At 38.6% G+C, this 143592-nt stretch overlaps 12 protein-coding genes across 13 annotated transcripts; 6 read left to right on the plus strand and 6 right to left on the minus strand.

The window, feature by feature from the left end:
* Nucleotides 1–2505: 2505 nt before the first annotated feature.
* On the minus strand, nucleotides 2506–8224 carry LOC307269007 (sialoadhesin-like; the record flags this gene model as incomplete). Its single annotated transcript, XM_080051828.1, has 6 exons — nucleotides 2506–2816; nucleotides 3257–3421; nucleotides 4105–4377; nucleotides 6459–6719; nucleotides 8023–8064; nucleotides 8194–8224. 6 exons carry the CDS (start codon nucleotides 8222–8224, stop codon nucleotides 2761–2763), a joined length of 828 nt encoding a protein of 275 aa, XP_079907954.1. The 3' UTR covers nucleotides 2506–2760.
* Nucleotides 8225–15220: 6996 nt separating this feature from the next.
* On the plus strand, nucleotides 15221–16286 carry LOC307269008 (neutral phospholipase A2 3-like; the record flags this gene model as incomplete). Its single annotated transcript, XM_080051829.1, has 5 exons — nucleotides 15221–15269; nucleotides 15363–15392; nucleotides 15503–15656; nucleotides 15748–15875; nucleotides 16165–16286. 5 exons carry the CDS (start codon nucleotides 15221–15223, stop codon nucleotides 16284–16286), a joined length of 483 nt encoding a protein of 160 aa, XP_079907955.1.
* A 4199-nt stretch (nucleotides 16287–20485) lies between these two features.
* LOC307269300 (myelin-oligodendrocyte glycoprotein-like) lies at nucleotides 20486–24579 on the minus strand. Its single transcript, XM_080052232.1, has 6 exons — nucleotides 24431–24579; nucleotides 22759–23136; nucleotides 22460–22552; nucleotides 22233–22342; nucleotides 21913–22124; nucleotides 20486–21535 (listed from the first exon to the last, which is right to left on the minus strand). Exons 1-5 carry the CDS (start codon nucleotides 24525–24527, stop codon nucleotides 22083–22085), a joined length of 720 nt encoding a protein of 239 aa, XP_079908358.1. The 5' UTR covers nucleotides 24528–24579; the 3' UTR covers nucleotides 20486–21535; nucleotides 21913–22082.
* Nucleotides 24580–26522: 1943 nt separating this feature from the next.
* Nucleotides 26523–31945, plus strand: LOC307268953 (Fc receptor-like protein 5). Its single transcript, XM_080051765.1, has 6 exons — nucleotides 26523–26565; nucleotides 27750–28013; nucleotides 28525–28782; nucleotides 29281–29394; nucleotides 30609–30680; nucleotides 31885–31945. The coding sequence occupies exons 1-6, from the start codon at nucleotides 26535–26537 to the stop codon at nucleotides 31935–31937; spliced, it is 792 nt and encodes a 263-aa protein (XP_079907891.1). The 5' UTR covers nucleotides 26523–26534; the 3' UTR covers nucleotides 31938–31945.
* A 5672-nt stretch (nucleotides 31946–37617) lies between these two features.
* LOC307268952 (high affinity immunoglobulin gamma Fc receptor I-like) lies at nucleotides 37618–42272 on the minus strand. Its single transcript, XM_080051764.1, has 5 exons — nucleotides 42239–42272; nucleotides 41701–41964; nucleotides 39839–40099; nucleotides 39349–39504; nucleotides 37618–38096 (listed from the first exon to the last, which is right to left on the minus strand). Exons 1-5 carry the CDS (start codon nucleotides 42267–42269, stop codon nucleotides 38047–38049), a joined length of 762 nt encoding a protein of 253 aa, XP_079907890.1. The 5' UTR covers nucleotides 42270–42272; the 3' UTR covers nucleotides 37618–38046.
* A 2871-nt stretch (nucleotides 42273–45143) lies between these two features.
* Nucleotides 45144–52783, plus strand: LOC307269060 (uncharacterized protein). Its single transcript, XM_080051883.1, has 10 exons — nucleotides 45144–45296; nucleotides 46505–46855; nucleotides 46952–46984; nucleotides 47917–48024; nucleotides 48712–48753; nucleotides 48940–48969; nucleotides 49758–49796; nucleotides 50644–50790; nucleotides 50870–50903; nucleotides 51755–52783. The coding sequence occupies exons 1-10, from the start codon at nucleotides 45248–45250 to the stop codon at nucleotides 51819–51821; spliced, it is 900 nt and encodes a 299-aa protein (XP_079908009.1). The 5' UTR covers nucleotides 45144–45247; the 3' UTR covers nucleotides 51822–52783.
* A 191-nt stretch (nucleotides 52784–52974) lies between these two features.
* Nucleotides 52975–70132, minus strand: LOC307269544 (uncharacterized protein). The gene is made up of 25 exons (XM_080052522.1): nucleotides 70029–70132; nucleotides 69754–69883; nucleotides 69282–69434; nucleotides 68628–68765; nucleotides 67369–67520; nucleotides 67071–67174; nucleotides 64429–64618; nucleotides 63261–63392; nucleotides 62939–63082; nucleotides 62456–62591; nucleotides 62024–62174; nucleotides 61807–61943; nucleotides 61408–61519; nucleotides 59382–59445; nucleotides 58879–59082; nucleotides 58136–58278; nucleotides 57563–57687; nucleotides 57001–57122; nucleotides 56812–56909; nucleotides 56493–56629; nucleotides 56216–56340; nucleotides 55831–55976; nucleotides 54788–54890; nucleotides 54199–54335; nucleotides 52975–54057 (listed from the first exon to the last, which is right to left on the minus strand). The coding sequence occupies exons 2-25, from the start codon at nucleotides 69881–69883 to the stop codon at nucleotides 53934–53936; spliced, it is 3207 nt and encodes a 1068-aa protein (XP_079908648.1). The 5' UTR covers nucleotides 70029–70132; the 3' UTR covers nucleotides 52975–53933.
* Nucleotides 70133–72562: 2430 nt separating this feature from the next.
* LOC307269140 (uncharacterized protein) lies at nucleotides 72563–75375 on the minus strand. The gene is made up of 3 exons (XM_080051980.1): nucleotides 75278–75375; nucleotides 73300–73452; nucleotides 72563–72734 (listed from the first exon to the last, which is right to left on the minus strand). The coding sequence occupies exons 1-3, from the start codon at nucleotides 75372–75374 to the stop codon at nucleotides 72673–72675; spliced, it is 312 nt and encodes a 103-aa protein (XP_079908106.1). The 5' UTR covers nucleotide 75375; the 3' UTR covers nucleotides 72563–72672.
* A 1988-nt stretch (nucleotides 75376–77363) lies between these two features.
* Nucleotides 77364–84729, minus strand: LOC307269295 (butyrophilin subfamily 2 member A1-like). Its single transcript, XM_080052223.1, has 7 exons — nucleotides 84533–84729; nucleotides 81502–81861; nucleotides 80741–80954; nucleotides 79952–80016; nucleotides 79395–79520; nucleotides 78804–78946; nucleotides 77364–78578 (listed from the first exon to the last, which is right to left on the minus strand). Exons 1-7 carry the CDS (start codon nucleotides 84579–84581, stop codon nucleotides 78069–78071), a joined length of 1467 nt encoding a protein of 488 aa, XP_079908349.1. The 5' UTR covers nucleotides 84582–84729; the 3' UTR covers nucleotides 77364–78068.
* A 571-nt stretch (nucleotides 84730–85300) lies between these two features.
* Nucleotides 85301–86911, plus strand: LOC307269010 (myelin-oligodendrocyte glycoprotein-like; the record flags this gene model as incomplete). Its single annotated transcript, XM_080051833.1, has 3 exons — nucleotides 85301–85332; nucleotides 86360–86459; nucleotides 86562–86911. Exons 2-3 carry the CDS (start codon nucleotides 86369–86371, stop codon nucleotides 86909–86911), a joined length of 441 nt encoding a protein of 146 aa, XP_079907959.1. The 5' UTR covers nucleotides 85301–85332; nucleotides 86360–86368.
* Nucleotides 86912–86930: 19 nt separating this feature from the next.
* Nucleotides 86931–99185, plus strand: LOC307269011 (uncharacterized protein; the record flags this gene model as incomplete). Its single annotated transcript, XM_080051834.1, has 12 exons — nucleotides 86931–86940; nucleotides 87361–87639; nucleotides 88166–88294; nucleotides 88502–88650; nucleotides 89703–89807; nucleotides 90028–90174; nucleotides 90691–90834; nucleotides 91125–91230; nucleotides 91803–91849; nucleotides 96402–96506; nucleotides 98583–98726; nucleotides 99020–99185. 12 exons carry the CDS (start codon nucleotides 86931–86933, stop codon nucleotides 99143–99145), a joined length of 1491 nt encoding a protein of 496 aa, XP_079907960.1. The 3' UTR covers nucleotides 99146–99185.
* A 461-nt stretch (nucleotides 99186–99646) lies between these two features.
* On the plus strand, nucleotides 99647–107926 carry LOC307269564 (uncharacterized protein). Of its 2 annotated transcripts, none has more exons than XM_080052545.1 (10): nucleotides 99647–99742; nucleotides 99981–100073; nucleotides 100325–100408; nucleotides 102544–102660; nucleotides 102833–102937; nucleotides 105079–105141; nucleotides 106020–106082; nucleotides 106505–106617; nucleotides 106821–106874; nucleotides 107008–107926. In XM_080052545.1, exons 1-9 carry the CDS (start codon nucleotides 99698–99700, stop codon nucleotides 106822–106824), a joined length of 687 nt encoding a protein of 228 aa, XP_079908671.1. In that variant the 5' UTR covers nucleotides 99647–99697; the 3' UTR covers nucleotides 106825–106874; nucleotides 107008–107926. The 2 variants fall into 2 exon arrangements, with proteins under 2 accessions (XP_079908671.1, XP_079908672.1); XM_080052546.1 differs by having other exon boundaries at nucleotides 106505–106576; nucleotides 106825–106874.
* The last annotated feature ends 35666 nt before the right edge of the window (nucleotides 107927–143592 follow it).

A 143592-nucleotide genomic window follows, 5' to 3' on the forward strand; every position in this document is an offset into this window, starting at 1 on the left:
CTCTCCGCTCTGTTACAATTAGTTTGCTATCTTGCCTGGCTGTTACAGCTACTTTTGTTAGGCCTACCAGCACACTTACAATGATTTTAAGCTAACATACATGGTATGTCAGTGATTAAAATGTATGCTCAATATGTACGTATGTAGTTATCATTACTAATGTTTAATCACCTCGGAATCGGACATGGTGTTTGTCTCCTGTCAATGTAACTGAATTCACATGAACGTGCATAGCTGTCGTTCGGAGGGAGGAGCTACAGCAGGTAGCGTTGGGAAAACAGCCGTTGGGATCCCAACGGCTGAAACTCTCAACTGCAGCTTTAATTTAGAAGTAATCTGTCGATATTGGATCAAATCATTTTGTTCAAAACTTGGATCTCAAATATCTGGATCCCAGCTGAAGATGGATTTCGGAACAAAATTGAATACACCTTTAGAACTGGTCAAATAATACATTTGGATCAAGTTGTTTGAATACATTTATTCATATTTAGCACTATTATGCAATAAAGTGCATAAACTCAACATTGGGCTGCAAATTGTGGGTCAGCTATTTTAAATGACATTCAAAATGGAAGATGTTTGCATTATTTTTTTCTCTTTAAATAAATGCATTTTCAGCTATTTCTACCTGTTATTTAAAGAGCTAGTAGCCTATATATTGACATGTAGCCCCATTAGTGATCTGGTAATCTGGTTTTAGGAATATTGAAAAGTTTTTCTGGACACCGGGATCCAATCCTATATTGCTTTCCAAATCTGGGTCCTTCTTATCTAGATTAAACTTTTTGAACAACTGTAGCCAGGTTATTTTTTATATTTATATTTTTATATTTGTTATTACAAAGAATGGATTTTTAATTGAAAGAGTCACAGAGTACAAATATCTCGGCATCTGGTTAGATGATAAACTCACTTTTAATTTTCATATAAAAAATCTTGTTTGTCGACTACGACAAAAAATTGGCTATTTTTATAGGAACAAAACCACCTTCCCTTTATTTAGTAGGAAAAGGATTATTGAGGCAGTTTTCATGTCTGTCCTTGATTACGGTGATGTGGCTTACCGGCATGCATCACATTCATGTCTTAAACTCCTGGACTCTGTTTTTCCCTCTGCTTTAAGGTTCATCACAGGAGATGCTTATGACACACACCATTGTCTTTTATATGAAAAGTTTGGGTGGTCCTCCCTTAAAGAGAGACGTGACGCACATTGGCACATTTTTATTTACAAAGCCTTGACCGGGAAGCTTCCTCGTTATTTAACAGAAATGCTGCAAATTTCAGATGGGCTTTATCAGACCCGCTCCACTGACATGCTTATGCTTTATGTCCCACAAGCCCGGTCTGAGCTGGGAAAGACAGCTTTTAGCTTCAGTGCCCCCGACTCCTGGAACAACTTACAGCAACAAATTAAACTAAATACCTTCATATCTTTTAACCAATTTAAACAAACTATCTTAAATCTGCCAAACTCTACCTGTAACTGTTTTAATTAGACTATATTGTACTTTCACCCATTTAATTTTAATTGCTGCCACTCTTCACCACTATGTAAATGTTTAAATTGTTTTTTTCTCTTCACCTGTTGTTGTGTATTTGATGTTTTTGCATTGAATATTGTTTATGTATTGTTGTTTTTCCTTTGAATTTGCTTTAAATTCGACATCATTGTAAATGAGGGTCACCCCTCAATTGGTCTCTCGAGGATAAATAAAAGTTAAATGAAAAAAAAATGAAATTTTCAATACAATGAGAAAGATGCCAACATAATAATGTAGTAGTTCATCATGCTTAAAAAAGGTTTATAAAAACTCTGTTAGCACCACGTAGTGGATTGAAAGTGTAGTACACCTCACAACACCAAAGTGCTAGACAGAACAAACGGTCTTTACAGCAACAAGGGATTAATAACCCTGGCAAATTAGATTTTTTTTGTTTATTAAAAATGTATTAAGATTTAGATGATCAAACGTTTATGTGACGGCAAGAGACGCAAGCATCGAACATGTACAGAGGGGGAGATTGGGGGGGCAGGGGGGGGGGGGGCGGTCAGGGTTTCAGCACCGCGGACAGCTCATTAATGGGGCTAATGGTGCGTTCACGGACGGCTGGGAAACGGAAGCTTTCGTCCACGTGGAAAGATCCAGATGATTACAGTTACAGCTTGTGTGAAAAATGTTGATGTTGCCAGTGTGACAAAAATGACGAAATAGGCTTTATGTTTATGAAAATATAATACTTTATTAAAAATGCAATAAACTGAGTTCTGTATGTATATGGAGAAAATCCGTTATGAGATTTATACTTAAATGTAAACAGATATGTCAGCCTTTCCTGGACTATATAACAGTACTGAAGGGACCTACATGACACCTCGTTGACTTTTTATTTTCTGCTTAACATTTACCTTTAGTTTAATATAACCTGTAAAGTAGAGTACGCCATGTTAGTTGGTTGTTTTGTTTTGTCTTTTGTTTGTGTGTTGCATGTTTGTGTTCTTTAAAAAGAAACCCCCAAAAATAAAGTAATTTAAAAAAAATGCAATAAACTATTTGAAAACCGTCCACCATTAATGCAACATGTAACAGAAAGTGTAGAGCGACAATAGATGGAGCAACTGCTCTGTGAAAATATTGAAATCAATATAGAAAAAACTGAAAAGCAAGGTCAATATGATGCAGATACTGTACACGTTAAACGGACATACAGTTGGCTACATAAACACTACAATATTTAACATATTTAATATCTCGTCTATTCCACGTCCATGATGACACGGTGTCTTCTGTCCTCTGAAACCCGCTGAGATGCTGAACCAGGAGGAAAAGAAACATGAACAAATTTAAGAGATCTACAAATACAGACTGATCATCAGAGGTGGTCTTACTATGATTAGTCAAAGGTAGGTTTAGCTAAATCCCTTTGGCCTCAAGCTACTAAGGGGCCTCATAAAAACTCTTATAAACATATGGTTAAGATTTTTAGGATACAATTTTTTGTTGATTGTTTTTTGTTACTTTTTAGCTCATTCATTTCTGTTTCTAAAAAGCCATGAGCTAAAATGGAATCAAAATGTTTAACTCATGTTTGTCTCAGGGTTAGGGTTGAGGTGGAATTTGAATTAGATGAAAAATAAGGATTTAAAAAGAGAGAAGAACATGGGATGTGGAGGGCCCCATGCCTGTGTTTGCTTTCGGTCCAAAAATCACTAAATCTTCCTGTATAATAAGTGAGCACTAGTTCCCCTCACCTCGCCTCTTGTCTCTGTATATGAGCCCCAGTAAGACGGTGGTCAGGATGTAAGGAATCCCAACGACCATGTGACGAACCGGCCAGAAGTATGACATCACAGGAGGGCTGGGGGCTTCAGGGTCTTCTCCAGGAGTAATGGGATCGATAGTCGCTGGCTCCAACACTGTGGGGAGATTAAACACGTTAAAGGAATACTTCAATCATACGGAACCGGCGTTCTATCATTATAAAATCGCTATTATAATATAACGAATTAGGTTTTTCTTCCCTCAGTCTTCCCTCAGTATTCCCTTGGCCCAGCTGTCCTGTTAATCCTAACCCTACATTTTACCATGTGTGAAGTCAGACATGGGACAATGTAGGGTTAGACAGTGAGACCATAAAGAACTGTAGAACTGTAACCCATTTAAGGTAGAGTCAGTGATTCTGGAGAATGCTTGTTGTCAAAATCGGTGAATATCTCCTCATGATCCGATTGTTATATCACAGTTTACAGAGCCTAGGCTGTGTATTAACACCAGTTTATTTCCAGTGCACACACGGTACTGACAGTAAGCGGAACGTGAGGAAAAGATATTCACTGATTGTGACAAAAAGTGATTTTGACAACAAGCGTTCTCCAGAATCACTGACTCCACCTTTAATGACTCATAACTATATTAGAATTTGGGAGAAATGTTGTCAGTAGTCTACAGAATAAAACAAATATACAGTATATTTTACTCAAACACATAAAATAGTAAAACCAGAGATACTGATGGTGTGGAATAGTTTCTTATTTTTTTTTCCAGGGCTGAAAAAGAAGCAGTTATGTGTGTCAAATATAGAAAAATATATTAATTTGACCTGTGATGTGCTTGCGGTCTTCCTCAGCTGTGACAGTCAGCCTGTTCTCTGGTGATTCTCCAGCCCCAGAGATGCTGCACTTGTAGAATCCTTCGTCAGATTTAGAAACACTGTGGATGGTCATTTCTCCTGTAGAACTGCCCACGATGAGGAAGCCATCTTTGTAGAAATCAGCTGAGATCTTTGGGGACGTTGTCTTGTCTCTGCAGATCATTGTCACATTGTCTCCCTCCATCACAGGAAGCACAGGAGACTCCAGAAGCACCGGACCAACTGAGGGACAGACACACATTTCATTTTGTCTTTAAAGGCCTGCTTCACCGGTGGGAATATGAAGGTGTATTGAACTCTGAGATCCTATGTAGTATAAATGTGCAAATATTTTAGAAATCGGTTCATCCTAGCCTGAGAAAAGGCAGAAAGAGTGTTTTATGGTCTCACTGTCTCACCCTACAGTTTGCCCAGTTGTGACATTCCCACTGGTGAAGTAGGCCTTTAATTTTGAACAAAAAAGATTAAAAAAAATAAAAAAGCAAGTATGACACATCATACAAATAGACGTAAGAAGAAACAACAATAATTATAAAGGTTCATAAACATTATTTTGACAACTCAAGACTATGATGAAAGCAAGCAGTGGTGTCTATTTAAATATATCTTGTGTTGAAGGCAATGTCATGGCGTTTTGCAGGAATGAAGGGTTGACTTAAAGGTGGCGTCAGCAATTCTGGTGAACTCTTGTCAAAAGTAGTCATGTAAAAAGAAATGGTTTAATACATAGCCTAGGCTCTGTAAACTGGTATGTTAACAACGTGGCCTACGTACAGTACGGACAGGTAGTGGATCATAAGGAGAGATTCACTGATTTTGACAAAAAGTGATTTTGACAACAAGCGTTCTCCAGAATCACTGATCCCACCTTTAAGTCAACACGAAAGCCAACACAGCATCCTGCCATGTGTTCCAAGACAGCATGCTAGTTAGTATGGCAGAAAACGATATGGTCTGTTTACATATCACTCTTATATTCATACAGAGCTACAGACAGTTAGCTTAGCTTGTTAGGAAAAACAAGCTAAGCTAACTGTCTTCTAAAAACAGCTAGAATATTAACATGTTGAACTTTGGTGCTCATGTTTATCAATGTGCGCTGTCCCTTCTAAAAAAAAAATTAAAAAAATAAAATAATAATAAATAAATAAATAAATAAGTGAGTCCATAAAACACAATAAACAAAATTCCCCTTCCAGCACTTTTAAAGCTAATAACAACCTGTTTTAACCATCTGAATACTTTCTCATTAACACTTTTACACTTGTGCAGAATTCTGTGGTTGACTGTTGTTGCTTTAAGGCCTCAAACAAAGAGCATCAGAGTGTTTACAGGAAGTCATGTTGTGGGTGTTATCAGCTCAGTTCTACTGACCGGCTTCACACCAGCCCACACCAACTGAAACCAAACCAATGTAACAACGCATTATGTAATAAAACGACACCAGTTAGTAAACGCTGTCATACTGAGACATACAGAGAGAGTTCTGTGGAGCTGATAGGCTTTATCAACTTTGTGTCAACTCGTTTGGCGATGGCTTGCATGTAACCAACATTTATTCATATGAAAACGTAAGGCACTGTAGCATGAAGTCATAATAGCAATCACTAAAACCTGTGATTTGATGAATTGTGACTATGTCGGCCAAAACAGCCCCCCCCCCCCCCCCAATTTTTTTTTTTTTTTTTTTTTTAACCTTTATTTATACAGGTAAATCCCATTGAGACCGGAGACTCTTTTTCAAGGGAGACCTGTTTTCCTTTCCCACGTTACCATTCACACACACATTCATACACCGATAGCAGGCTAACTATTGATTATGACAGTATTATTTATTATATATTATTAAAAAACACAACAGATAAAATTAGCAACATATACAAGACAGAAATCACCCAAAATCTTAACTTGTAAAGTGTCTGAGTGTCTAGAAAAGTGCTATATAAATCCTATAAATTATTATTCCACTATTATTAACTATACCTGTAGCCCAAATTGCTCCCGATGGTTCAGAGGGCCCCTTGCATGGCAGCTACTGTTATCGGTGTATGAGTGTGTGTATGAATGGGTGAATGTGGTAAGAATTGTAAAGCGCTTTGGGGCTGATAAAAATCGGCTAAAAAGCGTGTGTGTGTGTGTGTGTGTGTGTGTGATTGACTGTTGCTGCTGCATGCAACAGGGAATTCCCTCCATCCTCCTTTTAACTCGGTCTCTCTCTGTCCGTCCATCATTCTTTTACCCAGACCTTGGCTGAGAAAATCGGCTAAAAAGCGCTATATAAGTCAAGTCCATTTACCATTTACCTGTAACTTTGATGTCCACCGTCTGGCTGAGTTTCCCTGATGGCGCCTCACACCAGTAGACCCCGGAGTCAGAGGGATACATGGTGGTGATGACACATGTGGACCCGTTCACACTTCCCCAGCCGTAGGAGCAGGACTCGGTTCCTCTGGTCGTGGTGTTTCTCTTCAGCACGCCGCGCCCCACACGCACCACACAGCTCAGGGTCACGTGGGAATACACCAGGAACTGAGACACACTGGGAGACAACTCTAGACTCAAGACTGCAGGAGGAAAAACAAATATATATTTAGAATGAGTTCAACATGATTAAAATGTGTTGCGCATCAACTTGTTTGGTCTCTTTATGAGTAAATTTACATTTATGATATTTTTTATTTTTGGAATTTATGTTAAATGCAGTGGTAGTATTTGATTCCAATTTTACATCTGGAGAAAGACTGTTGTCAAATCAACACTGTACTCCTGTATGCACGCTGAAAAATAATCTGGTGTTAATACAAAGTTTAGGCTCTGTAAACAGCCATGTTGCGAGCTACACACAGCTCAGGGTCACGTGGGAATACACCAGGAACTGAGACACACTGGGAGACAACTCTAGACTCAAGACTGCAGGAGGACAAACAAACAAAGAGAATGAGTTTTTAAGAATGAGAACAACATGAAAAACCTCCACCATATCAAGTTGTTTGGCATTTATTTATTTTGATTTTTATATCTCGGCACTTAATGTCTCCTCAGGCTTGTGTACATACTGTTGTGTTTTGTGTACATTGTCTTGTATTGTCGTGTGTTTTTAGCTGTGAACAAATTTGCCCTCGTGGGACATTTAATTAAAAATTGTTTTGTCTATTTGGGGAATTTGTGTTAAATGCAGTGGTAGTATGTCCAAGATGACATCACCCTATACATTAATTTGTTTTTTTGGATCTGCCGGTAGTCAACTCTAGACTCAAGACCGCAGGAGGAAAAACTTACAAAGAGTTTTTTTTTTAGAATGAGTTCAACATGATTAAAACCTCGAGCACATCAACTTGTTTGGTCTCGTATTAAGTCTTAAAATTTAGATTTCTATAAAACTTAATTTTGGTCATTTGTGTTAAATGCAGTATATAGTTTGCCACAGACATTAATTTGGTTTTCTGAAAGTTAAAGGTGGAGTCAGGGATTCTGGAGAACGCTCGTTGTCAAAATCGAAACAAAGCTCTGCAAACAAAGGAGCCCACTGTAGCTGCAACATGCCCATTTACAGAGCCTAGGCTGTGTATTAACACTAGACAGCACACACAAAGTATGGACAGGTAGCAGATCGTGAGGAGATATTCATTAATTTTGACAACAAGCATTCTGAAGAATCTCTGACTCCACATTTAATAACTACCTTGATAATAATAATATACATGATCTAATACAATTGTGGTACAAGTGCATCAAGATCTTCACAATACACTGGAATCAGGTGGGTAATTTTGCATTTAATCCATTTCTAGGACATAAAAGTCGAATAAAAGTCATAATATGTGACAAGGTTTATACTAAAATTGCCGAAAAGTGAGAGTTACATACCTTCCTTTTCGGTATCCGATGAGGCAAGCGTATGAAACACACCTAAAAAAAAAACACAAACACAAACAGAGATATTGAAAAGACAATATTTAGCACATCAAATTATATCTGTTGAGTTTTTCGCCGATAAGATTATTTTTGTGATATCATTTGCAAATCAAAGTTACTCACAAACACTAAGGAATAACAGAGTAATGTCCATCCTTTCTGGTTTCTACTGAATGTCAAATGGCTGATTTTTGACAGGGTCTGCTCACCACTTCCTCTGTGTGCACAAGCTTCAGTTTAAGGGTGGTAATACATCATACAATATATGAGAGAGAGAGAGAGAGAGAGAGAGAGAGAGAGAGAGAGAGAGAGAGAGAGACACACACACACAGAAACACAGAGATAGAGAGAGAGAGAGTGAGAGATAGATAGAGCGAGACAGAGAGAGAAAGAGAGAGATAGAGAGAGGCAGACAGAGGGACAGATATAGATAGAGAGAGAGAGACACACAGAGAGCGAGAGACACACACAGAGAGAGAGAGAGAGAGAGAGAGAGAGAGAGAGAGAGAGAGAGAGAGAGAGAGAGAGAGAGAGAGAGAGAGATGCATCTGTAAGCTGTAGGCTGGCTTCCTGGAAAAGACCACTCCACTCTACCTGTTTTCAAAGAAGCTGTGGGTGAAATGTTTCCACTTTGGTGAAGCAAAAAACAAATCTGAAACTAAAACTAAACTTCCATTAGAGGACATATTAACATGTCATTACAGCACAGGTCTTTTAAGATGAATGCCATGATTAACTGAGCAATCATAATGGCTCAATAATTATTTGCTTGTAGGATTGTAAACCCTTTTCTGAACAAGTGATATTCATAACTATTTTGTTGTTAAGTAGCAATTAGTAAAGCCATCGCAAATGCTTTAAATTACCTTATGGCTCTTTGAAGCAAGCTACCACTTAAATTCCTCTGTACAGATGTAATGACTTGTTTTGCCACTTGGCGGCAGCAGAAATGACTTGATATTGCAAACCTTAAGGCCTAAAAGGAAATAAAAGAGACAACTACTCAAATACATAAACGTACAATCAGCCCATCAAGTCATAGGTGCAACATTTTGTCAATGTGAGGTTTCATGTCCATCTTATTTAAATATTCTCTGAAGTGTCTTTTATGATGAGGGCCACAAGCGGACTTTTCTGACAATAAAGTCAGTTTGCCGTAGTTACAACCTCAATGAAACAGTCTATTTGTATTTGCATTATTCTGGACTCCCTTCTGTGTAGGTGTGTCTTTGCACGTACCAACGTACCATAAAAGACCTTTAAGGTTAACCTTTGTCATCAGCTATCTACATCTGTTTTTGTACATGCAAAATGACTCCTGTTTGCACACTTGCACATCTCCTCCACAATGACATGACTTTATTGAATCCAAATCCAGTCTTTGATTTCTCAAAGCAGAAAGATAATCTGTAAGGAAAAGACGGAAGATAAATCATACACTGGAAGTACCAAAAGCTGATATGACATGTATAGTTTAAGTCTGGTAACGTACTACCCTACAGTAGCAGTAGACATTTAATCCTCAAAAATATTGCCCAACACACATTTGGGTATAAAGGCTGGGCAGTATAGTTGTAGTTTTCAGAGACACTAGTCAAGCTGTTGATTGAGGATTTCTTTGAATCTACAAGGACTCAGGAGATTACAGAGATAGATATTAACACAATGCTTTACTACTTTGAGTTAGGAATTTAGCATTCACAGAAGAAAATCTGAAACTTCCAAAGGAAAATGTCATGGCAATTTCAGATGTTGTCTTGTGATGTCATGCAAAAGAGTGCTTAATCATTGACTCATTGAGTCAGAGGGGAATTTTCGTTCAAAGGGTCAAATAAAAATATCTTATTTTATGACACCTACTACAGCCGTCTTATCTTTTTGACAAACAGCTGGTCCAACCCTCATCTTGAAACAGAAACCAGATACATTATACGTGGGAATGTGATTGAATAAGTGCGTACTCTTCACGGGAGTGGTATTTCTGAGATTTTGATTTGGTTTTGATTATTAGCCACCAGTCACAAAGAGAGTTACAAGATGACTTTAAAAGCAAAGTTCAGCTGCACTGGATTCATCTTGTTAACACATTTCCTTTCTGCTGTTAAAGGTAAGGACAGAGAGCTCTTGTTTCATGAGCGACTCAGTCTATATTCTTCAAAACTTTTCTTGCCTTAGATTGATATTCAAGCTTCACCTCGTGGTGGATTGATAAGGGCATGTTTGGATGTTGGAGATTTTTCCTCATTCTATTGTTAGTTAAACATAATAATTTAAAAAGGTATATTTAAAGTTCTAAACATTTGTTTCTGTGAGCATTTGCCAGATGGTTCAAGTCAAGCTTCTTCTGTTGTTTCTACAGCCCTGTGTGTCCTATACAGCTAATTAAAAAGACAAAAAGAGTGCTGATACAGTATTGTTTTTTGGAAAACCACAGACACGACATTGTCTCTACGAAAGAAATAACTTGTGAAAAAAACTCAGGAAATAGTAATCAATTTCAGTGTGACAACTAGACAGTTTAGATTGATCTCAAGTGGTGCGGTAACAGATTTAACAGGTCGTAGAGATCATGTGAAATCTTTATTTTTAACACTCAAAAGATTCAGAGAAGTTTCTGCTCACCAGGTTTGGGACACATCTTGTTGAAATGATAAGTTCACCTGGTGACACACTCAGAGGCAGATCGTGATTTGGGTTAAAGGATTAAACCAGCTGTATTCCGTACGTGTAAAATGTAGTTATATCAGATGAAAGGGATTTTGTCCGAAACTTTACAAAGTGAAAGACTTTCCTGGCTCTCAAACCAAGGAGTGTTTTTGGACTTTAACTCACAGGTTGTAAAAGCCAGAGGATCCCTTTTTTTTTTTTTTTTAAACCTTTATTTATACAGGTAAATCCCATTGAGACCGGAGACTCTTTTACAAGGGAGACATGTTTTCCTTTCCCACGTTACCATTCACACACACATTCATACACCGATAGCAGGCTAACTATCGACATTCACTAGAGGCAAGGTGGGTTAAGTGTCTTGCCAAGGACACAACAACTATGACACAAGTGGCAGGGCTCTTTATCACATTAACTTTAAGATGGGGTGTTTTCTTCCTAGTTAATCATTGCATTAGTTGACGATTTGAATGAATCAAGCCACCTGACATGTCTAATGACCGCTGTGTTTGTGTTATTGTCTCTATAGCGTGACATTAACTTTAATGATGATCAAATCTTGAAGTTCTTACTAATGTGAAGGCTATACGAATTTCAACCGAAATCTGCAAACTGAAATTATTCTATTTTCCTCATTTAGAAAAAAAATATTGCCGTTTAGGTTTGCTCCGGCACCAGCACCACTACCTCCCTGTAGGCATATTGATTTAAATATCATTTAACTCAAAGTGTTGGGGGGCCACAACCGCACATTTGGGGGGAACATGGCCAGTGAGTGTCCCTGCATGACACCGTCCCTGTCCCTGCACATGCTGCATCCATGTTAGCAGGGATTGGCTTTAGGGACTGGCAATGTGAAGACCTTCAAGTCCGTCCACTTTGGTCCTGACTGACATGTTTCGACAAATCTTGGGTGTATATTGACAGGTCATTTACCTAAATGTTTTATTTTCTCTTTTCTAGGTGGGCCTCAGCTGATCGGATCATCAGAGCCAGTCGTAGGATTAGTTGGTCACTATGTCATCCTGCCTTGCAAGCTGCAGCCTGCAGAGAGAGTCACAGAAGAGAAGACAGTGGAGTGGACCAGATCCGACCTGAGCCCCAGTTATGTCTATATTTTCTGTCAAGGGCGAATGTTGTACGAGGAGCAAAACAAAGCCTTCAATTATAGGACAATTTTGTTCCAACAAGAACTAAAGAACGGCAACATGTCGTTAAAACTGAGCGAACTTCGACTTTCTGACAAAGGCACATACACGTGCAAATTGATTCCCTCAGAGTTGGAGACCTTTATCCAAGTCCTTGTTGGTAAGCGTATGGAAAACCTCTACAATGTTTTTATTATGTTATAATGACACATTTGAATTGTCAAACCGATTTCTCTTCCTCATCCTTAGGTGCTGTGTCTGAGCCATTGATCTCTCAGGAGAGAACTGAAGGAGCTAGAGCAGTCCTTAGGTGCGATGCTAAGAAGTGGTATCCAAAGCCTGAGATGGAGTGGATGGACAGTGAGGGAAATATCATCTACTCTCAAGACTGTAACACAGAGCATGATGGTGAATTCTACTCCGTCTGTAGCAAAATCACAGCGGAGATTAGAGCCAACATCGTTTACACGTGTACAGTCTGGCAACAGGACATAAGACAATCCAGGGCGATGAATTATACTTTCTCAAGTAAGTCTCTCAGTTTCTTTCATGACCATGCTAACAGGCTTTTATTAATTTGTTGTAAACATTACTAACTGTCAGCGTATTAGTAAACAAACAGCAAATAAATGTTTGCTAAACCGTAGAACTTTCCCTTCTATAAACATTATAAAAGTAGCAAACTAGTCTTTTCAGTCACAGTGGCACTTCACGTGGTAGCTCAGTGCGGAGTGCAAATGGGGGGTGGGGGTGGGGGGGCATTCAGCAAAGGTCCTAGGCCAGAGTTGAACATGGACTGAGACAAGGATATGGATTTAGTGGTACACACTCTACCAGGTGAGCCACCGGGATCTCCACAATTTTTAAAGTATGTTAATCTGTTGTGTAGATGCTGAACTTTATCAAAACAATATGAATTGTTTGCACTGTTGTGCACCTAAAAAAAATATCCCTAGGGTGTTAAAACCATGAATAATCAACTGATAGGGACTAGACAAGTACGGAAAATCTGCTTGATATACAGTCACATTTTTCAAGTTGATCAACAGACTGTAAGTTAACCTCTGTCCTCTAATAATTGTTTTTGTATTTTTCAGATGCAGAAGAGGAAATAGCTTCTCTGAAATATTCAAATTCTGCACTGACTACATCGCTCATAGTGTTTGTGGTTATAAGCATCCTGGCTTTGATGATGCTGATTTACACATATGGTAAGTCCTTTAGCTTCTGCATATAACAAATATCACCACACACAATGGTTGGTTTATGCATCCGTCTATACTGCTCATCTTTCGTTGCTTCACCAGGACCGAGATATTGGTGCATGAGAAAGACTTCCAGCAAGGGTAATTAATTTTTAGATTGTGTCAGTGTCAGTGGTTCCTGCTATATAATTACTCTTGGAGTACTCGAGTAAGATCTGCTAGTAGCCACATTAACCACTTTTCTTTCACAGATGAGACTTATGGGCGGGACGAAGCGCTTCTGGAGAATAAAGCAAACGGTCATCTAGAACAATTGCTTCAAAATGAACCTTTGGAAATGGAAGTCAGTAGTCTGGAACCCGGAAAGTGCCAGAGAGAGAATCTGGACCTCAAAGGACCTGGTCATTCTACAGCTGATACTGAAGCTCAGAGGCCAAACTCACATGACAAACAGGGAGTGCAGCAGTGCCCTGTGACTGCACCATCAGTCTAATGCAGATGCAAACCCAGTCTGCTGCTGATCATGTGTTGAGAGCCTACAAGACGTTTTACAGATCTGGCACTGTACTACTGCAGTTGGAAAACTAAAATTTTAGGAAAAAAACCCTTCAGTTCTGAAAGGGATTACTTTCAAACTCACCTTTCTCCAAGAGAACCAGATTGCTCCAGCCACCTTTTTAAGATGATTTTTAGGGCATTTTTTAATGCTTTACTTGGCAGTGTGTAGAGACAGAGATGAAATGGGGAGATATGCAATAAAGGATCCAGGACCGCTATGACAAGGACTTAAGTCTTAGTGCGATGCGTGCACTCTACTGCCACCAGGGTGCTCTGACATCCAAGACCTTTAATTGAGCTGTGGATAAATGAAAGACACAAAGCGGAGTGTGAGTGGCGAAATTGACGATGAACTACAACACAGCTGCATGTAAACTTTATAAAACATAAAAAAACGGTTTGCCATTTAGGATCAAAGTTCTGCAGGTGAACAAAGATTGAACTGTGTGCTGAGTGCATTTGAATACACCTTCAATACAAATGAGATGCAAATATGGACAATATAATTCTTACTAGAACGACAGCAGATAAAGAGGTGCAAAAGCTTCCACATTTGTTTGACAATGTAACACTTTCATGCTTGAAATTATGGATTGACTAATTTCACATTTGAAACGGTCAGATGTAAGATCATATCATTATTAAAATATCTTGATCAAATTCGATTTACATTCTCAGATGGTGATGTTTTGTCCATCATAAAGGTCTTAGTCCAGCTGGTCCATCGGTGACTGGACCTGCTGTTGGTTCGAATCCCAGAATTATCCAAGAGGGGGAAGTGTCTAACACTAATCTCCTTAAAATTAAAATAAATGCCAACCTGCCCTTTGAGCAAGGCACATAGATTGAAAGCTGTTCGCCTGGGGGGGCCATACTTCTGAAACTGGAGGGACAATTGAACAGCGGTGCAATATTTAGTCAGCGGTCTCTTCAAAGAGTCTGGTTTGATTTGCACTTGAGTTGTGAGTGTGGATGATGTTATCATTCAAGGGGTATCCAAGTAGGAGCCGTGTTGATGTGTGTGTGTGTGTGTGTGTGTTTGTATGTGCGTGTATGTGAGTGTTTTGGGGGGGGGGGGTTAGGGGGATGGTATGATAGGCCCACAACCCTTCCATAGGCTTCCAAGGTGTTCCCCCTCCAAATTAAACCCTTCTGTGCCGTTGGTGTAATTTAGAGACCCAAGAAAAGTCTCCTCTTCATTCAGACCCACATACTTGTCTGTTCAGCTGAGAGGCCTTCGATGGGTTAGCTCTGGGCTTGGCCCAACATTCCCATTTGCTTGTGCAGCCTGACGGTTAACATCCTCCACTTTAGTGCCCTTGCCTTGAGGTGAATATTCAAAATACTCAATGGATACGATTGTACCCAGGTCGACCTTTGTCCAGCTAAACTGTTGTAAAAATGGTTACAATTATTCCTCCTCTCTTGTCCTGTCTGACTGACTGATAGGAGTTCTGGTGGACAAGCCTCGATAAGAGTTGAATTACCATTCATGTCCAGCCAAAGTTGATGTTTAAAGAGGGCCTGATGTTAGAGTGAGAGTATTCCCTGACTGGCCGTCTAACTCACAGGATGAAGACCCTCAAGGCGCTGCTTCTCTTGGCCGTAGTCCTCTCTGTTGGTGAGTACCACTGCAGTTCATCTGAACACACTGTAGATGTGAATAGACATATCTTCTACTGGAATACTGATTGTGCTGCTTGATGTGTTTTAGACCACTCTGTGACTGCAGACCCCATTCCTGGTGAGTACAACTTGATGGAAGCAGCAGTTAATCTGTACACACTGGCTATGAAGTGACATATCTTTTACTGGTAGACAAACAGAATTCTGACTGTGATTGTTTTGTTTCAGACTCCAATTCTCTTGAGCTGTTGAAGCGGTCGGTCTTAGACTTTTCTAATATTATACTGTGTAACATGCCCAACGGCAATCCTTATGACTATACCAACTACGGCTGCTACTGTGGACTTGGAGGCTCCGGCACACCTGTGGATGATCTGGACAGGTGAGGATTTACTCACTCTGCTTCATACTCGGATAACTTGAAAATTATCCAGTCTGTTTTATAAGTATTGTTTGTCTTTCTTTAAACGTAGTTGCTGCCAAGTGCACGATGAGTGTTATGGCGATGTCCAGAAGGACCCTAAGTGCAAGGACTACGATACTTACTGGTCATTCTATGACTTCACCTGTGATGAGGAAAAGAAAAAGGCCACCTGTTCCAGTGAGTACACCAAAATAAATGGATTTTCTTGGTCACTTGATCTTATACACTTTTTAATTTGTTCATGAAAACTGCGCTATTACGCCCTTTAAGCACTTTTCCATCACACTAGTTTGAGCTGTTGACTCATTGTAAATGTAACACGGGTGAGAAACACATTAAAATAGATTTTTAGATATAAATGTTGATAAGAAAAACTGTTACTGTTACAATCAAACAATGCTCTTTTCAGTTTCTTTAATGTTATGAAATTGGTTGTTGACAGTGCTCTCTACTTTATCTTCCTCAGAGGAAACAAACGACGAATGTCAGAACTTCCTCTGTGAGTGTGACAGGGTGGCCGCAGAGTGTTTTGCCAACACACCTTATAACGATGACAACTGGGACATTGACCAGAGCCTCTGTGAATAAGGACAGTTGTATCAAATTGAATTAACACAGATCAGTGTCATAGTTTGTGTATGGGAATACAGTGTAATATTGATGACTAATAACTGTCCATCATTCCTTCCATGTACCAAATTATTCCTGTTGGGTTTGAAATTGTGATCTGATAATAAACAATATTACAACTGCATCTAATTTTTACTTCCTTAAGTTCCTTTGTTGTTTACTGAAAAATCAAGGGTATAAACTCAGTTCACGTTAGAATAGAAGATACTATGGTCTACGTTTTTCTCTGCAGGTCTAATCTAGTGTAAAGTATGTGGACATGCAAACATTCCCCCGTTAAGTTACAGATGAGCATCATACTATAAAGACGTTTTGTGGTTGGCTTGAATATCAGCCAGCCAGAGATGAAATGCCAAATTGTTAATATTTTATTCTTCATAGCTGACAGCCTGTTTGTCATTTGTTGCAAAAGAAGAGACACCCGCTTCGAATTGAACACGCACAGATCTTGTAGAAGAAAACCTAATGAGTTTTAATATCAGTTCATAACAATGTAATATGTTTTTCCTTGCAATACAAATATGAGTTAAGGATTACATTTTATAAATTTTTTTTAAATCAAGAAATGGGATCAGATTGTTTTCAACATGTTTGTACAGTATGTCAGCTGACTTTAAATATTATTATAGGAAAGTGAGCATAAGTCAATTGCTTTTGTCCATAGTAGCCCCCATTAAAAGATGTTCAAAAACAAAGCTATGAGTAAAATATGAAGTTCTAGAAGATTAACTGTAACATCTTAAATCTGAATTATGAGGTAAAAATGTGAGAATTTTTTAATTTAATAATATAATATTTTTTGTTAAATGTCAAAAATATTTTTTGTCAGACGTTAATTCCAGAGTCCTGTTCATTTCTAACTAAGAATAAATGTAAAATCACTATGTCTCATGTCCTCACCCCAAATAAACATAATAAAACAAGACCACCTCAAAGACTACTGTAGAAAATCAGTATTTGGTATCTTTTCTGAGGATTTACACATGTCCAGCAAAGACAGAACAGTTTAATATCTAATAAGAAGAAAGCTAAATAAATCTTCACATAATCAATTCAAATTGTTATGCGCCACTTTTGTAACACTAGAGGGCGCCACACAACAGAGCAAAATGTCAGCATCAGATGATCAGGATGTACAATATACACCCACGTTGTTTCATGGTGGTGATGGTGTGTTCAGGGTGATGTGCAGTGCTAGTTTTCCGCAACACAGCATTTTGCATAAAACTTCAAGTTTGGTCTCATGTGACCAGAGCACCTTCCTCCAACCCTTGCCACAAGCCATGCGGGTGACACAGCTGTCAGATGAGTCCGAACTTGACATATTTGGCCTGAATGCAAAATGCAATGTGTGGCGAAAAACTAACACTACACATTTCCCTGAACACACCGTCCCCAACTTGAACCATGGTGGTGGCAGCATCATGCTGTGGCGGCTGGAAAAGTGTCTGCGTGAGGCCCAAGATCCTGGGGGCCTTCTTCAGAGGCACAACAGAGAGCATATTGACTGGATGCATCACTGCCTGGTACAGGAACTGCACTGCCCAAGAGCTGAGAGGATCAGCGGATATGAACTTCCCTCCATCCAGGAAACCTACAAGGCCCGGTGTGTTAAGAAGGCCCTCCGAATCATTGGGGACCCCAGCCACCCAGACCAGAAACTGTTTGAGCTACTGCCGTCAGGGAGGCGGTACCGAAGCCTAAGGGCCAAAACCCAGAGGATGACAAACAGTTTTTTCCCCCAAGCCGTCAGGCTCCTGGAGAAACACACTACCCCAAACCATCCACACGCACACCACAACAACAGACTGGTATTTAACCACATATAAACACGTACACACACATACAGTACCACTATACTTATACCACTGACATCCTCCCTCAAAAGAGTAGCCTGTCGCTTGTTCTGCCTGGAGAGCAAGGAGAAGATATTCAAATGTAGTGATAATGCCTCCTCTCTTGTTCTGTCTGACTGACTGATAGGACTTGTAGTCTGGAATAAGAGACAACCTTGATAAGAGTTGAATTGCCATTCATGTCCAGCCAAAGTTGATGTATAAAGAGGGCCTGATGTTAGAGTGAGAGCATTCCCTGACTGGCCGTCTAACTCACAGGATGAAGACCCTCAAGGCGCTGCTTCTCTTGGCCGTAGTCCTCTCTGTTGGTGAGTACTACTGCACTTCATCTGAACACACTGTAGATGTGAATAGATATTTCTTCTACTGGAATACTGATTGTGCTGCTTGATGTGTTTTAGACCACTCTGTGACTGCAGACCCCATTCCTGGTGAGTACAACTTGATTAAAGCACATCATTGATACACCCTGTGGCTGTGAACAGACAACTGTTCTACTGAAGTACAAACAGAATTATGCATGTGCTTGCTTGTTGTTTTTCAGACCCTAATTCTCAAGACCTGTTGAAGCGGTCGGTCTTAGACTTTGCTAATATTATACTGTGTAACATGCCCAATAGCAATCCTTATGCCTATACCGACTACGGCTGCTACTGTGGCTATGGAGGCAAGGGCAACCCTGTGGATGATCTGGACAGGTGAGGATTTACTCACTCTGCTTCATACTCAGACGACTTAAACAAATGATCCAGTCTGTTTTAAAGTCTGTCTTGTTTGTTTGTCTTCACCCGTAGGTGCTGCCAAGTGCACGATGAGTGTTATGGCAAGGTTCAGAAAAACCCAAAGTGCGATAGTTACTTTGGGAAGTACGCTGTCCCTTACATTATGTCCTATGTCTACACCTGTGACAAGGAAAAGAAAAAGGCCATCTGCTCCAGTGAGTACACTGAAACAAAGGGATTGTCATCCTCACGTATTCATTTGCTCCTCAAAGCCGCAGAAATATGTCAGTTTATGTTTTTTTTTTTTCCATAATTATGGTTATAGCTTTTGTCTTAAAGTAAAAAATATTTGGTAGGTATAAATGTTACTTATAGCAGTTATATGAATACTGTTACTTTCAGTTTTTTTTAAATTTTTCAAAAATGGTTGTTGACATTTCTCTCTAATTTCTCTTCCTCAGAAACAAACGACAAATGTCAGATGATCCTCTGCAAGTGTGACAGGAAGGCCGCCAAGTGTTTTGCCAAATCAACTTATAACGGTGACTACTGGGACCTGGACCAGGAACGCTGTAAACAAGGATAGTTGTATCAAATTGGATTAACAATTTAATTACTGTATAGTCAATTAAAAATAATTTAGACTATACCTTTGATTTCTAATAACTATCCATCATTCCTTCCGTGTGTGAAATCACTCCGGTTGGGTCTGAAATTGTGAAGTTATTTTGATAATAAACACTACTACAACTGCATCTCTCATTTTCTCCTCACGTTGTTTCCTGAATTTTGAAGTGTATCATTTAAATCAAGTTACCATAGAAGTCTTCGGGATGAAATCAGTGGTACAATATAGAATATAATCAGGCATTGATTTTGTGTCCATGTTGACTGCCCAACTATGCAATACTTGCTCCTTATCAAATAATAAACATACTTTAATTACATACGTAGAAAGGAGCCAGTTGAGGTGATTGGAGCATCTGGTTAGAATGCCCCCTAGGGAGGTTTTCCAGGCAAAATAAACTAAGAGGAGGAAGACCCAGGACTAGGTGAAGAGATTATATCTCTACAGAGGTTATTGTGGGGTGTTTTAAACTTCAGCCAGCCAGTGAATACATGTCAAGCTATTATAGTGTTTAATTCTTCAAAAGGCACTACTTCTGCTAAATTAATTGCACCCTGTTAAATCTGAATTGTGGTTAAAATATGAGAATGAATGGATCAAATAATTCAGTTTTATTTGTGAATGTCTTAATTTATATTTAGAATAAGTCAGAACTCATTTGACTTCAATTTAAGAGTCCTGAGGTTTTTTGTCTCAGAAAAAAAACATTACAACACTAGAGGGCACCACACAACAGAAGTGTCAAAAATAAAGCAATACATAAAAACGTGAGGGGACACAGTGGCTTGAACTTATCATTTATGAATAGATCATGAAAAGTGTGTTAATGAAGATATGAAGCAGAACTTAGATTATCATTAGACATATGTGAGTTTAGTCTAACATTATATTATACTTTAACTTAATGTTAAAAGACCAGTTGACACAATGCAGTAATTTGAAAATGTGCTTTATTTTTTTAAGCTTCACATCAAAGCACGTAATGTTTGGGAATAATAACAAAGTGCAGAAGTTGTTAACATCATAGTATTCCTATAACAGAATGCAAAATAAACATATTTCCATCAATGCCAAATACCTGGACTGGAGATTTTTATTCAGTGCTTAAACAACCCAAGAAGTTCAACCCTTATTGAACAATTAAATAAAAGCAGAGTAAAAAAAATATATAAATATAAGCGCAGTGAGGCCCTGCTCAAAGGCATGTGGAAATAATAATAATAATAATAATAATAGAGTGGAGAGTAATTCAAATTTTAACAGAACAAATTCTTACTTGTAAAAAAATAAATTAAAACTCTGAATTTACATGTGCCATGGTTAAATTCGGAACATTTCACTTGCACACTTCGTCACATCCTGTGGACTTATTTTCAGTCATGGCGTAACCTAAACATTAACATAAAAACTCCACCAATACTCTCAGAGACACTATTCTAATTGTATTATTTTTGCAACATGAATTTTAACATCTCTAAGAGTTACATTTACCTCGTTATTAAGCAGTGTTATCAAGTTTGGATACATCAATCGGATCCCTATTCTTCACATTAGTTGAGTCATATATATTTTAGAAAAGTTAACTATTTCAGTTACAGTTGAAACATAGCACTTACACCCAGTAGTTAGGGGGTGTAACTAAAAAACTAAAAAACTAAAATGCTTTAACTACTGCTGCCGTGAAGTTCAGTGACTTTCTCTCCATAGAAAAAAAAAGCTCCCATGTAGATGCAAATCCAATCTGCGTATGATCTTTTGTTTAGAGCACACAGGACGATTTATAGTTCTGGCACAGTCCCTTCGTCAGGCTGAAAACCAAACGTTAGAAAAAAAAAATCCTTCAGTTCTGATTTGGGTCGTTTTGAAAAGGCACCGTTTTCCCCAAGGTTTCTAGATCCGTACATTGACTGTCCAGAGTGTTATCTGTTTTTTCCACCTCTATATGGACAGACAATCAAGTTTTCTGAATTCTTCCAGCCACTTTCAGGACCTTTAGGGGAGCTGTGGACAAAGGAAACAGAGTGGAGTGTGAGTGGCGATGTTGACAATAGACTACAACCCAGCTACATAAACCTTTATAAAACAAAAAAACACTGTGTGACATTTAGGTTCAAACTTCTGCACAGTTAATTTGAATGCACCTCTGATGCAAAGTGCAGCCACATCAGATGCAAATGTGGAAATAATCTTCCAACTAAAACGATAACAGAAGAAGAGTTGCAGTGTGGCTTGACTATGTTACACTTTCATGCTTCAAAGTATGGATCAACTCATTTCACATTTCTTCAGATATCGCCCGGTTACATCATATTGTTATCTACAGTAGATATTAGGAGAAATTGATCAGCAGTGGTCAAAGTTCATGATCAAATCCTTACATTTTCTTTTAGATGGTGATGTTTTTCCATCATAAAGATCTGACTCCTGCCGGTCCGGTCGGTGGCCGGACGTGCTGTTGGTTCGAATCCCAGAATGATCCAAGAAGGGGAAGTGCCTAACACTAATCTCCATTACAACAAACTCCCAACCCGTCCCTTGAGCAAGGCACCTAGGCAGAAAGTTGTTCTTCTGGGGGTCCATACTTCCGTAACTGTGGGAACAAATTAACACACATTTGAGAATTAGTCAGCTGTCTCCTAAAAAGAGTCTGGTTTGATTTACACAACTAAGAAACAGCATTGTTCGACATCGTACTTACATCATTTTTTCGACACTTGTAGTTCAGTAAATAATATCCAAGAAATGCACCAACAACAGTAAGAAGGACGACCAACATTGGGATCAGAATGTGAAGATATTGCAGACCAACTGGTGGGAGAAAGAAAATGGAGGCAAAAGATTTAGTCACTGGAAAACTTCAAATACATGAATCAGAGCGCAGTGAAATAATTCTGTGAAAATCTTCATTTTAAAACCTATTCTCACCTGTATCGCCCGACTCATCCTTTGGATCTGGAGTTTGCAGATCTCTGGGATGCAGCGGCGTCTCTTTCGTCCACGTTTCAACAGAGCGCTGTTCTGAGAAAACACAAGATATGGAATTATTTAAAAAACACAAATTGACGAATGACAAAAAAATGGAATATTGGGCAACAGTCGTGGTTTTGATTATGACTGTTTTTAACCTCCCAAATTACATATTTAGAATGTGGATTCTGGTTTACAGGGGGTTTAAGTTGCAGTCTAGACCCTTGACATTAAATAATAAAATAAAATTAACTCACCAACGACAAGCTCAAGAATGGCCTCTTTCACTTCGCTTTTTAGCTTTGGGATCAGACACTTGTATCGCCCTTGGTCCGCCACCGTGACGTTCCTGATCTTGAGTGAAATGTTCCCGCGCTTCAGCCCGTCTGCGGACAGCGCCGTCCGGCTGACGTACGACTGGATCTTCATGTCCGGGACCTCGTGCTGGTTCCTGTAAAGGTGAACGTACTCGACGCGGCTCAGTCTGTCTAAAGGGTCGGGCTTGAGATCGGGTTTGGACCACACTACTGTCAGCCTCTGCACGTTGAGCGGAGGGTCCAGGTGGCACGGCAGTATGACATCATCACCAGAGATGGCTATGATTGGCTGAGGGGGTCCAACCACATCAGGCTCAGCTGGAAATAAAAATTGTGGGAAGAATTTAGCCCTGGAATCTTATTTGCTTAAAAAAAAAGAATTACAGTATCAAATCGAAAGTTTTTTTTTGGCGTTTGAGTGGTTTGCGGTTGGTGGAGATTTCTGATTAGAAATCAATTAATCGTTCAGGTTTTTCCACGAATTTCAATTTGTTGTGACAAGTGCTTTTTGTAGTGCCCAAACCACTACACTACAAGAGCCCCCCTTGTTTTCCCTGCCAGATTACAGTTTAACTGCCCTGCCTACTACTGGCAAAGGTCCCAAAAATATTTGAAAGTATACAACCCGCCCTTTTTGAAGCACATCTTTTACAGTTCAAACTGAGAAGTTAAATTCTTACCCTGATGTTTTCTGACACTCTCACTTCAATGTTTGTTTTTGTCATTTATGGAAATGACTAGGCCTACTGCAGCACGAAAATGTACGTATCTATGCAAAATTGAATGGAAGCTGAACTCAGACACTGTATTAGGTAAGATGTTAGCCTGTTTTTCTGGATCTGGCACTCCTTATCTATTGGCTGTTTCCCAAAGATTTGAAGAAATACGAGACAATGCTGCCTTTACCAGTTATTTCAAAAGAAAACTGACTGAGTCAGTGACACATCCTGAAAGACTTTGTTTCCGGTTTATTTTAACATTTTTGAATCAGTGTGGCAAACACTGAGCTGCCTATATAACTGCCAGCTCACTGTGCAGCACGTGAAAGATTTAATCTAATGAGTCACTTTCTAAAATCAGCCTCATCATCATCATCAACAGACATTTTCTTAAGATGACTGGTGATAACATGTGTATGAGTCCAAGTGAGAAAAGTGTAAAAATCACAAATGACTCGGGGGAAATAATATGACAGACAGAAAGTATGTACATGTTTAGTCTGCTGTCGTCTGACACACAGTACAACGAAATTACTTGCCAGTTATTTTAAATGTAGCACACTGCCATTCAAGCCATAAAACAGTTAAGCTACAAGTCAAATTTCTTGACGTTTAAGTCAAATTTCTTGACGTTTTCGGTTAAACAGTTGAGCCGTTGACGTGACGTTTGTCTACGTCAGTTAGACAAATTTGTAACGGTCTGGCGGCAAAGTTTTACGAATGAATTAAAATAATCATATCAATATGCCGAACATAACGACTCGTATTCATACACATTACAGTTTGAGAACACTACACACAATCAGTAGCAGTTTGGACACACGTGTCTACTCAACCGAAGGATAGTTTCTTAAAGTTTTCCCATTAGAAAGTCGAATTGAATGCGAGCTTACCTTGAGCAGTCGTCGTCCACACCGCTAGACAGAGGAGGAAAGCGAAAATCCAGAGGGGAGAACCGAAGCGAAGCACGGAGTCCACGAAGTGTACCATAGAAGTAGCCGTTACAACGACGGAACGGACGAAAATACCGCGTGTGGGTTACTCTACCCGAGAATGAATGAAATGAGACATGCCTGAACCTTTCTTTATAGGTCCATGGTAGTGCGGAACGCGTCATAACCGGAGGCCACGCCCATCGTGGGGGAAAACAATACACAGCGCTCCATTCACTTTATTGAATGACACCAATTTCGGCAACTCCTATGGACAGACAAGAGTCGTGGCTTTAAAGAAAGTAACGTTTTTTCTTAAATGGATGTTCGATTACGTTTTAATTAAGCTTGTTTGCAGAAGACAGGTCTCTTTCAATACAAAGTGAATGGAGCGCTGTTTCCCCCCACGATGGGCGTGGCCTATTTCATGCACTGTCTCTATGAGGGAACCTCCGCTATGCTGGCTGACTGGCCTTCTGGCTCCGCCCCATTGACGTAGCCTTGTGACCACTGACGTACATTACGCCATGACGTAATGGAGGTTTCTCAGGTCCTAAAAAAATAAATACACTTTTTTCCTGTTTTTTTTTCATAATAGGTCCATATGTCCATGGGTGATCCCTATGGTTACACTAGATAGGTAGAAAGTCTCGGTTTTATGGCTTTTTGTATAATTTTTATTTTTCTGAATCAGGTGAGTACATTTATTTATTCACATTCATAGAATATTACTTGGAAACATTTAAATTATGCCTATTCTATGATATCAATTTTACAATGGACATATTCATATCGTGACAACGGGTTGTGAACTCATATCATGTTCAGATAACACTGTATAGCCTATTGATAAAAAAATACAACTGGAGGAAAAGAAAAAAAATAATCACTTAAATGTAATCTTTAATGTTCTTTCAACTGTCGGTAGAAGCCTGAATATTAAAAACAAACACAAAAACATCGTTGTTGTTTTTTCCCCTTAGAAGTAATAAATGCATAGAATAACACATTCTATTGCCCTTTATCTTAGTGAGGTCAGCATTAAAGTTTCAATTATCATAATCATAATTGTGTGGAGGGTTATTCAGCATTTCTTTCAAGACTCAAAGGTGCAGTGTGTAATATGACATCATCAAGAAAGTTCTAGAAAGTTCTAGAATGCAACGCTCCCTAGGTAACCCCACCCCTTTTGAATAATAACAGAAGCTACAGTGGCCTTCAAGGACAAGAACTTAAATTTTAAACAATGCACCTGGTGACATTCCAACTATGACGCTTCCAACATGGCGGCGCCAAGGCCTTGGTCCAAGGTATGGAGAAATATGGACATATATGAGACCCTTTCTAAGGAAAAAAAATAAATCTAAAAAAAATGTTCAGCTATTATGCACTAAATTAAACATACTTATGGATATTATAATTATTTTTTACAAAGTCTGCTAGGAAATAAAACCCAAAATTCTACACACTGCAGGTTCAAGTCGTTTGAATAAAAACTGGGAATATCTTTTTAGGTAAAACACTTTTTCATAAATAAAGTCATGATAAACGTATTTCTAAATGTATATTTTTTACTGATGCAGTCTTACTCTACACTTTTTTGTTGGCTTTATTGTTTCTGTGAAATTGAAAGCACCTTCATATCCAGATACTCTGGGAAGACCCCTGGTAATCCCAACATCCAAATCCAAGTCATCACACTATTACCCCCACCCCCCCCACCCAGAGTTAAAGTGCTGTAGATTGTGTCCTTACAATAATTGATTGCACCTATTAAGAGATGTAAGGACCTGCTGACCTACAAAAATATATTTTTAAGCCAATAAGGAAATACAGTAAAGATTGAATTTACTAAACAAAAACGGACAAAATCTTGTTATGATCTCTCACAAAGAGGTCTTGGACTCAAATGCAGAATACTCACGCACAGAAGGCAGAGAAATAGTTTTGAGGTAAGTAAAGCAAAAAAGAGCTGACAGCACTGCAGGAAGCTGCGGCCTCAATCACAGACTTTAGCTTTGGGTGTGATGCAACTCTTTCAGTCAGTCAGCAGCAGCCGAGCAGCATGGCCATAACAACACTCTGCACTTTCGTTGGTGAGCAATACATCTGTATTTTTTAACACTTAGCGTTTGGCTATAATACCAAAACTTTAACTGCATCCTTTGGTCTTGCTCGTGCATTATTTTTAATGTCCGTATCTCCTTCTGATATTTAAACTTTAAAACTGTTAAGATGTTCTCTGTGATCGCCCTGAGGCCAGATTAAAGATAAGCCATGATCCTGGTTTGAAACATATTTCTAATGAATAATATCTTATGCAATCAAGACAGTTACTGCCAATACTTTTAATTTTTCTCATATAGATCTATGCAACTCGCCAAGATGCAACCTGTGTTATGAGCATGTTGCATTTGCTACTTAGTTAAAATTGTTTATGTTTTTGGAATTTGTTCATATTTTGGATTCTTGCACATTTTATAGTTGCACTCGTTCCTTATTGTAATGCAACTCCTGCACAAAAATGTCTCTCATATGAATACAATTATATCTCATCATATCATATCATATCTTAATATAACATTACCTCATTGTATTAACGCTAAGTGACCTTTGCAGCCCAAATAATAACCTAGTGACTACCATTTTTTATATTTTAGATTACTACAAATTCATTAAATGCAACACAATCTCACCAGGCCCTCTCTATTTACAGCCAGATATGAATCTTTTAGCAATGCAACTTTATCTTTGCAAATGTTATTTCTTCTTGTGGTTTCACACAGACAGCAGCTACTTTCATAGCGTTGGAATCTGCTTGTGGGTGAGATGTGAAGCTTTAATTGCATCCCGTAGCTGCAGATGCTGTCGACTTTTGCTTTGGCCTTTTTTTTTTACAGCGCTGCGTTATAAAGAAGCTGACTGCCCTTAAATGTTGTCACTAATATGAGATTAACTCAGTGAAATAACTAAATGAAGGTTGCACAGGAGCAGCTTGATCCAACTCACTTAAGTGTTCAAAAAAACATCCGTAGTGAAACAGCAAACAATCGTATGTGAAGAAAGTGACGAGTTAGCTGGCTTGTGTCTTCCTGTTTGACCTGGTTTGACTCTTATTGAGACACAGGGTCTCATGCTCAAGAGAGACTTGTTTGGGACAATACAACTACAATCAGTTACATACAGACATATTTACCAATATTGCATACATATAATATTTGAATGAAAGTGCCAAGACGTGTGTAATGAGAATCTGAATTTGCCTGTCTGTTTCTTGCAGCTATTCTGAAAGTCCTTCCCAACAGATCCATGTTCTTTGAGTGGGAGTCCGTCTCTCTGAGCTGTGGGCTGCAGGGAAACTCTTCTGGGTGGAAACTTTTGAGGAACACATCCAAAAACATTAACCAAGAGTGGTTCACATTTTGTCACAATGATACAAATGAATCACACTGTACAATCGACCTTATCCCAAATGACTCTGGAGATTACTGGTGTGAGTCTGAAGCTGGAGAGTGCAGCGAGGCCGTACGCATCACTGTGACCGGTGGGTTCAAATAAAAAACTGTAATTTATAGGGGGAGAAAAAACATGTACCTCCATGCATCTTTTCTGAGAGAAGGATTGTGGTCGCAATAAATGACAAATTGGGGGCTCGTCCGGGATAGGGATTTCTTCTCCAACGTCTCCTACTTCCAAGGTGCATGGAGAAAAGAAAAAGTGTGAGGAGGTCTAAAGTCCAGAAACGTTTTTAGTTTAAAGTACATCTTCATTGTCCAACCAATGTGTTGCAGTTTTTGACCTTCAATTTATTTATTTATTTGATAGGGACAGTGCATATCAATGAGCAGCTGTAACAATTACAGCTTTAAAAATGCCAGCTTATAGGAAAAGTGCTAGATTACATCGGTTGTCCCTAGGCAGGAAGAGAAAGACAAATGACAAATATAATACATATACAAAAACACCACGGTCTTAGCATGTTAAAGTTTTGCTGGAAAAATCCTTAAGTTACCTGAGCTACTAACTTTTTTCTTGTTTATCTGTCTGTCACTCAGCTGGTTCTGTGCTCCTGGAGAGTCCTGTTCTTCCTGTGATGGAGGGAGATCATGTGACAATGCTCTGTAGAACTCAGAAGAAGTCCTCAGGCCTCACTACTGATTTCTATAAAGATGGCGTCCTCATTGGGAGCAGTTCTACAAGAAACCTGACCATCCACAGTGTTTCTAAATCTGATGAAGGATTCTACAAGTGCAACATCTCTGGAGCCGGAGAATCACCAGACGTCTGGCTGACAGTCAGAGCTGAGAAGAGAGGTGAGAGGAAAACAACTTCACAGCGTTTCCTGACATATCTAGAAGTGTCAAGTACATTTCACACAAGACGTTCCTTCCTTTTCACACTGCCATTGTAAATCAAATGAGATTGAACTACACCAAAACAAAGGAAGATTATCTACATTTTTTTTCAATTGATTTTAGCTATACATACATACAAATACTCTAGATGTTTTCTTCAAATTTTAAGTTTTAGCATCTTGACGATGTTCGGGGGCTCGGGGTGACTATTCTAGCTGTGATGTTATCCAGCCTGTAGCTACAATATTTTCAAAATGGAACAATAACGGAAAAAAAAATTGAGGGCAGATTAACGCGGTTTAATTCTTAAATTTGGAACATGTTCTACTTTCAAAGGTAGATTCCCACCCCTGGTGAAAGCCAGCCCGCACGGCAATAAAACCTGCCAACCATGTTGACGGATTTGCTTTTTTGTTTCTTGCATTGAGGTCATTGTGTGGTATTTCTGTTTTGAAGCAGGTCGTCCCGAGCCGCTTCACTCTCCCCTCATATACATTCTTCTTCCTGTGGTGGTCGTGTGCATCTTACTGATCTGTGCGGCGCTGCTCTGCCTCTGGAGGAACTGTAAAGGTCAGTCTGTGTGTCACATCTATCGCTGACATTTTGCAACCTGCTGCTTCAGCGTTACGTCTCTCAAAGTTATACGTTGATTGCATATGTTGTTTGTGACGAAGGCCACAGGATGCATTCAGGAGTTATAGAAAAAGGGGTCAGGGGTTGGCGGCAAATTTAAAAATGTAAGGCCAGGCACACACTGCAGGACTTGCAACAGCGTCGAATCGCTGTGCAGATAACCCTGCCAACTTTCTGCTTTGTAATCAAACATCTTGCGTCACTGTGGTTTGAACACTACATGACTTCTAGGCGACAGGGGGTCACACATGACAAGATCTTTGACCAGGTTTGTTTGCTCTACAAACTACGTTTAGTCGCCAAAACACAAGTGACATGCGACACGTGACGTCACACCAGACCATGCACCGGATAGGAATGCTTTTGTTTGTTTCTACTAAACATGGATGTACGCAAGAAACTTTGTGCAGCTCAAAAACAATAAGAAAAATGTGTTGTGGTCGGATCTCACATAGCAACCGAAACTTTTGGCAATTGGAACAATCTTGTAGTCTGATCTAGACGTAACACAACAAAACAATCGAAATGTAACATGTTTGTTATGTTTAAAAATAGGATTCTAAAATAACGTGAGAACTGTGATTGTCTCCACCTACGCAACTATGACTACAATGCTGAAGCTACATCACACATACTAACATGAAGTCTTTCTATTCATCTTAAATAGAGCGAGCCACAGTTTGACAATAGTGGGACAATGTATGACCTCAGCCCCAGAAGATGTTTTCGACAAGGAAGGCACATTCTGTCTGCAGCAAAATATTTCTACTTAAATTATATTTTTCTTCTGCCTTTCGACACATGGTGTAACAAACAAAATCCTGAAGTGCATTGTTTTTTTGTTCATCAGCTGATGATACCTTAAGAAATTTAAGTTATTTGGCAATGTTTTTAGAAAATCACAAACATCATGCGTTTCCATGGATAGATTTATTTTTTTGTGTGTTTTGACATCTGAACCATATTTCCCCAATTTTCCATGTTGGAATCTTTGGTTTATTTTCTCCAAGTGACACAAACACATGTCATTAGCAGTGTTTTTAGTTGTAAAGTTTCTGTTTCTTTTCTGGGGTTTTCAGTTTTAGTAGAACCCACTTACCTGCCTGCCTACCTGTATCGATTGAAATCCAGATTGTGTGTTGTTGTTGCAGGAAAAGAGGACCCTGATGTCTTCTACACTGATGTAATCATCACACAGGAGGGGAAGTCCAACCGCTTCAGAGGTGAACAAAAACATAAAACTTGTTTTGGACATACTTTCCAAAATAGTTACAAACCGAAGATTAAAGTCAATAAAGACAATATTATTATGAGATTATTGTAATCGGTTGGTTACTGTTGCTGTGTGTAATCATTTGCTGCACTATGTAATGAAGCTGTTAGGTTACACCCACAAGGCCATGTGTGTTCTCTGTGTTCTCTGCCTAGATACAGATGATCAGCCCCTTTACTAAGCTCTTATTGGTTGAACAGACATCACCATGGTTACAGTAAACAAAAACAGTTGCCACGAGGCTCCAGCCCTGGTAGAGACTCTGCGTCACTACATCTATCAGCGTGACCGAGTTTCTGCTGTCAGCCTACTATAAATACACACTAGGTTGTTTTTAGTGTCAACATGAATATAAAAACAAATAACCAGATAAATATGTTGTGTTGCTATGGTTGGAACCATTGCATGCCTTATAAATGTAGGCTTTAAAGGGACACTGTGTAACATTTTAAGTAATTTATTAGCTAAAATCAATATCCACATTCATAAATATGTTCTCATTGGTGTAAAATCACCTCTGCCAATAATCTGAATTATCCTCCTGAGCGGAGAATTACAAATATTAATATTACATTTTGTACATTGAGAGGGTAAGTCTTATGGAGGAATCCATGTTGGTTGGAATGTCATCAGGTGCATTGTTTAGAATTTAGAATTGTTCTTGCCCTTGAAGGCCACTGTAGCTTCTGTTATTATTCAAAAGGGTTGGGGTTACCCAGGGAGCGTTGCATTCTAGAACTTTCTAGAACTTTCCTGATGATGTCATATTACACAGTGCCCATTTAAAAGATAATTTAACCCTTTCCTGAATATCTTATGAAACTGTGTTCAGGATTTCTATATTCTTCCCTTGAATTTGCTTTTATTTAAACACATATTTCTCAGTTTTTTTCATTTGTCCTGTCAAGTTAAAAGCATGCATTTAAGATTTCAGCTGAAGTTACGTATATGTAACGAACAAACCAAATAGATACAACTTTTAATTACTATACAGATAATATAAAACTAATTTAAAATCCACTGCAGCTGTGGAACTGTGGAAAAATACTTGGACAGTGGACAGTGATTGGACAGTGAAATAACAGTATATATCTGATTGTCTCTACTATTTTATCACTTTGCACAAGTTAAACGTTTTTATCCTTTGTCCACAGATATTGCCACTAGATCGACCTTCTACACAAAAGTCAAACCAGGAACCGCCTGACAGATACACTTGTCCTTTTTTCCGTCTTTCTTGTCTGTTGTTGTTTGCTTGTTGTTAAAACATTTCATATACAAATAGTTATACAAAAGAAAAAGAAGTAAAAGGAACCTCCTGAAAGTTCATATTGTCGTGTGAATTTGTTCTTGTTCCCCAGAAGCCAGGGAATCCTAAGGAGGCGTAGAGTTAGTTAGTATGACACACTTTATCTCAGAAAAGTAGTCTAATCAGGGCGTTTGTATGGTATGTTAGTCTTGTATAATATAGGTCAAAGATAATAAGGCTTAACTTTCATGATTACCTCTAAAAAATGCACTGAATCACCATCTGATACCCCACCCACGAACATACCCGATACAATCTTCACTTATGTAAAAGCTGCGTGACAAATTACCTCATCTAGACAAGTGTTGAATCTGGTATGTCTGGGTCGCAATACGCAGTGTTTACTTATATTGAGCTTCATTAAATGCTCCTGTGACATATACTGTATGTCTCCTGAACCATCTTATATCACAACGTTGTATCGTGTGGACCGGATTAATGTACAGTAAGTCCTATATTGTTGCAGACATTTAGAAGATTCTGGTTTAAAATATCTTTAAAGTAAATATATTTTCAGTCACGGTTGAAGCAAGTATGTTACAGTATGTATGAAATAATATCTGGAATTATTACAGGTTATTTTTGGTACATGCTGCACTGATACAAAAAAGTGATTTCTGTTTAAAAAACTGACAAAGTAGGGGATCTGTGATTATCAGGTACAAGTTAAATGAGGAATACCTGCTGAGTGATTTCAAATGTGTATCGCAAAGATATAAAAAATAGAAACTCAGCTGGGTAACTTTCGACCCATAGAGTGAATCAACATCAGGACTTGTTAGTATTTTGAACGACTACAAAACCAAAAAGATGATCTTGAATAGACTGAACTGTCCACACATCTGAAGGTTACTGCAGGTTCAAGTTCTCTGTGGGATCGTCACTATGAGTGAGACGCATTTCGCAGACAACATGACATCATTTAATACATTGTTTATCCCTCTGAGACCCACTGTTGTAAATTTGCAACATCTATTGGAAGCTGTTTTGTAGTCATTTTCCAGGACTAAATGTACACAAATACTACATATTCCAGCACTCCAGACTATACAATGTATCAAATCACCAATTTCGGCGGGAAAATATTAATATTGTAAGAACAGCAACATTTCAAATTCAAACAACATGGATGACTCCCACTGAGCTCCCAGCTCTCTCTGTTGGATCAATTTTAACAATTTTCCAAGTAAGTACTTGACCTTTAATATTTTTTTCCTGTATTGTAAAGTTGTTCTGTAACATATTACTTCAAAAACCAAACTAAAAAAGTTAAATTTACATGATTTTCAGTGATTTCTTTTAATGTTGCAAAAACGCAACACTGGGCTTCAATGGGAGTAATTTTTCCAAACAAAAGGCCCAATCACTTATCATGAGTAAATTGTGTATTATTTGTGTTTTAAGCTAAAGTTCACTAAAGTTTAAGGTTTAAAGTCATTTAGTTTTATATAAAACTAAATAACCTTAAACTTTAGCCTAAAACTATAACACAAATACAAAACTTTTGTTTTGAAAAATTACTCCCATTGAATCCCAGTGTTGCTTTATAGTATAATAATTTACAGTATATACATGTGTGAGATCTGCAAAAGATAAAAAGGGTAACCCTAACCCCTAACCCCTAAACCCTAACCCTCTAACCCTAACCCCAACCCCTAACCCTACCCCTAACCCTAAACCCAACCCTACCCCTAACCCTCTAACCCTAACCCACATTCCAACAAAGGAACCTTTTAACCCAAACCCCACCCTAACCCTAACCCTAACCCTAACCCCAACCCCAACCCCAACCCAACCCCAACCCTAACCCAACCCCAACCCTAACCCTAACCCATAAGGACCCACGGTGACATCCAGGTCACACACACTTTGAATGTCCCAAAATTACGTATACGTCACATCGGGCCGTGAGCCTCAAAATAGTCAAAAAAATTTGGAGTGACGTATTTGTCACAATAACAAAAATGGTAATAAGCTAATCAATTAATTTTAGTGTTTCATTTATTTTGAATTAATATATGTTCTTTTGCTAAATTCAAAGTACATTTGAACAAATCTAAACAAAAATTAATGACAACACATTGTAATATTAGGGTTAAAAAATTTTTTTTGGATAATATTTTGGATAAAAAAAAAATTAAAATTTCCAAAAAAAATAAAAATAAATAAGAAAACATCAGAAATGTGTTCTATGTGGTCTACTTAGTCTGTGTTCCATCCCTCATATTTTTCCTATAAGTAGAACTGGGTGCGGGTTCTTATGGGCTAAATTTGTAACCACTAAGACCCGTTGTTGCAATTTTGCAACGTTTTCACAAAATCCTCAGGAATTATAATTTTTTTTTTTTAAATATATTTTCCTGATCAGAGGCTTGCTAAAACAATTTTAAAAAGGAGAAAAAAATCCTACATCAACAAAATCAAGGCTTGGTTACAACAATCCTTTGAGGGTGCAGCTTTAATTCATATGGCATGTGTTTGAATGCTTTTTGTGAATGGGAGTCATTGTTCGGCTTGATAAAAGACATAAGTTTTTCCTTCCTACTCTTAGCCACAGAAAACTATTGTGAACGTAATGGAAAACTATTAACAGCCCATTAAACAGGTATTTCCTCATTCTTCTGACTTCACCACGTGGTTTCAAAGTGACTCTATCAGTACACACCTAATGTCACAGACCTGGTAAGCTATAATTATATGATTAACTTTATGTTATTTATAGACATCTAAATCAAAAGTTAGCTGAATACATTTATCTGTAGGTTACATGAAACCTTTGAATCAACAACGTTTTATTGACTTTATTGAAAATCAAACTTGTATTTAGGATCTGCTTAATTATGAAATAAAGTCTGATAATTGTTGCTTAACAGAGAGTTATTACACTAATGAATATCAGTTCAAGGACTAAATAAGATACCTTTAAACCAGAGCCTGCATACGGGCTGCCACTCAATCCACTTATTTAATCTTTAACTTTAAATTAATACAATTATTTATTTAACAATAAACTCTTGTTGACGTTCAGGAAAAGATATAGAATGCAAACCATGATGCTATTCATAGGGTGAAAATAATTATATAACGGGGGTATATACGATTTGATGCAGTCAGAAAAACTGTTGCAACGTCACCTTCTAACCTTATATTTAAACCACATTTAAATGCCGTATTTTTGGGGATATAATAATACAAACATAATGAAAACACCTCAATGACTTTACAGGGTTAAATTACCTGTAGGCGTCTAAACAACTTTCACTTTTCAACCAGGTTCAGTCTGTTTTTAGCCCACATGTGTAAACAGCCTGTGACCAAAATCAACAGAATAAATCCCCTAACTAAGATAAACATTAGATCACTGACTATTACAATGCCTTCTGTACACACAACACACAAAACACACAAAAATCCCTAATAGTTGTTTACTAGAAACTATGACTCACCTGTCAGTCAGTCTCTGTTGTTTGGAACACACTTGGAAAATTATGATCAGTAAATAATTAATTAAATTCCCCCTTTCAAGTTTCATGTGACTGTTAGATCACCAAGGAAAGTACTATAGTGTCAGTGTGTGAAAACAACATTGAATTTCAAAGTGCAGTTTCCATTTCCTTGTACAGTATGTCAAGAAGGAAAATATTCCCATTAATGTCCTTCCTTGTAGTGAATTTTTTATAGAAACTTTTACACAAGGAAGAGCAGCCAGATATTTTTCGGGGATTGCCGCAAATGGGTCAACATCTTTGTTTTGCCGATCGGTTTGTTTTTTGGTCCAGACTGGAATATCTCATTAAATTTTGTAGAGACTGCCTGCCATAACATTTGGTACCATCATCCATAGCACATCTCTCTCTTTCTCTGCAAGGTCCTGTTTAATTAAAGGTAGAAAATTATACAATTATAGAAGTTAATCTGGTCAATGATCAAATTCCTTCGTGATTTTTCTCTACTTATGACATCTATTGCAGTATGTCCGTCCTGGGAGAGGGATCCCTTACTTTGTCGACTCTCCCTGAGATTTCTTCAAATTTTTTGATCCTGGTAAAGGGTTTTTTACTGGGAGTTTTTTCTCAGCCGAGCTAAGGGTGTAAGGGCAGGGTGTCATATTGTATCATACTGTATGGAATTTAAAGCCCACTGAGAGAAATGTCTATTTGTGATTTTGGGCTATACAAATAAAACTGATTTGATTTGATTTGATACATTTGAACATTTGTTGAGAGCCAAGTAAATAACTACTGTAGGTTCACTAAAATGAATCGTTCAAAGCAGTCCCAATGGTGACATCTGAAGGTAAGTATTGGCATGGAAAAAAACAACAATTGACATTATTACTTATTATATTTAGAAGGTGGGTGTCTGAGTGGTCAGGCTTGATCTTTGTTTGTGTGTATTTTGTGTTATTTACTTTCTGTATATGTGTGTAAGGACCCCTTAGAATCTAAGAGTAAATTATTTTATTTTATTTTATTTTATTTTATTTTAATTTAATTTAATTTAATTTAATTTAATTTAATTTAATTTAATTTAATTTAATTTAATTTAATTTAATTTAATTTAATTTAATTTAATTTAATTTAATTTAATTTAATTTAATTTAATTTAATTTAATTTAATTTAATTTAATTTAATTTAATTTAATTTAATTTAATTTAATTTAATTTAATTTAATTTAATTTAATTTAATTTAATTTAATTTAATTTAATTTAATTTAATTTAATTTAATTTAATTTAATTTAATTTAATTTAATTTAATTTAATTTAATTTAATTTAATTTAATTTAATTTAATTTAATTTAATTTAATTTAATTTAAAGGTACAAATGGGTCACCGGACTGATAGGGGCTTTGGAATGGCTGTCTGATTATTCATCTCAAGGAGTTTAGCCATCTTATAATAAACTACTCAATGGCGCCCCCTGCTGTTGGTAAAGACACATGTAGCTGTGAGTGACAGCTGATCAGAAACTTACTGTGTGCATGTTAGCAGTGGGACAGTATACAGTATATTTTGGTCCTGAGCAGACAGTAACTGTTCACATCCATAAACAAAAGGTTTTGATGCAAAGATCGGTTCGTATTATTAATTAATTTGTCTTGTCATAACCAAGATAATTTGTCTTGAAGTTTCTCTCAGTCACTTTGATTTTGGCTAAAATGTCTCAACAGCTATTGAATGGATTGCAATATAAAAAAAATGACATACACATTATTCCCACTTCAATATCTATTGTAAATACAATTGTGAACCACCAACTTCTCATATAATACTTTGGTTTATGACTGGTCTGGTTATAAACTAGTTATCAGTGTGAAGTCATAAAGATAAATGCATCAACATTCATACAAGTTTGCATGTATGCTTAAAGAAGTCTCTGAAATAAATAATACATAAATGAAAATTCATCTCCAAAATAATAATCTTTTTTATTAGTTTTATAATTGAACAAAAACTGTTTGGATACACACTGCTACATAGGAATAAGAAATGTAAATAATATAATGTTTATAGCGTAAAGCTTATGACCAGGTTAACCAGCACAACGTGGTTCAGTGAACAGGATTATTAAATGAAGCTCACAGGCATCACGTTAAAGCAGCGAGAATGAAAAATAAAAAAATAAAACATTTAAAATATATTATATATGTAGGATAAATATAGATTTAGGACTATTGCCTTCTTCACAGATATATGGGCAATGTCACAAGATGGTAAATGGTCTCCACTTATAAAGCACTTTCCCCTGGTTTTTCACAGACTCAAAGCACTTAACATTGTTTTGTACACATTCACCCAATCACACACACATTCATACACCGATAGCTGCAGCTTCCCCGCAGGGTGCAAGCTAACTATCGGGAGCAATTTGGGGTTCAGTGTCTTGCCCAGGGACACTTCGACATGTGGCAGGTAGGCGGGGGATCGAACCTCCGACCCTGCACTCCAGAGGCGACCTCTCTGCCCACTTCGCCACTGCCGCCTCTAGATGTATCTTCTCTTCTTCATTCAAGTTCAAGATGATCAGACGCTCTCAGTTTAGCATCGGCTCGAGCTGCAGGACAAAACACAGGAGAGAAAGTCTTACGGTGCTCCGAGGAACTTTCAGTGTGTGTTAATTCTAGCGCCCCCTTTGGACAAAAGCGGTAGAGTTTTTACTACGCCAGTTGTTGTTCCTGGGTGAGCATATACCCTTGACAAAGTCATTTAGAAAAACTATATAAAAATAGCATTCTTTTGAACTGATGGTCTTGTTTGCTGTTACATGTAAATTAGGATTATCAGAGGAAAGATGAGAATGTTTCAGAAATATTTAAAAGTTCCTCGTAGCACGTTTGAGTGGAGTCAAGTTAACCATGTAAAAAGCAACGTTTCTTTCAACTCAGTAGCTCATGTTAGACAACTTGATGTCCGAATTAAAAGGCAACTTTCCAGAGACTTTAAAACAGTGATTAATATCATTGGCAAACCAAGGACAAATTAACTGCAGGCATGAACTAAACATAACAAAGAATAAGTACAAGCACCATTGTTTGATGGATTAAGTTATTATTTTTCTTAGATTTCTTTATGTAGAAGGGACAGCGCACATTGATAAACACGAGCACCAGAGTTCAACTTGTAAATGTGCCAGATTTGGCATTCAATGTTAGTATAATCTAGGTTTTCGATACAATAGTTACTTATTAATAGACAATAATGGTGTAGTTCTGTTTTTATTGCCTATGTTGTTGATTGCGGTGAAGCAGAATAAAAAATTCCATTGTGGACCACACGAGCAGCGTCTACTTTGACTTCCTGTGTTCTACCATTGTTGCTGCTGACACTGGGTTAAACCACAGCCTGTGGCCAGTGGGGGAGGTGGCTATTTGGACTATGATTTTACCGCTATCTGGAGCTTGTTCACTTTTTATTGAGGTCTATCACTTGCACTTGTACCTGCACTATTGTAAAGGTCATTACAGAAGGATTTGTTCATATGTTGTTAAATGTCTGATTTATGAGATAGTTTCTTCTTACAAACGTGCAGAAAATGCATAAGAATATAGTATTTTTAATGTATAAAAAGGAAAAATAAGGCTGTATCCAAAATCTTGTCTGGAAGAACTAAATACAGATTTTAACTATATATATATATCCAACATCGATTTCTTTGGTTTTTAAATAGATTTTCACATTTATTTAAACATTTCTAAAACTAAAATTAATACAAATATGAGTGGTATCAATTGAAGTAATCAACTGGCAACATGTTGATATCTTTAAGTTAAAACTTTCACCCTTAGGATTTTCAGAGGAGTTCTTACCTCGAGCCCAGCGTCGGTAGATGTAAATACACAGAATGAGTATTCCAGTGTAGAGGATGAACAGCAGGGCAGAGCACACCAGTTTGGGCAGAGGAATGAAAGGATGAGGAGGAGGAAGAGAGGTGGTGGTTATAGGGACTTCAACTTGAGGTTTGTCTGTGTGGAAAACAATTACAGTTTCAATCGAGTGCTCAACAGAAGTTTTAGAACATTTTGCATTAGTCGGTGCAAAATAAAAAGGTGCAACAAGAGGACATACAGTCATTATAGGAGCGTAACTGTATTGGCTTAACACATTCTTTATAAATTAAGAATTTCTTGGTATATACAGTATATAGCAACACAAAAAAAACAACAACATACATATTAACACATCAAAGACCTTCTTCCTCCATGTACCTTGTTGAAACCATATTTTAACATTAGTTAACTGTTTCATTGTATTTTCTGTACATTTTAATTCCGAAAAGGAATGTATAAATGGTGTCACCTATCACAGCCAGCCAACTCTGCTCTGACTCTCCTTTCGTGGGATGTTGACACTTGTAGAATCCTTCGTCAGACCGGGACACTGCCGGGAGGATCATCTCTCCTGCCGGCTCATTACCGATGAACACACCGTTTTTGTAGAAGGCAGCAAGGAAGTTTGACGTGGATGGTTGTAGCTTTCTTTCCTTGTAGGAACAGTAAAGTGTCACTTTATCTCCCACCATCACAGGAAGTGCAGGGCTGTCCAGGATGACGCTCTTAGCTGAAGTATTGAAGAACAAACACAGCATACATTTCCATACTTGATGTATTTCATTAATCCAAAGTATTTTTTGTGCAAAAATGACTGTGTGAAGTAGGGTAGACCGGGGTAAGTAGGCACACTTTTTACTCTAGTGAGAATTGCTTATCACCTAAACATCTTTCAATAGTCATTCCTACATTAACTTGAAGTTTAAGGTGTCGGCTTGAAATGTGTACCCCTCACTTTTTCTAACTTATTGTAATAAAGAAGAAATTTATCATCAAAGACACCCATACATATTGTGACAACCAACCCCATCAAGGGGTCGATTGTCACACACACTATGGGGTTGTTTGTCACAATGTTATTTTAATGGGAATAATCTTAAAAAGACGACAAGAAAGCAGAACTAAATTTGAAAGTTTAATTTCATTGACAAGTTGAAAAATAGGCCTACATAACTTAATGCATCTTAACACAAAATGAGCAAGGAATAAATAAACAGGAAATCCATATTAAGACCAGCCTACTGTATGTAACAACATGAAGAACAAAACAAATAGGTCTAACAATAATAGCCTACACACATCTTCTGTTTCTTCTTCTCCAGCTGGGGTGGAGTACACTGGGGTGCAGTAGCCTTGGCAGCTGGTCTAGTTTGGGATGCACTGGGTCGTTTTGATTTTGTTGGCCTTTTTTCTTTTGCATGCTGGCTGCCTTTTCCTGCTCTATTTGTTCCTTCTCTGGGGTGTCAGTGAGGATACAGCTTGACAATTTATTTCGTTATTGGGTTCCTTTTCTGGCTGCAGCCTTTGGATAACATGTGACAACCAACCCCCCAAAAAATGTGACAACCAACCCCAACTTGAATTTCTTGCTAGCATCAAGGCCAATGACCATCTGACAACTAATTAGCTTGCTAACAACAATCATGAAAAACACAAACAGTCCTCTCACCTCAAATTCAGCAGTCTAACTCCAAGGAAGACTATGTAGGTGACCTCTGATCCCAATGCTGGATATTTACATTCCAAAATTTCACAGACGGCGCTTTCTGGTTCCGAGATATAATGATTGTGACAACCAACCCGTGTGACATATAACCCTGTTCTGATTATAGCACCCCCTTTGGACAAAAGCAGTAGTGTTTTTACCACGCCAGCCACTGCTGTCCTAATGATATTTGCTGGCGCGTGTCGGCAGTGCGTGAATTTGTTGATGGAGTGAGTGAAGACGGGAGTGAGACGGCAGGATGTATGGCCATAAGGTAATGTATTTATATGTGACTATGTCAGATTAATAATGGTGATATGACCATGGTGAAGCAAAGTAAACTTTGATTTAGTAGCGTTCATAAACACAGGCTTTTCCCGTCTGCCTGCTGTAAATCGTTTGGTCTGAGATGGCGGGGATTCAGACCAGAGCAAAGGCATTAAGAAAAAAAATAGCATCCTTTGCACTGATGGTTTGGTTTGCTGTTACAGGTCATATATGATCTTTAGAGGAAAAACTAGACTGTTTCATGAACATTACAAACTTCCTCTTAGTCACTCAACCCAGCAGATTATAAAGATGCACTGAAATTGACACAAACAAGCTCAATGCACATTCGCTATTACCTGTCACTGTGATGTTGACGGTGTTGCTGCACGTCCCCTGCCCGGACTCACACCAGTAGACCCCAGTGTCTAATGGAAAGGCACCTTTATTGATGCAGGAGTTCTCACCAGGGACCCCCCAACCTTTCTTGCAAACATCTGACCAGCTCCTGGAGGTGTTTCTTTTCACTATCCAGCCCGTGGAGTTTGCCGGCCCCACACACTTGAAAGAGATGTGCTCATATTGAAAGAACTGGGATCTGTTGGGAGTGACGCTCAGTGTGGCTGCAAGGGGATTTTCAAACAGGACATAATCCCCAACGGATTTCATTGTTTTGCAGTGAAAAAAAAGGCATTGTGGTAGTAAGATTCAAAGTAGCTTTGATCAAGATTTTTTTCATTAAAAAAGGTACAGTGTGTAATATCAGAGTATTGTTTCATCAATTACAAAATCGCACAAACACACAAGTCCTCAAGTACTCCGGATGTTATATTGTTCTCGGTTAACTTAAGAAGTAATGGTTTACAGGAGAGGATAAGGAAAGGTAAAATTACTTACAGAGCACTAGGCAAAGTGATGTGAACTCCATCTTATGTCGATATGTCTAGTCTTCCTCAATGTCAGGTTTTAGCCTGTTGTCTACCACATCCTGGCCAAGTACAGGAAATCATGACGATCAAACCTGATGCATGAACACGTTTTGCACATTTTACAAACTTGCTAGAGTTCGAACTTTTCAAAATATCTCACCCTCTAATCCACTGTACTATCTCCTGCTTCAGAAACGTTTTCTTAAACACACACAACTAAAAAAGTGAACACACAAACAAAAGACAAAATAAAATAAATAACAAACATGGCGTACTCTACTTAACAGGTTTCCAAGGACATTGTTTAAACTAAGGTAAATGTTAAGCAGAAAATAAAAAGTCAACGAGGTGTCATGTAGGTCCCTTCAGTACTGTTATATAGGAAATGCTTCAGAAACTTTAACACAAGAATCAAACTCCACCTTGTCAAGATGAAAGTCATTCTCAGCCCCAGAAAACCACAAAATCAAACCCATCACAAAGAAAACAAGGCTCATTTCAGTGAAACAGGATGTGAAACAGACACATTTAGAAGTTTAACAAATACAGTAGCCTTCATTAAATGTGGCCCATAAACCCACCAACAAAACAATTGTTTTTGGTTGTATTGGAACAAATGTAGGTTTTGATAGCCCACTGCAGAAAAGGACATCAATGTACTGCAACTGGACATATCTTCCTAATTTTTAGGTCTTTGTTTTTGATGTTGTACTTCTAATAAGCAGCTACACATGATTGACAGCCAGTAAACTTTGACGATCTTCGGGAAACCCTCTTCCTTGTATTTTCTGCATAGGGAGAAATCTAGTTGGTTAACTAAGAAACGTTTTTCTAAGTACTTTGGAAAAAGGAATTATCAAATTGACAATGTACATTTGATATAAAATGATAACTAAATAATAAATATAATACATAAGGTCACATGCCAGCAACTGCCACTGAGTTTATTGCAGAAACAAAAAGTGCCAATTTGTTCTTCACAGGTAATAAACAAACTTAAAAATATCATCATCATCTTCAACCGCTTATCCGTAGTCGGGTCGCGGGGGCAGCAGCTTGAGCAGGGAACCCCAAACTTCTCTTTCCCTTTCCCACATCAACCAGCTCTGACTGGGGGATCCCGGGGCGTTCCCAGGCCAGTGTGGAGATATAATCTCTCCACCTAGTCCTGGGTCTTCCTCCTTCCAGCTGGACGCTCCTGAAACACCTCCCTAGGGAGGCGCCCTGGGGACATCCTTCCCAGATGCCCGAACCACCTCAACTGGCTCCTTTCGATGCAAAGGAGTAGCGTCTCTGCCCCAAGTTCCTCACGAATGACTGAGCTTCTCATCCTATCTCTAAGGGAGACGCCAGCCACCCTCCTGAGAAAGCCCATTTTGGCCGCTTGTACCCGCAATGTCGTTCTTTTGGTCATTACCCAACATTCATGACCATAGGTGAGGGTAGGAACGAAGATCAACCGGTAGATCGAAAGGTTGCCATCAGAACCACATCATCCGCAAACAGCAGAGATGAGATCCTCAGCCCACAAACTGCAACCCCTCCCCACCACGACTACGCCTTGATATCCTGTCCATGAATATTACAAACAGGATTGGTGATAAAGCAGTTGGCGGAGGCCAACCCCCACCGAAAAAGAGTCCGACTTACTACCGAGAACCCGGACACAGCTCTCGCTTTGAGCATACAGAGATTGGATGGCCCTGAGAAGGGACCCCCTCACCCCATACTCCCACTGCACACCCCCCACAGTATCTCCCGGGGAACCCGGTCATAAGCCTTCTCCAGATCTACAAAACACATGTAGACTGGATGAGCAAACTCCCAAGCCCCCTCTAGGATCCTTGCGAGAGTGAAGAGCTGGTCCGTTGTTCCACGGCCAGGACGGAATCCGCATTGTTCCTCTTCAATCTGAGGTTCGACTATCGGCCGAACCCTCCTTTCCAGCACCTTGGAGTAGACTTTGCCGGGGAGGTTGAGAAGTGTGATACCTCGGTAGTTGGCACACACTCTCTGGTCCCCCTGTTTGAAAATAGGAACCATCACACCAGTCACTCCTTCCGCATTGTACCCAACTTCAACGCAATGTTGAAGAGGCGTGTCATCCAAGACAGCCCCCCCACACCCATTGCTTTCAGCATTTCTGGACGAATCTCAACAACCCCCGGGGCTTTGCCACTGTGGAGTTGTTTGACTACCTCAGTGACTTCCACCAGGGAAATTGACGATGATCCCCCATCAGCCTCCAGCTCTGCCTCCAACATAGAGGGCGTGTTAGTCGGATTCAGGAGTTCCTCAAAGTGCTCTTTCCACCGACCGACTACCTCCTCAGTTGAGGTCAACAGCGTCCCATCCTTACTGTACACAGCTTGGATGGTTCCCCGCTTCCCCCTCCTGATAAAAATATTATTTAAATGATATTCGGTAAACCAAAAATGTAGGCACTATTGGGGCTGCTTACACAGTGGTCAGGATGAAAGAACAAGGGAACACGCTTGTGTATGGAGGTTTAATCAGAGTCGTCACATTGCAATTAAAATGAATGATTTCGTTTTTATGGACCACTCTTTTTAATAGTATCATTAGTTAACTACACAAAAATATCAATAATAATACTAATAATGATTAAGAAGTCATTTGACTACTACTAATAATATGTAAACAATGTAGTTGAACAACCAGCAAGCTGCTGCAAAAATACTAGTTGTATTGCATGGAGTTCACTACTGCGCAACAACACTGTATGAGGAGTAGTAGAAGGCCCAGTAGTAGCCTAGTTGTAATGGCCACAATCAAATGAAATCAATGGGATGTCCTTAAACTTGATATGCTGCCATATATGGACTTCCTGATTAGTAAAAGAGAAAGTAACTCTGAGGGAGCCGTTCGCCATTCACGTGTGTAACGTAATACTATTAGTATTTATCAAAAGTTTTTGGTAGTTTAGTTTATAGTGGCTGAGTCTAGACTTGCCATAATGTGGTTAAGACTCCTGTTGTTGCTGTCTCTCGCTGTGAAGTTCACAGGTAAGTGAAACACTTTCACTTTTGAAATCAGACTTTGACTATGCTTTCTTTTGGTATTTGTTGAGGTCATATATGAGGCGGACATTTTCGATTATTCCACCGGTAGCCTATTATGTGGCAACATATACAAACATATAAACAACATATAAAAAATTGCATGTGAAATGTGAGAGAGAGAGAGAGAGAGAGAGAGAGAAAGAGAGAGAGAGAGAGAGAGAGAGAGAGAGAGACAGAGAAATGCTCTTACACTACACTGCTTTTTTATTACACTACTCACACTGCCTATAAATAGTAAATGAGGGACACTGAACATTTGGAGTGGTCTCTTAATTTTTTCCAGAGCGCTGTAGTTTCGATTTCTAAGTTATAGTTATAGGCACAAGCCCCACCTGTTTATATTGGCACGAAGCCACTGTTTCTTGCACACCTGGTTAAGTGGGACTGGGAAGTGGGAATGCACCAACCACATTAATGCGACGTGTAGTATGAAGAGGAAGTCAATGATCAGTTTGATAAACACCTGCGACACAACCCTGTACTGTCTTTGTATTTAGCCCATAACTCAGCACTGTTACAACATGAGGAATATATATGTAGCCTACAGTACATAGGTATTAATATACTGGTGTTTAGTATTGTATTATTGGCACTATCTCTGCTTTTGAACACTGAAAGCCTTTTCAAAACATGCCAAACTGGACCTGGGGTGCTACACAGCCACACAAAGGATAACATCTATAATTCTAATAAAACATGATATAGAGTGTAAAGTATGATGTAGTAATAATAACAATAATACTCTTTATAATACAATTTATTTTTAAAGCACCTTCCATACAAGAAATGCACCTCAAAGGGCTTAACAAAGGGGTATAGATTAGACATCACATGCATGGAGTATTTTTTCACACACTTCATAATAAGTGTACAATAATTAACTGTGAAGGATATTCCTATACATCACCATCTTTTTATCTTGAAATCTGCCAGTAACGACACAAAACATTGTTAAGTCTCGGACTGTGTTCAAACCAACCCAAATGAACCGCAACAAGAGTTTAAACGCTCCAGGGTTTGTTTCAACCGCACTAAACTGGGTGTTACAAACCAAGCTGGTGTGAACGCGACCTCAAATAGTACCCATGAATTGTTCAATTATGCTGAAACAGGAAGTCTAATGGCATTGGTTTGTTGGTTTGTTTCACCAGGAGAGTCAGATGTGATTGGCTCACACGAACCAATCGAAGTGGAAGTCGGTCAAGACGCTGTTCTGCCATGCCACCGGGAGCCGCCTTTCAATGTGATGGATCTAGTAGTGGAGTGGACATGCAATGCAACCGAGATCTTGGTACACATGTATCGAAGTGCGGGTGACAATCTCTTGCTTCAGGACGAGAAGTTCAAGGACAGAACATCTCTCTTCCATGAGCACATAGCTGAAGGAAAAATTTCCCTTAAACTGACCAACGTAACTAAAGAGGATGCAGGAAATTACTCCTGTTCTGTTACCAGTCTGAGTGATAGTCTGGACCAGAAATCTTACGTCATCCTCATTGTCAGTGAGTAAAACAAACCAAATACAGAATGAAATGATTTTATAGTTTAAACGCTTTGAAAGTATATCACAATAATCACAATTTGACATTTTTCAACAGAACAAGTGACCGAAAAACGCATTGATAGTCCTGGTAAGTACATGTCTATCTAAGTAAAAAATTTGTCACATCAAAATTATAATCTGTCAATATGCATTCCCCCCCCCCCCCCCCCCCCATTGACTGAGAACTAAAGACTGCCGGTTGTTAAAATAAATCGTTACTGTATCCTATACATGTACATGAGATAAGATATAAGGCATAGTATTGAGGAGAACTAAAAGGCCTCAGTGAGTTTATTGCTCACTTTTTCTGTTGCTCTTTCTGAATACAAATAGAAGATTGTTGGACTGGAAAATTATAACTTATGTCATAGACCTACATTATCAACAACAATAAGAGACAAGACAAAACAAACACACAATAAGTGTGATTGCAGTCAGTTTTCCAAGCTGATATTTGTATGTCCCTTTATCATTTATGTATTCCAACATGTATGTTGAATTTTTTATTTACTTTTGAAGCATTAAATTCATAGTTACTAATTTATTGGGCATTTAATCATGAAAGGAATGGTCTTTCAACAGTTGTCTCAAAATAAAATCGTTTTTCTTCCACCACATATGGGACAAAAGAAACAGAACACAATTGAGGACCATTCCTTTCATAATTAAAAATAAATAAATACATCAATAAAAGACGTATAATATATGTAGGCATTTATAAATGATAAAAAGGGTCATGAATAGATTTTTTTTAAACATTTGATTCTGTATTTACTTGAATTTAATTGAAATTGAAAATGGAATTGTAAACTTACCTGTGCATTAAATGCTTCTCACAGTTGCTCACACACCTAGCACAGTAAAATTGCACATATCACCCCAAAAACCAGGGGGAGGGGGGAAATGCAGCCACTTGAAACACTGAAAAGCGTTTAAAAAACAGATGGATAGACGGATCAATATGTTATTGGAGTTCTGTCATGAAGCACTACCAGTTACATCTTTCCTACATTCTTTCAGCTGCTGACAACAACTCCAGCACTTCGATTGGCACTATCATTGGTGGCATTGTCTCGGCCATCATTGCTGTCCTTGCTGTAATCATCATATGTTGTGCCATATATAAACGTAAGTCATATATTTCTCAGCTTCTTCTTGTTCATGTTAAACTCCCTGTTAAAGAGACACTCTGCACCAAGTCGAAAAGTTGTTTCACTCAAGTCAACCTTTTTTTTGTGTGTGTGTGTTTTTGCATCTCTGACCTAAACCAATATCTCTGGTGGTCGTGGTCAAATGTTCTGTGTTTCTAATCGGGTAATTCTGTTAGTAAACTTACATGTAGTAAACTGTATGTATTTGCATAGTGCACTTATTTATTCAGGATAGTGTTGTCTCAAGTCAAACACTTTTAAGAAATAACAATTTAATTTGACAGAATTCCCTCTTATTCTGTATTTTTTTAAGGAACATTCCAAAAAGTTACCACCAACATTTGACAAATGATTATAACGCCGCAAAATATCTGCTGGTTTGATCACTCAAGTCTTATTGTGGTACTACTGTTAGTACCCAAATTACACTTAAGGGGTGTCAGTGAGTTATGTCAGTGGACTCGTCCGGTCGTGGGGACTGGGAATGTGGTTTCATTCATACTGGAGACAAAGGGATACATAAAGTATTTCCCTTCAGTTTGGTTGTTTGGTTGTTGGACAGGAATATCTGAGCACATAATATTGTAATTTCCCTCCAAACTGATGTAATTGATGCCAATGATATTCTCATGTTTCTAATGTTTTCTGAATACTTTTTTAACAGTTTGTCGGAACAACAAGCGCCGTCCAAATACTCCGAATGGCGGTGAGTTAATATCTTTCTATTGTTCTACAGAAAACTAAGTGACCTTGTAGCATATTGTAGCTCTAGGAGCTTTACCCTCTTAAATGCATTGCCTACCACCTCTGGACTTTCACTGTAAACTGAATAATTGATGTCAATGATGTTTCCATAATGTTTCTAATGTTTTCTGAATATTTTTTTCTCCAGACTCAGACACCGGTAATGGGGAGAATGAGCGTGAGTAAATGTGAATCTATTATTCTACAGAAAACTAAGTTTGTAATTGTTCCATATTGTAGGAGCTTTATCTTCTTTAAATCATTGCCTACCACCACTGGACTTTCACCGTTCTTCAATTGTATGGAGGATTGTAGTTTGGGTTTTCTAAGTGACTTTAAAACGTTACCACCAACATTTGACAAATTATTGTAACGCAGCAAAACATCTCAGGGCGCTAGACTGCCACCAAAATAGTCGTATTTGCGTCCATTTTTTTAAACTATGCGAGTGAATTTCTTACTGGTGCGAGTGCAAGAACATACTATTTTTCCATACCAACGACCGCGCGTCAGCCCCGCAGTGAGTTCTCTCATAAAGGCACCTATTTTACCAATAACTTTTGGCTTTTCCAACCTTAAACTCAAAATGTATTGAAACATAGATGGGAGGTTAAGATAATATTTCAGCAGGTACTTTTACCAAAAAAAACTCACATTTACAGTATATTCTTACACTCAAACCGGACATGATACTCACAATTGCCATCACAAGAGTTTGTCTAGAGCCCTGCATCTGCTGGTTTGATCATTCAAGTTCAGTTGAGCCTATTAGCCGTCAACCAACTTGTACAAATGATGTGTGCACATGAATACAATGCAGTATTTCCCTTCTGTTTATTTGCATGGCTTTTGAACAGGAATGCCTGAGCACATAGACACATTCTTTCCTTCTAAACTGAATAATTGATGTCAATGATGTTTCCATAATGTTTCTAATGTTTTCTGAATACTTTTTTTCATCCTCAGGTCTCAAGCTCCAGCATATCAACATTGAGGAGAATGAGGGTGAGTAAATGTGAATCTATTATTCTACAGAAAACTAAGTTTGGAATTGTTCCATATTGTAGGAGCTTTATCTTCTTTAAATCATTGCCAACCACCACTGGACTTTCACCGTTTGGCTATTGTTTGTCTCGCGGAGGAATATAACCACCAGGCAGTACTTCTAGTGGTATTAGCAAATTTAAAACAGTACTACATTTGACAAATGATTGTAATGCAGCAAAATAGTTCTGGTTCAACTGCCGGTTCAGTTCAGCCTATTAGCCGTTAACATTAACCAGGATGTCACTATACAGATGTACAATGAGATTAAAAGCTGCTCCTACCTATTGCAGACATGTATGTAGAATATAAAAATATGAGATAAAATCAAATACACAGTGCAAAAAATGGGGGAGGGGGAGTAAGGTTCACAATTGTTTAGCGCTATATACATATCATTAAAAAGAATAAATAGGATTTCTATATACAGTATGGGTTATTGCACATATTGAAAATTACACAGTATAAATGGTCAAAAACAGTGAGTAGTGGATATTGGACAATGAGAGTAATGATATTGCACATTATAAAATGGGTGGCTTAAATCCAGCGATCTGATTGGTTCCTAACTGTTGTATGGGCGTATACATACTGCGTTCCAATCAGTTTGCAGAGTAAGAGTGGTTATAGCGCCTCCCCGAGGGTAGCAGGTCAAACAGGGCAGATCTAGGGTGGGATCTCTCCTTAATGATGTTCTTTGCTCTGCTGAGGCAGCGGGAGGTGTAAATGTACATTAGGGAGGGGAGAGCCGATCTTCTTTGCTGCCTTAACTAGCCTCTGAAGCCTCTCCCTGTCTGCCATGGTACAGTACCTCAGCAGGCTCCTGATGACCGAGTGGTAGAAGATCAGCAGCAGGTTGGAGGACAGCTTGTACTTCCTGAGGACCCTCAGGAAGTGCAGGCGCTGCTGAGCCCTCTTGATGATTGCCGTGTTGTTGACCAGTGGAAACCGGAAGGTGCGTTCACATAAATGCAATTTTATAATATCGATGCCAATGATATTCTCATAATGTTTTCTGAATCCTTCATAAACAGATCTCAATCCCGCTGCACAAAATCCAGTCAGGCGGTGAGTAAATATCTTTCTATTATTCTACAGTGTCAGATCATATCGTTATTACATTAAATTTTCAACAACAATAATTGAGAAATATCGAGGGATCTCTGTAAATATTGGTGGATGCGGAATATGTAAACAGGCAGGGCGGTCACTGTCAGATGACCAGTGGGTGAAGAAACGGATAGAGGCTGCAAACAGGGTATGGGGTTTTATAAAAGGTATAGAGTAGTGTGATTGGCTGTTTTTGAGCAGCAGTACATTTTGCGTGCTACAGGTGAGATAAAAAGGGAACATAAACTAGGCAAACATGGGGATAACAAAGTGAGCAGTCAATATGAAAATAAACACACGGGTAATGTGATATAAGGGGAAACAAATGACAACTGATTATTAATGCACACACCCCTGCAGTCCAGACAAACACACAGCACAGTCCCCCGGCTGACAGGGACTCAAATCAGACAGATGGATCAGGATGGAGGTAGCTGTACTCACATTTGTCTTCACGCACTCTTAGTTATGGGAGAGGGTGGCTGGGCACTGGTGAACCAACCTGTGTGTCTGTGTGAACTGCCCCGGCCATGGCCCTGTGCCAGCCAGTGCTGGAACTTTTGTACAATAAGAGACAAGTTATTCAAATTAAAATGATAAAACAAAGCTGTATTTTGACTGATTTCCTAAAACAGGCAAAGATGCAGCAGTGCCCTCTAACTTTTGACCTATTAGCTTGACTGATCTTGACTTTAAAAATGTTACCAAAATCTCAAGCCACACGTTTGTGATGGGTATTATTACCTAGTTGGTTTAATGTTAAATTACTTTACTGATAATGTTTCTTTTGTGTTTTCTGTATATTACAGGAGAAGCAAACGTTGGGGAAGATACGCCGCTGGCAGCAGAAGGACAGGGACAGTAGCCTCAAACTGAGAGCAGCCTGTGAAGCAGGAACATCTGTGGTATTTAACTCCAGTCTCTGGCTCACCTGCCCAAAGTCATTTTAGTAAAACATTCAACTTAAACGCTTGTTGACAAAATCACTTTTTGTCAAAATCAGTGAATATCTCCTCATGATCCACTTCCTGTCTGTACTCCAACACACACAAAGGATTTGATATCCATATATCCATATCCACTCTTAATTCACAGTTCATCTTAAATACTAGAATGAAATGAAATAATTGGAATATTACTACAGATTAATTGAAATGCTGTGAAACCCTGAAAATGTCTGAGCCTTTTCATTCACAACTTTTTAATTTTTTTTATTAAATATTTTGCTATCTGAAATCCTGTAAATATATTTCTCTGATTGAGTGAACTGAATTTTTATGAAATTTTATATCATACATTTTTCAAAATGTACCTTTCTGCTGGTGTTTTACATTTAATTGTGCAATACTCCCACCTACTGTCTGACTGGTGGAAGAGTGGGAGGATGAATTATAGCCATATACACTGCAACACTTTTCAGGAATATGTATCATGACTTTGTGTGTGTTAGCATGACTTTTCCCTTGCCATCATTTTTACAACTGTGACCTATTTGTTTTGTTATCAATATGTGTATTTTTGTATTTAATTATTCCATCTAAATAATATTTCATCAGGTACCAGTGAAGCATCCTGGTGGAACACAAAGACTGGTTAAAGATCTTTTAAATGAGCCTCTGGTCTTTAACAACACGGTACAATAACCACACCATGCGCAATTTATTAATTTAATTCAAATACACTCCCCTTGAAAGTACTGTAGTGTCAAAAATATGTAATTCTTGTCTGTTCAACACTACATTTTGTATGGTCATTTTGAAATTGTTGTGTGTGTGTGTGTGTGTGTGTGTGTGTGTGTGTGTGAGAGTATACATTAAAAGCGTTTTTTCTTCTTTATTGCACTGTAGATAATTCTGATTTTGTAAAAAAGATTACAAAAGTAGAATATATTTGAAAATTGTTATGTCAATTTAATTTTTTTTTTTACGTTTTTTTAATTAAAAAAAGCATTCTAATTAAACATTTGACTTGATTTTTTCTTAGACTCATACATTCACTCACTCATTAAATGACCAGACCTTTGGTTAAACACGTTTTAACATTTTATTCTGGTCCCTAAAAAGACAAATTTGATCATAGATGTTGGTTTTTATCATTTGCTTTTCCTCAGGAATAGTTTTAATAGTTTTTCTCTGCGAAGGTTTACATTTTTCAAAGTGAAAAAAAGTGAGAAAAACACATTTAAGCTGTTGACTTTTCGTGTTATATTTATTTTTTATAATAAGCATTTTTTTTCCGATAAACAGTGAAAAACGTGGCATTATTATTCATGAGCAACAATGAAGCTGGCTGTTTTTATTTAGTGTTTTACCCAACATCATCTGTGTTAAATTCAATACAAGAACTTCATCCAAATTCAAAATCTGCAATCAAGAAAATATTGCGATAGAAAACATACTGTAGAAAAATTCAAAAGCTGCACAACATACTGTAGACGTAGAGAGTTTGAGCTTAAGACATCAAATTATTTTACAGCATTATAAACTTAACAAACATTTTGTGTGTTTCTCAATCATGAACTAACCAAATACAGTAATATTTATTGCTGTTTTTAAACATTTCTCCCAACATCGGAAACACGGAACTGCTGTCTTTGTATAAAAAGTCCTGTGGATCAATCAGATTGTGAAGCAAACAAGATTATAAATTGCTATATTTTGCTGCAGATTTGACCTGTAAAAAATAGAGGTTTATGTATTCGGACCCTGGCAGCATACTTGCAGCACGTACACATTGATGAGTTTGTCCTAACAATATTATACTTGTGTTTAACTCTTAGGATGTAGTAATTTAAGGGTATAGTAAAATATTGAAAGGATAACATGTACAATTCTCATTGTACAAACATGTAATTGTGATTACAAAATGCGATTAAAGCAACATAGCTTACTATTGTCCTTTATATATCTGAAACTGAAACAATATATGGGAGACTGAAACAAATGCCATAGTTGTGTGTAGCCCTAACTTTCTTTTTCTTTTCTTTTTTTACAACTTTTCCATGATTTGCCTTGAACGATGGTCTGTCACCATTTTCTTCATTTCATTGGCCGGCTTAAGATCAGCTTCGGTGAGAGCTTGGGTTGGGTCGCCCTTCGGATCGTGTTTTTTTCTGTAAAAGGAACGTTAAAGTTACTAGGATGAATACAAGGGAGCCAGACAGATTCAAAGTGTTGGACAGTTATTTTCATTTGTGGTTTCAAATAAAATGTAACCCTTAAAATGTATAAAATATAAAAATTAATAGACTTACGTTTTGAGGTATTTCTCAATGGCCTTTCGCTCGTACACCGTTCCGTATTTGGTTCTCACTGGATCAACAAACATCTTGTTGGTGAGTGGACAGATCAGATGCTGGGGAACAAGCTCTTTCCCAGGTTCCACCAATTTCTGAAAAATCAGGAATAAAATACATACAATATTAGCAGATTTAAAAGTGTACCAAAATGATAAAAACGTAATACGCAGGTAGTATTGTAACTGCAGTTTTTGAGAATAGGTGTGTGAATTCACAAAGAACACCCCTCTTTCCTCTAGGACATCCTACCACCCCCCGTTTGAGTTTTAAAAAGAACATTAACACAATGATATGTGAAAATCCACAGGCCCAGACATATAGTCGGCAGCTAAATTTGCTCATAAAGCCTTGACATGTCTTTATGCGCTTTCAAAATAAGCCTGAACTAATGATGCAGGTGTTCAAGTCCGTCAAGGTTGTAGTATTATAACACAAATTCAGATGTTTAATCAAGCCTTTAGAGCATGCATGCAATTCATTATAACAGCCCTCTGTGAATGACCTTTCCTCTATAGAACTTTTCAAAACAGTATGGTTAATTTACCTTCTCCATATCATCCCGTGACTGTGTGGCAGTTTCCTCTGTGTGCTTTTTGGCCTCCTGCTCATAGGTCTCACGGCTGGTCATGAACTCCTCAGCCAGTATGCTTCCATTAACAAAAAGCACAAGTCAGTATATGGTTTATGTGCTTTTTTTCTATTCTTTTTTGAGATGTTGCCGAGAATCAAAATTTCTACCATACATGCAAGTCTTATGCAAAAAGACATGACCTGTGAAGACACAAAAAGTTTCATGATGGCCTTTTGTATAAACATCTTTATTCCCTTGTTAATAAATAACTCTTTAACAAAATAAATCTGGCTTGAGGATTTCCCTTTTCCTCCAGCAAGCTATGCCATAAAAGTTTTGCAGAGAATAAATTAGAACTAACCCTTGACGGTTCTATTCCACTGTGAGCCCTACAATTGCCTTACGTTTTTTTTTTTTTTTTAACCTTTATTTATACAGGTATATCCCATTGAGACCGAAGACTCTTTTGCAAGGGAGACCTGTTCCCATTTACACACACATTCATACACCGATAGCAGGCTAACTATCGACATTCACACGAGGCAAGGTGGGTGAAGTGTCTTGCCCAAGGACACAACAACTATGACACAGGTGGCAGGGCGGGGATCAAACCTCCAACCCTATGATCATCGGCCGACCCGCTCTACCAACTGAGCCACAGTCGCCCCAGAATTCTAGTGGTTCCTAAGAAGCTACAATATGGTACAAGTTCACTAGAATCTCACACTATGTAAGGTTGTATTCAAACTCAACATATGTGCAAAGTTTGAAGACAAACCCTCAAAGCGTTCATGGGTTATTATGTTCATAAGAACAGCACGGACGGACGCATGGATGTACAGACGAACGTAGGGACACCCCAGCTATACCCGCAGCCGTAGGCATACAAATTGAAGGGGTTGAGACTTTGCATCAGCAGCTTCTTACACTGGTTTAAGTGATGCAGCCTATGACTGAGACTATGTGTGTGTGTGTGTGTGTGTGTGTGTGTGCTGTGTAGGGCGTTTGAATCTAACCTGTCCAGTGGATCTTCAGGCTCGGGGATGATGAGCAGCCCGTAGACAGCATTGAGCATATCCCTCATGGTGATTTGGGCGTTGTAGTTCCGGTCAAATATGTTGTGGCAGATGCGCCCCACACTGTTAATATTACAGTGGTACACCTTTGTTCTTGTTAAGAAAATAACACCGCAATTAGGCACTGTCCTACTTTATTTCCCCCCCCCCCCCCAGTGAATAGACCTTTGGAAACAATCTTTATCCTGATCTGTAACTTTACTTGAGTGAGACATGTGTAGGAGTGGTCCTGATTAGGTACAAACATATTTAGGAGCCAAGTAAGATGGTTAGTATGACGAATAATGATGAATGTGTTAAGTTGTTAATTTATTTCAAAGGATACTCTTGTGACAAAGCGAACAACTGGGGGCTTCACTGGGTAGTCAGGCCCAAACTGGCAGTACAACTCAAAGACTCCTTTCTCATACGGTGTGTCAGGAGGTCCTTCCATGACAATCTTCCAGAAGGCTGAAACGTGAGAGTGAAAAGTTGGCAGTAGGACATTGTACCATGTAGTCACCATGAAAATAAAATATGGTTTTAAGCGCTGTTAGGAGCACCAACACTTTTGTGATGAACAGAGAGCTGAGCCTCAGCGAATAATGTTTCAAGTCACTCACTGAAGTCCGACTCTGACGGGAATATGCTGAAGTAGGGATGCGGATCACAATGCAGGCTCCTCAGCTCCGCCAGGATACGTTTGTCCTTCTCCATCAGTTGCACAAGTTTGGCGTCCCCAATCTTCTTTTTCAGAGCGCTAGTTTGAAAGATTAAAGCCTCAGTATTAATACAAAATGTGTGATACTTAAAATTACAGTCTGCTATGTAAGTAATAATCTATAGCAACCAGGTCACTCTCGAGACCTTCAAGGTGAACAGGAGCCCGACGCTTAGCAGAACTATTTTGAACTATTTTCAAAAAACTATTTTGTTGCTTACCTCTCGGTCGCTGTCACTTTACCATTCATCTGGCTTGGCAAGATAGCCTCTGGAAATTCATCAAACTCATTAGAAGCAGCGAGCTCTATTAGAAATTTCTGAAATTAAAAAACGCATAATTTTACTGTGATGCAGTCTAATCGTCAGAGCACTTCTAACAGAACTGAAGACAAGTGTTGCTGAACTGACTGTCGTGATGGATGATGGGTCAGCTTTGTTCTTGGGTTTCCTCATGGCCAAAGACAATACAGTCTCAATCTCAAAGAGCTTCAGACCATCTTTGCTCGTCTTTGGTTTGAAGCAGCAACCGCCTGAAAGGAGCAACATTGAGTTGGTTCAACAAAATAGTTAATTCATCACTAAAGTTTTACTGAAAACTCCGTCTCCATACAGTTGCATTGGAAAAAAAACTATACACCATCACTAACGCCGGGGAAAAAAGCAGATTGGAGCGTGGAACTAATTCTACTTTCTGTATTTTCTTTCTACCTCATTGAGCAGCTTGAAGGTACTGAAGGACCCAGGCAATTCAGACACCAGCAACACAATGAAAATCATGGAAACACAATTGGGCAGGTGAAATTTGGGCAGGTGAGGTTAGTGTTCTAGAGTTATAACTAGTTTGATAACCCAAGATTTAAGGCCTCCCTTGAATGACATTCTAGATAACAATGGGACTTGGACCTGGTTAAATAAAGATTAGATAAAAAGAAAAGAAAAGTAACTGTCCATTCATGTTTTTATACTGTACCTGTTGCATTGCTGATTCCACGTAGAATGCTGTCTTTTTTGCCCGCACTTCCAAGAAGAATTGAGTCAACTATGATGTTATTTTTTATCAAGTTGGCAGTAACAACATCTGGTTGGTTTAAGGACCTATAAACAAACAAAATGTTACAGAGAAACATAACATGATTTTCATAAAATGAAGACTAAATACACAGAAATAATAAATATAGTTTCATATATTTTCAAAGTGACACATTAGGTGCCGGATCGGCCTGATCCAATTAAATATTGCAGTCCCAACGTGAGGGGTGCAGGATATTGTTAAGACGGGAACTGGCACATATTAAGCTCCGTCTCACCCCTAACTTTAATCATCAAAACTACATGCTTAAGCCTAAACTGAACCTAAACTAATTCTTACATTGGTCTTAACCTCCAGTCCTTAGATGTAGTTTGGACCGACCGGAATGTCCTCACAATGCAAAAAAGTCCTCAGTACGATGGTTTACAACTAAATGTAAGGGCTGATTTGGACTGAATATGTACAGAGGATGATGAAATAGAAAAAGTTAAATGGCGTTGAGCAGCAAATTACCCAACATCATGTCCATCTGTGAGAAGAAGAATGCGAAGTTTACAATCCGGGAACTTCTTGACTTCTTCCAACTCCAGCATCCCATGCTGTAGGGCATCATACAGCTTTGTTTTTCCATTTGCCCTAAGGGTGTGCACCTTTTCCTAGGAAAGTGAAGGATAACAACCGTATCCAAGTTAATTTAATTACTTTATTAGGTGACTTATAATGTAACTACATACAAACATACAGTACATTGACCAAGAAATAAGTTAATGTAGCATATGACCTCTCAACTCCACACTCCAGGGGGGGTCAGAGCGCAGGGTCAGCCATGTACAGCGCCCATGGAGCAGTTTGGGGTTAAGTGTCTTGCTCAAGGACACAATGGTAGAGATGGTGGGCAGCGTAGATGTAATAGCAGCCACCACTAGTTTTACTACTAACACCCTCCTGTCTGGTGCTGGTCGGCCCTCTTTCCTCCAGGCCATTTTACCACCCTTTTAAGGTTTATTAGCCTATTGTTTTAGGGCTAAGGCTATGCAGAAAGAAAGAAGATAGCTCACCCTCAGTACTGAATATTTGAGTCCTATAGGGTGCCTTCACACCTGGCTTGTTTTTGTCCCTGATTGCGACCACAGCAAACAAACTACTGGTCTGAAAATGTCCTTAAATATCTGAAGGCTCTGATGTACAATACTGAACTCATTGAAAAAGGATCTGGTGAACTTATATAGATGTGTTATCCATTATATTCAATTTACCTTGAACTTTTCAAGAGTTTCTGTAAATGTGTGGAGAGTTGTTACTTTGGTGGAAAACTTCACAAGCCCAATGACGTGATGAAAATCATAAGCCATGGTCCGTGTTGCAAAGTTGTCGAACAGCTCTTTAACAGCGTGGATTCTCTGTATTTCCATGCTTTCATAGCAATTCTCTGCCATGGATGAGCTTGTGTCTATCAGCACCTGATGAAATCAGAGTCAAGAAATTAGTGATTATTTTATTTTAATACTGACAGTTGTATGAACATATTATTCTAACAATAATTACTTTTATATAATTAATGATGTTAACAGAACAGTCATGAGTGCTTTTTTGTTGGGGGGGGGGGGGGTTGTTTAAAAGTCATACTAAGCAAGTATACTTTCTTTTCCTGAAAACATTTAAGAAAATGTTCCTATTTTAGCCCACTAGATGGTGTACTTAGCTTAATCAACTCATTAAACTATTTGAAGTAGTTAAAAAACCCACGACACCACATTACCATTATTGCTTCTTTTGGGGTCCTGCTTGTGACGAATGAAAAGGCATCCCTGTGGTCACCAGTTCTGCATGAAAAATTCAGAAAATCATCAAAAAAATGTAAATGAAGAAGTGTAAGCATGTGACATAAGCTTAGTTGGGTCATTTATTGGGTTATATCTCTTCACATTTAAAAAAAAACATCTGACTGTTATGACTCATATACAGTCATATGAAAAAGTTTGGGAACCCCTCTCAGCCGGCATTATAATTGACTTTGCTTTCACAACAAAAATATAAAAGTGGTATGTCTTTAATTTACCAGGAACAGCTAAGTACTGGGATGTTTTCCAAACAAAGATTTTTTGAAAAGCAGTATTTGGTTGTATGAAATAAAATAAAATGTGAAAAACTGGCTGTGCAAAAATATGGGTACCCTTGTGGTTTTGTTGATTTTAATGCCTGTAACAGCATGTAAAACTGATGACTTTAAACACAAAGTTGGTTGGATTATGTTGTTAAGCCTTGAACATCATAGAAATGTCTGTTTAATTATGAGAAAATGTATTTTAGGTGCCTAAATGCAAGTTGCACTTCTCTTTGACTCTCTGCTGAAGTGAGACAGAATGGGATCATCAAAACAGCTCCCAAAAGATCTGAAAAACAAAGATTGTTCATTGTGATGGTTCAGGGGAAGGCTACAAGAAACTTTCCCAAAGGTTTCAATTGTCAATTTCGACTGTAGGGAACGTTGTCAGGAAATGGAAGGACACAGGCATAGTGGCAGTTAAACCCAGGCATGGCAGACGAAGAAAAAAACAGGAGCGGCATAGGTGGAGGATTGTGAGAATGGTTGCACACAACCCACAGATCACCTCCAAAGACCTGCAAGAACATCTGGCTGCAGATTGTGTATCTGTACATCGTTCAACAATTCAGCGCAATTTGCACCAAAACATCTGCTTTTTATAAAGACCAAATAACTTAATTTTTGTCTCATCAGTCCAAAGCATTTTCTTCCAATATGAAGCTGGCTTGTCTAAATGAGCTTTTGCATACTCCATGCAACTGTATCTGTGGCGTGGGCGCACAAAGGGCTTCCTTCTCATCACCCGGCCATACGGATGTTTTGGAGCAAATTGCACTGAATTGTAGAACCATGTACAGATACACAATCTGCAGCCAGATGTTCTTGCAGGTCTTTGGAGGTGATCTTTGGGTTGTGTGCAACCATTCTCACAATCCGCCGCATATGCCGCTCTTGTACTTTTCTTGGTCTGCCATGCCTGGGTTTAACTGCCACTATGCCTGTGTCCTTCCATTCCCTGACAACGTTCCTTACAGTAGAAATTGACAATTGAAACCTTTGGGAAAGCTTCTTGTAGCCTTCCCCTAAACCATGACAATGAATACTCTTTGTTTTTAAGATCTTTTGGGAGCTGTTTTGATGATCCCATTCTGTCTCACTTCAGCAGAGAGTCAAAGAGAAGAGCAACTTGCATTTAGGCACCTAAAATACATTTTCTCATGATTAAACAGACATTGCTATGAGGTTCAAGGCTTAACAACATAATCCAACCAACTTTGTGTTTAAAGTCATCAGTTTTACATGCTGTTACAGGCATTAAAATCAACAAAACCACAAGGGTACCCATATTTTTGCACAGCCAGTTTTTCACATTTTATTTTATTTCATACAACCAAATACTGCTTTTCAAAAAATCTTTGTTTGGAAAACATCCCAGTACTTAGCTGTTCCTGGTAAATTAAAGACATACCACTTTTATATTTTTGTTGTGAAAGCAGAGTCAATTATAATGCCGGCTGAGAGGGGTTCCCAAACTTTTTCATATGACTGTATTTACCTTGTTGCCAGTTTGATACATAAATGAGGAGAAATGCAGCAACATTGACAGTATATCCAAAGCCATAATATTATAGTCGTGCGTTTCAACAAACTGTACACATGCAATGATCAGCTTTAAAAAAAGATGTCTTGATTCGATTTATAATAAATGGGTGTGGATTCACACAAATGAAGTACTCACGTAGCTGCAAGTTCGTCCACATCAATAGTTCTGCGTTTGCCAGCCAGACAGTCATACACCTCAATCATTGCAGGGGTCATCTTGTTTTTAGTCAAATAGACGCCAAGGTGTTCTGCCAAAAACAAAAGTACATAAAATAAACAGCAACCAATAACCATACACATCAGGGATCATGGACATAACAGTAGAGTGGGAGACATGGGCAATTCTGGAGTTCTTTAATCAACTGTATCTCCATTTCCCCGGATATTATCTTATTTCTAACTGAGCACCATTCCGCTGTATGTCTTACAACATTCCCCTGCACAGTGCGTAGCATCCTGTTGTCCTTGTGTAACACATGTATTCCTGAAATCCTCAACCTACTTATGAAATTAGCCTTTAGGATTAGTGCAGTACCTTCAGTCAGGAAAACCAGTCGTAGGTCATCAAAACCCAGTTCCTTCAAAAGCAGCGGTGGAGTCACAATGAGTTGAGGGAAAGCTTTCATTTCTTCTTCAATTTCTCCAAACGTCTTTCCAGCATTTATTTTAAAGCTGTAATTTAAATATATGGTTTACTTATTGTTTGTGTTATTTGATCACCTCTTTAGAACATAACATTTTCTAATACATACTTCTGACTGGTCACGCTCTCTTGGAAAATCCAAAGATGGTATATCTTAAGTGATGGATGAACGCTGAGCAAGATTTTCTCAATGTCCTTTGCTCTGTTGAATGATGTTTCACGCAAAACCTCCTCAGTGCAGTTTGGAATCTTCTCGCCACCTTAACAAAACAAAATTAAATAAAAATTGACAATTGATTTGGACCCTCTAATGTGCATGCCAAGTTTCCTTCGTTTTCCAGCAAGCCTAGACCCTCAGGCCTTGTTGCACACTGGTCTTTGGTACAGTTATGACATCCACAGATTCCGGAAATAAACTTGGAGAGTAAAATGGTTTTATATTGGCTAAAACTTAAAGCTGGCTACCACCCAAAATAAATAAGTGGTTCACAAAGGGCAAAAGTTTGCAGTTTTTCCAAGACAAGAATTTTTTTACATTTACCTTTGATTTTCTGCAGAACAAATGCTCTGTCTAAGACTCCTGGTAGCCCAGGTATAGTCACAGGATCACAGAAACGGCTGCCATCATCAGACACCAGAGAAAATGGAGCGAAGTTCTCATGTTCTGTCGTCTCTTTCTGTCAAAATAATAACAAGCAGTTTAACAAGAAGAACTGGGCACAAAAACTTAAAGGTTCAGTAAGCGGAATGGTCAGTTTAGCAGTTCGATTCAAACCGGCAGTTAGATTCAGGGCCAATTAGAGCAGGCTGGGCTTTTTGGAATGGGGGGCTTACATTCTGCCATCAGCCACATCATTGGCCTTCTGCCAATAATTCAGCAATGGCACTGTGAGAAATATCAAGGGTTTTTGGACCCTACACCATGAAATCAGTCTCAGGTATAACACCAAGTCACAATTTTGAATATAAAAATGAGCATAATACGTGACCGTTAAATACTGCCTTAAAACTAACGTGTAAATACCTTCGCCTCTGTCAGGAGATACGCCCAGCAGTATGTTGAGTACTCAAAGACATCAAGGTCCTCAATGATCCTTTCTCCTTGCTTACTTCCAAGCTTTGGCAGAAGCTCTCTAAAGAGCATATAGAGGCCTTCAACCACAGCGATCTACAGGAGGAGAAAATTAAAATATCACCTGAAGAGGATTTTCTCACAAGGAACTTTTGCAAAGAGAGGTTCCAAACTTTAAAATATTCAGAGTAAAATGGAACTATACTAATTATATTATTACTCTAAAACACCTCAAAAATGTTCAATGCAAAAAGTTATATATCACAAAGTTTACCTTCTGATTCCTGGATATGGTCTCATTCCTCCAGAGTAACTGAAACAAACTCTGGGCCAGAGGGTTACATCCAGTCAGTTTTCGTATGTAGCCAATCAAATTCTTGTATCCAACTCCTGGAGCCTTGTTTTTCTAGAGTAGAAAATATCGGTTTAAACCAATTACAAACTACACATGATTATATTTCAATGAAGAAGGGGAGGGCTAGAGAAAGAGTTAAACAATACTGGACTTGGACAACAATCCAAGCTGTGTACAGTAAGGATGGGATACTGTAGATGTCAACTGAGGAAGTAATCGGGCAATCGAAGGAACACTTAAAGGGACCCCTGAATACGATTAACATGCCCTCTATGGTAGAGGCAGGGCTGGAGGCTAATCGTTTATTTCCCTAGCGAACTAGCGGTTTTGTGAGAGATAGGGTGAGAAGCTCAGTCATCCTGAGAGACTCGGAGAAGAGAAGCTACACCTATGTGTAGAAAGGAGCCAGTTGAGGTGGTTCGGGCATCTGGTAAGAATGCCCTCTAGGCGCCTCCCTAGGAAAGTGTTCAGGGCACGACCGGCTGGGAGAGGGAAGACACAGGACTAGGTGGAAAGATTATCCCTGCGTTCCAAATCACATACTTTTTCTATTTATTACACTACATACTAAAGTACAGAAGAGTAATACGGCCACGGGAGGGGAAAATAAATCAGAAAAGGCAGATTTTTTTTCATTATGTTGAGAAATGTCGAGAATAAAGACGAATACTACAAAATGCAATCGGAGTTAGTGGGGCATGTAGGTATTTTTGGCATTCTGCAATTGACATGCATGTATTGGGACATCCTAAATATTTTTATGGCATACTAAATAGTATGAAAGTATGGGAATATGGAATGCAGGGTCTGTCTCCACCCCGACCTGGGAAAACCTCAGAATCCCCCAGTCAGAGCTGGTTATTGTGGCCCAGGAAAGGAAAGTTTGGGGCCCCTGATGGAGCTGCTGCTCCCACGACGCGACCCCGGATAAGCAAATGAGGATGAGTCATGAGCGAGGAGTGAAGTGTTGCAGCTTCAGGGCAAAAGCAACTTCATTATTTAGAAATAAAGAAATCACAATCCTAATAATCTACACTACCGGTTTGAAGTGTTAGAAAAAGGTAGTGTACCATGAAACCATGCTTACTATGACATAAAGTGAAGACAAGAATGTGCTGATTCCTTTAGGGGTTTGCTGCACTGACGGCACAACATCAGCAGTGAAGAATTCTTTGTGGTCTTGGACCTCGTCAGAAAACGTGGACAGTGAGAAGTGCACCGTTGACTCGTCTGAGATGCCACAACTTTCCAATGTGTTGCCTTCGCCATGGCCCCCTCTGGAAATAGGATTAAAAAGAACATCAGTGTCCTTAAATCATTACTTTTTAGCAGAAGAGCTTGAATCTATTTGAGACAAAAATTATTTAAATTGGGACAAATTACTTTTTTGTTTACTTTGCTCAATATCTGAAAATGAATAAACATAATCAATACCTTTTCGTAATTGTTAGTATAGCTGCTAGGAAAGCAATCACAAGGAAATGACTAAAACCAGACATCCCATCATTAGAAGACTTGTATGATATAATTCATGATATATTAGTAATGGAAATAATTACGTTCTCTGTGATGCTCCAGCAGAGTAAATTTTAACAAATATGGGAAAAGTGGAAGAGATATATCTCCCAGAAAAAAACCTTCCTTTGTCTGATCCTGTTGTCTTTGTTGTTGTTGTTGCTGTTTTGTGTATATGCTATCATCCCTGCTGTATCTTTCATTTGAAAGAGAAAACACCCCTTGTACTGTTTGTTCTTTTCATTGTTAAATATATTTAAAAAAAGGATTGGGCACTGTATAGATTGCATCAATGATAATTGTAAACTGTATAAAACTGGGAACAAGCATCACTTCACCAACTACAGACCTGTCTCTCTACTTCCACAATTCTCCAAAATATTAGAAAAAATCTTCAACAATAGACTGGACACATTCTTAGAAAAGCACAAATTAATTAATGACAGTCAATATGGATTCAGAACCAACAGATCAACATCACTTGCATTAATAGAGTCAGTTGAAGAAATTACAAATGCCATTGAACAGAAAAAATATGCAGTAGGAGTATTTATTGATATCAGAAAAGCTTTCGACACAATCAATCATAACATTTTATTCAATAAACTGGAAAGATATGGAATAAGGGGGATAGTATTGGAGTGGATAAAAAGCTATTTGAGCAAAAGGAAGCAGTTCGTGAAGTTGGGCAACTGTTCGTCGTCATGTTTGGACATTTCTTGTGGCGTACCCCAGGGGTCAGTGCTGGGTCCGAAACTGTTTATCCTGTATATTAATGATATCTGTAATGTTTCCAATGTCTTGAGGTTGGTTCTATTTGCTGATGACACTAATATTTTCTGTTCTGGGGAGAATTTAAAACAACTAGAAGAAATCATCAATAAGGAAATGAGCAAAATAAAAACATGGTTTGATAAAAACAAACTATCATTAAACTTAAGCAAAACAAAAATAATGTTATTTGGTAACTATAGAATGAACACGCAAATAAATATCAATATAAATGGAGTTGAAATTGAAAGAGTTTACGAAAATAAATTTCTTGGGGTTATAATAGATGATAGATTCAGTTGGAAATCACACATTACACACGTACAATCAAAACTATCAAGAAGCATTTATGTATTAAACAAAGTAAAACAGGTTCTAGATCATAAATCACTCCGTATTCTTCACTGTTCACTAGTCTTACCATACCTCAGTTACTGTACAGAAGTCTGGGGCAACACGTACAAAACGTCATTACATTCACTTACTATTCTCCAAAAAAAAGCAATCCGCATTATTCACAATGTGAGATATCTGGATCATACTAACCCATTATTCATACGGTCAAAATTATTAAAATTCACAGATCTGGTGGAATTTAAAACTGCACAGATAATGTTTAAGGCTAAAATCAACATATTACCCTTAAACATACAAAAATTATTCAGTGATCGTGAGGGGGGTTATAATTTAAGGGGAAAATTTAATTTCAAAGTGAACAACGTCCGTACGACCAGGAAAACGTTTTGCATTTCAATATGTGGGGTGAGACTATGGAACAGTTTGAGTGGGGAGATCAAGGAATGTCCAAACATTAACCAGTTTAAAATAAAATACAAAGAATTGATTTTCACAAGGTACAGGGATGAAGATTAACATAGTGTATATGTTTACATGTATGTATATTTGTATATATTTGACGGTATTTATATAATATTGAATGTTTAATCAGATATTATTATTATTATAAGATTACTTGACAATATTATTAGATAAATACGACGATATTATTAGATAAATATGCAATTGGTAACAAATTGTATCATATTGAAAACTAATATATATTAATATGTATTATTAATTTTGAAATATTATTATATCACTAATAAGGAAGCCAATAGTCAGTATAGATATATAAATCAGGGAGAAGGGGTGAGATTAAATAAGTTTTCTTCTTCTCACCCCTTTTCGAACAGGTAAAGCAAGTGTAAGACAGTTTATTTTCATTTGTGGTTTTCATTGTGTGTAAATATTACTTTATTGTAACTGTCCACTTGTTTAATTTATTTTATTGTTTATTATTGCTTTTTTGTCTTTTATTATTTACTTGTTCGAAATAAAAACATTTTCAATTCAATTTTCAATTCAATTCAATTCAATTCAATTCAAATAAATGTGTTTCAAAATAAAGATAATAAAATCTTTGTTACAATAAAGCAGACTTACTTGTAGTGAAGAACTTGTCCTGGGATTCCACTTTCATTCGCAAGCTTGTTCTTCAGATTAGTTATCGTGTCAGTTGCCAAATCCACCGTCACCTCAAAGTCTCCCTGTATCAAATATATAATAAAATATTTAAATTTTAGTCCCTGATTAACCACTACAAGACGTAGACACACACAAAACACACATGATGCGGTATCAGATACACTACACGTTTCAATACAATGACAGTGACAGAAAAGATGGGCAGAATGTGTATCATGATGTCCTCACTGTTCACACCTACGAGACGTAAACTCACCTTGAGCATGATGTGGCATCTAACAGTATCAGTTCCGCTGGTTTCACTGACTGGCCGTGTCAACATATGGGGAGATCCCTTTAGGTTCTCTTTTGGCGTAAAAATGGCATAGATGGCGTCTCCATTTCCAATATGTCTGTCTTTTAAAGACCCTTTTAGGGAACAAACACACAAAATAACCACCTTACATACACAAAGGAGATTACAGGGTATTTATTTTAAAGCAACTTTGTATTTCATTTTTTTTGGCATGGGGTGAATTTGTCTCGGGTTTTTTTAAAGATTTTTTTTTGCATTTTTATGCTTTATTGATAGTGTAGAGACAGAGTTGAAATGGGGCAGAGAGGGGAGTGACATGCAGAGAACGACCGCGGGCTGGAATCGAACCCGGGTCCGCTGCTGGCCGAGGCCCAGGGGGGGACGCCCTACCAACTGAGCTAAGGGCGCCCCAGGTTAATATATGTTTGAACTGCATTTGTAAATGTATACATGACGGTCAAATAAAAAATAAAAAAAGTTTAAAGCGGGTGACAAAAACTATACTCCCCGAAGTTCAAAGTATCAAAAGAAACCGGTTATGAATATGAATTGATAAAATAAAGAGTGTGCTTTACTATTTATCTGTGCGCCTCTTCATCTTTGGGCTTGAACTATCTTATTTTACATTTAATAATTATTACTATTATTACAATATTATTACCAGCTGCTGATCTGTGGGGTAGAATGGGCCGAAATGTCATTTCAAATCCTACACAGTGTTTTAACAATTTAACAGTTGAAAAAAAAGGTACCAAAACAACAGAACACTGAACACTCAAACATAAATCCGGTTCAATAGTAAGGGTTCAATAGTACCTGTTAGTAAATAACTACGTAAAGCTGGGACACTGTGTAACATTTTAAGTAATTTATTAGCTAAAATCAATATCCTCATTCATAAATATGTCCTCATTGGTGTAAAATCACCTCTGCCAATAATCTGAATGATCCTCCTGAGCGGAGAATTACAAATATTAATATTACATTTTGTACATTGAGCAGGCAAGTCTTATGGAGGAATCCATGTTGGTTGGAATGTCATCAGGTGCATTGTTTATAATTTAGAATAGTTCTTGTCCTTGAAGGCCACTGTAGCTTCTGTTATTATTCAAAAGGGTTGGGGTTACCCAGGGAGCGTTGCATTCTAGAACTTTCTTGATGATGTCATATTACACAGTGCCCCTTTAAGCATTATTGCAATGGATTTGGAATGAGCTCACATGTGTTGAAGAAGGGATCATCTGTCAGAGGCATCCCGTCCAGTGTGTAGAGACAGACTCCTCTGGTTTGATCCACACTTTCAAGGTTGCAGATCCTCAACATCAGATCTTCCAGAGTGTTCTGTGCAGGATCCATATCTGGAAATATTCAGATACATCATAAAGAGCTGTGTGTGTGTGTGTGTGTGTGTGTGTGTGTGTGTGTGTGTGTGTGTGTGTGTGTGTGTGTGTGTGTGTGTGACAATAACCCAAACAATAATCACTTTTATGCTTTCCACACATTCAGATAATGCTTTATAGCTTTAACATGTTCTAGAAAGTCGAGCTGAGGTTGATATGTGTGAATATGCTGATACGTTATGTTGAATTAACCTTGCAAATACCAACAGCGGGATCCTTTGTCATGGAGCTTATATATAATTTGGTACTGACGAGTCAAGAACCAATTTAGTATCGGTTCTTGATACCCACCCCTAGCAGGGAATTGTTAGACATTCTTTCACAACATCCCAGTTTGAATACTGCTACTGCCTATTTGGCTACTTAATTAATCAAACAAGTTGTCTCTGAACTAGCTGCTGTGGGCTGTAAAACAGGTCCAGCCAAAACAGTACCAACATTTTCCCTCTGTGTGTTATAATGTGATAGTCTTACCTTTGATAGATTTGGGTTCAGGACATTTGGGGTACGTGTAAGTCAGACAGAATGACTGCAGTGACTTGTTCACAGAAGTCTCAGCTGGAGCTCTGAGTCTGCGAATGGTGTTTTTCATGGCAGAGAAACGAGTTTTCTCCACCTGGCTGAGACCTGTGTGGACATATGAATGCACATCATAATTTAACATTTGAATATACCTCTGCTTTCTTTATTCAGCTATTAATTTGAATGTGTAGAAACGTAACTCTTGTTTGTTTTCTTTTTTAACCATTACTTGAAGAAAATAAATTAGAAAAACCTTGTTGTTTTTAACACATCATTTAGAGGGCTGTTCTACCACTTTGGACCAGTACAGTCATTTCAAAATTGTAACTCAGTTATATTGTCTTTTTATTTTTTATTTATTTTTTTAGTAACGAAAATGAAACTTAAGCCCCATTTTTCCACACAATAATTAGCCTAACTTTACCGAAGTTGTTCAAGTCTTCATCTGTCACTCCATCCAGGAAATCTCTCTCATCTTTCACCCCCAGCTGAACAAAGTTGTTGTAGTAGGACTGTAGTCTGTGCTGCTCGAGCAAGTTGAATATAGCACCCATCTAAACACAAAGGCACATACAGCAGAATATTCCAAATGAAATTCAATAACACTCATAAAACATGCTTTGATATCGATATAGAGTTAATATGTCCGTCAGTAAACTGTAACTGTTACTGTGGTGAGGATTAACGGGAAACACGTACCTTGATGTGTCCATGAAGACGAAGCGCAACAGTTATGTGGTTTGGTTTCTGTTTCCCACTTTTATAATACAAGTGAGGGGCGGCTTTTCAGTGGAAACGAAACTTAAACTATGAGGTCTGTGAATGTGGATTTTGGGATAGCGCACATTAATAGGTTTTGAGATGAAAAGGTTATTATATCAACTAATAATATATATAGCAATAGCTCACGACAAGTTGTGGAATGTGCTCATTATATGTTACGTTCAGCCTAGTCTCGCAAAGCCAGACCAAACTACAGCAAGTACGTTCAGCCCGACGCAAAGCGGAGGGACGGCGACCCCCCTTAACTGACGTCGTATGCTTTGCGTCGGGCCGAACTACGCCCCATGCAGGTTGTATTTTTGTATTATTGTGAAGCACTTTGAGCTGCATTTATTGTAAGAAATGTGCCACAGATTTTTTTTTTGTATTACTAGTATTATTATAAATTACAGTGTTGGCCCAAATAAATTAAATACTTGTTTTGATTGGTTTTAAGGAATATTCAAATATTTTGAGATGCTGGATTTTAGATCTTTTTCATAAACTGTAAACCTTAATCCGCAAAATTAAACACAAACAGACCTGTAAATTATCCCTTGCTGTAGGCCTACCTGTACATCGATGATCTGTAGACTACTGAACACATTACACACAAGGTGGCGCTATATCCCTTTGCTTTGCTAGTAACTTTACTATTATAGCAAGTGTGTTGTGACATAATTAAGCATGTAGCAGACTTCTAGTTGGCTTGTGCAAATTCTCTTTAAGGGGAGTGGTTTTCAGGCTGGTAGATTCAAGATCACTTTATTTATCCCCTGGGGGTAATTAAAGGTAAGGCATGTAGAGCAGACATTGCAACAATGACAAAACATGACTAAGAATAAATAGATAGTTAAATAGTAGTAACATTTTGGCACGGCCTTAAAAGCAGGGTTGGCAGCATGAACTTTCTTTCTCCATGGCTTCTTTGACACCTGAAATAGACATTTTAGTGGCACTAGAGAAAATGACATTTATTCTTCAGGTAAAGGGGCCAAACGTCTGAAAGTGTGTGTGGCTATGGGCAGCACTTGCTTTACTGGTTTTCCATCCAAAGATTTGTCATTTTAAATAGGGGGATAAACACACACACTCTTATTGTCACAGATACCTTGAATGCACATTTAAAGCTGAAAATAAATCTGGTGTTAATGCACAGCCTAGCCTCTGTGTTGCTAGCTACGGTGAGCCCCCTTTGTTTACATACTTGTTAACATAGCAGTAGGCTGTGCATTAACACCACATTTATTTTCAGCAAGAATGATCTGGGTTAAAACCAGGTAGTCATCCCAGACATTTTATTCATTTTACCATTGACGGCAATAGTATAACAATACAAAAATCAATTTTAGTTGACATTAATTTTGCATTGAGGCTTTCTAATCTGGTCCTAACAATGTTCCTTCATGTCCTATTTACACAGCACTGCTTTGTAATAACAAAGGTTTTTACCAAGAAAGTTACCGACACAGTTGATTTAACCTTTAAGATACCAAACCATACATTTCCAATCACTGCAAAATGTAGGTCAATTAATCCTTTACTTAATCCTGAACTAAAAACTAATATTTACCGCTAATCGGACAAGCACTTAGAATTATTTTGTTATTGTATCGATGTACACTTGTTTTAAAGAAAATTCTGCCATTTTACGAACTTTTCTGTTTAAATGTGTACTGTTTTTGATGCAGATAAGGGGAGCAATGTTGGCCTGTGGTTTGTAAAGTAGCACAATGTCCTCTTTGTTTCCACTTCTGAGAATGAAGTCACCTGGTTTCACCACGACCGACCCACACAGGCAGAAAAAGCTGATTCTGTCTATCACTGACAAAAACTGAGCTTTTCCTGTTTGTAGTTCAAAGTTACATTAATGTTTTAGAAGAATAGGACTGTGATAAAAAAAAATCAAAGGCAATCAAATTTACAGCGTGCGGTGCTAGTGCAAATCCCTCAATATCCAGTGAAATAACACATTCCTGTTGTTGAGTAGTTTCCAGTTTTTTGAATACATTCTGGACAGAGTTGAAATGTCAAATGGAAAACAGACAAATAATCTGTTTGGACCTTACACGAAAAAAAAAAAAACACGTCAAAACCACAAAACTGTCTCTTAACACACTAATGTCCCCTTTACTTCCATTTCACTCCCAACAGCATCCTTTCACACAAGAACTAAAACAACTATACCGTTTAGTTTGTCTCAGTTACAATCAACGGCTATACTGGCAGTGATTATAGGTCCAACTGCAACGTCACAATAGGGAAATGTGAAAAAAACAGTAAATTGTAAATAAATGTTTCAAATAATAAACTGAATCCTCTTATTTGCTTTATTTTACCTGATGGAGGAATACGAAGCATACGAGCATTTGCCCACGTTAAAAAATGGCTGATTTTAAGTGATGTTGTCATAGGTGCAAAGGTCGAACAAATATATGATATCGTTATGGTTTCATTGGAGACTGCAACTGTATTTTTTAAGGGCATAATTTGGTTTTAACTCAATGCTGGTGGCAAAATTGGAGCTATAATGGAAAATAAATTCAATATTCCAATGTAACTTTTAAACCCATCTGTAAGACTACACAACTATCTCCATGATGACATCGTTGCTGCCTCTTCTCTCAGCAACCGTCCGACCTGCTGTGAGAAGAAAGAGATAAAGATCAGTAGCTGTCTTTTTAAATGATATATAACTTATTACTATCAAATTCACGATTCAATAAACTAAATTAAATGAACAGGTGATTGGGTAAAAAGACAAAGAGAAAGAAGATGAAAAGACGGCATCACATAAAAGCAAATATATGAAAACAAATATTTAAGAAGTGATTTAAAAGAAGTCACGGTTACACTTTACAATAAGGGTACATTAATAAACTATTAGTTAATGCTAAGTTTATGTTATTAATGGTAAGTTAATGTGCAGTTAATGCTAAGCTATTAACAGTTAGTTAATGCTTCGTTAACTAATGCTTTGTTAAGCATAAACTAAGCATAACAGTTAGGTAATGCTTAGTTTGTTTATTAAGCATTTACTAAGCATGTATTTACAGTTGGGTAATGCTTAGTAAATGCTTATTCTGCCTTAATTAAGCATTTACTAACAGTTAATTAATGAACCCTTATTGTAAAGTGTTACCGAAGTCACTGATTCAGCAAGCCTTATCTCGAAGTCTGAATTAATGAGTGGAGTGTATGTACTAACCTCTCTTCCTGTCTCTGTAAATGAGCCCCAGTAAGATGGTGGACAGCAGGTAAGGAGTCCCCACCACCACATGACAAATGATTCTGGAGACATTAGCTGAACTGGAGGGAGCGGCCGGAGTAGACGGAGCTGACGTTGAAGGTTGAAGAGAAGCTGTGAAGATAAATTAACTTTTTTATCCACTGTGACAAAATAAAAATGGACCAATGAAATAAACTAACATGTCATTATTAGTCATTTTAATCCCGATAAAGGTTTTTTTACTGTGAGTTTTTTCTCAGGGTCTAAGGGCAGAAGGTGTCATAGATAGATGGGTGGATGGATGGATGGATAGATGGATAGATGGATAGATAGATAGATAGATAGATAAAGTCAGAGGGTGTCATACTGTATGACATGTGAAGCCCACTGAGGCTAATGTCTATTTGTGATTTGGTTATACAAATAAAACTGATTTGATGACCGTTTCCTTATACATGTACATATTCCAGCTCCTTGGATTGACCAAGCTTTTTTAGTGTGTCTGGCCTCGGAGGTTTGAAATCAGAAACTAGACCTTTAACATGCATCACTGCTGAATTGTCTGGTATGCAGCGTTACAGGCAGACAGGTAAACAACTGGGCAAGTCCAGGTTCAGATAGCATCTACAATGAGTTAGAACAGGAACAAAGGATCAGTTTATATATATATATATATATATAGATGGCATTTGAGTTAAATGGCTGATTAGGGAAGTTAGACGGCAGGCAGGTGAACAAACAGAATGTCATGTGACTGCAGGGCTGAAAGAGGAAAGACGTGAATGAGGAACTCTAGTGGAAAAGGGTCTGAATGCACCTGGTGGACGGTTTGAGAATTGCAGGTCTGGGAATTTAGGCGAAAGTACATGACCTGAGAGATGTAGACAAGGGGCTGGAGACATGGACAGATAAACCCCCTTTTCACCAAAGTGGTCAAGGTTCAAGTGTTGGGCTGGTGCAGAAACTTGCGAATAACCTTTTTAAGAACCTTTTTGCACGCCTTTTTGGGGTGGCAGTGGCGAAGTGGGTAGGGAGTTCGCCTCTGGTGTGCAGGGTCGGAGGTTTGATCCCCCGTCTCCCCGCCACATGTCGAAGTGTCCCTGGGCAAGACACTGAACCCCGAATTGCTCCCGATAGTTAGCTTAGTTAGCTTAGCACCCTTAGTGCTAAGCCTACCCTGCGTGGTAGCTGCTGCTATCGGTGTATGAATGTGTGTGTGATTGGGTGAATGTGTACAAAAACAATATAAAGCGCTTTGAGTCTGTGAAAAACGGAGATAAAGCACTATATAAGTCCATTTACCATTTACCACGCTTTTCCATGGGTTAGGGAGCCACGTCATCTTATCACTGTTTACACCCCCCCCCCCCTTCTCCCAGTTAATGCTAGTGCTAGTGTTAAAGTTGAGACCACATACACCCAGAGAGGCCAAACAAGGTAGGTGTGAATTCGCCCCTTAATCACTGGGGCTGGTGCTGTTGGACGAATAATAACATGCAGCATCCTAAAAAATGGTTAAAAGTAAATTAATGCATCTGGCCTTGAATTTTCAGTTTCCCTGTTTCTGCAAGACTATATGTATATATTTGACATACTTATTCTAAGTGGTTGGAAAAGGTATGGCTCAAAAACAGTTTGCGTTGAACTGATTGAAAGAAGAACAAGTAGCTGCAAAACACGAGAACACAGATACCCCTTTCACACCAAAAAGAACCATGAGCCAGTTCCGGCTGGTGCTGGGGTCAGTTCAAAACTGGTTACAGCCTTATCCCAGTTATGAACCGGTTGGTTTCACACCGACCAGAGCCAGCTACATCGGAGCTAGAGCCAAAACACTGGCTCTAGCTCCGAACTAGCTTGGAACTAGCTCCGATTTTTCGGCGGTGTGAAAGGGCCAAGAGATGACAGAATGAGGCCAGGAAGGCTGCAAAGGAAGGCACTCTAGACATGTTCTCACCCTCCACAGCCAGCCAGCTGCCGACTGACTCTCCTCCTCCAGAGACGCTGCACCTGTAGAATCCCTCGTCCGATTTGGAAACCCTGTGGATGGTCATCTCTCCCGCCGAGCTGCTGCCGATGGAGATGGAGCCGCCATCTTTACTGAAATGAAAGACCTGGTCGGAGGAGTTGGTCTGGGCTTTGCATCGCAGAGTAACAGGGTCTCCCTCTGACACGGGGAGCGCAGGGCTTTCAAGCAACACAGCACGATCTGTAGGATGGAAACAAACTCATCAGAACTACAACAACTCACTCTAAACCTCGTCTGACCTGGATTATATTTTTACATTTTTTTTAAATACTTTATTGAAGGATATTTACAGTTTCTATTCTGTATACATAAATAAGAATATAAAAAAGAAATAAACTTTAAAAAATAAATGGCACTTTTCAAATTAAAGTTACAAAGTGTTTTACAGAGCAGATTAAAGATACTGAATATAAATCAAAGTAAAAACTGCAAGAAATTCATTAAAACAAAGTTCTTCTCACCAAGACGAAGAGTGTTAATACAATTTGCGGAAAATTACATTCATTCAAACAAAGTTAATAAATTCAAACAAGCAAATCATAATTAGATGAGGTAATTAATTAAAGCTGCGGTGTATGATTTCTGATTGGTCAAAGTTAACATGAGCTATACACTTTGACCGATTCTCTATTCTTATTGGCTGTTGGGACTGTCCATTCACTTTGGCACGACTTTGTTGGTGTAGAGAGCGTGTCAGGGAGGGACCATAGGGGAGGGACCAAAGAGAACAAGTGGAGCGGTTGAGGTATTTGGATTCGAATCTCTATCCCAACTGCTATTTTCTCCCCAAATCCTCCACCCCAGCTTTAATTGAATAACTCAAAATCTTCAAGGCTGAATCATATTAGACATGGATTCTGACCTACCAGTGATGGTGATGTTGACAGCATTGCTCCTGTCCCCGGCCTCAGACTCACACCAGTACAGACCGCTGTCCGATGGGTAAGTGTTTGTGATGACGCAGGTAGTGGAGCCCCAGCTGTTGGAGCAAGGTGTGACCCCACCATCCGACGTTTCCCTCTTCACCTTCCACGCGGAAGTAGAGTTGGACTTCTCCTCACAGCTCAGGGAGACAGAGTCATATCTGAAGAACTGAGACCGGTCAGGGATGACTCGAAGGCAGGCTGCACAGCGGGGAGTTAGAGAGAAAGAATTAAGCTGAGACATTTGAAAAGATTTGTATAATCCGGAGTAAAATCGTCTGAAATGACATGTCACAACAAAAAAAAACACTGACGATTCTAAAGGAGGATGCAGGCTAAACATGTTGAGGTACGAAAAGGAATACTGGTCTTTGAATTGAAAATGTGTGTACTTCGAATAAGTTACAAAAAGAAAGGAAACAAATAGGATGTAATAAGTCATTTTTGAATTATAAGAAGTGAACACACCAAAACACTTGTCAGTCGCACGTTATGAGACTAGGAGAGATAATTTTTTCACACAGGAAAGTGAGGTGAGACTTTGTATACTCACTGAGCATCAGGCAGAACGGTGTCAACTCCATCCTGTCCCACAACAGACTGACGGACAAACAGCCACACGGAGAGACACACACACACACACACACACACACACACACACACACACACACACACACACACACACACACACACACACACACACACACACACACACACACACACACACACACACACACACACACACACACACACACACACACACACACACACACACACACACACACACACACACACACACACACACACACACACACACAGAGAGATCTCTGCACTTCCTCTCCAATAAACTCCACCCTCTGTTAGGTGTCATGGTCGCTGCTTCAGACATTTAATCTGTCACACAGTTTAACACATTCAGCTGAATTGAAATTGTTTTTTTGTTGTTGTTGTTTTGGCCACAATCATATTGTATCCAGCCTGAGATGAATGTGAACTTCAAAGATTGTGTGATTAATTGAGCGATCTACTTTAGGATAATTGACATTTTTAAATTGTAAAAAACAAAATTTTCCAGATTTTTCACATTCAACAAAGACGGTGCTTTATTTAATTTTGGAGTGTAGCGCACATTTAAAAGAAAAACGTATACAAAATATATACAATATGTCATCCCTATGTACACAATTTATACAACAATTAAGTATTAGTATGAAATAAATGATCAATACTATACTAAAGGACAAGTCATTTTAAATATAGCAGCCCTTCTATACAACCCCAGACAAAACATCTTAGTGTTAAACATTACGATATCAAAATACTTTTTTTTGCTTCACACTTCACCAGGTTAAACAATGAAAACTGCATAACACTTGAGGATTACCTTAAACCATAACCATAAAAAGTGTTTACTTTGCGTGCAAATTTATTTTAATTGGAACGTACTATTTCATCATATCATTGCTCCTTGAACTATGTTTGAATTGTGGGTTGAACAGCCACAAATCATTCTGGATTGAACACAGCAAAATATGACGGTATGTAGTCGGAAATCAAACTACATCTGAAATAATGTATTGGGACAAACTAAATATCTGTCATATTTAATAGCATGGAAGAAGTGTGGGTATTGGAAAGTCTACTGACTAGCACCTCAAAAGCTTAGAAACTAAAATGAACAACGGTTTACGAAGGTTTTAACACGTCAATTCACTCAAATCTTCTTCAAATTCCTTCTAGCGTTATCTGGCCACACAGATAGTTTTGGTTTTATTCTTGCTGCAGTTTGGTGAAGTTCAAGACCTAATCTTTGACTGCTTTGCGTTAAGCTTTGGGCTGTTAAATGATATTAACTGCTCTGACTCTTCTGACAGACCTTCCAGGGTGGAGAAGGGGTTATTCATTTGGGTAGAAGATGGAAACACTGGGGAACTACGTCGTCTCTGATCCTTGGGAACGCTCGGACCCGACTGAGCACAAGCGTCACTTAATGAACGACCAAACAGCTTTTTCTTTGAAGTCCTGGCTGTAGAAGAACTGGACAATTCTGGAGTGAAGTCCAACACATCTGGGCAGCTGTGGACACGACTTCCACGACTCTGGCTTGGGCGCTTGGCTGATTCCAAACTGTTCTGTCGTGAGATCGCTGGAGGTTTTCGGCGTTGTTCCTTGGGGATGTTGGGAGCTTTTGGAGGGTTGGAGGGCCTGTGGACCATCGTGGGCTGGTCAAGCTGGCTAACAACAGGACTTAGCTTAGACTCTGTGCCGTTCTGTAGCTGGAGAATGGTCTTTTCTCTCTCAAGAACCTTGGAGTTGAATTGAAATTGAAATTGAATTGAAAATGTTTTAATTTCGAGTAAGTAAAAAAAAAGAGAAAAAAAAAGCAATAATAAACTATAAAATAAATGAAAACAATTGGACAGTTACAATCAAGTAATGTTTACATACAATGAAAACCACAAATTAAAAAGAATTAACTGTCAAACACTTGCTTTACCTGTTCGAAAAGGGCTGAGAAGAAGAAAACTTACCTTAGATCCGAGTTCGACCACTTCTTTTCTTAGCTTCTCATTTTGAGCCACGACACCACCCAGAATCGGTTGATTTTCAGAGGTACAACTCACTGTACTTTGATCTGATGGCTGTCTGTCAAGTGGCATTTTTTGTATCCCGGCTGTGTGAACACACAAATACAAAATGTAAGAAGTGTTTGAGGGATTATTATAATTGACCATTCAGATGTGTTCCTGTTTTTTTAGGGGGAAGACCAAAAACTGTAGCCTGGTGAAAACAGCCTGGATAGAGGGTGAGAAGGTCCTGGTTTTCTGTTTATATTTCGAGAATAATTCATTCAGATCACGTCTTTCCTATTCTTCAATCATAGAGACAGAGTTTTTCTCTTGCTATTCTTAGGTGAGACACAATGACATTACACTGATCAGTGGAGCTTGTCTGCCATCTTGTGGGACTTTTACATTACTGCAATTTACTCTCAAAGGTAGCAGAAAGAAAGCACTCAGCTGTGTAATGTCAATTTAACTTTAACTGGGCATGCACTAGATGTACTCTTACTGCTTTTTCTAATGGAGAAGTGAGGTCCAATTCCAAATAGAGTGACTTACCGGATTTGCCACATTTCTTGCATGAGAAGAAAACTACTACTACTACACAAAACAGAAGTACAGCAGCCCCTGGAACAGCCACCCTAGCAGTTGGAAAGCAGGACCTCCTGCCGCTGGACTTTCCTCCTGAAATAACAATGAAAATAAGTGAATTATTTGATATATTGAAACATTATGTTCCCCGCAAGGAGACACCATTTGTTCTAAGGATGGTATCAGAAGATGTTTGCAAACTAAGGTGATTGGAGTCTCCGTCCCTACAGGATATATATGGATAGAGCAGTATGTGGAGTTTTACGGATTTTAAAAGGATGGTTCCTACATATAGCAGGAGAATTCAGCAGTCAAATGTTTGTTTGTAGTTATTTCGGCATGTATTACAACACACTATAATAACCAAAATAAGTCAACATCACTTCATTATCATTACATGACACAAATTACATTCAAAGACATTACAAATATGGACAAATAGGACAAGTATGGTGCTGAAGCTGTACTATAGCAAACTATATTGTGAATGTTTGGAGGATCATTAAGTAGAGGCTGCATTATACCTGGTATGAGGATGTCTGTCTCCTTGGTTTGGTTGATCTCAGACTGGTGAACTCTGCATGTAATCCTGAGAAGAAATGACATTATCACTCATACAATTCACACTATTATTATATATTTAAATATGGGAAACATTCTTGTAATGGGTCACATTGTATGCAATGAAATTAAGCCTTTTTTCATATTGTTTTTCATCTATAAGACTTATTTCTCAACTCACATTGGTGGTACACAATGAAAGAAAAACAATTAAGATTACTGGAGCAAACGTTGAATAGCATCATCAGTGACATCACACTCTTTAAAGCAGTGATGTTTGTAATTTCATGTTTTTTGCTCAGGACTTTAAGGTAATAGTAAAGTGAAAGCCCATGTCAACACATGGATTTTGATGTTTGTCTATTCTTGACGCAACGGTAGACAACTTCAACTCCCACTCCCTTTGGTCCTCATCAACACATCCACCAAGTGGGAAGATGAACGGTTGGAGAGAAACTCAATGAACAGACACACACAGACACAGACACAACTTCCTTTAGACTTAGAAGACGCAAACTAAAAAAAAAAAACTCTTTTGTAGAACAAATGAAAGTGAACACCACTTTGGAATCTTATTTCGAGTTTATTGCTGTAACACTACATACTTTATTTACTCATCTAAGCTCCTTGGTTTATCTGTTGGTTTTTCTTGTGTGTTTTGTGTACAAGACCTCCTGCTGCTTATAACCAATTGCCCCTAGCCGTACTAATAAAGTTGTTTGAATTTGAATTTAATTCATTTGAACCGGAACCTTTTGGTAGCCCCCTGGAGAGTCACTCTTCGTTCCACTGTGTAACATCCCCTTGCATCTCGATCACTTCTTTGCTCTTTGGCAGTGATGTTGTTTCCGTGGTCGTCCAGAAACTGGATCTCAGGCAGCGGCAGCCAGCACTCGGCCACACACTGCACAGTCACGCCTCCACTCTCAGCTGAGATTACGGAGAGTTTCGGCTCAGAAACTGCACCTATCAAAACAAGAATTACACCTTTGAATGTTTCGTCGAACACTCCTGGAAGAGGTTATTAAATATTAATGAGGACAAGACGTAAATTAAAGCTAAAAGAGAGTTACTTCTGTCACACCCATGAGGAATTCTGAGTAATTCCATTTTTCTGCTGTACGTCCAGGTTCTTTCATAGCAATAGAATCAATTGAAACACCAGTTTGTAAACGCTGCCATACTGAGAAATACAGAGAAAGTTTTGTGGATCTGATAGGCCTCATCAACTTTGTATCAACTCGTTTGGCAATGGCTCCAACGTAACCTGCATTCAATAAAATTAAAAAATACGCACTATAGCTTTAACCATTTTATCTTGGCTCTGATTGAAAAGGTTTAACAGAGAGAAGTATTTCATTCATAACATGAAACAGACCGGAAGTTTGCAACAACATGCGTGTGATTGCACTAGGTGTAACCACACTTGACCAAATTGGAAAGGTGCCAGCGGAATGGTTGTCAGTCACTTGCTTCTGTCACACTCCATTCACATCAACTCGCACGTACTCACCCACAACAAGCTCCACTGTTGTGATGTCACGCCTGGCCTTGCTCCAGAGCCTCATGCATTGGTAGAAACCAGCGTCCAAGAGCTGCACACTGGAAATCCTCAACGAGATGTTTCCGTTTTGAAGTTCTCTCTGGATGAGGCTGGTCCGGTACTCGAAGGCCGGGTTCTTCATGGCGTGAATCTCAAAGCCATCTCGCTGCAGGTACACAATGTTTTCTGGCTTCAGACCCCGCTTAGACCACTCCACGGTAGGAAAGTCATCGCCGGCAGTGATGTTGAAACTGCAGGGCAAGATGACGTGATCACCTGCAAAGGCCTGGACCTTCTCGGATGGAGCATGCAGCGAGGATACTCCAAGAACTATCAAGACAACACAAGACATATATATTATTTATTTTATCTATTTAACCTTTATTTATACTCGAGTTATCATTGAGGGGTGTCCCTCATTTACAATGATATCGAGAAACAAAAACAACAATACAAACAATACAAATACACAACAAGCTGGTAAAGAGAAAGATTTTAGACAGAGGTGTAGAGTGGCTAGAAATAGAATGAAATTGGTAAGTACAATATAGCCTAATTAAAACAGTTATAGGTAGAGTTTGGCAGATTCAAGATGTTTAAATTGGTTAAAGGATATGATGTTATTCATTTTAATTTGTTGCTGTAAGTTGTTCCAGGAGTCAGGGGCACTGAGGCTAAAAGCTAAAAGCTGTATTTCCCAACTCAGACAGACCGGGCTTGTGGGACAAAGCATAAGCATGTCGGTGGAGCGGGTCTGATAAAGCCCGTCTTTTCAAAAGATAATTTAATAAAATACTCTATAAGTTGAACTGATCACACCACAAATACGTGCACTCAACTCTATGTTAGCTCATATCAGGCCAGGAATGTAACACATTTAGCTGCCACACCCACACAAATATTCAGAATGAATCATGCTACTGTTGATCTTTAATTTCACAACACACCCCCTCCTTCAACACCTTTAGATTTGATCATGTTATTCAGACATCGCCCAAACCCTTGTTTTTCTTTCTTCTCTGTGAATTCACAAGAGTGAACGTGTCGTTAATCATTTAAAATATGACACACAATCTCTTACGGTCAAAAGTTCAGTCAGAAATGGGAGGGTCCATTCTTTTTTTTTAAGCATCCTTGCTGGGTTTTTAATATTCCAAACAGGCTACTGATGACGGGTAAGCAAGGGAGCATTGACATCTAGAATGTCACCGCTTTTTGATGCCAAAATACACCGATATTAAACACTGGCCCTTTAAGAATTTCCTTGCCAACAACTGCTCCTGTATTTGTTGTGCATACAAAAACGTAAAACCTGTTTGGTTGGAAAGAAAGTGCATACACAGCAGAAAGTATTGCTTAATCATGTTTGGGGTTTTTCCAAACATTGCCTGGAGAAATACAGGCTTAAGTTGAATACATAATGCACAAACTGGGACAGGTGCAGCAGAGATTACAGGTCTGTGTTGGGGTAAGGAAAGGCAGCTTGCAGAGGAGCGGTACGAAAAGTGTCAAGTCATCAACTTACTCACAGAATCAATAAGTGAGAGTAAAACTATTAGTAGTAACTGTAGCAGTGCAAAAAGAAATGGATTTTATGTCTGTTTTAAAGGTGAGTCAGACATTCTGGAGAATCCCATTTTTCTCAAAATCAATTAATATTTAAACATGATCTGCTACCTGCCCATACTTTGTTTGCACTGAGAGAAAATTCAGTGTTAAAACACAGCCTAGGCTCTGTAAACACACATGTAAACAAAGGATATGTAAACAAAAAGGGGCCCTCCGTAACTAGCAACATGCCCCTTTAAAAGAGCCTAGGCTGTGTAGTTACACTAGGAGATACTGACATATTTAGTCAAAATATGTTTTTGACAACAAGTATTCTACATAATCACTAACTCCGCCTTTAATTCATAATATAATAATCTGTGATGTGTCTTTACATTGGAATTCCATTAAACAAGTCAGTTTTCAAAGTAGTTGATTAGATAAAGATAAAAGGTCATTTTTAGGACACAAAATCAATTCAATTCACACACTGCTGACAATAATGGTAACAACAATAATAGTGTTGCAATAACTTTGGCTTTGGCAAGTGAAGCAATATTTTATCTGGTCAAACATGTTTCAAAACTTCTCCAAATTTCCCAAGACGTCAGTAAGTTCCTTATTTTGATCACTGACGTCTGACTCATTTCAAGGTCTCACATTAAATATACATCAGTAGTGGGAAAGAAATACAAATAAACTGAATCTATGCAGGACAGACTAAAACCATCTATCAATGCATGAATTCATGCGAGTCAAGTTCACTAATTAAGAATCTATAATAAAATAGTATATCAAATTAAATATAATTAACAACAACAACAGTTTTATGAAGTTTATTTTTCATTATTTTATATTTGTTTATTTTACTGTAAGATAAGAGTATTTGAGTAAATGTTACTTAAACATACCCTGCGTTCCAATCCCCATGCTTCCCTACTATTTAGAATGACAGAAAAAAGATTTAGGATGTCCCAATACATGCAGGTCAATTGCAGTATGCTGAAAATACATAGAGGCCCCACTAATTCCAATAGCATTTTGGAGTATTCGTCTTTATTCTCGACATTTCTCGACATAATAAAAAAAAATGGCTTATCTGATTTTTTTCTCTCTCCTGTCTGTGGCCCTAAAACTCTTCTGTACTTTAGTATGTAGTGTAGGAAAAATAAAAGGTATGCGATTTGGAACGCGGGGTGAGTTTAACTGGTATTTTACATTCTATCACTAAACATAATCTCCTAATTGCAAATACGTGCAGCCATTGTGCAATAACACGCCCACATCGCAACGAATCACTTCACTGACTTTTTTTTTTAAACAGAGTAATCCGATTCAAATTAAATTCAAACCATTACTAAAATATAGCAATTAAAAAAATGAAAGTCGCTTGTTGTTGACACATTCTGCAAATGCACTATTGAAAAATAGAAAAACATTCTAACCCACATACCTGTGCAGGTAGTCAGCAGTGCGACGATCAGGAAAAGACGATGGAACATCACCAAAACATTGAAGTTGGATTTCTTGTTTCTGACGGGGGAAAAATAAAGTTTCTGATAAAATCCTCGAGGTGCAAATGTTTGAGAAGCGCTCAGCTGAGAGGCCAGCCGGGTACTGGAACTTCATTCACAAAGTTTAGTTTCTTTTTTGGCTCGAGCGTCATGTGTCACGTTGATGCTGCATTCAAGAGCCAACTGGAAAAGTACTGACACTGTACTACTGACACACTAGCCTCGTTTGAGAAGGAGCCGTCTTGCTCAGACCTGCGCAATTATGACGCGCGTCTTGCTAAACGCACAGCATTTTTGCTGTCATAATTGCGCAGGTCTGAGCAAGACGGCTCCTTCTCAAACGAGGCTATTGTGTACTACTGACTAACGTGAAAAAACCTGAGCTCAACTTCGATGGCAGAATGTCACACTAACCAATAAGGAAATGTTAATTTTAACTTTATTCATTAAATCATACACAATATTTCGACAGGAATAACAATTTGTATTCCTATCGAGTTATTCAGAGAATATGAATTTCACTGAAAAAATCTCCACTAAGTACCAAATGAAATGATTGTCATTTAAAGTATTTTCATTATGAATGTACAGATGCGTTTTTTTCAGCGAGGTCTGTAATGTTTTTCCAGAGCTGAGTCCACCTCTGTCACCTGCTGTCGATAAATCAAGTCACGCGCTCCCCCTTTTTTAACCGACTCAGACGTTGACCCTTTATTGCCAACGGCAGTTTGAGAAACAGGTAGGCTTTTGTTTTAGTATAATTGTGCATCTTACTCTGGGTAGGGACTTAACATATAAAAGGTTGTTCTTTTATTTAAATAAAGTGCGTTCTGTGTAGGCCTTCAGTGCAGTATATGTGAGGAGAGAAGTGTAGGTTTTATAAGATCATAGTTAGTAGGAGATAATAACCTTCAGGAAATGTTTTTATTGTTTTTCATCAGTCTGTATTCAAACCCCCACTGCCTGCGGGTTATTCAGTTGAATTGTTTAGGTTCTTTTTAGACTTGTCACGCTATTTCTGTCCCAAATGAAAGTGAAACTAAACTCACCGTCATGTGCACAGTGAAGGAGAGATATATAGTTACAACTATGATTGTATTTGAGAGTATAGACTTGTATAATTGTGTTAGTTTATTAAAAGAAGGTCAAAACGTCCCTCAAAATCAAGTCAGACTTGTATTTACTGACTGTAACCGTGATCACAGTTTAATTATTAGCCTGCAACAACACGTACATGAAGTTCAGCCCAACGACCAGCAGATAGCGCATAGGAGCAGGTTCAAGATTTACAGCAAACTGTCAGGGTTTTTTTTCCTCTTTATGCAAGCAAAGAAAATTAACTTCATCCTTCTTGAAGACACAATTTTCAACTGAAATAATATATGTTTGACAAACCTATGATTAAATTATATATTATGTGAAAACTATAACAAAGACTATATATATAATAATAATAATAATAATAATAATAATAATAATAATAATAACAATAATAATATAAAAATAAATAACAATAATATACAAATTCACTTTGGTGGATGATTTGCAGTTATGCCATCAAGCTCAGGTTGAATTTTCATCATGCAAATAAATACAGGAGCACCTCTTGTACAATTATTGCATCTGCAGTTCTTCCTATCATCAGTATCATCTTAAGAAAACAAAGTAGAATTTCTTAAGACCCCAGACAGAATGTTAGTGTGAAAAACTTATGTTTTTGGCATCATTCTTGTGAACTTTTCCTGTTGTCATATTCCTGCATCTAGAACTCCAGAATGCTTCATGTAAAGGACAGTCTGTTCCAGAACTTCAAGTTTGGTGCCTTCACTTTTCTGGTGTTCTACTCTGTGATACACTCATGCAGAGGTAATTTACACACATCACTAACATTCCTGAATGGCTGTTTTGAAAGAAAAGTAAATTCTGCCTTTTACTGAAGACATTTCTAAACCTGTTTCTTTTTAACAGGTGAGTCTCAGGTGATTGGTTCGTCTAATCCAATCGTGGCACAAGTTGGTGAGGGCATCATTTTGCCTTGTCACTTGGACCCTGCCCTGAATGCTCTTGACATGACTCTGGAGTGGGTGAGACCCGACCTGGACCCCAGATTTGTCTTTGTGTGGCGTGACGGGGTGGAGCTGAAGAGTAAAAAACATCCGTCCTACCAAGGGAGAACGTCAATGTTCCCTGACGAACTTGAGAAGGGAAACATCTCACTGAAACTCTCCAAAGTGAAAATATCCGATGAGGGAAAATACAGATGCTTCATCCCAGGACTGAAGAAAGAATCTTATGTTCAGCTTGTTGTAGGCAAGTAGGAATATGTATATAACCTATATGTGTGTAGGTAATAGTGAACACAACTTTCAGATTCAGACATACACAGTTACTTGAAAATTGTCTAGTAAAATTAATCACATTTGTCTTTGTTGCAGAAAGGTTTGAATGGTTTGGTCCTGATACATTTGCTCCACACACAGCGATACAAATGCCATTCTGTGTTTTAGCAGACACAGGAGAACTTTGACCTATATATAGTCTGATTAGTTGATTTTCAATAATCAAAATTAATGTGTACGTTTAAAGACTATTATACTTCGTAAAATAATAAAAATCATAATTAAGATATTTATTTTAACCAAAAAAGGTAGCCTCAAATAGCTCCTTCATAGTCCATTTGGGAATTTCTAGTTTGGGTACAGCCGCCACGTCAATCAAAACAAAAGATGTTACAAGCAATTTCTAAAGACCTCTTTAACATCTTCAGGTGCTGTCTCCTCACCTGTTATCCACCTGTCCAAAACCACCAGTAGTTTGGTGTTGCAGTGTGAGTCTAGAGGCTGGCATCCAGAGCCTGAGGTGCTTTGGCTGGACGGTGAGGGAAAGCTCCTCTCTGCTGAACCTCCAGAGACAGTCAGAGGTCCTGATGACCTCTATACTGTCAGCAGCAGAGTGACTGTGGAGAAGAGACACAGCAACAGCTTCACCTGCAGAGTCCAACAGAAGGACATCAACCAGACCAGAGAGGCACACATCCATGTTTCAGGTAGAAATAGTCCTTCTTTATGTTTCGAACACTCAGCACGTTTACATGGAGAATCATAATCTGGTAAATAAACGAATAGGACTTCAACAGGACTTGTAAAATGCATGTAAACACCTTTATCCGATCAACTTCGCACAAAATTGGCACATTAACGGACAAGCGAAGTCGGATAAGAACACCTCGATAACTCGTTCATCATCATCATTATACCTGCATGTATAGGATCTTATATCGGAGTTCGCGTTCAGCGCTTGCTCGAGAATTCCCGCCAGGGATTTCACAAGGAAGTGGAAGGAGATGACGTAATAAATAGTTGTGTTGTTGCCGAAAAGGAACCGGATGTACCTCTGAAACCACTTACAGCTATGCTCCAGCCATTTGTCAATTCTCGATTCATGAGGCAAAATCGGTAAATGGCTTAATTTTATCAAGCTGTCCCATGGAAACGCACTGACTGTTTTAGGGTCCAATAGTTGAAGTCCAGTTTTATATTAATGCCATGTTATTCTAATTTTTATCATTTCAGATGATTTCTTTAATGTCTGGTCCAGTCCTTCCACTAATACAATTGGTTTGGCTGTTAGTTTGGCTGTCAGCATCCTGCTTACTCTGTTACTTGCATTGTTTGTGTTGAAATGGAGACAAAACATAATCAGTAAGTCACTAATGTTTTAACACAAATGGATCTCGTAGAACATTTGGTTGTATGTCTTAATTTATTTCTAATCAGCCAAATTGTCAGGTGTGTTGTTTGTAAACACATACTTTAAACTCAATTTTAAATTAATATATCTCATACTGTATGCTGTGAAACCATCCTAAAATTAAAGTACAATCAATTATTTGATATTTATTTTTACAGAGACCAAGAAAAGCCATTGGGATGAAACCAATGGGGCAGGAGGGAATAAACAATCTGGTAGTAAAAAAGAGAGAGAGCAGCTCATGACAGATGAATCGGTGCAAATTGAGGTTTTGAACGAGGGAAAAGGGCAAAACAAGACCAAACAAGTGAGTAAAGTAACAGGATATTGCTTTCAGAAGAGAGGTAAAAAAAATAATTGAAAGCAGGAAAGACGACAAGAAGACAGAGATGTTAGCAAAATATGAAATCATACTTTTTTTTTACACTGACAAATTTAAAATGTTGAGGGAAAAAAAGTGAGACTTGAAATGGTAAATGAACTTGTATGTTCATGTCAACAGACTAGCAGTCTTTTTCAGAAGCGTCAGCTGTTGCTGTGACGCGCGTTGTGTCAGCTGATGTTATAGACTACAAGCCTGCATCCCAGGTGTGGGAGAGCATGTATGTCCCCTCGTCCCGGTTTACTGTCCCCTGGGCCCGTTTCCTGATCTTTACTGACTCCCTGATCCAACGTTGGAACTTGTTGCTCTCTGTCCCTATGACCTTTGCAGTTCTCCATAGAATGGACGGACAGCAGAGGACCAGCCGTCCTGCCTCTTCTGGCGGGACAGCTGGTTGTCTATAACATCAGCTGACACAACTCGTGTCACAGCAACAGCTGACGCTTCTGAAGAAGACTGCAGGAAGTAGTCGAAACATGTCAAGGTACAAACAAAAGAATACTAGTCTGTTTACATGAACATCTATCTATAAAGCAAGAAATGTCTGTCTTTCTGTGTGTCTGCCTGTGACTCGCATATCTTTCTGAGTTTTAGTCAAATCGACCTGAGTTTCCGGATATTGCTTGCGCACAGCACAAAGGTGTGCATCCTTGATTGATTATGAAGTTTTTTGGACGGGAACTACACTAGTACAAGTTGATTTATCAAGTTAGACTAAATTAACCTTTTTGAGTTATTACTTGAAATGGTAAGTTTGATTAACTGCCCCAGTTTGAACCACTACAGACTTTATCAAACTTGAAACAAAACATTCTTATTCTTTATGATTATGTTAATTGTTTGTGTTACATGCATAACTGAAATGTGTCAAATGCATATGAATTCAAATGTTCCAAAATGAGGCTTCTTGTCTTGTATTTGACATGTGCCATTGTGTGTTGTCTTCACTAACCTGCACCAACTAAAATATGTTGAAGAAGCAGAAATCAGAGCAGCAGCACCAGGAAGATCTGCAGAGGAAACAGGACGCTGAAAATAGATTGAAGGCCATGAACGAGGAACTGAAGACCAACAGGACTGAGGTTCATCTCATTGTTAATGCTTCGATTTCAGTTTGAATTTACATTCTTTATATAATTGATAGTGTAGACACAAATGAACTTCTTCACAAACAAAAGGCTCATTTGTGCAGGTCAAATAAGAAATAAGATCCAAATTGGGCAGAGATAGATGTATGTAAAGTTTTAAATGTTAATAATCAACATGTCTAATTGTCTATTAACTTTCTCTCTGTGATTCCAGGTTGAAAAGAAACAAGTTGAGCTGAAGAAGCTGAAAGAAGAGAAGGAGAAAGAGGAGAAGGAGGTGCAGAAGCTGAAAGAAGAGAAGCAGAGGAAGGAGAACGAGGTGCAGAGTCTGAAGGAAGAGCTGGAAAATAAGAGCAAAGAGGTTCATGTTTCATCTTAATTTTTCTGTTTATTAAGTCTCAGCTCGGGCCCATTCAACTATACAAAGATCTTTTTAACAATATTTGATTTAAACTACGCAAAAAGAAAACCTGAAAATGTCTATAAGTCAGTGGGGGATTCAATTAAATTTAGAAGGGGACAGTGAAAATTAATAAAACACATGATCATACACGGGTTAAAAATGCCAGAATTAGCCTATTTTTCATCTGTAGTCCTCTGGCATACTGGTGGAAACTGTGTTGAATGGATGTTATGAAGGCAAAACAAAGGAAAACTAACCTAAAGGCTTGGTGGTGATGAGGAAAGAGGGACCAGTACACCAAGTTTACTTTGTCGCTTATGTCCACTCAGTAACATACCATATCATATGAAATCCCCTTGACTGCATATTAAGCAACTTTTACATAAGTGTAAGTGTTATATTATGTTGTATAATTACTCACATGCTTTATTGTGGAATTCATGTGTCTCTTTATGCTCTCACCCTCCCTCCTAGCTGGAGAGTCATCGAAACACCAAAAGCTCCAAAAAGCTAAATTCTTCTTATAAAAAGAAGAAAGAAGAGCTGAAAAAGGACTTGGAGACACTGAATCACATGCTGGCGATCCATGAGAAGGAATTACAGATGAAAATGAAGAAGGTTTCTATTTGTATATTTTTTATCAAAAGCATTTTTCCAGCTACCTTATCAGTCACTTCAGAACCAAGTCAAGTCTAGAGTCTAATATGATTTGGGTTATTTAGCAGTTTGTCCACAGCTGCTTTACACTGTAAGAAAATCATAAATGTCTGTTGGCAGCACCTTATATTAAACATATTAGATTACAAAGGCTGGAATATTTCTGTTACTGATGTCATGTTGTAGTACCTTAATTCACATATGCAATACTGTATATAATGAAACATTTCTCATCTTCTCTTTCCCAACAGTTTACAGACAAACAATCTGAAATCCTGCAAATGCTCCAGGATGAGAATCAGAAGATGGGGACTGAACTTCAGACCCTGATGAAGGAGCTTGAGTCCGGCAACATGGAGGAAAATATTTTAACTTAACTTTACTTAATATATCTTGACTCTGTTATATCTATCTATGGCTTTAACTTTGTACAAAGCTACCTTTTCCACACCGTTTGAATACATTTCCTCTTCCACTGGCATCATTAAGGTTAATATTTCTATCTTAACTCTGTTATATCTGTTCAGATTTATGGTCTAGTAGTGCGGAAACTGCCAATATGCTGAAGTCCAGTTTTAAGTGGGCTTGTTCTTTGTAGAGGTGGAGTTTTATTGCCACCTTCATTCAAACATCAGTGGAATCATGTGAAACCATTGACTGGTATGTTTATTGATCATAGAAAAACCTCTGTAGCACACCTAGAGGTCTAAAACGGCACAGAGTGATTTTCTAACCAATTCAATAACAAATACACATTAACCCCCCCCTCCCAATGCTTAAACACAAATTACATATGATAAGTCATATGACTGTAAATAGTCAGTCGACAGTAAGAATAATATTATAATTATAGAATTATTACGTGAGACCTGGTGTGTTTTGCTCTCTGAGGTTGTGGTAAAAACATACTGTCCTTAATCTTCCTCTCCAGATGGAAGGGAGCCGCCCTGCCACAGCTCAGACGTCCTCCTCTGGGGTAAGTGGACATGTAGAAGTATTTCTACACTATGAAGTTTAGTGAGATACGAGTGCCGTATTATTCAGCAGCCTGAGTTTATCTCCACACACTATTGTTGTCTTCAGTAACGTGAGTGTGAGTGACTACCGCACACTGTCTCTGTCTGTGTGTGGCAGCGATGCCCTCTCAAAGGGGAGAGACTCGCCACAGCCAACCTGAGTCACACACACACAGTTTACACAAGTGAAGCTCCGGCTCGTCAGTGAGCGGACTGATTTTGGCCGCGTTTCCCAGAATCGTTAAGAGCCTCTTTGGGCAAAGTACTACTTTGGAGCGCTCTTAAGAACGCTGTGAAAGAAGAATGCGTTTCCCAGATTCGTTCTTAGCGAAAGTAGTACTTTCACTAAGATGGAACTGAAAGACGGAGCTGACCCACTCTTACAACCTTCTTAGCGACCAAATCGTCAGTGATCATGCCGCGTCAGGGAAATGTATTTCCTCCACTTTTCGAAATAATAAAACAATGCTCAATGCGGACCACTGGCGCAAGAAACATAGACTAATAGTAGAGAAAAAAAATGTTTTAATGAATTAGACGTTTACGTTTTCCACACACATGTGAGTTTATAGTAGGCTACTACTACACATACAAAAAAACATCAACAACCCTTCAACAACAGCATTTCACAGATATCAAAGAAACAGATTTAATTGAACTCAGCTGAACCTCATTCAGAGCGGCTCCACCTGCTAAAGGCGTTGCCAAAGTCCGCGCGTGTGAAAAACCATGGCTGCAATACAACACCTTCTCGCTGCGAACCAACAGCCTCGCCGTGCGCGAAGCCAGACGGTTTACATAAATGCATACGTGCGTCGGCACTTCTCCCCACTGGACGTGCTATCAGACCGGCCCGTCCAGGCAAAGTACCGGCTGCCCCGTGCGGAGATCCAACGGCTGATCTCTCTGGTGTCTCCACACATCCAGAGCAACCCGCTGCAATTTTGCCTTCAGCCCGGTCCAACAACCCGCAGCCCCTACCTCTTCACCACCAGTCACCAAGCACTAAACCATAAACCCACAACCACCACACATCACCCATATCAACTCTCAGGCCTGAAGGCTGAAATAAATAAACAGAACCAGCAGATGTAGGCTACATGTAACGTCCTGCACACTATGATTATTGCTGCAGTGTCCGGGTGCTTTACCTGAAAGTCTGGCACTGGAATCCACCACACATCACCCATATCAACTCTCAGGCCTGAAGGCTGAAATAAATAAACAGAACCAGCAGATGTAGGCTACATGTAACGTCCTGCACACTATGATTATTGCTGCAGTGTCCGGGTGCTTTACCTGAAAGTCTGGCACTGGAATGCTGTTGAAAGGGCGCACAATACGCACACGTCATTAACCTACGCTTAGATACATTACAAATTGCCTGGGACTTTTTGTTGCTAGGTTTGACACCCTCATTTCAATGCAAAATGATCCACACAATACATGGTTGAAAATAAACCAAAATAGTTTATTGAAACCATATGGGGGAGGGGTTACTCCGCGCTGTCTTTACTGCGTCTGCATCACCTGCAACGAAGGGAGATTGATTAGTGAAACCTTCTCACTCTTCCTTTTTGTTTGGTTCTGGAACTCCTGCCACTTCTTCCTCACAGCACGCCAGTCACGCAGGCCACATGGGCTGGAGGGGGACATATTTTCGGCTATGGCCTGCCTAACACGGTTCTTCACCGTGATGTTCTTTTTGCCCCTTGTTCCCCCGAATAAAACTGCCCGGTGCTGCCAGACCTCGTCCACTAAGACGCCCAACTCCTCCGCGGTAAACGACGGTGCCCGCTTGTTTATTTTGCTGCCGCTTTCTTCCGTTCTCACATCACATGTGTGTGCCTATATCCACGGGGTATATATGCGCTAATGGGCTTGATTACTACTTTGATACACTTGTTGCCACACACACCCGCACCCACACACACGTTAGCCTACATGCGTAGCCTAATTCCACCTGTGTGGGGGAGACCACGGGGCGCTGTGTGTGACTTATGCGCTGATAAAGAGGTGGGTGATCGATTCGCCTGGCATCGATTTATTCAGTTTCAGCACGACCGCGGTGGACAGCTCCCACCAAAGAGCTTCTTTCGCTTCAACTTACGCGTTCTCCAAAGAAGGCACTTAAGATGGCATCTGGGAAACACCCGTATCTTAACACTCGTTCTTTGGCGAACCCTTCTTTCGACCCTTCTTTGGCCCCAAAGAACGATCGATTCTGGGAAACGCGGCCTTTGTCAGTTTGGTGAACAGTCAGAGTGATGTTGTTCGCTCATATCAGCACTCCTTCAGAACGCATAGAAGGTCTCTCGTCCAATCAAATCACTCGCTCAGAACCACTGCTGTATAACATTCAGTAACGATAACGGCGTTGTAACAACGGAAAAAGTAATTAGTTAGATTACGCCGTTACTGAAAAAAGAACGGCGTAATCTAACGCTGTTATTTTAAACGGCGTTATTCCCAACACTGCTCATTTCTGGAATAATCTGAATCACCTCACCTTGAAGCTAGCCTATTGAAAAATGTTTTTTTTTTTTTTTTTTTTTTTTAATGCAAATAGCCTTGTTGAAAATAAATGAATTAACATAGGCTATGATTAGCCTATCAACTTCTGTGCCGCATAAGGCAAATTCCCTATTCCGACCATTACTGTGGCTCAGTTGGTAGAGCGGGTCGGCTGATGATGAAAGGGTTGGAGGTTCGATCCCCGCCCTGCCACCTGTGTCATAGTTGTTGTGTCCTTGGGCAAGACACTTCACCCACCTTGCCTCGTGTGAATGTCGATAGTTAGCCTGCTATCGGTGTATGAATTTGTGTGTGAATGGTAACGTGTAAATGGGAACAGGTCTCCCTTGCAAAAGAGTCTTTGGACTCAATGGGATATACCTGTATAAATAAAGGTTAAAAAAATAAAAAATAAATTATATTTCATCTAGCCTATTTCTCAATTTAAAACATAAAAATAAAGTAGGCTAGGCCTAGCATTGAAAATACAAAAAAATTAAGCTTGTAGGCCAACAACAGCCTGCTGTTTTCAAGATAACTTAACAGTTAAAACAATAAATTAATTAATATGTAATGTCCCCTGAAAGTAAATTAATGCTTTTCTGAGAACAATGTCAAAGGCAGTAGCAGTGTGGCACTTCTGTAAACTTACTGAAACGAGTGCATGCCGTTTTTTCAGCGCTGTCTCTGCTGTTGATACAGATTGGTTGTGTTGCCACGGCGACGTAGCTATTTTAACTTTCTAAGTTTTGTTCAGCACTTTTTCCTGTTCAACGTCCCTGTTACTGAGTCCTTAATATCTCCATAGAGCAGGCGCTGGTTTTATTTTCGCCACTAGTTCAACGTTTGCTTGCTAGTCATGCTCCTGCTCATTGGCTTCCGTGTCAAATTGTGCACCGAATGCACACGCGCATCGCACACTTTCTTTATATAATTGATAGTGTAGACCAGTGATGCCGGTAACGCGTTACTTAGTAACGCGTTACCGGCATCGGACCTCTTTTTTCAGTAACGAGTAATCTAACGCGTTACTATCTCCAAACCAGTAATCAGATTAAAGTTACTCATCAAAGTCACTGTGCGTTACTTTTTCTGTAATTTTCCTTAGTGAAACATTTTACATAAATGCACAAATGACTGCGATTGCGATTTAATGTAAATAAATGTGCGCGCCCCTCGTCTCTGACATGCAGCGTGTGTGTGTGTGTCTGTGTGTGTGTGTGTGTGTGCAGTAGCATTACGGCCGAGTCTAAGCTGAACTGTGGCGCAAAACAAACGTTTCCCCCCCATGAAATATAGCGTCTGCTATGGGGATATTTAGGATTCGGGTACGGTGACGTTGAAGAGATAGAAGTGTTTAAAACTTGGAAACTTATAGTCACGTGGCGACCGGTGGCCGCACACACCCAGTCTATCAACACATGAGACATCGCAGAGAAAAGTCAAATTAATGCATGAGAGTGAAGGGCCAAGCACGTTAAGTTTAAAGACACTGCTACTGTCTTTGCACTTTGGAGGAATGCATTTATTTTCATGGGGGGAAAAAGGTTTTTTTTATTACATTTTTCAAACCATAATTTTTATTATTTTGAAAACAGTATGCCTATAGGCTACTAGCCTACAAGCTTTATTTTATATATTTTCAATGATTCTTAATATGTGCAGGTTTTAAATTGAGATATATGGGTTTCAAAACCTGTAAAGTAACGTTTAAAGTAACTTGTAATCTAACTTAGTTACTTTTAACATCAAGTAATCAGTAAAGTAACTAAGTTACTATTTCAAGGAGTAACTAGTAATCAGTAATCGGATTACTTTTTCAAAGTAACTGTGGCAACACTGTAGACAAACATTTACTTCTTCACAAACAAAAGGCTCATTTGTGCTGGTCAAATAAGAAATAATATCCAAATTGGGAAGAGATAGATTTATGTAAAGTTTTAAATGTTAATAATCAACATGTCGAATTGTCTATTAACCTTCTCTCTGTGCTTCCAGATGGAAAAGAAACAAGTTGAGCTGCAGCAGCTGGAACAAGAGAAGCAGCAGAAGGAGAACGAGGTGCAGAGTCTGAAGATAGAGCTGGAGAACAAGAAGAAAGAGGTTCATGTCTTAATCCTAATCTTTCTGTACATATAAACAATATTTGATAAGCAACTTCCCAAAAAGAAAAGCTTAACCCTCGTAATGTACTCCCGACAGACTTACACCCATGGTCCTCTGGGGTCATATTGACCCCAAACGGTTTGGTGTTTTTTTAAAGCCTAAAGTATAAATTGTCAATACATTTTGTGTTACACCTTTACTCTGACTTGAGTCCAACCCATTACCACAAATATTTGCCTTAGTTTTGGAATTTTAGGCCAACGGACCTTGTTTACATAAAAATATACAATTTTTTCGATTTGAAATTAAAAAAAAAAAAAAAAAAAAATCCCTAACATGATTTTGACTATATGACTCATTAGAGAGTGGCTTATGTCAAAGGTTAGTGAAAAAACTGTTTTTGAATCACTTAGATTTTTTTAATAGGAGCAAATACAAACACCCATGGTCCTCTGGGGTCATATTGACCCCGCCCAGTTCGGCTGTTTTTTAAAGCCTATAAAGTATAAATTATCAATTAATTTTGTGTTACACCTTTAGTCTGACTTGAGTCCAACCCATAACCACAAATATTTCCCTTAGTTTTTTAATTTAGGGCCAACAGACCTTGTTTATATAAAAGTATGCATTTTTGGATTTAGACAGTCAAACCAGGCAGGGTCAGTTCTCACCTGGTTTGACTGTTTCTAAGGCAAAAAGCATAAATAATCACTAACCTCAGTTTTTCAGTTTTACACTCAACTTTATCCTCACTCTTTACCTGACATAATAAACATCACAACACAACATTAAAACATGTAAAACTTTGCAAAAATGTACTTTTTAGAAGTGAGTCACCCTCGATTTGGCCCTCAGTTGCATGCGAGGCCGGTAGTCATGGAGTGATCTTTGCTGATTCACTTCATTGCATTTTGTTGAACTTGGTTCAAAATGAGCTCACAAGCCTGTTAGGTAAAGCCTGCTGCCTACTGATCATGCTGCCTGTCTCAGACTAAGATTTGAAATGGTGCAGAGTCTGCGGGAAACGATCTGTTTATGTGTTTTGTTTTCCTAACCATTGCTTGACCCCACACATCAAAGGCACAGGTGTTGGTTCTGTTTGTGTGTGTCTGTGTGTGTTTTTTTGGGGGGGGAGTGCTCATGTGTGCATGTGTGTGTGCGTGCGTGTGTGTGTGTGTTTGTGTGTGTGTGCGCTCGTGGGTGTGTGCTCATGTACAGGTATGTGCATGTGTGTGTGTGTGGGTGTGTGTGTGTATGTGTGTGTGGGTGTGTGTGTGTGTCTGTGTTGTGTGTGTGTGTGGGTCTGTGTGTGTGTGTGTATGTGCGTACTTGCGTGCGTGTGTGTGCTCGTGTGTGTGTGTGTGCTGGTGAAGTGTGTGTGTGTGTGTGTGTAGGTGTGTGTGTGTGTGTGTGTGTGTGTGTGTGTGTGTGTGTTTGTGTGTGTGTGTAGGTGTGTGTGTGTGTGTGTGGATGTCGTTAGAAGAAGGGGGGGCGGGTATTTCCTCTGTTAGAAGCAGTATAGTGTGACATTTTGCCCCATTGCACCATTGTGTGCTGCGGGGTCATATTGACCCCAGAGTACAACAGGTGTTATACAATTCAATAAAACACCCATAATTTTATCAAAACACTTCAAATGTATAGGAATCATCAGAAGCATAGTATTGAACAACCCCTATAATTTTCAGACCATTTGGTGAATGACAAACATGTTTTCCCCTCAAAAGAAATGTCTTGTGGGGTCAAATTGACCCCAGTACAATAGGAGGGTTTTAATAGTGAATGTGTTGTTTGTAAGTCAGGGGTGGCTACTGTGTTAAATGGATGTTATGAAGGCAAAACAAAGGAAAACTAACCTAAAGGCTTGGTGGTGATGAGGAAAGAGGGGCCAGACAAAGTACACCAAGTTTACTTTATCACATGTATGCCCACTCAGGAGCAAAACAATTATATAAAATCCCCTTGACTGTATATTAAGCTACTTTTAAGTGTTTGTTGTACAGTATTAGGTTGTATAATTACTCACATGCTGTATCGTGGAATTCATGTATCTCTTTATGTTCTTACCTCCAGCTGGAGAAACATCGAAGAAAAAAAGCCCCCGTTGTCACCCCTCTTTCTCATACAAATAAGACAGAACAGCTGAACAAGGACTTGGAGACACTGAATCAAAGGCTGGCGATCCATGAGAAGGAATTACAGATGAAAACCAAGGAGGTTTCTATTTGTATATTTTGATCAAAATAATTTTCCAGCTACCTACTTGTCAAGTCACTTCCAGAATCCAGTCAAGTCTAGAGTCTAATATGATTTGGGTTATTTAGCAGTTTGCCCACAGCTGCTTTACACTGTAAGAAAATCATAAATGTCTGTTGGCAGCACCTTATATTAAACATATTAGATTACAAAGGCTGGAATATTTCTGTTACTGATGTCATGTTGTAGTACCTTAATTCACATATGCAATACTGTATATAATGAAACATTTCTCATCTTCTCTTTCCCAACAGTTTACAGACAAACAATCTGAAATCCTGCAAATGCTCCAGGATGAGAATCAGAAGATGGGGACTGAACTTCAGACCCTGATGAAGGAGCTTGAGTCCGGCAACATGGAGGAAAATATTTTAACTTAACTTTACTTAATATATCTTGACTCTGTTATATCTATGGCTTTAACTTTGTACAAAGCTACCTTTTCCACACCGTTTGAATATATTTCCTGTTCCACTGGCATCATTAAGGTTAATATTTCTATCTTAACTCTGTTATATCTGTTCAGATTTATGGTCTAGTAGTGAGGAAACTGCCAATATGCTGAAGTCCAGTTTTAAGTGGGCTTGTTCACTGTAGAGGTGGAGTTTTATTGCCACATTCATTCAAACATCAGTGGAATCATGTGAAACCATTGACTGGTATGTTTATTGATCATAGAAAAACCTCTGTAGCACACCTAGAGGTCTAAAACGGCACAGAGTGATTTTCTAACAAATTCAATAACAAATAAACATTAACCCCCCCCCATGCTTAAACACAAATTACAAATGATAAGTCATATGACTGTAAATACTAAAATAATGTCAACAGTAAGAATACTATTATAACTATAAAATTATTATGTGAGACCTGGTGTGTTTTGCTCTTTGAGGTTGTGGTAAATACATACTGTGCTTAATCTTTCTCTCCAGATGGAAGGGAGCCGCCCTGCCACAGCTCAGACGTCCTCCTCTGGGGTAAGTGGACATGTAGAAGTATTTCCACACTATGAAGTTTAGTGAGATTCAGCAGTGTAAACTCCACAAGTCAAGCCTAAATGATCAGAGTTGTGCGGCATTGAACCCTACTTTATGTCACAAAGATTCTTTTATAATCTCTTTCAATGGAAGAGCTGCTGCAGGACAGGGACTGAGAATAGGAAGAGAACATGTCTCTCATCTTCTATCCATTCCCTGTCTCCTCTTTATCTTTCAGATTAAATGGCCAATAGTTCTCAGGCGGAAGTTGGAGGATGAGCAGCAGAAGAGGGAGAAAGCTGAAAAGGAGCTGAATGACAGGACTGCAGAGGTTCATTTTTTTTTACTTGAATCCCTAAGAATGTATTTATTAATGTCACATTTTATTTGACTTTTCATCTACAACTTGATTTGGCTCCCCTTGATTTTTTTTAAAGACGTTTAGCTCACTTTTTGTTGTTTTTCTTCTCCACAAAAGACAGAGATAATCCAAGTGTAGATGAAATACAATTTTTAATGAGGAATAACTGAGTTGTAGAATCTCTCATCTTGTCTTTCTCCATATCTCTGTTCGACAAGCAGTTCCAGCAGGAGAAACAGGAAAAGGAAGAAGTTCAGAGTGAAGTGAAAGGCCTGAAGAATCAGTTGGACTCCCTGAATACGATGGTTTGGTTCATAATTATTTAAACCTTTAATCTTTCTGAGAGGAACACATTTGTAAAATGTTTCCTTCTAAAAGCGTCTGTTTGTTGCTATACATTTTAATTTTAAATATATGAAATAAACTATGATAACATAGATATTTATATCAAACTACACATCAGACAGTGAAACACATCTTAAATCTAAAGAAAATTGGATGACAGCTGAACGTTAACAATGGCAAGGCAAGGCAAGGCAAGTTTATTTATATAGCACAATTCAGACACAAGGCCACTCAAAGTGCTTTACAGGGGCAAGATTATAATACATAAAACACATTATAAAACATTTAAACGCGAATAAAAGAAGCAAATAAAATAAAAATTGCAGGTTAAAATGGAAACAAAAAAGTCTTCAGACTCGATTTAAAAGAACTGAGAGTTGTAGCAGACCTCAAGTTTTCTGGGAGTTTGTTCCAGATTTTTGGTGCATAATAACTAAAAGCTGCTTCTCCTTGTTTAGTCCTAACTCTAGGGACTGTAAGTAGACCTGTCCCAGACGACCTAAGGGCTCTGGACGGTTCGTAACGTATCAGCATATCAGTAATGTATTTTGGCCCTAAACCATTTAGTGCTTTATAAACCAACATCAGTATTTTGAAATCAATTCTTTGAGTGACAGGAAGCCAGTGTAAAGACCTCAGAGCTGGGGTAATGTGATCCACTTTTTTGGTCCTAGTGAGGACTCGAGCAGCAGCGTTCTGAATTAGCTGAAGCTGTCTGATAGATTTTTTTGGAAGGCCAGCAAGGACACTGTTACAGTAGTCAAGTCTACTAAAGATAAATGCATGGATAAGTTTTTCTAAATCTTGCTGAGACATAAGCCCTTTAATTCTTGATATGTTCTTTAGGTGGTAGTAGGCTGATTTATTAATTGATTTAATGTGTTTCTTGAAATTCAAGTCAGAGTCTACGATTACACCAAGATTTCTGGCTTGGGGTGTGGTTTCTAACATAACGGATGTAAGCTGTGCGCTGACTTTTAATTGTTCATCTTTGGCACCAAAGACAATTACTTCAGTTTTGTCGTTGTTTAATTGAAGGAAATTTTGGCACATCCAATCATTGATTTGTTCAATGCACTTACTCAGTGCCTGTATCGGACTGTAGTCTCCTGGTGATATGGTTATGTAAATTTGTGTGTCGTCTGCATAATTATGGTAGCATAATTTGTTCTTATTCATAATCTGAGCTAGTGGGAGCATGTAGATGTTAAACAGAAGAGGCCCAAGAATGGAACCTTGGGGGACTCCGCATTCAATATTTGTCCGCTCAGATGTGAAATTGCCTATTGACACATAGTAGTCTCTATCCTTTAAGTAGGATTCAAACCAGCTTAGTACAGTTCCAGAAAGTCCAACCCAATTTGCTAGTCGATCTAATAATATGCTGTGGTCAACTGTGTCAAAAGCGGCACTGAGATCCAGTAAAACTAAGACAGAACTTTTGCCACTGTCTGTGTTTAAATGGATGTCATTGAGGACCTTAACCAGAGCAGTCTCAGTGCTGTGGTGTTGTCGAAATCCTGACTGGAAAACATCAAAGCAGTTGTTCTTTGCTAAGTAGTTATTTAGCTGTTGATAAACAGCTTTTTCAATGATTTTACTTAAAAATGGTAGGTTAGATATGGGCCTATAATTTTTCATGAGTGATGTATCTAGATTGTTCTTTTTTAGGAGTGGCTTGATGACTGCTGTTTTCAGGGCCTGTGGGAATACACCTGTCTGAAGGGACATGTTGACAATTTGTAGAACATCTGAGGCCATACAGCTAAAAACAGTTTTAAAGAAGCCTGTGGGCAGAATGTCAAGGCAGCAGGATGAGGAGTTCAGGTGTTGTATAATGTCCTCAGGACACAATGTGTCACATTCATGTCCTATGTGTTGTGTTTCATTCATGGTGTTGTCGAGTCCAAGTTCAGACTGAGATCAGAATGACTTTAGTCTTTTTCCAAACCAAAACACGAAGATAATCCAGAAATTATTCTTCAAAAAGTAGAAAGTCTATGTAGGATAATCACATGTGTAGATGTGTTAAGAAGAAATTAGTTTTTACCTGGGGATTGACTGTCCATGGGTCCATGTCTCTCTTCTCTCACAGTTGGAGGGAAACGAAGATGAAATCTTCAGGGAGCTCCAGCAGGAGATACAGAAAGGGAAGGGAACTCAGAAGGACCTGGAGTACCTGAGGAATCAGTTGGAGTTGCGGAAAAATGAGGTTAATTTGATCATTATTAACTTTCTGAATTCAGACAATATTTTGATAACCTGTATGTAGGATAATCATATGTGTGTATATATGTTAAGTAGAAAATAGTATTTACCTGAGGAATCACTGTTTTCGTATACTCTCTCATTTTGTCTTTCTTCATGTCTCTCTTCTCTCCCAGTTGGAGAACCATGATGAAATCATCAGGAAGGAGATACAGAAAAGGGAGGGAGTTCAGAAGGAAAAGGAATACCTGGAGAAACAGTTGGAGTCCCAGAAAAATGAGGTTTATTTGATCATTATTAACTTTCTGATTTCAGACACGATTTTGAGAACCTTTATGTCGGTACAGCTGAAAAACACAACAATTTCTGTACATTTCTTTCTATGTTAGTGTGTTACAGTTCTTGTCAGCCAAGTTTCAACGTTGAAGTTAGATCACACCTTAATCCCATTATAATTATATAAAGAAACTCAGTAATGAAATGTAATTACAGGGACACAGTGATTGTTACACAAAGGTGATGCAGAGCAGAAAACTCTCACTGTCCAAATCTGCTCAGAGTAAACAGTGATTTAAACCTAAATCAAAATCAAATCAGTTTTATTTGTATAGCCCAAAATCACAAATAAATTTGCCTCGGTGGGCTTTACATTTCATACAATATGATATATGATACAATATGATACAATATGACACCCTGCCCTTACACCCTTAGCTCGGCTGAGAAAAAACTCCCAGTAAAAACCCTTTACCGGGAATAAAAAATTGAAGAAATCTCAGGGAGAGTCGACAGAGTAAGGGATCCCTCTCCCAGGACGGACATGCTGCAATAGATGTCATAAGTAGCGTAAATCACGAAGGAATTTGATCATTGACCAGATGTTTACATGGTAATACTAAGTAAAGTGCGAATAGTGTGGATGCAGGACGACTTCAGATGCTGCCAGAGGATCCACACCGTCTCTTCTCCACCAGGGAAAACTAAGGTTTCCATCGCCGGGATTACGTCCCACGTCTCCAGGTGGCGCCCTTAACCACTGCAACATCTCTCGCGTTGATGGTCCATTCTCAGATGAAACCCGAGGGGGGACCAGATCCACACCGTCTCGTCACGACCAGGGAAAACTGGAAGAGGACAGACAGGCAACCAGTGAGCAAAGCAAAAATGAAATTAAAGATTGAACAAGCAAGCGAGTAGAAAGAGTACTATCCTGATGTGAAGCAATAGCAGGCGGAGAGCATCCGTTCCTAGGACAGCTGATTCCACACAGAACTCGGAGTCAGTCGAGTAGCATGGAGAGTGCTTGGTAGATGAGGGAGAGAACCCCCAGGGCAACGCTCATCCAATCATGGAAGATAGACAGAGGAGAACAAATGTCAGAGAAATGGTATCAGTTATGCAATTAGCGTCGGCAGGACAATTTTCAGTGGGAGGACAGCCGGTACTCAGGCCGAGACAAACCGAGACCGAGGCAGCTCCTCAGGCTGTTAATAATAACGCTATAACAATGTTTAAACAATATGAAATTACATTGATTACACTCTACCGTTCCCCACCGACACACAATCGGCGCCAGCCCCCCAGTCCCAGAGCCTGCCCACCAGCACCCCGCCCCCAGAGAGCACGCCCCAGTGCGGCACTAGTCCTGAGGAGGACCGGGGCCATAGATAGAGAATAGAGTATAGAATAGGGAAATAGCCAAATGCACCGCTGCCACGAGGAGCAACCACTGCCGAAACCCCCGGAGGGGCGGCCCGTACAGCCCCACTCGGGCCCGCCGGACCGGCCACGCCCAGCCCACGAGGCAAGGCCAGAGGCGCCAAGCACAAAGGGCGCGACGCATCTGCCGCCGCCATCGGCACACCCAGAGCTAGGACCGGCCGGAGGAGCACCGATGCCGGGCAGCGAAACACAGACGCCAGCAGCGACGCCACAGAGCGGACCGCCAGGCAGGGATAGATGATTAAAACAGTTTAAAAACAGTTAAAAACAGTTAAAACGCAAATTGCATAGATTGCTTCTATCCGCCCGCGTCAAACGATTAAAAACATTGCAGTACCCACCTACCAGTGCAACAATTACACAAACTGCACCCGATGCCCCATTTCCACCCCACCCAACGGTCCAGTCAGGCAATAGCACGGCGCCACTGCAGACGCCTGAGCACGCACCCCCGGCCACCCCCAGCCCAGGGCACACCAACGACAGTGGCAGGCAGCGCCAATTTGCCTGGTTAAATAAAGGTTAAATAAAATAAATAAAATAATAAATGACATGGTCGATGGTGTCAAACCTGAGCCAGGCTAGCTTTTATCACGTCCTCCAACCAATCAGAAAAGAGAATTAATCCAGACATGAATGTAATGTGTCAATTTAATTAATTCAATAAACTGGTTGTGTTCATCTCTGTCCTTCCTCTCAGTTAAAGGAGCAGAAGAAGGCGTTTGAGAAAAAAGAGGCGACGTTTCAGCAGGAGATCAATCAGGTTCATCTTTGTACCTACTGTGCATGTCTTACTCCTTTTCACTGTTTCACTTTTAGGTTTTTTCATTCTCAAATACTGATGGTTTATTTTCAGTTTTACATATTAAATAGGTAAAATCAACTACAACACTTATCAGAGCCTGTCTGACTCTAATGTACTCTGCAGAGGTAGAATTTGACAAGAGGTCTTTCAAAGTGACAGCTGCCCCTTATTTCGCCTGATTTTATGACATTTTACATAATGAAATGTCTGACGGTGTTGATTTACAGTAAAGTGGTCCCACCACTTAGAATCATTATAAAACATGAGTGTGTTGTATAAAAACTGTTTTTATTGATACGAGAGATTATTTAGTGTTGCTTTTGATGAAAAAAGCTTGTTTTAATCATTAAAGTACATTTTTAATAGGTTTAATTGCATATGAAAGATTGAAACCTTCTCTGAGGACACACTGTTTTGGACGTTGTGAGAAGATCATATATTTGACATAATAATGATAAAATAAAATTTAAGGAGATAATTGTGCTCCAGACATTCTATTCTTAATCCCTAATAACATCTACAATTTTAAATATTTTTAGTTTTAAACATAACAGCAGTTACATATGGAAGACGGCCTTTTGTCCCGGTTCTCAAGAATCACTGTAATGAAATGTAATTACAGGGACACAGTGATTGTTACACACAGGTGATGCAGAGGAGAAAACTCTCACCATCCAAATCTGCTCAGAGTAAACAGTGATTTAAACCTGAGCCAGGCTAGCTTTTATCACGTCCTCCAACCAATCAGGAAAGAGAATTAATCCAGACATGAATGTAATGTGTCAATATGATTAATTCAATAAACTGGTTGTGTTCATCTCTGTCCTTCCTCTCAGTTAAAGGAGCAGAAGAAGGCGTTTGAGAAAAAAGAGGCGACGTTTCAGCAGGAGATCAATCAGGTTCATCTTTTTACCTACTGTGCATGTCTTACTCCTTTTCACTGTTTCACTTTTAGTTGTTTTCCTTCTCAAATACTGATTGTTTATTTTCAGTTTGACATATTAAATAGGTAAAATCAACTAGAATAACAACATATGTTTCATGATTAACTATGGAACAACCAACACTGAAAGATTATATTTTGAGTCGAATCCAAGTTCAGACTGAGACCAGAATGACTCAAGTCCTTTTCCACACATAAATACACAGATAATCCAGAAATGCTGTTTTAAGAAATAGAAAGTCTCTGTAGGATAATCAGACGTGTATAAATGTTAAGTAGAAATGAGTTTTTACCAGGGGATTGACTGTGTTGACTGTGTTGTATAATACCTCATCTTCTTTCAATTCAATCTTTCTCCATGTCTCTCTTCTCTCCCAGTTGGAGCAACAAGCTGAAACCATCAGGCAGCCCAATCAGGAGACACAGAAAAGGGAGGGAGCTCAGAGGGAAGTGGGGGACCTGGATAAACAGTTGGGGTCCATGAAAATTAGGTTAATTTAATCATTATTAACTTTCTGAATTCAGACAGATTTTGAGAACCTGTAGAATAGATATACACAAAGAATGATTTGGAATTTTGGTCAGAGCAGCTGGAAAACCCAAACAATTTCGTACATGTCACATGTCTTTCTATGTCAGCCACGTATTAACATTGATGTAAAATTAATAATTTATTCTGCTTCTCTACTTTTAGTTAGAGAAGCAGAATAATGAGTTTGAGGAAAAAGAGGCGAAGTTGAAGCAGAAGGTAAAGATCAAACAGATTCATCTTTTTACCTCCATGTCTCACACTCCCTTTCACTGTTGGACTTTAAGTCGTTTCTACTTGAGGAATGACTATGTTATATATTCTCTTTTGTCTCTCTCCATGTCTCTCTAAGTTGGAGTGGAACTAAGCTGAAACCATCATGCATCTCCAGGAGTAACAGAAAGTTTTTGCTACATCCTCTGACCGCGGCTATCACCATCCTGCATAAACCCGCCTACCAAGTAAAGGTGCTGTCAGCAGTAGATCTAGCGTAACCGTGCGGTGCCGACCTGACCCGCACTGCTCACTGGAAACGAGGCAAAAGTGTTTGTTCAAAGGGCTGATTTGCCCTGTGAGATGTTATCCATAACTTACCTTCTCTAGAGCTACACAATGTGTATTTGAGCAGCCAGGTGCAATAATGTCATCAAAGTGACATATGAACCATGTCTTGGAGCAGCAGCTTAAAACATATTGTACTTTGCATGCAGTATGCTACAATTGCGACATTCTACAGTAGTTGGTCATAACATTGCATCTTGAACTTTCAAAACTCCTGCCTCCAATGTAAATTTTTGTAATTTTTGAGACGTTTGTCTATATTGCTTCCATAACAGATCTTCATTTCTACTAGTTTATGTATTGTTTTAAAAGGTTCAAAATGTACGTTTAGGCGGTTATTTGAAAAAATTGTCGGTTTGCATCTGTATGTTTCTCCTATAGAACTATCTTTTTCCGGCCATTATCTCAAAACTTGTGTTTTTCAATACTCCAAAATCAATTCAACTTCTAAAGTGCTAACATACACTACACTTTGCATATCCAATATGTGGCAGTATTCTGAAGGTTATTATTGAAGGATATGTTTATTTGCTGTTAACTGTATGATTTATGATAGATTTTCCTCTTAAAAACATGTCAAAAATGCCATTATTAAGATTTATACACAGTATCTTATTAGTACAAAATTGAAAGGGGCTATATTCAAAATCTGTTTTGTAAAAACGTATATGTAATTTGTTGTTAACCTGAAATACAAATTTTTATCTCTGGCTTCATCCAACAGCTAGATTTTTTTTTAAACTTTTCCCAAAACGTTTTATTACAAAAATAAAGGTTTTAATGGGATTAATCAACTGGCAATGTTTCATGACGATAGTTAAAGTTAAAAATGGTACGTTACCTGTTGTCTCGCCTTAATGAGTGTTATTGCTTGGAAAGAAACATTTGAAATTGACAATCTACAAGCGAAAGGTTATGATGGGGAAAAAAGGGAATATACAAGCGCCACACAATTTCTCCCCTTCTTTATAACCAAAAATGCCCTAACGAAGCATTTTAGACAAATCAAACTATAACGGCTAACTAAGTAAAACACATTTGGGGAAACCTTAGCAATATTAGCTAACTAATTTGCTGCGGGCCAATTAAAATGGCCTGCAGTTGGCCCACGGGCCGTAGTTCGGTCACCCCTACTTTATACTCCATACTCTCTCTATACTCTTGCATTTGACATTGTGTATTGGGACTAAATCCTTTTCTGTCATGATAAATAGCAGTGAAGTTTGAAGACAGTTTGAAACACTTGGACAATGTGAACTTACCAGTTTAGTGCTGCCCTCTGGTGTGATATTATACAATTACCTCATTGGTCATCAGCAGATTGACCACAACGGATACTTATAAAATACATCTGTTTTGAAAAGGATATCAATAAATTGATTAATCAAAAATGTTTACATTTGTCCAAAAACTAGGGTTTTGCAGAATATTTCATATTTTTCTGGCATGCTAATTGTGGTACAAGTATGCGATTATGAATGCAGGGCTAGTTTTGTTTCTGTGAAACTTTGAGAAAGTATTTTTCTACTTATTGAGTTTATATTTATTTGCAGTTTGACCACAGGTCCTTCTCACATGCATCTCTGCTGTGTATTTAGCTCCACCCGCTGACATTTCTCTAACCACTGAAGCTTTTTACACAACGAAAGCAGATCTGTCCCCGAAGTGAGAGTTTCAGTCTAAAACAGGAACACCTCTTCACCTCCATTACACTTCAGTCTAATCGTTCACACGGTCAGTAGCAAGACAACATGGAGGTCACAGCTCTCTGCGTCACACTGGGTGAGTACTGACTGACTTATCTGTAACTTTCATGGAATTCATTTTGTAAAGCGATGTGGAAAGTGATAAAGTATGATAGACACAAATGAAGATACTATTGGTCAAAGGTTTACCTGAAATTGAAGCAGTTCAAGTCCAGTGAAAGAGCTTAAAAGGAAAATAGAGGTAAAATTGCCAGAGGTTAAAAAGAGTTTAGGTTACCAAAAATGTCAAAATAATGTAAATGTCAGAGTTTTCCAAAAGGCGTTTTTCAGGTGATAAAGAATTTGTTCCTAAATTGCAGCTTTTCTGCATCGAAGGAAGTAAATTAAGCTTTGACAATTGATGCGAACAATTTGTAAAGGTGTCCCAACTTTAGCTGAACACTTCCAAACCCTCTGTCTGTATGTTTTAATTAGGCGTTATTGTACTTTCTCCCATTTAATTTCAATTGCAGCCATTCTACATTACTGTCTAAATGTTTTAAAAGTTTTTTTGTTTGTTATTTTCTCCTTATCAGTTGTTGTATATTTGATGTATTTGCATTTTATATTGTGTATGTATTGTTTTTGCTTTGCATTTGTTTGACTCGACATCATTGCAAATGAGGGTCACCCCTCAATTGATCTTTCGAGCAAAAGTAAAGTTTGATTGAAATTAAATGAAAAAAAGCAATGTTAGAACAGAGTATGTTACAACACATTCTGAAGCATTACTTGGACATTATTGTCATATCAATCATATATAATCAAGACGAAATATAGACATGCTTGAGAGCAACTGGTGATGTCTCACTCTTCTCCTTTTTCTTTAGTGATGACTGTATTTCTGCAGCTGGGTGCACATGCTCAGAGAGTTGGTGAGTGTACAGCGGAAGCATCAATTCATTCCATTAGTGTTTTAGTTTTCTTTATTCAGTAGACAACTTACTCTCTTCTTCTCTGTGTGATTGTCTGTCTCAGATGCAGAGTTTCTGATCGTTCCAACCAGACTGCAACTCTTTGAATATGAGTCTGTCTCTTTTAAATGTACGGGCTTCGATGGCTTGACTGAGTGGAGCGTTTTACGGAAGACCAAAACAGATAATAGCACTTGTGGTTTTCAGAAGTGGGGGGTGAAAAATGAGTCTTCCCGCACTCTAAGAGATCTGTATGTAGAGGACAGTGGAGAGTACTGGTGTGAGGCTGGAGGGGGACAGAAAAGCAACTCTGTCAACGTCACTGTCACCGGTATGTTTGCATTGAAAGAGGAAGACACAAATGCCTGATCAAATATGATTTAAATTAAAATTTGTTGAAATGTTCAAATGAACACCTTTTATCCAATGATCTGTCTAGTATTTGATGTGTCAGGCTTCACAGGGTTAAGTTTATATAACAAGTCAGTGCTTAAAATACATAGGATTTTGATATGAAGCTAAAAGATTGTTTGAAGTTGAGACCTCAATTTCGTAAAATTGTGTCTACAAAAAGCAGTAAAACCGTTTGTTTTTCAGCTGGTTCTGTGATCCTGGAGAGTCCTGTCCTTCCTGTGATGGAGGGCAACGATGTGACAATGAGCTGCAGAAACAAGACAACTTCCTCCAACCTCAAAGCTGATTTCTACAAAGATGGCGTCCTCATCAGGAGCAGTTCTACAGGAGAGATGACCATCCACAGTGTTTCCAAGTCTAATGAAGGATTCTACAAGTGCATCATCTCTGTAGCTGGAGAATCAGCAGAGAGCTGGTTGACTGTCAGAGGTGAGACACTGAATGGTCTGTAAATAAATATGTACATACATGTGTACACTTTTGATTCACAGACCTGAAGTAAAGCTGTTAAATCTTTCTGTTCTTTTTGTAAAACTATTGTCAGATTCCCTGTGTACAAAGCTTACATTGCTGATTGAAGTACCCAAGTAAGTGCTTTGAACTTGCAAAGTGTTTTAATATTTTCAAACCTATAGTTAAGACTTTCAAGACTCAATTAATATGTCTTAGTGATCTCACAAAGCAACAGAGATTTAAAAATCAATCACAAAAAAGATTGAAAGTCCAAACTGATAAATACAGTACAAGACAAAAAGTTTAAGGCATTACAACATATACAATGTTTGAATTAAATCTCTAAAAGATATAAACACATTTAATAACCAAAATCGTCCACTCAATAAATACTTTTTTTTGAGTAAATGAAAAAATATAATTAAAATAAAGAACCTCTCCAGCTGATCTGCAAAGTTATGTATTCAGGAAGCAGACATCTTCATGATATGCTGCCAAATATACTTAATTATTGTCCACCACTGATCCTGATCAATTTGAATGATTACGGATGGGACCATTTAAAATTTTAATGCATTAAAACCCACTCATGATGCTAATGACTATGAGTATGACTATGGGGGTGAATATCCATTTTCAGGATGATGGTGAATCTCTTCATAAAAAATGTGTCTCTTTTGCTTACGTATAGTCATATATTGATTTCCTGATTAATTTTGAATTGCCTTAAGGGGCTGCTGCATCTTTCTAGTCATTCTTTAATCCTAAACCTGTCTCCATTGCTGAAAACTAGGCTTGTTAATTTCATCCCCTACAAAATGTATTAAAATTGTGAATGTTTTAGTTTAGTGCTGTTCTGGAATCGAGTAATTCAAAACTTACTTGGGCGACTGTGGCTCAGGTGTTAGAGCGGCTCGGCCAATGATCGAAGGGTTGGCGGTTCGATCCCCACCCTGTCACCTGTGTCATGGTTGTTGTGTCCTTGGGCTGCTGTATGTTTGAGGTGGTGGTCTGAGGGGCCGTTGGCGCTGAATGGCAGCCACACTTCCGCCAGTCTGCCCCAGGGCGGCTGTGGCTGTCTACCACCAGTATGGTATGACCGGTATGACCGTGTGTGAATGAATGGAACCTGGAACCCTGTAAAGTACTATGAGTGCCTAGAAAAGCGCTGTATAAATCCAATCCATTATTACTTTTTATTTACATATATTTTTATTTTCAGCACATTCAAAATACTTTCCGACCTTTCAACAGATGACAAAGAGACTCTTTCCTCCCTTCCTACACCGTGGATTGTCACCACTGTTTTATTGGTGATTCTGCTGTTGGTGGTGGGACTGCTGCACCTTGGCATAGGTTACTGGCAAAGAGGTACAGATACATCTCACTAAAAATGTCTCAATCAGTGAAATAGTGTGTAATCATCCACAGTACTATGTTTGGCACATGCACCAATCTAAAAAGGTTAATTTAGTCTAATATAATAATGTACCTTAACATTTCTGGTATACAGACTAGTATTTACTTCTGAAGAAGACTGCAGGAAGTTAAGCATTCAAATCATGTCTAGGTACTAAACGAGTTAATAGTAGTCTGTTTACAAGAACATTCACACCTGATGTCTGCTATATTTGCTTTTCTCGTGTCTAACGTACCTTTATCTTTTTCCTGCCTGCTTTTCGTTTGATGCTGTTGCACTGCAGTGTTACTCTACCTATCTACACTTATACCTGGATCAGGCTCAGCTGAGGATCAAACGGGTAAGAACACAAACAATTTACCAGTCTAGACTCTATGTAGGTATGTTTTGGCATCCGATAAATCTATGTTCAGTATCTAAAGTAAGATGATTACCCATCCTTTATAATGTTCTATATACACTACTGGTCAAAGGTTTTAGGATTCCCCTATTATTCCAATTATTATTATTGCAATTTAATTTCTCAATGTCCTATGAAATTTAAATTGTCCATCTAATCTAACAATAATAGCCATCTACCACTTTCTGCAGGTCATTATTGTCCAAATAGTGCATCAAAGGGTCAAGGTTTCATTTACTTCCATTTCTGCAGAAAAGCTAAAAGTTGGGAACCCGTTCTTTGTTCCCTGAAAAAGGTTTTCTGTAGAAGAATTGTTTACATTTTTGGTCACCTCAACCTTTTCCGTAACCTCTGGCAAGTTTACATTTAAACAAATGTGTCCCTGATTCAAACCAGAGCAAACTAACTATATAGTTTTAGAGGTGTTCTGGCAATGCTAGCCTGTGCCCCCATGCTAAGCTAAGATCTTCTCCAGCTGCTTTAACATGCAGATGTAAGAATGGTATAGATCCTGTTATCAAACTCTAGACATGAAAAAGGATAGGAGCATTAACCAAAATGTCAAACTACTTCTGATAGATACAATGAAAAGCACTAAAGAGAACAACAAAATAATCCAACGTTAACCTTAAATTGATCTGGAGCATCACCACAGATGCATTGCGTTTCTGCCATGTGATTGGCTGATTAGTTACTGTATATGTGTTAACAAGAAAATGAACCGTTGTACCTTATAAAGTGGCCGGTGAGTATATATATCAGCTGATTAATACTATCTCTCTCCAAAAGATGAAATTGAAATTTCGTCCGGAGCAGTTTACTATACTTTGGACTTGGATGACACTCAGCAACTGGGTGAGAATCATTGTGACTTTAAAGACATTTGAATGGTACCATCAGCTAAACCACCAATTTTGCCTTTGTTGTTGTAAGTTATTTATTTCTAAATAAAAATGTGTTCTTAATGACCTGCCTGTTAAATAAAGGTTCAATTAAAAAATGTAAATAAATGTAGTCAATCACAGAAAGGATTCCCTTTATTTCTGAAGGAGAGTTAAGAGTGTCCAGCGTCACAGGAATACCAGTTCCCTCAGCAGGAAGTAACCCACCTTTGATAAGGGATGAGGTCTATTCTCTAATCCAGTAAAAGCGCCAAGGTAAACATTCACGTTATCAGACGATTAATCCACATCTGCACCACTTCTATCAAAACTTTTGCCAATGTTAACGATTGTCATGCTTTTCAATACGAGGAGACTGATATTTTTAATCAAGTTAAGTCAGTATTCCTTAAAATGTTAAACTCTCGCCATTATGCACCAGAAATAAATACATTTTTAGTTATTTTGGTTGTTTTAATTAAAACGTCAAGTCTTGAGGAAAGTTTTGTTTTACCACCTTTAAGGCTCAAATATATTATTGATATTATATTATATTGATTTTCTGTGCATCTTATGTGTCTTACAGAGTGGCAGCTGACTGAGGGCATACTGGGTGTACTGTACATGGCAGAAACCAAGAAGCAGCACAGTTAGAAATTGTTAAAGAAGATCCAAAAGACAACATTCGAGACGGACATACATGGGCCAGGATTACATCATTTATATTTATATTTTAATTATTTTATCACTTGGTGTACAGTTTTCTTTGAATTTCATATATACAACAAGCAGTCTTTCTATCAGAGGATTTCTTTATGGTCCCCAGTGGCCTGACACTGGTAGTCCGCATGTTATTATAAATGGTGCTGCTTTGGCCTTGTGTTGTAGTAAGTGATTTGCTTTTAAGTATGTTATTAGGTCTCTTTGCTGTGGTTTACACATGGTTCATGGCTCTTGATTAAAACCATTAAAAGGCGTCTGATGTTAAACATAGGGAGGAGTTTGATCTGATCAGTTTCCTGGACATTCTCTTGACTTTCCGGCTTAGGAAGTCAACACATGGATAAGTTTGTATTTACACCAATACGTCTAGATACAGCAACAGAGTTTAGCCAAAAAGGTCCTCCTTACTGGTTCACCTGATGAAAAAAAATTAAGTGAAGCCCATTATCAGAAAAAAACAGATGATACTTAAAGGCCTACTTCACCGGTGGGAATATGAAGGTGTATTGAATTCTGAGATCCTATGTAGTATAAATGTGCAATTTTTTTTTAAATTGGTTCATCCTAGCCTGAGAAAAGGCAGAAAGAGTGTTTTTTTAACCCTATATTTCTCTTTCTCGTGACATCACAGAAAGAGAAATATAGGGTTAAAAAAAACTTACTTTGTAAATATTACTGTGATGTCACAGTAAAATACATCACAGTAATATTTACAAAGTAAGTTTTCATTCCTATCAAGTTATTCAGAGAATATGAATTTCACTGAAAGAAAATCACAAAATACCAAATAAAATTATTGTAATTTAAAGTATTTCCGTTATGAATGTACAAATGCGTTTTTTTGAGCGAGGTCTGTAATGTTTTTCCAGAGCTGTAAGCAGGCCCGGTTCTAGACAGTTAGATTAGGGTGGGCCTGTAGAAATTTTAGGTGGGCACACTGGGCAGAGAGGCCGAAGATGCGAGCGTGCGCAGAGCACATTTACTGTGAATTGTGTAGAACACAATATGCAAATAAACTTTGAGTGTTGCTGTGTGGAAGATTTGATTCTTGCATGAATTTTTTCCCAAATGTTTATGAATAACATATAATATACATTATATACAACATAATGTATCTTTTTTTATCGCAATAATAACTGTAGGCAGCCTGAGCTGATTGAAGAGAAAGCTTTGGGACTGGGCAACCTGGATGGTGGTAGTCCAGAACTATATACTATACACTTTCCACACACTTCCACTATTGCCTCCGATGTCCAGATGGGTGAAAATAGTAGCCAGCCGAGGGCACGACCCTGCTAGGGGGGTCCGGGGGTATGCCCCCCCCCCGAGAGATTTTTTTTTACCTTTTTAAAGTGAAATGCATGAATCTGGTGCACTTTGAGAGGAAAATTAAGAGGCTAAATCTGAGGAATTTTGTGTGACACTGGGTCAGATGAATTAGAAGCTATTGAAGAAAGACACATGGATTTTCCATAGAAATATACATTTGAAATAAAATATTATGCAGGGTCCTCTGGGGTGGGCTTGGTGCTCTTTTTCTTTTACGGGACATATTTTTCTGTAATATAATGAATTCATTTAAATGCAGTGAGAGGAACGAAGCAGAAGAACTCTGTTGTCCAGTTATCTTTTTTTCCACAGACGAGGCTGAAATAGGCTATAGACTATACACAGTGCATTTGCAACTGAGGGCAGCCCCATTTTCAAATATTTTTAAATAATCTCAATACACACTGTGCATGATCAGTTAACCTCGGATTACCTGCCAGATGAACTGATTCAATTATTAAGCTATTAACTATCCACCAAAACATTGTATTCCTTTTATTGTATGATAATTTACATTTACATAATATGATGTTGATATCAAACACACAAACTAAAAAAATTAAAATAAAATTGGGGGGCCCCCCCTGGCAGTCGGGACCCTAAGCAACCGCTCATTTCACTTATGCCTCGGGCCGGCTCTGCTGACCAGTGACCACTATAAGCGGGTGGGTAACTTGGAGGCAGGCTGTCCTGCCCACCCAATAATACAATTAGAAGCAATTCATGGTAGTATTAATTGTCTGAATTTTATTTGACATCTTCTTGGATAGCGAATGAACAGGTCCGTCCGATAGTGGGTCTGGACTTCCACCTTGATTGGGTGGGCACAGCCCACATTTGAGGGGGCACGGCCCACCCTGGCCCCTGGCTACCGCCGGCCCTGGCTGTAAGTCCAACTCTGCCACCTGCTGTCGATAAATCAAGTCCCCCCTCCCCTTTTTTAACCGACTCAGACGTTGACCCTTTATTGCCGACGGCAGTTTGAGAAACAGGTAGGCTTGTGTTTTAGTATAATTGTGCATCTTACTCTGGGTAGGGACTTAACATATAAAATGTTGTTCTTTTATTTAAATAAAGTGCGTTCTGTGTAGACCTGCAGTGCAGTAGATGTGAGGAGAGAAGTGTAGGTTTTATAAGATCATAGTTAGTAGGAGATAATAGCCTTCAGGAAATGTTTTTCAGCAGTTTAATTGTGTATTCAAACCCCAACTTTAAAGCCTGCAGGCTATCTATTTAATAGCTTAGGTTCTTTTTAGACTAGTCACGCTGTTCTATATGAAAGTGAAACTAAACTCACCGTCATCGTGCACAGTGAAGGAGAGAGAGATACATAACAAGTATGAGGTCACTTTTGAGTATAGGCTTGTATAATTGTGTTAGTTTATTAAAATAAGGTTTAAACGTCCCTCAAAATCAAGTCAGACTTGTATTTACTGACTGTAACCGTGATCACAGTTTTCACCTGCAACATAAACATGAAGTTGAGCCCAACGACCAGCAGATGGCGCATAGGAGCAGGTTTCAGACTCTTCATGCATGATTTACAGCAAACTGCCAGGGTTTTTTCCTCTTTATGCAACCAAAGAAAATGAACTCCATTCTTCTTGAAGACACATTTTCAACTGAAATGTTTAACAAACCAATGAATACAATGATATATTGTGTGAAAACTATTTAGAAAACAATATTTAAATATAATAATAAAAACAATAATAATAATATGAAAATAATAATACAAATAAAATACAAATTCACTGTGGTTGCTGATTTGCAGTTATACCACCAATTTCCGGTTGATTTATTCAATATCAATATATAATTCAATATCATATGCAAAATAAATACAAGAGCGACTCTTGCAATACAATTATTACATCTGCAGTTCTTCCCATCATCAGTATCATCTTAAGAAAACAAAGTAGGTTTTCTTAAGACCCAAGACTGTGAGTGTGATTTAATTTACTTGTGTTTTTCCGCATCATTCTTGTGAACTTTTCCTGTTTTCTTATTCCTGCATCTAGAACTTCAGGATGGTTCATGTAAAGGACAGTCTGTTCCAGAACTTCAAGTTTGGTGCCTTCACTTTTCTGGTGTTCTACTCTGTGATACACTCATGCAGAGGTAATGTACACACATCACTAACATTCCTGTATGGCTGTTTTGAAAGAAAAGTAAATTCTGCCTTTTACTGAAGACATTTCTAAACCTGTTTCTTTTTAACAGGTGAGTCTCAGGTGATTGGTTCGTCTAATCCAATCGTGGCACAAGTTGGCGAGGGCATCATTTTGCCTTGTCACTTGGACCCTGCCTTGAATGCTCTTGACATGACTCTGGAGTGGGTGAGACCCGACCTGGACCCCAGATTTGTGTTTGTGTGGCGTGACGGGGTGGAGCTGAAGAGTAAAAAACATCCGTCCTACCAAGGGAGAACGTCACTGTTCCCTGACGAACTGCAGAGAGGAAACATCTCACTGAAACTCTCCAAAGTGAAAATATCCGATGAGGGAAAATACAGATGCTTCATTCCAGGACTGAAGAAAGAATCTTATGTTCAGCTTGTTGTAGGCAAGTGGGAATATTTATATACTGTATGTATAACCTATTATGTGTATAGGTAATAGTCAATACGACTCCGATTCAAACGTAAACAGTTACTAGAAAATTGATTAGTATAATTAATTACAATTGTCTTTGTTGCAGAAAGGTTTTAAGGTTTGGTCCTGATACATTTGCTCCATATTTAGCTCCTGCAACAGCGATACAAACACCATTCTGTGTTTCAGCAGACACAGGAGAACTTTGACCTATAGATAGTCTGATTAGTTGATTTTCAATAATCAAAACTGATGTGTACGTTTAAAGAACATTACACGTAATTAAATAATTAAAACAATAATTAATTAAGATATTTATTTTAACCAAAAAAGGTAGCCTCAAATAGCTCCTTCATAGTCCACTTGGGAATTTCTAGTTTGGGTACAGCCAGACTTTACACATCAATCAAAACAAAATATGTTTTACAAACAATTTCTAAAAACCTCTTTTATCATCTCATCTTCAGGTGCTGTCTCCTCACCTGTTATCCACCTGTCCGAAACCACCAGTGGTGTGGTGCTGCAGTGTGAATCTAGAGGCTGGCATCCAGAGCCTGAGGTGCTTTGGCTGGACGGTGAGGGAAAGCTCCTCTCTGCTGGACCTCCAGAGACAGTCAGAGGTCCTGATGACCTCTATACTGTCAGCAGCAGAGTGACTGTGGAGAAGAGACACAGCAACAACTTCACCTGCAGAGTCCAACAGAAGGACATCAACCAGACCAGAGAGGCACACATCAATGTTCCAGGTAGAAATTTAATTAAACTTGTTATACAATAGTGGTCCAAAGTTTTATTCACAGCCCGATTGTTCCAGTGTTATTGAGATTGAGGCAGTTCAAGTCTAATGAATGAGCTGAAATGGAACTAAGGTGGGAGGTAGATTGCTATGATTATTAGATAGATATTTAAGATGGATTTTTTACATTTGTATTTCAGAACAAATTGAGACATTAAACTGTAGGTGTTCATAAACTAAGTAAGGGTTAATGCCCGACGAGGTGTCCATGTATCATGTATTAATGGACACCGTGGAGGCGAGAACTGTCCGACGCGCAGCGGACAGTTCTCAATTCCAAACCTGTTTCTTTTACAGGTGAGTCTCAGGTGATTGGTTCATCTAATCCAACCGTGGCACAACTTGGTGAGGGCATCATTTTGCCTTGTCGCCTGGACCCTGCCCTGAATGCTCTTGACATGACTCTGGAGTGGGTGAGACCCGACCTGGACCCCAGATTTGTGTTTGTGTGGCGTGACGGGGTGGAGCTGAAGAGTAAAAAACATCCGTCCTACCAAGGGAGAACGTCAATGTTCCCTGACGAACTTGAGAAGGGAAACATCTCACTGAAACTCTCCAAAGTGAAAATATCCGATGAGGGAAAATACAGATGCTTCATTCCAGGACTGAAGAAAGAATCTTATGTTCAGCTTGTTGTAGGCAAGTAGGAATATGTATATAACCTATATGTGTGTAGGTAATAGTGAACACAACTTTCAGATTCAGACATACACAGTTACTTGAAAATTGACTAGTTCAATTAATCACAATTTTCTTAGTTGCAGAAAGGTTTGATGGTTCATCTTTAGCTTCCTGCAACAGCAATACAAATGCCATTCTGTGTTTCAGCAGACACAGGAGAACTTTGAATTAAAGTTTGCCTGATCAGTTACTGACAACTGGATGGCACATTTACAATTATGGCAAATTTGACACATTTCACTTGGGACCCACCCACAAAATCACCTTTGCTGATCATCCAACAAAATCATGATGAACACAAACACAAATTTCCAAACTTGTTTTGACTATTGAAAACCCCCAAATCAAGTCTCAGTTTGTCACTGCCTGCCCCAAACAACAATTCAGCCTCAACTGGCTTCTTCAAAGTCCACTTGGGAATTATAGTTTGGGTACAGCCAAACTTTACACATCAATCAAAACCAAAGATGTTTTACAAACAATTTCTAAAACCTCTTTTATCATCTCACGTTCAGGTGCTGTCTCCTCACCTGTTATCCACCTGAACAAAACCACCAGTGGTGTGGTGTTGCAGTGTGAGTCTAGTGGCTGGTATCCAAAGCCTGAGGTGCTTTGGCTGGACGGTGAGGGAAAGCTCCTCTCTGCTGGACCTCCAGAGACAGTCAGAGGTCCTGATGACCTCTATACTGTCAGCAGCAGAGTGACTGTGGAGAAGAGACACGGCAACAGCTTCAGCTGCAGAGTCCAACAGAAGGACATCAACCAGACCAGAGAGACACACATCAATGTTCCAGGTGAAAATTCAATGCAATTTACTATTATACAATACAGGTCCAAAGTTTTATTCACAGCCCAATTGTCCCAGTGTTATTGAAATTAAGGCAGTTCAAGTCCAGGGAATGAGCTGAAATGGAACAAAGGTAAGAGGTAGATCGCTGATTGTTAGATAACATAGATATATAAGATGCTTTTTTAAGTTGTATTTCAGAGCAAATTGAGATATTAAACTGGAGGTGTTCATAAACTTTTGACCAATAGTATACACTAACTTTCTTGGCCTAGTCAGCTGTGTTTTTATCTTATATTAATGCATTGTTTTTAATTTGATCATTTCAGACGATTTCTTCCCAATTCCACCTGGTTCCAGCTCGTCTGCTCCGATCGTCATTGGTGTGGTTGTTGGCCTCATGGTTATTCTCATAGCCGCCGTCGTTTTCGTTGTGTGGAAATGCAGACAAAACAAAATCAGTAAGTTTTTAAGTTACCAAGAGATCTATCACAGTTCCTATACATTATTGATTTTAAGTCTTACATTAGTTCACATCATCTTTATGAAAATATGTATATTTAATTATTTATCATGTGTAGGCGTGGGACAATATGAAAAAAATCATGCCACAATTATCCTGGTCAAAATAATTCCCAATAACATCCCGATAATCCCATGAACATCTTGAAATGGTGGTGAAAGTTGGATAATGTTCCATCTCTAATCGTGCAGGTTTTTAGTAACTTTTAGTAATATTATTGAGTTGTATTTACATGTAATTGTGAAACAGGTTTTTGTAGTGTGTAAATAAATACAAAGGCAAAATCTTGCCAGTCACCAATAGGGTTTTTCTAGTGTCATTTTAAATTGACATTCCATTGACACTTGATGTGCGTTTGCAGCTCTTTCAAATAAAAGCACTACAGAAAATGTTGTGTTAACTTTTGTCAATGTTTCTGCTCACAGTGAACAAAAAGCAGAACGAGGATGAAGAATCACTAAACGTGACAGAGAACAAAAAGATGAAGAAGAGCGACGTGATAAACAATTCAGAACAGGAGATTCTGATGCAACGAGAAAAAGAAAGATCAGAAACTACAGCCGAAACCGAGACAGAAGAAACAGGGCTTCTATCTCAAATAGACGAGATAACACCCCAAATAGAATTAATCAATGTTCTGAACGATACACAAGCAAATGTTGAGAATCAGCCTGTAAATAATGGACCAGAGCTTCAGTCGACATTGGAAAGTAAAATACAAATAGAGCAGGCCTTGGCAGGAGGAGATACGAACACTGTTTTGAAGAAAAGTCCAGAAGACACAGAGACGGCAGCAGTCAATGAAGGAGGAGATGCCCTGAGTACAGCAGAAGGAAAAACAGAACATGATCTGAACAGCGACGGAGAGCACAGTAAATCAGGAAGTGAAAACATAGAGCAGCTGGTGGTAGGGAGACAGATAGGAAATAATCTGCAGACTGTAGAAACCAGACTACAATCTCAAATAGATGGAGAAATACCCCAAAAAGAAAAAAGCATTGTTCTGAATGTGACACAAGCAAATGTGGAGAATCAGCCTGTTAATAACAGACCTGAGCTTAGAGAAAGACAGAGAGAGCAGCCCACAGCAGGAGAAGAGACAATCACTGGTTTGGTCAATTGTCCAGAAGACTCAGAGGCTGAAGCAGTCGATGAAGGAAGAGACTCTCTGAGTCAAGAAGAAGAAAAAACAGAACATGATCCGAACAAAAGAGAAAAAGAAACTACAGCAGAAACCGAGACAGAAGAAACAGGGCTTCTATCTCAAATAGACGAGATAACACTCCAAATAGAATTAATTAATGTTCTGAACGAGACACAAGCAAATGTGGAGCATCAGCCTGTAAATAATGGACCAGGGCTTCAGTCGACATTGGAAAGTAAAATACAAATAGACCAGGCCTTGGCAGGAGGAGATACGAACACTGTTTTTGAGAAAAGTACAGAAGACACAGAGACGGCAGCAGTCAATGAAGGAGGAGATGCCCTGAGTAATCAGCCTGTTAATAACAGACCAGAGCTTAGAGAAAGACAGAGAGAGCAGCCCACAGCAGGAGGAGATACGAACACTGGTTTGGTCAAAGGTCAAGAAAACACAGAGTCTGAAGCAGTTGATGAAGAAAGTGCTGCACTGAATGGAGAAGAAGGACGAACAGAAGATCTGAACAATGGAGGAGCTGAGAGTAAATCAGGAAGTGACAGCACAGAGCAGCCGGGGGAAGAAAGCCAGACAAAAAATTATATGCACACAGAATCAGAAGAGTCTCCAACAAATGGTAAAACAGAAGATCCTTCTTCCAAAGAAAAAGAAAAACTTACAGGAATGCTCAAAATAAAGGAAAGAGAAGAAGAAAAATTTGAAAAGAACGTTTCTAGATTTGAAGGGCAGGTGAATGATAAGGAGAAGCAGATACACGATCTCAAACTGCAGCTAGAAGAGATGGAGACTGAGAGGAAGCTTCAGAAAGACAAGATGGTTCCTGAAACACAGATAGTAGAAGCTGACAAAAAACTTCTTGACATTCAGAAAAAGCTGGAGAAGAGAGAGACAGATTTAGAGAGCATGAAGAAGAACTTGGGTAATGACAGAAGAAAGAAAATTAAAGCATCAAATGAAAAGGAGGAAATTATAAAAAAGTTAAATGAGATGGGGGAAAACGAAAAGTCTTTGACCCTGAGTCAAGACAAAGCAGGAAACCAAAGTGATTCAGACGATCTTTGATGGACTGATGATGAAGAACATGAATTATTTGTTCTAAAGACTCTTCAAACGGTGATCATAGTCAGTTTGTATATATGACTAACATCAGGCAGTTTGTGTGACTTAATCGCCAGTTTAATTAAAATGGATAGAGCAGTGATCTGATATATCTGAATATATACATCAGATAATATATAAGAAATATAAGTGTACGAAATGGAGTTTGTGGTCAGCAACTTTATGCCACCAAAACACTAGGAAGTATGGATTTCTTTCTTTCATATTACATTATAAACTTGACTGTGTTGTTGCTGCTGAGTTGTGTTGCTATCAAACAGTCCTTGCATTAATATGGTAATATTAATTCAATTTAAGGAAGAATCATCAGAGCTCTGCCTGGCCTGATTTAAATGGATTTTAACTAGGGCTGTCAAATTAACGCGTTCATTTCGATTAATTAATCACAGAAAAATTAACGCGATTAAAAAAATTAACGCAGATTAATCGCACTTCTATAATGCCCTTTGACCCGGTGCAAAAGTGGTGCGGAGCTGCACCTGTAGCTCGCCGGGCCGGGCGCGTGGGTTAAAGGGAGAAAGGTAAAGAGAGAAGCAAGGGAAAGGGGCCGACTCAAGGGCTCTATGGACGGTTTATGGGATGCATGAAGGTAGGAAGACATCTTACTTAATTCTCCGCAGTGTCCGTGCATTATTGATTTAGTGGGTGCAACAATGTAGGCTAGGGTCAAAACAGTAGGCCTATCTCTCAATCTTCCTCCAATTTTGTTTGCTAGCTGTCTAGCACCCGCCCCGTGTGTGTGTGTGTGTGTCAATATTTTTGCCTATGAGTAGGCTACGAAATGTTGGCAGTGCAGCGCTGTCTGTTGTGGGAGATGGAAAGTCGTAATTTCGTCTGCTTGTTTTTTTGAGAAAATTTGGCTCTAGTCCATGTATAAAGCTGGCTGAGGGGAGGAGACAGACGTTACGAGAAGGAGAGCGCGCGCATGCGCGCGCAAGAGAGCGAGAGAGACAGAGAAACAAACTGTAGCAGGCTATACAGCTGTTTACAAACAGGTATAAAAGTGTCATATAAGTATGCAATTAATTTAGATTAATTAATCACAGAGCCTGTAATTAATTAGATTAATTTTTTTAATCGCTTGACAGCCCTAATATTAACACTTTCATGTTTTGTATTATATTGTTGTTGCTATTATTCAACAGTGATTTTTTTTTTTTTGGGGTTAATTAAACTTTTTTATACAGATTTTCAGAGCTGCTTTACGTTACATCTTGTGCATTTATCTCCTGTATGTGCCATGGTGTTCCTTATTTCTAATATACTTTCAAGCTACTTATTTACATTAATACTTTGACCCTTGCTTTTTAACACTATGGAGATATGTATGACTTAGTGAAATATAATTTACAATATCCTGAATAAGACTCACAGATGTTATAAAATCACTGTAACATTTAAAGACACTTTCATGACATTAAACAGCCTTAAAATAAATTTTGGTTGTTATTTTTCACATCCATGTATCTCTTTTTCTTATATGAATGAAAAATTACATATACATACTATGCAGCATAACATTTAAAAAATGCAGCATTCGTAAAAAGTGTAATTTATACAATTGTATCAGTCAACCCCCTAACACTTAGAGCCTGCAGGTTATTATTTAGGTTATTCCTAAAATCAAAGGACGTCAAGTGAAACAACACTTTCAAGCAAAGTAATTTATTTCCTTCCCATCTCTATTTAAGGACACAAAGTGCACTTTTCAATGATATTGTAGAAGTTCAGACTTCTGAATTTAAAAAATTGTTAAAGAATACCCAAAAGACAACATTCGAGACAGACATCCATGTTCCAGGTTTACATCATTTATATTTTAATTACTTCACCACTTTGCTATACAATTTTTCTTTGAAATTCATATGTACAAAAAGCAGTTTTTACCATCAGATGATTTATTTATGGTCCATAGCCAAAAAGGAGTTCCTCCTTCTTACCCGGTTCACCTGATGAAAAAAAATGAAGTGAAGCCAATTATCAGAAAAAGATAGAAGATACTTAACACTGGAACTGTATTTTTCTTGTGTAAAACATCAGTACAGCAGCATGATAACTCAAACAAGTACAAAAACACTGAAGTGCAATGAATGATTAACTACATTTTGTTGTGTTGTAACCTGTTACTGTGCAACGACAATAAAGGGAATCTTATATAATCTAAACAGGGTATCCATTCTAGTGGAGGTGAATGGGACTTTTGTAGTTGACAGGAGTGCACATGAAGAACTGACCTTTGTGGTTCCTCAAGAGACAGAGGAGCATCGTGCAGATCAGCAAGAGGCACTTGACCACCACAGGAAGTAGAATGTATACGAGGGCAGAGAAAAGCGGCTTGACAAGACCTGCTTCAAAACAGAAATACCACAACATGTCCTCAATGCAATAATGCGATTCCACAAGTACAAGGATATGTACCTTTTAAAGTTGAGTCGTTATTTACACATTAAATTGTGTTAATCTGCCTCATTCTTTATTGATTTGTCAATTTGAAAATATCTGACTGCAGTTGTAGCTGCTTGCTTACAACAACATAGTTTCATCAAAGAGGCTTAAAGATAGACATATAAGCTAAAACCAAGGATTTGATGAGAACTTGGTGAAAAATGTTGATTGTTTCTTTATATTCATGACTTAACAAGCTTTAATCGAATAACACAGACTTAATTTAGCTCAATTACCTCTGTGTTTGGTGCAGTTAGATCAAATTTGATTGCCATCGATAGTGTGAATAGAAAGAAATGTCTAATGTGAAATAAAGGTAGCTCTTCTAACATTGGCAGGAAATGTTGTGATGCCCACAAGTTGTTTTCCTCTCACCTCTCTTCTCATTTCTGACTGTCAGCCAGACGTCTGGTGACACTCCTGTTCCGGAGATGTTGCACTTGTAGATTCCTTCATCAGATTTAGAAACACTGTGGATGGTCATTTCTCCTGTAGAACTGCTCCTTATGAGGACGCCATCTTTATAGAAATCAGCTGAGATCTTTGAGGACGTCTTCTTAGTTCTGCAGCTCATTGTCACATGATCTCCCTCCATCACAGGAAGAACAGGACTCTCCAAGAGCACAGAACCAGCTGAGTGACAGACAGAAGAAAAATATTAGTAGCTCAGATAACTCAGTTTTTTTTTTTGTATAATTTTTTTTATTTTGTTTTTTTTGTAACAATAATCAAACAAACTCAGAGTTTTGACCTCTTCACAATTTAAATTTTCTCTGTGCACCTTGGAAGTAGGGGACACAGGGGCCAAAATCTCTTTTTTGCTTTAAACACATAATAATTTACATGACAGGACAGTTTGTTTGTTCCTCTCAAGACTATTTGTGGATTCAAACCAACATTATGCTTTGTTTTCCTTTACTACATAGAAAGGAAAGTCGAAAATGCTTGGAAATTATTAAAACATGTTGGTGTAAGGATTTGAAAAAACAATCGATGCTTCTGTTGCTTTTGTGTCTTAAACTTTGTGCATATAATCGACCCATGGCGACCACAAAACCCTCACACAGAAAGATGCATGGAGGTAAATGTTTTTTCTCCCCTATAAAACTACAGTTGAAATATATTTGTTTGAACCCACCGGTCACAGTGATGCGTACGGTCTCGCTGCACTCTCCTGCTTCAGACTCACACCAGTAATCTCCAGAGTCAAATGGAATAAGGTCTCCGATAATGCAGTGAGATTCATTTGTTCTGTTAGAACAGGATTTGAACCACTCTTGGTTTATGTTATAGGATATGTTCTTCTTTAGTTTCCACCCAGAAGAGTTTCCCTGCAGCCCACAGCTCAGAGAGACAGACTCCCACTCAAAGAACATGGATCTGTAAGGAAGGACTTTCAGAACGGCTGCAAGAATCACAAACACAACTTTAAAATTTAAAATTACAACGAAAGCTTCACATTTTCCCCACAATAAAAGACCCACACTATAAACTTAGCTGGTGTCAATTATGATTATTATTATAACTACGAAAACACAGATTTATTACTCACCAACAACAGCGCAGAGTGTTGTTATGGCCATGCTGCTCGGATGCTGCTGACTGACTAAGGGAGTTGCATCTCAGCTAAAAGTCTTTGATGGGAGGCCACCACTTCCTGCAGTGCTGTCAGCTCTTTGTTTGCTTTTAACACTTCTAATGCCAACGCTTTAGGACCTTGTTTTTTCTTGCCCGGTGACCTGAGTTTAGTATTTTATTAATGTAGTATTAATAAGCATTTTCAATCTGCACTTAAAAGGGGTGCACATAAGTGCTGCCTATTTATCTACTTCTGGCTGCACAAGGCTTAATGTGTTTAAAATGTTGAATTGATGTGAACATGTGCCATCTACAATTGGCTGTAACTGTAAGGGGCCAGTCGTCGACTTTTGGGGGCCGTTAGCAAATAAACCAACCAACTAAAATAACTAAATATGAGTTAAGGGTCACATAGTCTGGCTTGACCACTTCCGCCAGCGTCTATTAAGCGCTGGCGTCGGCAAACAACGCTACGCCTCCATTGGCTGCTTCCCGGGGTTAGCCCCGCCGTAGATGATTGTGATTGGTTTAAAGAAATAAAAACAAGCCAGCCCAGTTTCCCCCCCGAATAGACGGCTCTAAACGGAGTGCTTCCAGACCATACTACTTGCTGTAGTTTGGTCTGGCTTTGCGAGACTAAGGGTCACATGATGTCTTAATCAACATGTGCAGACTCCTAAAGCCATTGCTGCTTTTTCTTATGAGGAACTTTGTAAAATCTTATAATTTGTAGACAGAGCAAATTCAATCCACCACGTAGGCACGTAAGGACAAAAAATATGGCTGCAGCAATTTCCTTTCTTATATTTATACATTTTAGTTTTGCCTGCCTGGACATGAAGAAGGTCTTACTGACAGTGTCAACTGATAATGGTCGGCCTTTGATTTTTATTTCTGATGGTGTGCTGCCATCTTCTGGACAAAGTGTAACAAGACTTCATATCACTGTAAAAGCGGCCCCAATATGATTAAAGGGCTCTTATTTGTGCTCAGTAATTTTAACATTAGACATGATTTGTTTGTTCTGCAACCTCAAAGTTATGTTAATAATAAAAAAAAGTTTGGGAAGATTGTTTCTCTTTGCCAAAAGACCAAGGGAAATAACCTGAATGATATTGGCTAAATTTACCAGTTAAGAGCCACTCTGAAGGCAAATGTCATAATATCATCTCCAAGCACTGACACAATTCAGGAAAAAAATATACACATTTTCCAAGAGGCCAAATCGAAACAGATACTGGGCATAATTTGTTCCCTTAATGGATCGGTTGTTGAACAAACCGGGGCTGTAACTGCAATCATTTCTTAACAAAATCTGATGGGCTCTTTGTGCTTTTATAGGCCTTCTGATTGTATTACTATCCTGACATCTTCTGAATATTTGTTTTTATTTATGTCTATTTATTCATTGTATGATGCGTTTTGCAAACCAAATTGTACTTTAGGGAAAATAAAGGTCTTGAAACAGGCCTCCAGATCTTTAAGGCCGCCTCTTCATTAAAATAGACATAAACTGAACACAGACTTGATGGAAAGAAAACAAGGTAATATTACTCAGTGAGACTTTATAACTTCCTCTTCCCTTCATTCGGACATCTCTGCTCTCAGCAATCTGTGAGGCACACAGGAAATTCATGTATGGCTGTATATTAACACCCATGCACAGAAGGTAGCAGATTATAACAAGATATGAACTGCTTTTAACAAAGAGTGTTTTGGACAACAAGTGTTCCCCAGAATCTGCAACTCCCCCTTTAAGTTCACATATAGATAACTTCTAGCAGACCGGGTTACTAGCTGTTTCGTACACTTCTTTGCTTCAGTATTAATGATGAAAAAGTTTACTGTCTTGTATCTTTGCATGTTGTTCATGTAGAGTTCCCACACCCAAGCGGATTTCTGAAACCTCCTATCTCATCATTTCTTGGTCAAACTGACAAACCTCTTGTCTATAGACGGCTGTATTAACCGATGAGGGGCCCTTATTTCTTTCTGTGGTTTTCTCATGTGGTTCATAACTGAGAAGACCAAATTATCTCCTGCGTCTGTAAAAACCACCTTCAACAGACAGACTGGTGGGAAATATTTTATTAACACAAGCCCAGTGGACCTCAATACTTTCTCTCAAACATTGTGTGAACAACTACAGCCATGCCCAGTGGTGCTATATATTAAATACATTGCCACAGTTGTCAGACACACATTCACTTCTGTTTAAACACATCTGCCTTCATAACCTCACACAGAATATCACCACCAACAGCAAAAAAAGTCAAATAATTACAATATTGTTATCAGCCGATTTTCAAAATCCTGGTATCAGATCAGAAAAATAGTGGATCTATACATTCAGATAACATCACATACAGTTAACTCTGGCATTACTTCCCTCTGCTTGGCCCCCTGCAGTGTAGTACTCCCAATACCAACAACATGGCCACCAGGTAAATAGTGCCAAAAACAACCCATCTTGTGGTGAGCAGGGTTGCAGAGTGAGTTTGGGGAGGACGAGTCTCTTCTTGGATCTCTTTAAACACAAAACAAAGAACCGAGTTTAACTTTGTGAGGGCGGGTTTTGATGAAGATTTGAGAAGTATTTCATATTAAATATTCACAAACATAGAAGGTGATCATTTACCATGCCAAAAACAATTCATGCAGATTTTCCTTAGTTTTTAAACACTTATTTCTCACCTCTGACAGTCAGCCAGTTCTCTGGTGATTCTCGAGCGTCAGAGACTTTGCACTTGTACAGACCTTCATCTGATGTGGAAACATTGTAGATGGTCCAGTTTCCTTTATAGCCAGCCCCAATGAGGAGGCCATCTTTATAGAAATCAGCAATGTGGATATCAGGAGTTTTATTCTTTCTACAGCTCAGAGTGACATTGTCTCCCTCCTTCACAGGCAGAACTGGAATCTCCATGATCACAGAACCACCTGAACAACATGGAAGAAACATTTATTGTTGAAATTACAGACCGTAATATGATTTTAATGTAGGACTTTTGAACAACTTTGTCCTTTTTTCTTGTTTTTTTTCTTTTTTACATACCAGTGACAGTGATGTTGACTGCGTTGCTTCCCCGTCCACCTCCGTCCTCACACCAGTATTCTCCACTGTCTGATGTAAATGCAGCTGTTATGTTGCCAAATCCTGCAGCCGTCACCCAGCTAGAAGGATTTGATGAGACGCTTTCCTTCTTCAGTTTCCTCATCACACTCCATCCAGCTGAGCCATCAAACTTACAATCAACAGAGATGAACTCGTAGAGAAAAAACTGCAGTCTGTTTGGAAGAAGTCGAGGAAAAGCTGAACCTGAGACACACAACGCAAGATTTTTAAATACATAAATAAAATTCAAACAAACTGAGAGTCACATAAAACAGTTTTTTCTTTTATCAGTTCAAATGAAAAGGCTGCAGCTTGGGTGTTTCTTAACATACTATTTTAGAAATAGTCAAGGGGGTTAGCAATAATCATGTACCTCACATAAATGCATTGATTTTTTTTTACTAATTCTTTCTGGAGACCATCTGGTATTTAAGGTCATAAATATTTGGTTAACAAGTAAATATGGTAACCTGTGTTTTCACAAGATTTTTAAATTTTATTTAAACCATTATTTTCCAGGAAAGTCCCATAAAAATCTCTTTTTCGAGGGAATAAGCCTAATCCTTGGATGCATCATTTAAATGGTTTAAGACCAAATTTCTTCAACTAACAAATTTAGCTTACTGTGGTTTTGAGCACAATAACTGATCTGAACTCGTGCAAACAGCAACATCACCAGAATCATCACTGCAGAGACAAAGGAAGAGAGCGAGCATGATTTTACATGACAAGTCAGTGTACAGTATGTGCCTATTTCAAGTTGCAAAATACAAATTATCATCATAATAGTGTTCTAAAATGACAATGACTTTTCAATAGCAGCACCAACAAAGACCTGTAGAAAGGACACAATCACAAATACATGTAAATGGTATAATTTCTGCTGCCAATTAAACTAGGTGTGATTTAACATATTGCTTTATTTAGACGTCAAAAACAGGTTATGTATTACTTTGTTTTGAAATTAAAATCTCAGGGGAAAAACAGGGAAACAGAGTCAGTGCTCACACAGTCTGGAGCAGAGAGCTGTGACCTCCATGTCGTCTAACTGCCATGTGTCCGAAAAATACAGACCAAGTGTAAAGAAGGTGAGAACCTCCTCTTCCTGTGCAGACTATAATTGCTGTTGATATTAAAGCAGGATTTTTAAATTAGTATCAGTGCAGAGCTATATAAGGCCTTACAGAGCTGCACATATTATTCTAGTCTGGATTATCAGTTTTCTCTAAACGATTGAACAAAAAAAGCTATTCTTTAATGATAATTTAAGACTTTGGACGTTGTCCCTTCAAGTGTCATCCAAGACAGGACATCCACACCAAGAGCCTTAATTAATTTAATGGGGGACCAGAGAGTGTTTGCCAATAGTCTAAACCAAGGTTCTGAAGAGGAGGATTAGGCCAATAGTAGAACCTCAGATTTAAGAGAAACAATGTGGATTTCACCCTGGCTGTGGAACAACGGACAATCTGTTTGTGATACTGGACATGATATTAAAGCGTAGGCATTGCGGGCACAAGTTACATTTTCCTGGCTGGGGATCTCGTCACTGCTTTTGGTAAATGATGTGGTCCTGATTGCATCATCGGTCCGTGACCTTAAAGGTGCTGTAAGCGGAATGGTTATTTTAGCTAACTTCCTGTCAGTTACTGCAGTTAGCAGTCCCCTCGCTCGTCCCTACGTCACCACATTAATGCGCTGCGGTCTTCAAGCAGCGAGTTATCTAGCATCATCTCAGATCCATAAGTGTGATCAAACATGATAAAAACCATAAAAACAGACATTGGGAATGATTTTTACCTGCTCCGCCATTGTAGGCGCATACACACTCACCCATCTGTTGCTCTGGCGTGCACCGGCAGTGAGACCATGGAGTGTATATACTATATATGAGTGAGACGGGTGTCGGTTTGTAGCGTTCTCTCTTCTGATTGGATAAAAATTTTGGGATACTCCAATAAGTTTATTTGCCGATTACATGCAAAGCAGCTGACTGAGAGATCGGCTTTATGAAACGCGCACATTATGTAAGTGATCGATGTATGAATAGAGAGCTATTTAACACTTATATTAACATAAATAAACCGCTTACTTCACCTTTAAACTCTCACTGGTTCGGTTCACAGCCGAGTGTAAAGTGGGTGGATGAGGATTAGCATCTCTAAATCTGAGGCCATGGTTCTAAGCAGAAAGCGGATGGAGTGCGTATTCTGGGCAGAGGTGTGTCGTAACGCGCTACATTTACTCCGTTACAAATACTTGAGTAACTTTTTGAATAAATTGTAATTTTAGGAGTAGTTTTATTGCAACATACTTTTACTTTTACTTGAGTAAATATTTGAAGAAAGAACGGTACTTTTACGCCGTTCCATTTGGCTACGTGACGGTCGTTACCTTATTTTTTTATATATTTTATTTATTACATGCGAGAGCTATTTCTCTCATGATTTCTCTCCCCGGGGACGTCTTCAGCCAACATCTCTATCACGGACTATTTCAACCAATAAAAACCACATTACAAAAGCTTGCCAATCAAATGCAGCCACTTCAGTCACATGACAAGTGTTGTCATGTTGTCATAGGGCTCAACCATGGGCTCAACAATGTCCACGGACTTTTTTAAAGGCTGCGGTTCCGCACCGATGTTGTGTCCGTGGCCGTGCCATGTAGGTTAAACGCATATTTTACCGACTATCTGGGTGAGTCGAGAAAATGGAAGAAACCGCTGATCTCCCCGTAGCCTACTCACTTCGCATGCCCCAGTCTGGCTGTGTGAGAGTCTGAGGCTGTGTCTTGATTCAGGGGTTGCAGCCTTGGTAGGACGCAGTCTCGCGGTCTATGAAGGCTATAGCCCATGAAGGCCGGTTTTAAGGCCGGTTTTAAGGCCAACGAGCCTTGTTAAATGAGACGGTCTCCGCAGGTCTCGGTTTACGAGCATTTCCGGTTTACGTAACAAGCCGTTACCTTGCGTGACGACTCGCCGCTCTTGTGCTGCCTAGCAACCCTGATTGCTGCCAACGGAGACAGCCCTGTCAACGGAGGAAAAAAGAAAAATAAGTTGCCTACCAGACGAAAAGAAAAAAAAGTACAAGAAAAAAAGAAAGGAAGATAAAAGTTAAGAAGATGGAGCAACACGTTGCTGTTTTGTTATTTTTTATTTTATTTTATGCCATCTCTGAAAAAAACGCAATGAATCTTGGGATATGTTGGGCCACGAAGGATACATCTGATGCAGCCTTCAAAACCGTGAAACGAAGGCTGCATTTCTCGGCCGCATATGAGGAGCATTGCAAGGAGCCTTGCAAACGGGACAGCCTTTGCGCGCTGCTATGACGCAATCGGTCTTCAAATGCAGCCTACGTAGGCTGCAACCCCTGAATCAAGACACAGCTAGAGAGTGGTCTCTTTGTTCAGCCACTATACGTTAAGTGAGTGTGCCAGCAGGTTTTGATGTGTAACGAAGTTTAATTTTGTGTTTTATATTTTTGGGGCTAAACACAACCTAGATAATTTTCTCAGGGCCAGTGACATATTGTAGGAATTTGTTTTAAAATATGTACGTGCAAAACAATTGCAACAGTGTTATAAGTGTATTGGTTTTAATTAATATAATTTTGGACAAGCCTAATTTATTATCATTTTAGTTGAAGGGTGATGTATTTAATTTGGCAGATAATTAATTTATTATTGTTTGAGTTCAAGGGTTATTCATTTGATTTTTAAATACCTTATTTATTGTTTTATTTAAAATTATGTTATTTAACATATCTTTATTTGAACATTGCTGTTTTATATTATGTTCGTGTCTATTCTGTACCGTTTGTGTTGCTCTGTATATTTCAAAAATAAATCCGGAGTAATTCAGTAGGCCTACTTGTACTCTTGAGTACTTGAGTAGTCTTTTCACTGCATACTTTTTTACTCTTACTCGAGTAATAATTTTTTTGAGTACTTTTACTTCTACTTGAGTAATTATAATCTTAAAGTAACTTACTTTTACTTGAGTAAATTTTTTGGCTACTCTGCCCACCTCTGATTCTGGGTAGGGAATGACTCTTTACACCAAGTGAATGAGATCAAGTACGTAATATATGAGTACAAAATGACCCTGAGTGACACCAAAGCTAATATTGATGACAGAGCATGTCATTAAGATGAGGGAACAGAAAATGGTTTAGAGGTGGTTAAGGAAAAAGGGTGAAAACAACATACTATTAAAGAGTATGAACCCAAAGATGAAATCATAGCATTAATTATGTTAACTCTGTCAAATGGTATATTTTTTTAAGTTGTATAACTTCACGTCTTCACACATTGTGGGCGCAGCAAGAACCTTTCATTTACTACAATACATAAACAGTTGAACTGCAGTGAGCAAACCACTAGATATTTTGGTTCTCATCTCATAGCGACTGTCAAACCTCACATCCTCTTTTTTAGCTGAAGGCTGAGGGGCCTTTTGTTTAAGCGTGTGGTTTCATCATGTGGTTTATAACTGAAGGGGTTTTTGTTAGTATCGCCTGCATTCAGAAGTATTTTAAGTGAAGCGCAGTCCTTTGCATGCAGGTGTCTGAAAATATTTCCTCAATGTAGATCTAATATTTGAGACCTAACATAAACACTTATTCACACTGTTAAGCCTCAGTCCAGGGGAAACCTGAGCAGAACATAAAAGAATGACTCCCCTTTCCTATACTCACACAAATGATTAATGCCACAGCTTTAAAGTCCAAACTCAAATGATTTATTACCAATTCAGGTGGGTGGTGCATAGTGGTGGGCGCAGCCAAAAAAAAAAAAACATCTTTATTATGAGGTTATAACTTCCCTATCAATAAAATGGCACAGCACAGTCTGGAAGACAGGCAGGAAAAAGGTGGACCAAGATATCACCAGAAGGCCTCCTTTTTAAGTAGGAAACGTAAGTCTCTCAACCAATCCGCAGCCACCACCTGCAACTCAGGATACTGACAGAGAGACCTGCACCATCCTCAGGCAGGTTGGGAAAACAAGATCTAAGATGGATCATTTGTGATATGCATAATAACTAGTAAAGTTGTTTTTAACTTAATAAAGCAAAAAAGTGTGTATTTGTAAAAATATTTTGAAACAAACATACACATCTAAACCTTTTCGGATATAAAGATAACACCGTAACATCACTGAAAGTGTCTTTATGACTTCCTCTTTCCTTCAGTCAGGACTCTCTGCTCTGACCTGTAAGACACACAGGAAATACACATTTGAAGACAAACATGAATAACTTAAAAGGGTCAGTGTGAAAGGATCTAAGGAGAATAACTGACTTAATGTATGGAGCTCTCATTACAGGTGATGTTTCCAAGATAGAGAAACTACCTGTTTTTAAAATACCATGCCAGCGGTATTGGACATATTGAAATGGAAGAGCGCAGTGGCTTCAGTGTTCATATACACTCAAAACCAACAGTAGTAAATAAAAGGCACACTCAGAATATAAAGATAACAACTTTGGTGACCCGGCAAGTACTGTTTTTTGGTGGTTACTACCTGTAGGGAAAAGCAGGGGCCTTTAGTAAAAGTCTTCAACACATCAAGCTAAACATCGGGAGCAATTTGTGGTTCAGTGTCTTGCCCAGTGACACTTTGAAATGTGGCAGGAGCCGGTGAGAGAACCACCAACTCTGCAATAAGTGGACGACTGCTTTTCCTGCTCGACTGCAGCCGCCCCATTCGTAGGGGTATAGCTATGAGACTCAGCTATGTGTCATGCAAACTGACTAGGTTACACAAGTAGGTTCTTTAGTTCATCAGAGGAAGAAGATGCTGCCTTACCCTTCTTTAAGTTCACTGAAGAATAGACAACATTCTCTTCTCGCAGACGTGGTTTTGTAGCTGCTTTTGACACTTTTGGTTCTGCTTTGGAAACAATTACAATTATCTCAAGCTGAACATTTATCTAAAAAATAACATTGCATATGAAAACTTTCATTAGAATGTGCACTGCATTCCTCATGTAAGTCATGTTTGGGTTTATTCCAGTTTGTTTTCTTCAGTGTTACTGATGGAAACGTTTACTATCTTTGCATGTCCTTTTTTCATGTAGAGTTTCCACTCCCCAGCTGATTTCGTAAACTTTCCATTTCACCGTTAATCTTTCAAACTGTCAAACCTCTTGTCTGAAGACGAGGGGCCCCTATTTATGTCTGTGGTTTTCACATGCGGTTCATAACTGAGACGACCAAATTACCTTCTGCATCTGTAAAAACAGCCTTAAACAGACAGACTGGTGGGAAAATACATCATTGATGTGAGCCCAGTGGATCTCAATCAGTTCCTTTTTTAACATAATGATTTTGTTTTTCAAATTACCATGTATATTGCAGTGATTTTCAACCTTTTTTGAGCCGCAGCACATTTTTTACATTTACAAAATCCTGGGGCACACCACCAACCAAAATTACACTAACACAGTACATATACATATACCGTATTGGTCCGAATATTTGACGACCCCCCGTTTTTCAAAACTCAAATTTGGAAAAAAGATTTGAAGACCAGATCTAGTTTTTAAAAGGAAATACATTTTATTTATTAAAATAATATACGAAAATAAAAACGCATTGAATAAAACACTTTCCTTCATTGCAAATGAACAGTAGTGCAAATAGACCGAACCGATGTGTTTACCACAGACTTTATTCCTCTGCCCAGCTGTGATCGCTCTCGCTGTCATCTCTCTATGCTCTGGTTCGGTCGTGGCATAGCGAGTCATCCTCGCTGCTGTCCTCGGCATCTGAGACGCAACTTTTATTTAATGCTCATAGTTAATCACATAGCCTAGTGCTGAAACGAAAGCTATCAACGCCGTGGTTTAAGGCAGAAATGATAACCGGGGCACGTTACAGTTGTCGATTGGAAGGCTTCCGCGATCTCCGGTAGTTTCAGTTTACAGCCGATAAAGTTACAATCACAATGACCGCATGGACAGCGTTTAAATAAAGCATCTTAATCTTATTATCATTAGGGCGTTGATGCAAATGATGAAATCTAAACATTACGGCAGCTGTGGTGTGCGTAAAAGGAAAGCGCAGTTGGCAATCTCTCCTTAGCACTGCAACTGCTGTGGCTAAAAAGCCACAGTAAAAGTCGATCGCACAGCCGATTCCTGCCTCTGACACGTTGACTCACAACATAATGATTTGAGGCTTTGCATTGGCTTTGGCGATTTCCCGTGCCTCTTGTTTTCTCTCCACACAAAGCGTTCTCTCTACCATTGCACACACGCATGCCCCGGCCGCTTCCGAGAGCACAGACAGTGTTGGTTCCAACCGTTAAAAAAATAAAATGAACACAACTTGGACACAGGCCCTGAAGCTATGTAAAGCGCTTTGACTGCGAGAAATGCGCCGTATATATTAAATATAGCCTATTATTATTATTAAGCTGAATGGTCGCTCTGGTAACGGGCAGTCCATTACTGGACGACGAATACTAGACCCCGAATATAAGACGACCCGACTTTTTACGACCTATTTCCAGGGGAAAATAACCCGTCTTATATTCGGATACGGTAGAAGAGTAGCCTATTACATTATCTGCCACACTTTATTACAGCACAGACACTCCCGACAATGGTTAATTAGGTGATATTAGATCATTTCCCACGGCACACCTGACTGGTTGAAAATCACTGGTATATTGTATATATTTGACTATTCTGAACAAACGGCACTTTAAAAAAACATTTTAAATAGTAGCTACATGCTCAAAATGACAGTGCTAACATGTTGATGCAAACCACGTATAATGTTTACAATGTTTATGTCTTTAGTTTTGGAGACATTAGGTCATGAACCAATTTTTTGACATGTTTATATTTTGACATTATTTGTTTCAACATTGAGCTTTTCTGTTCTTCTGGCTTTCAATCTAGTTTGTCTCTTTACAAATGAGCAGGGTCAAACTAAACACTTTAATCAGACAGAAGATGTTGCACTATGAACTTGATAACAAAGACTCTTTATACTTGTGAAGTAGAAATGAATAATACCTCTTTCCTTTATTATCAGGGCTGAATATGTTAAGTTGAGTGGATCGACCCCATCATCACCACCTGGGATTATAAATGAGAAAAAACAAATCAGTAATTTTCTCTCAAAGCTGCATATATTGCATGAGCTGTTTTATATGTACATATGAAACAATTTATAATATTTAAATAAAATAACTTCGACTGTGCAAAAATCCTTAAACAAAAACAAAATTGTAATAAATTAACAAATAAACATTTAGTTGGTGTTGTGTTTCATGTTCTTGCTGTTGATCTGACACATAAGTATGCACAGAAACAATAAAAAAAATTAAGAAAATAAGTGGATGTGTGTGCAAACAAATACATCAGAATATCTTTTATCAGTACCTAACCTTTTGATGTGAATCATTCACACAGTATTCTTAAAAATTGCCCAGTGATATGGAAATCAGATTGGGATCATAGCTGAAAAATAGTTGATCAGGGCATCTATCTCTACATTCAGATAACTTTAATACCTCTGGTGTTGCTTTCTGCAGCTTGGTCTCCTGCACCTTTCTGTTTCCTCCAGTGTAGCACACCAAACACCAACACCATGGCCACCAGGAAAATAGTGCCAACAATCCACAGTGGGGTGAACCGTTTTAGGGAGTGAGTCGCTTCGTCTATCTCTGAAATGACCAAAGAAAGAAAGGAGTTTAACTTTGTGAAGCCGGGTTTTGATGCAGATTGGATACACGTTGTATTACATAATATATCCACAAACACAGGGGAGGTGATTGATGAAAAAAAATCGTGCAGCTTTTCCTTATTTTTTAAACACTTATTTCTCACCTCTCACAGTCAGCCAGTTCTCTGGTGATTCTCCAGCGTCAGAGATTCTGCACTTGTAGAGTCCTTCATCTGATGTCGAAACATTGTAGATGGTCCAGTTTCCTTTAAAGCCAGTCCCAATGAGGAGGCCATCTTTAGAGAATTCAGCAATGTGGTCAATGAAACTGTCCTTCTTTCTACAGCTCAGAGTCACATTGTCTCCCTCCTTCACAGGCAGAACTGGAATCTCCAGGATCACAGAACCAGCTGAACAACATGGAAGAAACATTTAATGTTGAAATTACAGACGTAATATGATTTTAATGAAGGAATTTTGAACAACTTTGTCCTTTTTTTTTTTTTTTACATACCAGTGATGGTGATGTTGACAGAGTTGATTCTCAGTCCACCTCCGTCCTCACACCAGTATTCTCCACTGTCTGATGTAAATGCAGCTGTTATGTTGCCAAATCCTGCAGCCGTCACCAAGCTAGAAGGATTTGATGAGACGCTTTCCTTCTTCAGTTTCCTCATCACTCTCCATTCAGCTGAGCCATCAAACTTACAATCAACAGAGATGAATTCGTAGACAAAAAACTGCAGTCTGTTTGGAAGAAGTCGAGGAAAAGCTGAACCTGAACACACAAGGCAGGAGATTTACAGAAACAAATCAATCAAACAAACTGACAGTTACTTAAGTGCTTCATTATAATAATAATGACCCACATCACATTAATATTACAAAATCCTACGTGTACAACTGTATTTGAGACATGCATCATTTCCAGTCAGTGATTAATCTGATAGTCGTTCTATTTATTTCACTTTTCTTAAAACAGGCAAGTAATATAGAACAAGTTCTTATTCACAACAATAGTCTTAATATTAGATTCAGCTTGAGCGAAAGTAGCTAAAATAGTTTTTTGAAGGCAGAGTGAAACAACTGCAGCTTTAAAACATTTGCTGCTTTGCGAATGTTTGTGGTTAGCAATGTGTAAGCTTTGTTGCATTTCAAACAAATAATCCATTTAAACTGTATTTGTTTCAATTTAATTTTGAAAAAGTGGATACATAACTCCACATATTAATGTTGGGAGTGGAATTTGATAATTTCCTTCAGAGCACTTAAAGTACTTGCTGAGCTAAAAGGAAAGCCAGTGAAATTTTTCTCATCAGTTAAAGTGAAGACTTCAGTACTAATTAATAATAGTCGCAAGGGGTTAGCAATATCCTTAAACACCATAGAAATGAGCTGAAACTCATGGCCATGGAGCTACACTTTTCATACTTTCTCCATAAAGGTGCACTGTCAAATCCTTTTTATAATAAATCTTTTTATTACATACTCTTAATTTTCTAAATATGGGAACCTGTGTTTCCACTACAATAATTAATGGTTAAGAACAAATTCCTTCACTCAACAAACTGCAGCTTACCATGGTTTTGAGCACAATGACTGTTTTGAACTCGTGCAAAGAGCAACATCACCAGAATCATCACTGTAGAGACAGGAAGAGATCGAGCATACTGACAAGTGAGTGTATTTTATAGTTTCAGTTTTCAAAATACAAATCATCTTTATAATGTTGCTCTAGCTTTAAAATTATTTTTCAATAACAGCACAAACAGAGACTTTGCAAAGGACACAATCACAAATGCATGTAAGTTGCAGAATTTCTGATGCCTATTAAACTAAGTTTGATAAAACATATTGCTTAAGATAGATGTCAAATTCAGCCCATGTATTACTTTGTTCTCAGAGAGGAACAGGGAAACATTGTCAGTACTCACACAGTCCAGAGCATAGGGCTGTGACCTCCATGTTGTCTTGTTAGTGCCATACTGTTAGTCTGAAAAAACAGATGAAGTAGGTGAGATCCTCCCCTTCCTGTGCAGCTTATTTTTGCTGTTAACATTATAGGTTTGAATTAGTAACAGTGCAGAGTTTAGTAAAGCCTCAGAGCTGCAAGAATGACTATAGTCTTTGAATTATTAAGAGTAACTAGGACATTGTTTTGGGGAAGGCACATCTTTTATTGTTTTCCTTTTTGATTTTATTCTACCTTCAAAACTAGTTCAATTAACTTCACCTACATTGTATCTACAGTATATGGATGGCAGACTGCATCTTTTTGCTGGGGCAAATTAAACCAGATTGTTATGGTTCAATTAAGATAAAGGTTAATGAATAATATACCTGTACCAAATGGACTTTAGTGACACTGAAACTATTATTGACGACAAAACCTCACATCCTGTTTTTTAGATGAACGCTATGGGGCCTTTTGTTTCAGCCTGTGGTTTCATTGTGTGGTTTATAACTGATGGGGTTTGTATTAGTATTAACAACTACAGCCAGAAGTATTTAGGGAAGCGCAGTCCTCTGCAGGCAGGTGTCTGAAATGTTTCAATAATGTAGGTCTAATATTTGAGACCTAACGTCACACTCATGCCTTATTTCCACCAAGCAGAGCGTCTCGGGTCAGTGCGGCTCAGCTTGCTTACGCTAGTTCTAGCTGGACGGCGATAGCCGCCACCAGAATATGGGTCAGAGTATCGGGCCGTGGAACGACTGCTGTAAAGCCAGCCGTCTCTCATTTTTGCTTGGTCAAACCAGCCGCTCGTATATTTATAACCCCCGTATTGTGAGTCGGTATTACTGCACAGAGACTCGGGGCGAGCCGACAGGCACAGTGAGCAAACAGCGTTGGCCTGGGCAGCTATGCCTATGGTGTCATCGTAGCAGCAGGACACAGTGTAGCCCACTGATTAATTTAATAAGAAGAAAAACACCACACAATAAACAGAGTTGTGCACCAATTTTTTTTCGCTAAGCACAAGACTCTCTACACTCCTGCCGAGGTGATTACACACAGCGGTTTAATGCGGAAATTATTATTTTGATCAATCAATGGATGGCAGTGTGTAACTAAGCCCTTTCGGCACCCTTTCAGATGGCTTGGTACCCCAACGGAGGAGCACTGAAAATAGGAGTGGCTCAGCTCGCCTATTTTGGGCCCTACCCAAAAATCTTTCTGATTTACAGTGATTTCTTTAACAAGCTATAAACAGTCATGCCATTTCAGAATAAACTGCAGTGTTTCCCACAGGATTTTTTTCAGCAGCGGTGGTGTGGTCCCCCAAACCCTCGAGGGGGGACCGGGGGCATGCCCCCCCGGCCGAAAGTCCAGAGTGTCCGCGAGTGTCCACCCGTTGGGAGCGTGGGCGACGTGCGGATATGACACAGGCTCGCATGCAGCAAATTTTTATTTTTTTAACCTTAGTTGATATGCAAATGATTTTTATAGCAGCGGCGGGAAAAATATAGCAGTGGCGGCGCGCTGTGTGAACCTGGGGGAAACACTGAACTGTATATAATATCTTGTCAAGGCCGCTGAAGCATCAGCATTTATCTACACCATTACCAATCAACAGTCAATGCTACCCTGTCTGACAACTTGATGAGAATATAAATATGCAAAATTAGAAACATTGTAATGCAAAACCAACATTTTCCTCCAAGAAATACAACCTGTTACAAAGGACACAATTAAACCATCAGGAAAATAACAGAAGACTAACACCATTATTTAGTAGGCTATAATAAGGGAAAGCCTCACAGATTTTTCCTGTTAGAGTTGGGAACTGTGTAGAGTGTGTTCAAAACACCTGTCTACACACACCTGGTTACACATGACATATTCAAATTTTGGATTTCACATATTCATCATGGTTTAATAGTTAGACAAATGATTTTCTCATAAAAACACGCACACACTCTGCAGCCAGACTACTCACTAAGACCTCCTATTGTTCCCACATCACCCCAGTTCTGATGTCACTTTACTGGCTTCCAATCAAATTCGGGAATCAGTATAAAATATTCCTCCCCTTCTACAAACCTTTGAATGGTGTTGCTCCAGAGTAAATCAGTGAACTAGTAATGCTGTATACCTCTGCTTGGCCCCTCCGGTCCTCAAAGCTAGTTGTTCCTAGCCCAATACTTAAAATACGAGGGGACTGTGTTTTTTCTGTTCTATGAAGGCTGTGGAACAGTTTTCCACTGGGAGTCAGATCAGCAGAGAGTCTCTCTTGGTTGTGATAAAACAAATCTGTTTTTCTCAATGTTTCTGTGTCTGAATATGAACAACATTTTTTGTTTTATTTGTTTTTAGATAGAAAAAGTTTGCTCCAATAATAAAGACCTAGTGTAGTGTTAAGGTAAAATGTACCATTTATTGTGCATAGAAATATTGTTATTCCTAAAAATAAATGAAACCTTTTACAAAGGACACATTGAACTCACCATCAGGAAACAAATAATAACTGTTATAGAACAAATGCTTTTAATGAAAACAAATACATACAATATATAAAGATTAACAACTCATATGATAACAATGAATATGATGGGGAAAAGCCCGACAGGTTCCTCACATCATGCTTTAGTTGTTGGAAAAATTATTGCTTTTC

Source organism: Ammodytes marinus (genome assembly GCF_949987685.1).
Source record: "Ammodytes marinus genome assembly, chromosome: 23".
Classification (NCBI taxonomy): domain Eukaryota; kingdom Metazoa; phylum Chordata; class Actinopteri; order Uranoscopiformes; family Ammodytidae; genus Ammodytes; species Ammodytes marinus.

Excerpts from the sequence above, each read along its gene's own strand:
- LOC307269300 (XM_080052232.1), bottom strand. The coding sequence starts at position 24,527 with ATGGTACACTTCGTGGACTCCGTGCTTCGCTTCGGTTCTCCCCTCTGG. Across the intron at positions 22,343-22,459 it reads GGATGAGTCGGGCGATACAG|TTGGTCTGCAATATCTTCAC; the intron begins GTGAGAATAGGT and ends TTCTCCCACCAG. Across the intron at positions 22,125-22,232 it reads ACAAGTGTCGAAAAAATGAT|TTACGGAAGTATGGACCCCC; the intron begins GTAAGTACGATG and ends TTGTTCCCACAG.
- LOC307268953 (XM_080051765.1), top strand. The coding sequence starts at position 26,535 with ATGGCCATAACAACACTCTGCACTTTCGTTG. Across the intron at positions 28,783-29,280 it reads AGTCAGAGCTGAGAAGAGAG|CAGGTCGTCCCGAGCCGCTT; the intron begins GTGAGAGGAAAA and ends TCTGTTTTGAAG. Across the intron at positions 29,395-30,608 it reads CCTCTGGAGGAACTGTAAAG|GAAAAGAGGACCCTGATGTC; the intron begins GTCAGTCTGTGT and ends TTGTTGTTGCAG.
- LOC307268952 (XM_080051764.1), bottom strand. The coding sequence starts at position 42,269 with ATGGAGTTCACATCACTTTGCCTAGTGCTCT. Across the intron at positions 41,965-42,238 it reads ATCACTTTGCCTAGTGCTCT|CCACACTGAGCGTCACTCCC; the intron begins GTAAGTAATTTT and ends ATCCCCTTGCAG. Across the intron at positions 39,505-39,838 it reads GAGTTGGCTGGCTGTGATAG|ACAAACCTCAAGTTGAAGTC; the intron begins GTGACACCATTT and ends TTTTCCACACAG.
- LOC307269060 (XM_080051883.1), top strand. The coding sequence starts at position 45,248 with ATGTGGTTAAGACTCCTGTTGTTGCTGTCTCTCGCTGTGAAGTTCACA. Across the intron at positions 45,297-46,504 it reads TCTCGCTGTGAAGTTCACAG|GAGAGTCAGATGTGATTGGC; the intron begins GTAAGTGAAACA and ends TTGTTTCACCAG. Across the intron at positions 46,985-47,916 it reads AAAACGCATTGATAGTCCTG|CTGCTGACAACAACTCCAGC; the intron begins GTAAGTACATGT and ends ACATTCTTTCAG.
- LOC307269544 (XM_080052522.1), bottom strand. The coding sequence starts at position 69,883 with ATGGGTGCTATATTCAACTTGCTCGAGCAGCACAGACTACAGTCCTAC. Across the intron at positions 59,083-59,381 it reads CCCCAAAAGAAGCAATAATG|GTGCTGATAGACACAAGCTC; the intron begins GTAATGTGGTGT and ends TGATTTCATCAG. Across the intron at positions 58,279-58,878 it reads AAACTCTTGAAAAGTTCAAG|GAAAAGGTGCACACCCTTAG; the intron begins GTAAATTGAATA and ends TCACTTTCCTAG.
- LOC307269140 (XM_080051980.1), bottom strand. The coding sequence starts at position 75,374 with ATGACCATCCACAGGGTTTCCAAATCGGACGAGGGATTCTACAGGTGC. Across the intron at positions 73,453-75,277 it reads CAGCTGGCTGGCTGTGGAGG|CTTCTCTTCAACCTTCAACG; the intron begins GTGAGAACATGT and ends TTATCTTCACAG. Across the intron at positions 72,735-73,299 it reads TTACAGAGACAGGAAGAGAG|CAGGTCGGACGGTTGCTGAG; the intron begins GTTAGTACATAC and ends TTCTTCTCACAG.
- LOC307269295 (XM_080052223.1), bottom strand. The coding sequence starts at position 84,581 with ATGTTCCATCGTCTTTTCCTGATCGTCGCACTGCTGACTACCTGCACA. Across the intron at positions 80,017-80,740 it reads CTCCAGGGGGCTACCAAAAG|GATTACATGCAGAGTTCACC; the intron begins GTTCCGGTTCAA and ends ATTTCTTCTCAG. Across the intron at positions 78,947-79,394 it reads CAAGAAATGTGGCAAATCCG|CCGGGATACAAAAAATGCCA; the intron begins GTAAGTCACTCT and ends GTGTTCACACAG.
- LOC307269564 (XM_080052545.1), top strand. The coding sequence starts at position 99,698 with ATGGAAGGGAGCCGCCCTGCCACAGCTCAGACGTCCTCCTCTGGG. Across the intron at positions 100,074-100,324 it reads TGAATGACAGGACTGCAGAG|TTCCAGCAGGAGAAACAGGA; the intron begins GTTCATTTTTTT and ends TTCGACAAGCAG. Across the intron at positions 102,661-102,832 it reads TGGAGTTGCGGAAAAATGAG|TTGGAGAACCATGATGAAAT; the intron begins GTTAATTTGATC and ends CTTCTCTCCCAG.